This window comes from Physcomitrium patens, chromosome 1 (genome assembly GCF_059467195.1).
Source record: "Physcomitrium patens ecotype Gransden chromosome 1, ASM5946719v1, whole genome shotgun sequence".
NCBI classification, from domain to species: domain Eukaryota; kingdom Viridiplantae; phylum Streptophyta; class Bryopsida; order Funariales; family Funariaceae; genus Physcomitrium; species Physcomitrium patens.
Genome location: NC_143410.1, coordinates 16,882,070 through 17,007,902, shown reverse-complemented (window position 1 = coordinate 17,007,902; position 125,833 = coordinate 16,882,070). Strand labels below are relative to the sequence as shown.

Genomic DNA, 125,833 nt, shown 5'->3' with positions numbered 1-125,833 from the left:
TTTTATATTGATAATAGTTTTATATATTTAGAACCATCTTTATTAGATATTTTTTAGTCTTAAAATCTTATTTTGTTTCTTTTATTTGGTGTTTAGGGCATATATTATGTAAATCTTATAAGAAAAAATGTTGGAGAGGGATTTTGGTAGCAAAAAGAGTAGTTAGGGCATCCATATGGATGAATGGAAATAGATGATGATAATCTCTATTCTTATTGGCCAAAAATCATGCCCAATGGGCTTCAAGGAGGCTACCCGAGACCTAATTAGGAATTAGGATTACTCTTTTGAGACCATTTGAACTTTTGAGGCTAAGATCAACAAATTTAGGTTATTGGCTATGATTTTGGTACAAATTTTGTATGATTTGGAGTTTATATGAAAGAAATATAGGTGCTTAAAGTTAAGGTGTCAATTTTGTATCTATGGTCACTCTTCTAGATATAATGCACATGTACAGAAAGCCATAAAGGATCAGTGACTAGAATTAGAGAGAACACCTTTTCACCTATATTTTTTGCATATTGTACAATGAATTCTAAGTTGGGATGAAGGAGATATTGGAAGTTGAAGTCAGCACTTGCAATCTAAGGATAGTAAATAATCTGATTTATTAGTGGTTGTGTTTTGAGCTATATCTTGAGCAATTTGACAAGATTTTAGCTAAACATTTTTAAAAATGTGTATAATCATGTTAGTAAAATTTACGCACAAATTTTATAGGATTTGAATTTTGGATTTTTGAGATATGAAGATAATAATGCTCAAGTGCTTGTAAGTTTGGATTTAGAGGACTTACTAGGATTTCTAAGATGCCAAAATATTGGTAGCAAATTTATGGTGTATTTTTTTTGTAGTAAAACTTAATTCCAACTTTTTTTCTCCTTTGTACCAACATAGAATTTATATAAAAATTTGAGACAAACTAAAGAATTAGATCAAGTGATATAAGATTTTAAAGTTTGGAGAAAAAAAATCCTTTGTGAGAAAATATATATATATATATATATATATATATATATATTGAAAATATTTTATTATATTTTGAGCTTTTATGCAAAATAAAGAGGTTTTGGGAGCCAAGACTTTGTATATAAGTTAAAGGTGGAATAAAACACTTATTGGAGCTTAACCAATAAGTTAAAACTAAACTCTCTACTATTAAATACCCCGTGTATTCCCAAATTGCAAATCATGACATATGACAATGTCTCCTTTCAAATGCCATCACACAATTTAGTCATATCAATCTATTGTGTTTTACTTTCTTTTCCATCTCTAATATTGGTGAAACTTTCAAAAGCTATTGATTTGCTCTTATCCTACCATGTTAATATTGTTTTCACTAGCATTTTTTTATTATTAAATAATATGTTATGTTAAAATTAGTATAAAAATAAGTCCATTAATATTTTCTATATATATATATATATTCATGTAAAGAGAAAGAGAAGTTGGAATTAATATTGATATTATAGAAAATAAAATAGAATAAAATAACTTAAGTGCTATTATACCAAAAAACAGTAAAAAGTTTCAAAATGCAATCTTTTAACAAATATAACAAGGTATCACTTTCACTTATTTATAAACAAATAAATAAATAAATAAATAAAAATAATTTTTGTGTATCAATTTTATTATTATTACATAATATAGTTGCTTTATAACTTATTTGTTTATTTATTTATTTATTTATTTTATTTCATCTTTCACTCATGTGCATTAATATCAAACATAGCCATGGCAAACAAAATATCTCTCTATGTGCAAATTTCACAATTCCAAAAACTCATTTATTTTAATTCAAGAAAGTTTATTTCTTTAAAGTATTTTTAAATACACGTAATTTTTATTGTGGTATTCAACAGTTCTATATAAGAAAATGTTAAAACATTTATATATATATATATATATATATGAAATACAAAAACGCACAAGAAACCATAACAAATTCAACTGAACAAACAGCACTAGATGTATACAAAATCACTCTTGTCTGGAGTAATTTGTTCTTCAATGTCTGCATTGAGATTGTGGTACAATGTCTTGACAGGAACATGTGACGAGGATTCCACAATGTCTTGACAGGAACATGTGCACCGCTTTCCACAGTGACCGTTGCTGCCAAGACATTACCAACCAGAACAATGTGTCACGTCTCGCGAACGTGCATAAATCGTAACATCAAAGACGTAGACGATTTAGCGAGGAAACTGAACTTTGAGCAGAGAATAACTTACCTGCAAGTCGCCTCAGCACCCGTCACAGTGACCTTGCACCACTTGTGACATCTCCCACAGTGGTTGATATCCTTCGTTGTATCGATCTCGCAGCCATTCTGCATGGTCTGGTCGCAATTCGCCCTCCCTACCTTACACGCGTACTGGCACACCCCAGACGCGCATTGAGGGTTTCTTGTAGACTGTGGCATCGACTTCGAGCACTTCTTGCCGCAGGCGCCGCAGTTACTTGGATCTGCGGTCACGGGGCGCTCGCACCCATTCTTCCAGTTGTTGTCACAGTTCGCCCACCCAGGATGGCAAGTGTACTCACACTTGCCTCTGTTGCACTTGCTGTTCGCATTCGGGAGCTCCAACAGACACGGGTTGTCGCAGGCACCGCAGAAGCGCAAGTCGTCATTGTAGGGCAATCTGGATTCACAGCCATCGTTCAGCCAGTTGTTGCAGTCCGACAAGCCGGCCTTGCAGGTGTAGGTGCACTTGCCCTTGATGCACTGGGTGATAACAGTCGCTTCATGGTAAGGAATGCACTGCGTCCCGCACAGCCCACAATTGTAAACATCACTGCCGATATTCTTCTCGCATCCATTGCTCCAGTCGCCGTCGCAATTACTCCATCCCTGCTTACAGCTATATTCGCACACTCCCTTCGCATTGCACTTCTCGACAGCGTTAGCCCTAGCCTTGCACTGGCTAGCGGAGTTTCACGTCGTGGCATTGGCAGAACCTGAACGAAAAAAGAAAGTTGCGTCATTACACGAAACAAGTGATATACTTACAAGTGAAACTAGAGATCAGAGAGAAGTGAGTCACCTATAAAGATCATCACCACCATAGCATCAGTGATCACTAGGAAGCTCCCCCGTCGCCAATAAACAGCAGGATTCGCCATCACTGTTCACCCGCAACCTTCCTCACACAGGACTACTGGCACAAAGACAATCCTGCAAATACCAGAAAGGTCAGACGAGAGATCAATCAAATTGTGATGAAACGAAATGTGTAGGAACTGTCTTTATGAACTGCACTTCCACGTTACACAGTACAGCTATCTCTACAGGGCACGTTGACATTTCCCCTCATACCTGATTCCCAGCTCCATTCACCACGGCAGTTTTATCCAGGATATATATTTCATGAGAAAAGATACCCTGCACAACTAGTAAACAAGGTATTCCATGTTGTATGCAAGGGGCGAAAGCATTGCAGTGCCGCAGGGTTAAAGCTCAGGATGCAAAGTGGGTAATGGGAAAGCATTGTCAACGGGTAAGTTAGCACCGACGATATGAGTAAATCCAAGCCAAAAAAACGTACTTGTAGCGTACTTTGACAGTGTGATCTAGTCAGCGCAGAGCAATGAGAGAGAACTGCGAAAATAGAAGCCGAGACACCACATTTGTCAACGGGACTGTCTCCACCATGAAATGCTGCGGCAATTTGCGATGTTGTCAAACTTAAATGATCTGGAAATGGGTACTCTCGGCGATCCACGATCATCTTCCCGAGACACTGAGACATGGCAATCTATGTCGGTGTTTACTGTTCTTTTAAGGGTAAAATGGGAAGGCAAACGGAAGGATTGCCAGGCGTTTGTGCTGTTTTTCTCCAGTTTAGAATTGCTACATTTTCAGAAGTGATTCTAAAACACTTGACAGCTAATTTCGAAAACAAGTCCTATAGCTGTAAATCTCATACTTTATTGAGCAGATGCAAATGCGCTTGCGCCAATCAGGACCCAGACTGGGTTCCCACATTCATTCTACATCCAAATGTTCGTTGTTCTGAAACTGAAAATTCATAACATAAATGGAACTAATTTCTGGACCCGGTAAGGCGGGACATGCACCGACATGGCACCCCAGTTCATTTATAGCACATGCTTACGATCAATCCGGTGGAAGTTCATCCCCGGGAACAAATTAACCCTAAACCCTAAACCTTGAAGTTCATCCAAGGGCACAAACTAGGACATTAATCAGGCTTTAAAATATATTTTCAATGAAATTTTGCAAAAAACGATATGACCTAATTTTTCTGGTTTTTTTTAAAAAAATTTACGACTCTTTAATATCTATTTGATAATCCTTGTAACATTGTAATCAATCTAATTATTTAGTAAATTTATTATTAATCTATTTACTAGCAACATTTGTTTTATATGAAAAAAAAAATGAAAAATTGGAAGTTCTTAAAAAAAATAGATGCATTTTGATTTATTTTTTTTTACTTTGATCTTATATACCAAATATATTCAATATTTATCACTAGAGAAATAATAATTAAAAGAATGTAAAACATGCTTTGGTTTAAAACATTATCTTGTATATTTTTAAATTTAATTATTTTTTTAAAATTTAAAAGACATCAAATCATAACTAACCAAATATATCTAAATATTAAAACATTATACAATGAACATCTAAAGCAACAAAACAAGTTTTTATATTACAAAAACGTAGAATTTAAGTTGTACAGATTATGATAAAAAATGAAAAATAAAAAAATAAAAAAATAAAAAACTTTACATATTATATATTATTTAGTATGTAGATATTTAATTTAGAAATAAATAATAAAAAAAAACATTATATGATATTAAAAAAATGTATAATAAATTGGAGAGATAATATCTTAGTTAGTCCTATCAATTCTTAAATAGATTTATAGAACATTTTATAACTAATTTATTTAAAATTTATTTATATAAATTTTTTGTTATAGACACTTATACTACTTAAGTGAATATATATATATATATATATATATATGTACAAGCAAGTTGAAGTTGGTAGAAATAGGTTTGGTAGATAACATCTTTAAGAAATTTTAATAAAGTTTTTTTAAATTTAGATTAGATCCATATTTTTTAATAGGCATGCCACATGTTTTTTTTTAAAAAAAAATTGTACGTTTCTAACCTTTAAGGAGCTACTGGAAAAAAAACTTATATATATATGCTCAAATAAATAAATCAAATCTTTATCAATCAATTTCAATTTATATTCATTCAGTCACATAAACTTGGTGCAACTAATAAATCTAATGTCGTTGGTATTCTTAGATTATCTTAAACAATCATAGTTAAATCAATAAAGATTTTTAAAATTTAAATACCTTTTTCTTACATAAATTTATTTTAGACAAATAAATTTACAGAAAATATTATATAGTTTATTTTGTAAAAACAAATCAAACGAAACTAATAAAATCATAATATATATATATATATATAAGATCCAAATTGTACAAGTAAATAACAAGAAGAGATTTAACATTCACAATCACAAATGTCTTCAAATTTGGTGTACCTTTCTAATGTAAAATATTACATTAGTTTTATGAACTGTATGTATTAAAATTATATATTAATTAAATCTATAAAAATCTATAAAATTAAATATATTATAAAAGTAGTAACAATAATGATTATTATTTTAATAATTCTGAATTCCTAAATTAATTCATATATTTGATGTATTTTTTGTTGGTTTAATGATTTTTTAAAATATAAATAGTGAAAACCTGACGTATTTGATTAATATTAGTTATTCTATATGGGAATATTTCAGAAGAAGAGATGCCATTCAAATAAGGTCATGTAAGTTATTTTTATTATCATCTATTAAGAAAGTGTATGTTTCATATCTAATAATTTCAAGAGTATCCTTTAGTTTTTTTTAATGATTTGAAAAAGAAGAAAAGTTGACAATTTGTATTAAATAAATCTTTGCTCTAGTTTTTTTACCAATTCAATTTTTAAAAAATATAATATAATATAATAAATTAATTATGCTAATTTCCACTGGAAATTAAATACATTACATTGCCAACTTTTAATAAATTTTAAAATTTGATTTTTAAGATTAGAAGTGAACCTTGAATTATTGTAGTTAGTTTTTCTTTTTATGGATTTTTTTTGTGGAAATTATTTATTTTTTATATTTTTAACAGAAAATTTTATTTCAAAAATAAATTAAAGAAAAGTGTTCATTTTTTTTTAAAAAAGAAACACATAGTTTTACATAAGTAATATTAGAAAGAAAATATGTTATTTCAAAATAAAGGAACTAGTTATTTGTCCCTTTGTTCAAATGGTTTTGAAATAATTGTTTAAAATCACTCTTAAAGCAAAGATGCTCTATTATACTAAAAAAATCAATTAAAAAATCGATTGTATTGTTTTTATTCTTTGTGTATATATACAGAGAGCGAAAGAGAGATTATTATAAAAAACAAATTATATGTATATAAAGATAGAAACAAGTTTAGCATCTCAATTCTACTCTTTTATAAATGTATAAATAATCTTGAATATTTTGAAGACAAGCCACGCCTTCCATCTTTATATGAAAGGAAGAAAATATAATAAAATAATAATAAAAAAAAAAAACTATCACAAGGATAAAAAAAATTCTTTTGTATTATGAAAATAGTAATATCAAGAACATAAAATTTAAAAATAATACATTTAATAATAAATTAATATGTAGTAATTTCATTAATGTAAAAATTTATTCATTAATTTTCTTTTATATTTCTTTTTTCTTTTTTCTTTTTCTTAAGGTACATCAAACGATTGGTTTCATCATAAAAATTTAACTTAAAACAAAGTGCCTATTTTATATATTTTTCTACCATTAAAAATATGCTTAATTTAGTTACTATATATTCTTTGCAAAATATAGTGGCAATAATAGGTTTCATGTCCTACTAGGGCTGTCATAAAATATTATATACAACCTAGGTATTTGAATATTGTGTGAAGAGGCTTAGTTATGATACTTTTGCTAGTTTTTTAAAATAAATTATTTTTCTATGTAATTATTGATTCACATCATACAAAAATTACATGTTGTAATGACAAATGAATGTAATAAGATACGTTTGAGGCATGAATCTAGACAATTTTGCAAAATAATAATAACATAGTTTTCATGTTAGGTAGAAAGTAGATAAATATATTAGTTTTTACATTAAATCACAAGTTATACAATAATAATAATAATAATTAATTAATCAAAGGTGTAAAAATACTATATATATATATATATATATATATATACATTGATTTTGCAGATGTGATCTTGGATTAAGATTTTTCTTTGCAAATTGTTTGATTTGCGAGATTGAAGGGGACTAAAATTTTGATTTATAAGATATAAGAAGATTATTGATATTATATATATATATATATATATATAAACAAAAATTGATGTAAAATAGTTTTTCTTCTTGATTTGGTAGTAATGTAATTGTGATGGAACTAAAAAGTTTATTAGACCTAAAATAAATAGCATAGCAATACTTCCATTGAAAAGAATAATAAATAATATTTAGAATCAAATGGCATATTAATATATATTTCCTTATATTATAGAGATTATACTTATGGCACTTATATGTGACATTGTGATCTTAAAATGACCTAAATATTTGCTTAACCTCCATCTTTTTATTCTTATTTTGATTTGTAATTACTATTGAAAAATCCAACTAATAATTAAAATCTATGTTATAAGAAAAATAATGTAAATTAGCAAATTGATATTAAAAATAATGAATATTTTTATTATTTAAAAGACATACCAATTAACACTCTTATATAGCTTAGAATGAGAAAACATAAATTTTATTAGAAATAATGTTAGTTTTAATCATCTATATTAACATTAAAATATATCAAACTACAATATATAAGACATTGATGTGCTAATGTTTAAATGACATTTACAATCTGCTTTAAGTGATTATTAAATTTTTGTTGTTTTCTATATTGTTTTCAGCCAAGTCTACTCTCATAGGTATTTCTATATTCTAATTACTATAATAATTAGCTGTATTGAATCTAATATGAGGTGTTAGTATTTAAGAGAAAATTATGTTTTTTTGTAAGAGACTTACCAACACTTACTTAAATACTACCATGGTTTAATTTTAATGTGTATACAAAAATATTGCCTTGTGCACAATCTATTTTTTGTAAGTTTTAGATTACACAATTTCCAAATTGCAATTCAAAATAATCATTTTACTATCACACAAATCCATTCTTGAATATTTTTTTTTCTAATAATTTTAACATTACTTTTCAATAACCAATGCATTTTTTATTTTATTTTAATTTTTTTTTCAGCTCTCCATACTTGATTACACCTGTTACAATCACATTTTGTCATACAGATCATATGTAATTCTTTAACTCTGAACTTAGTAAATTTACAGAGAAAGCACAAGACAACAATGAAGAATAGCCATACACATCAATGTAAACAACACAGAGAGCTGAGTGGATGTTTCCAGGGACAAGAATTATTTTGATTAGAAACGAAGAAACTAAAAATCATAGTGTCAGAATTCGGAGGTGCCAAACCCATACGAGAAACAGAACTCTCACTAAGCCCTAAAACTTGGTCTTTTGCACGATGTTACAATTATTTTTTTAGTGTTTCGCGTGTGTTAATCACGGTCTGGCGCAGCGAAGCGGCATTACACAATTCCCAGTTAGGGTTTTCACAGTTGCGCTGCGCCACGGAAACATCCGTCGAACATCGACGAGTCTACTGCTGAAATTGATTCTACACGCAGAGGGGACAAATTGTGGGTAGCGAGTTTTTCTACCCAAATTGCATCCAATCGCACCAAGGATCGGAAAGATGTTGAGATTGTCGCCGAATCAGAGCGATCTCGAAGGCGCTTCATGGATTGCAGGTCATAAGCTACCTCGAGGAGTGTGAGATTGGGCGAATTCTAATAGAATTGTTGTGAGATTTGGTGCTCATCTGTTTTCGTGTGATGGGGTCCAATTCGATAGCGAGGGGGTATGAGTCAGTGCATTGATTGGCAATGGCGGCGGTGGAGCACCGCCTGGGGGTGTGATCGGAGGAGATGGTATCATGGTGATTCCGGGCACCTCCTGCCGGATTTCTTCGTTTCTTCTGTGCGTGCTCGGACTGCTTCGCCACCTCATTGATCCGGCCCTGCTACCTGCTTCCGTTCTCGCCTTGATGCGATTCAGATCCTTCAGCACTGCGTTGATGTAGGGCCGCTCTTCTGGGTTGTCGCGTGTGCACATGAGCGCCACGCCTACTACCATCGATATCTTCTGGTCCTTCTCCTCATATTGTTCCTTGAGGATCTTATCGAGGACGTTCGGGAGCGTTTTGGAATCCGTCAGTGTTTCTCGTATCCATCGTGGCAAGGTTTGCCCATTTGCAAGAGATTGAGGACTCCGGCCAGAGATCATTTCCAGTAGGACGATGCCGAAGCTGTAGACGTCGCCCTTGATCGTGGGTCCTTCAGTTGAAACTTCTGCAGTTATAGAAATTTTCCGTAGTTAGTGAGATTTCTCTCCAAGTATGAATTGTTGTACATTTCGACTGTGGTATGAGTTTAAAGTTTGGGATTCTGTACCTGGAGCCACATAGCCACTGGCATAAGCTACCCGTCCAGCACCAACTCCTTGATCGCGCAATATCTTCGCGACACCAAAATCGCTAACCCTTGCTTCCATGAAGATGTTGAACAGAATGTTGCTCGGTTTCAAATCACCATGGACAGTAGGAGTAGGACACTCGTGGTGAAGGTAGTTCAGTCCTTCGGCTATAGTGATGGCTGCGTTTAAACGGAGATGCCAGTTGAACACTCTCCCGAATTGGTCATCACTCGTTGGGTACAACATATTGTTGAGCGTGCCATTTGGCATGTACTCCATTACGATTGCATTGATGTCAGGACTGCAGCAATAATTCAGCAGCTTGACGAGCGACCAGTGCCGCAGATGGCCGAGGCTTTCAAAGCCATTAGCTATTGCTTGTTCTACTTTCGTATTGATTTCGCTATTCTGGATGGCCAGGCTCTTCACCGCCACCACACTCTCGTCGGGGAGGATTGCTCTGTATACGGTGCCCAGGCTTCCAGCACCGAGCTTGTTCTGCTCGTTGAAATTTATAGTGAGGCGCATGATATCCTCTGGGGTGACCTGCGCTCCTAGCTCCACAGAAACATTTGGTGTGTCTTTTGCGATCGTTTTATTTTGTCGTAGCGATTTGTTGCAGCAATATACTGCAGTCCCAAACGCCACCACAAACGCTACTGCTGCTCCCACCAATATTGCAACCATGTTGTTCTTTCTGGAATTGGAGCGGTCCTCCTCTGATCGATTTCTACAAACTTTTATTAACACAAAGTTTCGCCCGCACACCTGGTTGTGGATGAAGCTGCTCGTATTCACACCGTCGTGCTCTTGAAAGAATGGAACATCTCCTCGCAAGTTGTTATGCGAAACGTTGAGATACAAAAGCGAGGGATAATCAACGAAATCGTCAGGAACTGGACCCGAGAGATTGTTGTAAGATGCGTCGAACACTCTGAGGGTGTTTTTAAGTCTAGCAAGATGGGGGAGCCTCCCACCCAATGCATTGCGCGAGACGTTCAGAACGACTAAAGAAGTAAGCACACCAGTACTTAGCGAATCCGGTAGCGGACCAATCAATTGGTTGGAGGATGCATCAAGTTCACGAAGTGCAGAGAGTGAGCCCACAGTCTCGGGTAAGATTCCGGTGAACAGATTTGTCGAAAGATTGATTCGTTGTAGGACCGCCAGCCCGCCGATTTCGATTGGGATCATTCCAGAAAGTTGGTTGTACGCCAGGGAGAGCTGGTTCGTCAGAGGGAGGGTTGAAATATTGGCCGGTATGCTTCCGGTCAGCCTGTTAAACGATAAATCCAGGTCTTGCAGTTTCGGAAACGTTGCCAACTTCGTGACAAAATCCCCTGTTAGATCGTTCTCTCGCAAATTGAGCAACGTCAAATTCCCTAAGCTCTGGAAAGGTACAGGCCCTTGAAGCCCGTTCCTGCTTAAGTCTACCAGCGTGAGCCTCGCGCACAGATTCAAAACTGCAGGGATTGGCCCCGTGAGGTTATTCGTCGACATGTTGAGCCTTTGCAAGACTGACATATTGCCGATCGACGTCGGGATAGATCCTACTAGCAGGTTGTTTGCTACATTTATTGAAGTGAGGTTCCTCATGTTCCCCAAGAAAGTTGGCAATTCCCCGTCGAGACGATTGTTGCCAAGATTTAAGGTTTCTAAATTGGTTGCTTGCGCAAGCTCTACCGGAATCGCCCCAGTAAGTAGATTGTTAGACAAGTCGAGCTGTTTCAATGAGGAGAGAGCGCCAAGGTAGGGGCTCAATGTACCCTTCAAGCTCATGTTGGCAAGGTTTATGGACGTCACTCTTTTGTCAGTGCAATCGATCCCAGGCCAATACTGCTTCGTATAGTTCTTCATTCTGCAAGGATTTAGCGTTTGCTTGGCCCCTGTGCGCTTCCACCAATATGTGGCATTTGTAGGATCGTCGGTGATCGCGGCCTTAATTTGAAGCAAAGCCTCACCATCTTCTAATACACTTCGTGTCGAATTCACGGCCTGCGATGTAAGAACAGCTTTTTAATCTCTGGGTCACAAACACTGATACATCATGAATAATTTTTGCAAAGACAGTCTTATCGATACAAAAAAATTAGCATGTGCCGAAACTGGGAAGGCTAGACGTACCAGCACTCGTCTTCCAGTGCTCGGTTTCAATCCTACTTCACCTACAGAAATAGCCGCACCAATGTGGACGGATAACAATCCAATTGTTAGCACGAAATAGGTCGCAAGTGTGAAGAACTGCCGGACGCAGGAAGCAGCCAAATCCTTGCGTATTTTCGATTCAGACGAAGCCATGCCGGTGTCACGACTTTATATTTCCCAGATTCAATCGACTGAAAATTGTTCACTATTCACTTAGTCATATGTTGCATCTGTCCGGGAAATGAGTACCAACTCTCATCTCGCTTGATCTTTTCGGCTTATTTTCACCTCGTTCTCTAGATTCACAGCCGCAGCAAAACGCCGCGCTCAAACCTCTTACTTCACCCGACCTGTATTATCACTCAAAAAAAAAAAACAAAACAAAACAAAACAAAAGTCTCTTCTTCGCTCCTTGCGGTCTGACACCACTCTGACGAACTCTAGCCGAACCCCTTCGACTGGTTGATAGCCTTGTTGTCGTGAGACTCCGTCAAGGTGCCGCCTTCAAACCAGCTAAATCGAAGAATGGAAGCCCTTCAGAAGACAACATGGATCTGTAAACGTTTACGCAAGATATAACCCTCCGGTGCATTAGAAGAAACTGAATCAGATAGTTTATCAAACTACAACCACCCTTACAGAATCAGCTTTGCATCTCCAGAAGAGAACGCAAGAAGCCTGAAACTTCCGACCTCAGCATCGAGAGACTGTCTCCAGTTCTGCACTGAACCCTTGTGAAGTTCAGAAACCATCACAAGTCGGCGCCTGGAAACTTAAGTAGAAGCTACATGAGACTCGTGGAACCAGACGGATTGTAGATGGAAGCACCTTGCGTTCAGCTCCGCAAAATGATGCAGGCAGCTCAGTCCTCAGTGACTTCTACAAACCACGGTGGAATCTAGACCTGCGTTTCTACCCTCGCATCAAGTGCATCAGATTTGCATCACCACAGATGCTGATCACAGCAAACTTCGTAATGTTGAGTCGGCCAGGCCAAGTAAACTCAAGATGGGCAACCAATTATTAGAATTCTCACCGAATACCTGTGAGGATTCCTTTGCCCACCACTGAAGGATACCTGGGCATTGAATTTTTCTTAATTGCTTTTCAAACACTTGAACCGCCGCCAGAGTCAACAGGTTTCAGTGAGGTTTACGCTACCCTCCAGTAATTCCAGCCAGGAGGCTTTTGAAGGGAAAGTATCACCTCGTCTCCACCGCAAACGACATTTAAATAACAATAACACGAAAAAGAAAAGCAAATTAACGTATACAACACTCCGAAAATCTTACACACAGCCTTCGGTTTTTCTTAACACACTGTTTGACGTGACCAGCCAACGATTCAAACCGTCTCATGAGGCTAGCGGCTCGGATGCCGCTTCTAAAGAACGAACAAAGCCTATTGTTACATCTTTCATCGAGCCCATGCGACAGATCCAGCACATCGCTACCGACAAAGCCACCACATGACTACCGCGTGGGATGTATAACACGCGACATGCACGACTTCGAGATCATTGACCTCAAACTCCGTAAACTCGGGTAACCCACTTCCTGGAATCCATCCACAGGACCAGAAACCCACATGGCGAAGGGACCCGGGTGGGCACATCGGCGGCGACATCTTCGATTCACTTTCGATTCAGCGCCGCACCGAGTAGATGATTCCTCACTGTGTATCAACGTCCTCCAGGTTGATCTTCGAACAGTGAGCGCGGTGTCTTTGTGATGCAGGTCCTCGCCTTCTCCTCCGCTAGAGTTGAGATCCTGCACATCGATGTGGCTCAAGTCAACCAGGCTGCTTGTAACTCCATCAGCCATTCGCCGCTGCATGGCCACAAGTCACCGAACTGGGCCAAGTCCAAGTCAAAAGGTTCAACGCCTTTGTTGACCTCGAAGTTTTATAAACAAAATTATAAATTATAATGAACAAAGGTCAATGGTCTGCGGATCCCACCAATCCTTCCAACCCTGCATTATTATCTATCCCCTACAGTGCCTCCGTGAACTGCTCAAAACCGGTTGTTTTTTTTTAGGCAATTTAGGGTTTGCTTTTGTGCACCGCCGTGGCTTGACTTTTTGAAGCAGGTTGTGGATAATGGATTGTGATGGGTGGTGCGTGAGTTGGAAATGTGTTGGGTTTTCTATGTTTTTGAGTATTTGAAGTTATGTAGTGACGAGTGAGCTGGTTTGAGTTGCAAGTGATCTGTGTTTTTTTCTTTGTTGAGATTGAACTAGACGGTTTTTTTGTTTGTGGGTTGAGAATTCTCAGCAGTTGAGAATTCTCAGCAGTTATGTGGATTTGGATGTTTGTTGATGTCGATCCATACAGCTGTTCATTGGAGTGTGTAATTGTTTGATGTTTTGAACCGGTTGGCAAATTCTAGCGGTGGATGTTGTCGATGCTCCATTGATTTGGTGTTTTGAATCATTTATTAGATTCTAGTGGTGGAATGTTGTCTTTTTCTTCAAGTTGACTGAGAAAGGATACTTCTTCCGGAAAAGAAAAGGAAAAAATTAAACAAAAATACTGAAAACAAAACAAATCGAACATCACAAAGCGTTGAGTATTCTAAGTTCCTTTCTCTTCTGTTCAGTGTTGTTTTTCTGTGAAACAAACAAACAAACAGTTAAATATTAGAAGAAGATTGATTCAGCAAGTTGATTTAAACTTTATTTTTTCTCCGTTTAAAATGCGTAAGATTATCCGATTCAAATAAAGAGCTTTTATTTATCTACACAATTTGAATAAAACTGTGCATAAGAAAAGTCAAGCCTTTTGGTAGAAAGTAAAACATACCTTGGAGGGAGGTCTTGACTCGAACATTTCTAAGGTTCTATGATTGATCACCACATTTGGAAAGTATTAAAATAATTACTTGAAACCCATGCTTCGTTTTCATTAGATTAAACTGTTTGCACTATTCAATAAAAAGGTGAGAAGCGCTTTCATAATCGTTTGAAATAGTATTTAGATGAAACTTCATACAAAACGTAGAATGCAGTCCTAAAATCTTTTTTAGATCTTTGAAATTCTAAAAAAGATAGTCTTAAAAGGTTGAAAATGTGTTTCCTTCTACATGATAAAGTTCAAACAATGACAGACATTAGAGTTGTTGATTGATTCCCATTTTTTGTTTCAAAAATTACATGTATATATATATATATATATATATGAAAGCATAGTAAGATCCATGCAAAGTTATTGATTCCAGAATAAAAAACCTTTTTTGTTTTATGTCTAACACTTCGAAATAATTAATTTGTGTATTGGTGTGTCCTATTTACTAAAAAACTTAAACATAATACAAATTCTACAATGTACTGCATAAATTATAGTTAATACTATGTACTTATATCCATATTTTTTAAACATGGTTTCATCAAGTTAAAGGAAAATGAAGAAATTGTATTTTGTAATTTGTATAAAGAACTAAACTCATTTTATTTGATTTTTAAAATTGAGTCAATAAAACACAACAATTTTTTTCAATCTACTGGAAGGTCATTTATATGATACATTATATAGTTTTAAAATTTTATGATTGAAAGATTTTATTTTTATAAACTTGCAAAATATAATCACAATATTTCTACATGCAAATATAGTAAAAGCAATATTTTTCATAAACTAGAATCACAATTAAGATTTAGGTTTATTCAAAAATATAAATTGTGGTAGTAAGAAAATATACTTGGAGAAGAGAAAAAAAACACAAAAAAAAAAAAAAAAAAAAAAAAAAAAAAAACAATAGAAAAGAAAGAAAGTTTAGAACATATGGCTTTAAAATAAGTTCTTTTGATTTATTCTATTTCACTTTAATATATTTTAAAGTTATTGTAAATTTAAGAAATCTTATTCTCAAAATAGTCATAATGCAATATGATCCATTGTTTTGTAAATAATTGTCAAATTTTTCATTCATTGTCTAAAACTATTCTTGCATAATCCTAAAAAATCCAAAGTTTGTATTTATTCCTTGAAAATCATGTATTTATTTATTAAATTGATATAAAAGTATAAGAATAAATTTATGAAATCTAAAAGTGACGCTATAAAGTTTTGTATGGTATCATTATCAATTTTTGACGGTTCAGCAGCAGTAATTCAAATGAATTGCAAAAGAGCATTATTTAAAATAAAATTACGTGCATATAATGTAAAAGTTAAATAAATAAAGAACACTAATTCAACTTTCATAAAATTTTAATTAAAAAAAATATAAATCAAAAAACCATGTATAAATCATATTTTTATCAACTATAAATTAAATAGTAATTAAGAATACATTATTTATAAACATGTTATGAAATTTTATATAAATATAAATATATTTATATATCTATAATATAATAATAAAGATAGTTTTTTTCACTCCTAGTATTCAAAAAAAATTCTAAATATGAAAAATAATTCAATATATCCAATAATATATTTAATCTAATATTTTTACTAATATTTATTGTGACTCACAAAACGGAATACAAAGCTTGCATCATTAAATTCAAGTCACAAAGCTTAAAAATCATGAAATAAGAATTAAAAATTGAAGTATAGAAATAATATTAAATATAGTTATAAACATTCTTGCAAAATATTAAAGAAAAATTACTAATACAAGAAAATATTTAGATACAAATACAAAACTAATTTTAAATTTTAAATTTGTACATACAAAGCATTTTGAGTTGAAAATTTGATCTAATATTCTTTAGTTTAAAAAAAATTGCAATATATTTGGAAATGATTTCATAAACATTTGTAATTGTAAAAAATACCTTAATCTCTTACTTCTATAATTGTAATATTTCTATTAGAGCTCTATGAAAATTATTTAAATAATATTTTAGAAGCATCTATAAGTATTTAATTATATTTAGATTTAGTTATTACATTTATTACTTAAGAACTTAAAAAGATTGAATTTGATCCATTCTTATATACATTTGATTGAATGACTCAAAACATTGTCTTATTTAAAAATTCAAATTATAAAGATCTAAATAATATCCTATGCATGTCACAAATATAAATATTTATTCTAATAATTATCTATATGATTAAGTAGAAGTAGATAAAAATAGATTTATTTCATAATATCTTCTAAAGAAGCTTCCTAAACTCTTCATAGATGTTGCTTTGACTTTACACATGTTTATAATTAATTTATAGATTAGAAACTCGATCAACAAATTAATCGCATATTATATATATATTGGTAGCTTATGGAACAAGCTAACTATGTGGTAGACAAATAGAAAACTTGCATTACAAATTAAGACATATCTTTAGTAAAGTCAATATGTGTGAAAGGTCCTATAGAACATCGTTACATAACTCTAAGTTAGATAGTATATATAGAGGCAAGAGTGAAGCCTTCTTCACTCTTGTCAATGTTTTTTTAGTCCTTAATCTTATTTCAAGACTTTCTAGTTTTCTTATCTTTGACAATAGTCGTTCTGGTTCAATATATTACCATCTTTGAATGAATTCTTAATCTTTTTGAGTGACACAAGAGTGTATTGATTTTTTAGTTCTTTGAGGTTCATATCCTTGACATTGAATAGTATCATATATATATATATATATATATATTTACTCTAATAATTACTTATAGAATTAAATAGAAGTAAGTAAAAGTGGATTTATTTCATAATATTTTTTATGAAGACTTTTTATAAGCTTCATGGACACAACTTTTATTTTATACGTATTTATAGTTGATTGGTAGGTTAGAAAGTTGGTCAATAAGTTAGTTATGTATCACACATATTGGTAGCTTATGGAACAAGTTAACTATGTGGTGCACATATAAAAAACTTGCCTTGTAAGTTAAAACATGTGGATTGCAAAGTCAACATGTATTAGAGGTCTTATAGAACATTGCTACATAACTCTCAATTAGATAGTATATATGGTGGCAAGAGTGAAGCCTTCTTCACTCTTGTCAACACCTTTCTAGTATTTAGTCTTATTTCAAGACTTTTTAGACTTCTTGAATTTAGCTATAGCCATTCTAATTTATTATATTATCATCTTTGAGTGACTTTCTAATCTTTTTGAGTGACACAAGAGTGTATTGAGTTTTCTTTCTTTGAAATTCATGTCCTTGACATATAATACATTATAAATATAAATATAATAATATGAGTCTATATTTTTTTATTTTGTAAATACAATTTTAAATCATGATTAAATTACTATTATATTTTATTATCTAATAAACTTGGTATAGTGATGTATCAACTTATCTATTAATTAATCCAATATAAAGACCTTTTAATAGAATAAAATTAATTTATCTTTGTATTATCACTAAAAATTACATGGATTCCAATCATCACAAGTCTAATATTAATATTTTTTTAGCAAATATGAATTTTATGTGCACATTTTTCTTCAAAGAAAATTCATTTGATTTATTGAGCTTATTTTCACAAATCAACATCTTATACATACATGCTTCAAGGTTTAATCAAATTATTTTTTATTAGTCTCTTTTCAAATCTTTTTTGATATTTCTACAATATTGTGGCATCTATCAATAGCAAATACAATTATACAATATTGTTGCTATTCTATTGTAAGGCCTTATGGTAATCTTCTTTTTAATTTCACCAACTCTCCATCAATTTTATATCTTATTTGTTTAACAAATGAATAAAAAAAACTTAAAACAATCTTATAACTATATATATAGAAGCACCAATTTTCAATTACACATGATTTTGCTTTATTACTATGATAAAAAAATAGGACGACTTGTTTTTGATAACAACCTACATTACCAAATTCAAAAAATATAAGTTATAATAGGCATTCTTTTTTCATTTCTTTTTTGGATTGTATAAGCCTATAAAATTTTTTAAATTTATTAAATAATGAAGAAAAAATTATAGCAAAAAATTAAAAAAATATAAGAATGAAAGACATTTCTTTCTTCTTAATTTTCTATTTTTATCATAAATTTTTAATTTTTGAAAAAATACTTCATACATCATTATTTTTATATTTGAATTAGAAATTTTTAAATTTGCATTTGCTAGTGTTTTCTACTAAAGTTCACAAACCACCACTAGTACTTAGTTTTGACAGTTGAATGGTGATCTTCATGACTTTACATGCATAATCAATTATCTACAACAATTCAAGTTAAAAAATCGAAACATAAAAAATAAAATTTAATTTAATTTATTTTTTTTCACACCAATATGATCACCATGGGAAAAAAATTGATGACATTATCATGACCAAAATCTAAAATAAAACGTGCATGACTCCATTTTTCACGAAATCAATCGAGTGAAGCAGAAAAGAAAAAGAAAGCAAGATAAAAGAAACGCAAGGGTCCGCAAAAGAAAAAGCCCCAAATAACGTAAAAGGAAAAGGAAAAAAATGATAAAGTAGAAAGTAACAAGGAGAAGGCTTCTGTCCGCCGCTTGCTTGCTTTGCTTGCAGGTGGGGTGCGGTGTCGGCGCTGCCTGTGGGGGCCAGGAGGAGTGAAGCGAAGGAGGATTAGTGCGAAGAAGTGGGCTCTTCTTCTTCTCAGTTCCTCACACATTCTCTCTCTCTCTCTCTCTCACACTCACTCACTCATTCATTCATTAGCCTCCCCTCATTGCTCATTTGCAATTCTGTGCTTCTCTTTGACCTCTCTTTGTTTCATGCTGTAGAAACAGAGAGAGTGGTGTTCTCGTTCTCACCGATGCCCTAACTCTGTTATCACAATCCTCTCTCTGCCTGCCTGCCTGAGAGGCCTGTTTATTCTATTCTCTATTTCGTTTAGTTTGGGCGGTTTCTTCTCCGCCCTTCTTCATCAATGGTATGACTTTTTTTTTTTCCTGCCTCTTCTCTCTTTTAGGGTTTTTGGGGTTGTTGGTTGCTCAGAGGAGACTAGACTTTTAGTGGTAGTGTTCTTTTCTGTTGTGAGGAGGGGAGAGGGAGAGAGCAGTGAGGGTTATTTATTCATTTCTTTATTTATTTTGCTTTTGGTTGTTGTATGTTTTGGTGGAAAAGTTGGTTCTGTGGTGTAGGGTTTAGGGTTTAAGGCTCCTCGTTTGTATGCGGGTGTTGTTTGCGTGGAGAGGGGTTGCATTTTTTAAAATTTATTTGCGTGAAGTAGTTTAGATGTCTGCGGTAGGGTTTAGGGTTTATGAATAGGCACTATTTGGGTGGTGGATATGGTGGTTCGTGAGTGGGCTTTTATTCATTTATTTATTTATTCTTACTGCCGGGGTTTTGAAATGATTGAGCGGAATAAGGAGTGATTTAAATGTCTCCATTGCAGGAGTTGGCGATGAAATCTAGTGGCGAGAAAAAGAAGAAATCGAGGAAGCGACCGAAGGATGTAGAAGACATCGACAATGGGGTGACCAATGGAGTTGGGGTTACAAATGAAAACGATTCCGGGAATGGAGAAGTCGAAGCCGAGAAAAAGAAGAAAAAGAAGAAGTTGAGCGATCCGAAAGTTGTGGACTTGGAGGCCGGGACAGCGGAGCAGCAGGAGGAGATGGATGGAGTAAGTGAGGATGCAGAGCAAGTAGATAAAACAGAGTCTGACAGACCGGATCTTAAGGATGTAATCAAAGGGAAGAAGTCAAAGAAGACGAATTTTACTATCGAGAATTTAGGTGGAACTGAACAGGTTGAAGGCATTATGAGTACCACCTCATTTGAGTCATTGCCAGTTTCGGAGCCCACTAAGAATGCTCTAAAAGACACCGGATTTTCTCATATGACTGAGGTACGCTTATCACGGAGTGCTCACAATGACTTTTGGGGAATTGGGCAGTAGAATTCGCATATTAGTAGTCCATAACCCGTGAATGTGCTAGTATTCTGTTAGGAACAGAATGTGGGATTGTGGGTTTTTCAACGATTGTGACTCTTCGCCAAGGGTAATGTCCTTTTTTATCTTCAGTAGTACTTACTCAATCTAACTTTGAATCTATTATGCAGATTCAAGCTAGGTCAATCCCTCAGCTTCTGACTGGTCGTGATGTTCTGGGAGCTGCAAGAACTGGTTCTGGAAAAACCTTGTCATTTGTAGTTCCCGCCGTGGAGTTGCTATTCCATGCCCACTTTATGCCTCGGAATGGAGCCGGTGTGATCATTATATCTCCCACTAGGGAGCTTGCTATGCAGGTGAGATATCTCGTCATTGGTCCCGATAATGCCATGGATTCTCGATTGTGAGTGTAGCAGGTGTTCCATTTGTCAGTCGCCACTGCATTTCTGAGCTTTTCGAAGAGCTTATAGTTGGAGAGATTCCTCAACTTCTCCAGAAAACTAAAATTTTGTCTCCGTCAGTGCCGTACGGTTTTTCATGTCGCTTCACTCTGGCTGACGCTGAAACTCTAATATTTTTGCAGATTTATGGAGTCGCTCGAGATATCCTAAAATACCACAAGCAAACACATGGCATCGTTATGGGGGGAGCTAACAGAAGAACTGAGGCTGAAAAGTTGGCGAAAGGGGTGAATTTCTTGGTTGCCACTCCAGGTCGACTTCTGGATCACCTTCAGAACACCAAAGGTTTCATATTCAAGAACCTCAAGGTCAGTAGCTATTATTTGCAAAGGATTGTTGTACATGTATTACGTGCCGTTTAACTCAGTGGTTGAGTCATTTGTCCTGACGTATGTGAGTCTAATCGACGGGTACATGAAATGAATTGATCTGATTTCAAGTCTGATGGAAGGGAGTACAATACTTCGCTTGCACCTAACAGTACGTAGTAAGGAACTCACATATGCATCTGTTCGTGGTCTACGCAGTGCCTGGTGATCGATGAAGCTGATCGAATTCTAGAAATAGGGTTCGAGGAGGAGATGAAGCAAATTATCAAGTTGTTGCCAAAAGAGAGGCAAACAGTGCTATTCTCTGCTACTCAAACCACCAAGGTTTGATGATGATACTGCGAATTGCTCCTCAAAAATGTTTATCATTGCTGTCGGTTTTCTATTAAGAATTTTGGACTATTGGCTTCTGCTGATGGATTAGCTTCAAGCTGTCGCATGTCATCACTCTAGGCTATGGAGATCACTTTTATAATCATGCGTAATGATTTTTTATTTTGAACACGTGCAGGTGGAGGATTTAGCGAGGGTTTCATTCAAGAAGGCTCCACTGTATATTGGTGTAGATGATGGTCGGTCGAAAGCTACAGTTGAAGGATTGGAGCAAGGATATTGTGTGGTGTCCAGTGCGGAACGTTTCTTGCTACTATTCACCTTTTTGAAGAAGAATTTGAAAAAGAAGGTAAGAGACTGTTTTCAACCCGTCAAATGCGAGCTTTGCGTGTCGAACTGTCGTCTTCTCCCTTTCCCGAACTGGATGTCACTTCATACGTAGTGCACTATTCTTGGCAAGGGCTGCGAGGCAGCAGTGAAGTTCCTTCACCGAAGACGCACTTCGTGTAGGAAAATGTTGTCGCAACCAGACCTTAGTATCTGAATAGGACAGGTGCAATATGCGATATTCTTATGTGTCCCGTGAACGCAGATTATGGTTTTCTTTTCGTCGTGCAACTCTGTGAAGTTTCACAGTGAGCTTTTAAACTACATCGACATTCCGTGCCTAGACATTCATGGCAAACAGAAGCAGCAGAAGAGAACGTCAACTTACTTCGAGTTCTGTAATGCGGAGAAGGGCATCTTACTTTGCACGGATGTTGCTGCTCGTGGGCTGGACATCCCAGCAGTGGTAAGTATTGAATCCAGCTCTTCGATGATTAGATTGTTTTCAGTGGTGGCGGTTGTTGTGATGCGTCTACATATGTGCGTCTGTACTGACGTTACTAAGTTCCGATTTGTGGGTGTGTTGGCTGTAGGACTGGATTATTCAGTACGATCCTCCAGATGACCCAAGGGTGAGATGCTCTACAACCTTAAGACCCTGATGAATGCTGTCTCCTTCATTTCTTTTTGTTGAGTGTGACTTTGATTGATGTTGTAGTGCTTAAACTGGATGTCTGGTTTTACAGGAATACATTCATCGAGTGGGTCGAACTGCTAGAGGAGAAGGATCTCAGGGGCGAGCGTTGTTGTTTTTGATTCCGGAAGAACTGGGCTTCCTCAAGTATCTGAAGGTTGTGACGGTTTCTTTATTCTATTTATTTAGAATTGTTTAGAATGGAACACATTGGTGTGACTGGGTTTTATGTGTATTCATCGTAGTTGTTATTTGTAACAGTTCACAGATGTTTTCCTGAGTGACTTCTAGCCATTCGATTTTGGAGTTGTCATCGACTGTCATTTTGTTGAGTGATAGCATTCAAAAGCTGAGAAACTGAACGTGGATGCACGGTTTTTTTTCGCAGGGTGCGAAAGTTCCTCTTAACGAATACGAGTTTCCTTCGAATAAGATTGCAAACGTGCAATCACAGCTGGTGCGAATTTTACATTTTTGATCCGCAATGACTTTTAAAGAGAGTTCATCTGTGCTAGGTTAATGAATGTTGTTGATTGGTGAAGGAGAATGAATCAAATTCGAAGACTTGAAATATTGTTAGTCATTGTTCAGGGGAGTGATGCACATACTACTCTGGCATACAGGAATATTATTTCATTTCGAGAGGTTGGTGGATACACGCGAGAATTTTGTTTTGACATCCGAATCGTTGCATGCCGGTGACTGTAGGAAAAGCTTGTTGAGAAGAACTACTATCTGCATCAGTCGGCTCGTGACGCATACCGGTCTTACTTATTGGCTTACAACTCTCATGCTATGAAGGACATCTTCAATGTGCATCGGTTGGATCTACAGGTGAGATTATTAGAGATGTGGATCATTCTTACTTTCCAAGTAACAAGTGTTTGTGCAGAAAGTTTTGGATTGGAATTCGAGCTCTATCGTAGTTGTTGCAAGTTCAGGATTTCCAGTACGTTAAGTTTGAACAACTGTTGTATATAGAAGATGGGCAGAATGTTATCGTGGCTTGTTCATTCCTTGCAGTAGAATTTGGATCTCATGATAAGTTACGGGTGGATGTGTTTTGTAGGCTGTCGCATCATCATTCGGATTTAGCTGTCCTCCGAAAGTGAGCCTCAATTTAGATAGCAGTGCTGCGAAATTCAGGAAAAAGGGTCCAAAAGTGGAGGGTCGGAGTAGTGGCAAGCACGGGTTCAATGCAAGTAATCCTTATGGCAAGAAAGCAGGTGGAGATAAGACGAAGTTCACCCGGTACTAGATGTGTTGCGCAGAGTGGATGAATCAGCCAACTCAGTTTTGAAAGTTGATTTTTATACAAATGTTTGACAATTAATTAGGTGTGAAACTTATCTATGCCGTTGGTTTAAGTTTCATACATAGAGTTAGTCGTAGCAGCGCAAGCTTTCAGGCATTTGTTAATGGGCTGTAAATATAATGAGTAACATTTAGGGTGAAGATATTGGATCTTCTATATCGGTCGCCGCGACATGCTATATTATTATTTTGCTGTTAGCATTTTAGCTATGAACGTTTCAAGTTTTCGCAGAAGAGTTATAATTAGGAAAGCAGAAGCGAATGGCTTCCTGTAATGAAACGATGCTTTCATGTTGCACTATCTTTGGCAGTTTCACTGCGAGCAAGAAGGGTTTCAGCGTGATTCAACCGATGTACAATCACATCGAGATTGAGTTAGCGAAAATTGCTTCGAGTGTCTTCTCCGTATTTACTAGATTATCGAATATCTTCGTATTAATCAGTAGGCACTGCGTTAGCCACAATGAGATGGAAGTAGTGTGTATTCAACGATTGTTCTCAGTGCAACTGCGCTTCTTGTTGAATTTCAAATTCTTCTGTATTTTGAGACGAATACAATTTGAACTGGTTTGTATGTCTGGAGCGGCAACCGAAAACTTTCACCTTTGTTGTCAACCTTGAGCACCCGTTGTTTCTTTAGCTTTTCTCACGACTGTACGATGTCTCCGTCGAGTCCATAAAGCTAGATGGATACTTCAAAATTTAGACATGGAAATAACAACCAAGCACGAAATACTATACTCCGGAAAACTAACGCAACGTCGAAATAGGATTTGTGAGCTCACTAAAGGTTTGATTCGAAGGAAAGAATACAGCATGGATGAAGAGCTGATCGAAATTTTGTGGAGAGAGCCGCATCAAACAACTTCAACAATAATAGCATGCATGAGCCAGCAACCCGAAACCGATCTGCGACTGGAAACTTTTCTTACACCCCCAAAAAGTTTGGCGGACAACTACACCAGTCTTGTGTCGCAGCATAGAGTGCTGTTGGACACCCAACACCATGGCCACCACCATGAATGCAAGTATCGTTCCAGAACCAGTTCTTGCAGCTCTCCAAATACCATGACCATTCAGAAGCTGAGGCTCCGACATAGGAAATAACTCGATTGATGTGGAACTCATAACCCTCTCAACACGTGTAGTCCCACATGAATTCGTAACATTAAAACTGGCATTGTTTTTCATCTCGCTCCTTATATCCTGCTCATCAGCCCCGCTCTTAGAATCCATTTAGTCTGCCCCCAATCGCAACGCATCGTCTCCATCCATTTCCTTCGCCTTCTCAACGCCCCCGCCTGTACAATCTTCGCTCTCTTTACCTTCTCTACCATTGCTCTTGTTGGAGCCATGGATTCAGCTGAAATAAACTAGACCGTGGTACACTAATACTACGCATGACGATTTCTGGGGGTACTCAACGGACAACGTACACTCCAATCCCTGGCAATTGGGCAGGGCACTCCTTATAAACCCTGAACCCTAATTCTCTGGACCTTAAATCCTAAATTATTTCTGAGTCTCATTAGTAGCAGGAGAACAATATTATGGGAGCCGTGGATACATCGTGTTTCGGAGCGAGGTTTGCGTAGCGGGACTTATCGAGAGCAGTTTAGCGATGGCTGGCGCCTTATTCTGGCCTGCCAGCAGGCTAGCCCCTGGAACCTTGACGAAGGGAATGTTCCTGGACGAGGTGTCTCGCTGCATTCATAGGTCGCAGCGGAGGCTTTTCGCTGCGAAAACGGGTAAAGTGACAGTTGTGGCAGGGCCAAGGAAGAAAGTCGCGAAGGTACGGAAACCGGTGGAAGAGATTGCTGTGAAAGAAAGCGAGATATGGACGTCTCGTGCGGGATGGGCTTGTGTGAAGAACTGTGGAGCTTGCTGCGTGTTGGATAAAGGACCAGATTATCCACCCATTGAAGAGGTTCTCAGTGACCCCGCAGAAGCTGCTTTGTACCGTAGTATGGTCGGTCCGGATGGGTGGTGCATAAATTACGATAAGCTCTCTCGGTCCTGCACAATTCATGCAGACCGACCTCGATTTTGTCGCGTTGAGCCTGAAACCTTCAAGGTCTTGTATGGCATTGAGGAAAAGGATATGGACAAAGAGGCCTGTGGGTTTTGCAAGGACCAGATAAGGAGTGTCTATGGTGGCCGGTCGAAGGAGCTCAAGACGTTCCAGCGAGTCGTCAGGAATTTGAACAAAAGGACGTGAGAATTGGGTCATCGTTACAGAATTGAAGTAAGTTTGCTGTCCTCAGGCCTTGTTGCTGCGTCTAGGTCAGAACAATTTTTAGTGCGAGTTAAGAGAGAAGACGACACGTCTTTCGCTCTAATCCTGAGTGGTATTTGGGTGATTTTCATCTCTGAAATCCACCAAGGATTGCAATTCAGCTTGTATCATATTATCATTGGAACTCAATTGGAACTGAACTTGGAATCCTCCATCTTTACATGCTCACTCTTGCCTGCATTGCGTAGCAGGTTCAGTTCTTCTGGATTGTTTTGTTCGTGTTAGGGCTGTGCGTTTCTGAGGCGCAATCCTCACGGTTTGCTACTTATTTCAAGTGGTTTCAGAAACACACACAGCTTCTGTGATGTGATGCAATGGCTAGTGGCAGCGAGTATCAAGGATGTTTGTAGTCACTCCAATTTGCGGTCAAACTGCTCAAGATGCTAACATTTCTCACAAACTCGTCTTAATGCGTGAGCCCTCGGAGTCCCTCCCTGACTCGAAACCCTAAATCTAAAACAAATGAGTTCAACCCACAAAGCGTTGAATGTTTCATGCCTATCCCAGTTTCTTCCCAACAGCCTCTCAGTTGAATTGCGGTGAATTTTCTTATAATCCAATTGTTTTGATATTGTAGGGACGACCTGGGCGATGAAAACCCACTTAAGAAGTTATGAACCTGCACTGCTGAATCCAAATCCAATACTCTAAAGTTGCTTGAAGTTTAGGATGTGTTACGGTCAAAATAACTCGGGATGAAACTTACATGTTGAATTATATTGCTTGATTGAGTATGTTTATACGCATGTATATATGTATGTATGTATGTATGTATGTATGTGTGTGTGTATTTACAAACTAATTTGGAGAAGCCTTTCTTTGCTTTGGAAGTAGCATAATACAAGAAGTCATTAAGGTGAAGCTTTAAAATATTATTTAAAATTAAACTCAACATATTATTTGAATGCATTGTAACAAAACATTTGAACCAAGGTTAATCCAAAAACAAAGTTTAAATTTTGTGTGATTCTTACTAATCTTCTTTCATAAAGATACCCAGCCACAGACACCTTGTTCTTTTCTTTATTATCACATATTAGATATCCAGAATCTAATGCAAAGATTACAATTTATTATTTCTCAAAGAGGTTTTACACTTAAGTTGGCATTTTAGCATACCATGCTTTATCTATAACTTCAAGAAAAATATGAATTTAATACAATCTTATTGCAAGTGCTAAGTATGGCTAACCCTTTATGAGACAAGTGTAAAGACATAACAATGGTAACTATCATAGCATTAGAGTGCATGTGTATTTCAAAATGCATATGAGGGAGTGTAAATGGATGGGTGATAAAATCAAATTCTTCCATGTTCAAGATTCACAAGGGTTTAAGATCCCTACCATAGAATGAGCTTATAATTCCAATGGGGCATCATAACAATTATTGAATTATTGTTGAATTGTTACTGAACTACCTTAACCTCTCATTTTATGATATATATATATATATATATATATACATTGTTTTTGTTTTGGTGACATGTAATTGTCTAATGAATATAAAACAATTCTTAGTTTGATTTTTTTAAAAAAAAACACACACACACACACACACACAAATACATGTATATATATATATATATATATATATATGTAGGTTATCTAAACAAATTAATTTGATTCTTTAATTCTAAGCATTGAAAAAAAATATATAATTTAAAATTTGATTCTATTATTGATAGAAACTAAACATACACTCCTTATTAATCTACATACAAATAGATTTTCAACAAAAAAAAAAAAAAAAAAAAAAAAAATGTCATCACAATCTTTTAAATATTTTTTTAGGAGATTGTTAAATTGACATAGGCATTTACTAAATCTATCCACCCATCACCATTGGTTGATGATTTAACCATTTTTTCATTGATTTTTGACAAATCTGGACCCAACATTGACAATTTTTTTGATAATGGTTCGGGTAAATGCTTGGGCCAATTTAACAATTCCCTTTTTTATTTTAAAGGTGATGTTTATCATTCATCTTTTACCCTAACAACGAATAATTTTTTTCCGTTCGTTAGTAGCAAGGTAGACAGTCGTTCGCAACGATGGATGGATGTGTGGATGAATGTTGTGATCGGGTGATGCTGGGCAGGAAATTGTTAGAAAGCAAGCTTCCGAAATAAGAAAGAGAAAATGTTGCTATTAAGACCAGCACCATCGCGTGTTTTCTCGGTCACGGGAAGTGTTGATGCCGCAGCATCTTTGCCTCGTCTCACACTCCACCACCATTCGAGGATTGTTAATCTCTGTGGCATCATCTCATCAAGGCCCTGCTGCTTCAGTTTCAGCAGTTTTGGAATTGTCAGAATTGCGGTGGAGGTGAGGTGGAGTGGAAGTGCTTTATATCTTCCTTGTCGAGACCACTTCTCGGTGGACTTGTGGGTTGTTTTCCTACTTTTGTGGAATTGGGCGGGTAGGGAGAAGCCACCGCTGCCTGAAGGTCTTGGTTGGTGTGTGTGTGTTTGATTAGCTGGTCCTGATGGGTGTGAGTATTTCGTTCAGGATTTGAGGAGGTGCATTACAACTTTAGGGGAATTTGTGTTTATTGTGATGTATTCATAATTTTTTGCCTGCGGATATCTTTTCTATTTTGCATGGCTTGGATACGCGCAGCTGCTTTAGATGTTCCGATGAGCTGATCGTGTGTCTGATGGTATGCAGGGTATGAGGGCACTTTTGAAAGGGACTGCAGCGATGCCATCCATAATGCTGGTTGCTCTGGTTGCTTGGAGCATGATTTGCGGTTTAGCCGTGCAGGCCCAAGACGACTTCGATTTCTTCTACTTTGTGCAACAGGTGGGTTCGTCTTATCCCTCTTCGTTACGATCTTTTCGCATTCATGCGTGAACTGCGCAAACCCTTTAACCTGGAGAAGTCACAAGTTTTTGTAGCCAGAGGCTGATTAAAGAACAGAGCGACACCATTGGTATTAGCAGTTTTTGCCCTAAGCAGGGTGTGCTCTTACCGCGAAGCTGACAAAGTGATTGGTCGATGAGAGCAGTGGCCAGGTTCATATTGTGATACAAGAAGGGGTTGTTGCTTTCCTCTCAGTAGTAACCCTAAGGCGGTGTTCGGAATCCATGGTCTCTGGCCCAACTACGATGACGGATCGTGGCCTGATTTCTGCACTAAGGAGCCATTTAACCCCAAGGAGGTATGTCTTCGCTCTTTAGCTCTTCCTGTTCATTTTGCTTGGTAAACTTTCTTGAAATACGTTTCGAGCATACTGATACTTCTCCTTCTCAGCATCCGCCATTTTATCATCAGTTTCTCGCGTACAACCTTGTTTTCTTAACGGAAGATCTGAATGAGAATTCTCATAATTTCATATACTCTAACCGCTCAAGAAATCTTACTTCGTAGATCTGGTAAAGTCACAAAACTGTAGGGTGCTGTTTTGCATTCCGAGCGGAATGCCTGTAGGACTAAGATCTCATCTTTGAATTCAGTCGTGGCTCAAAACTGTGTTTTTAATTCATTGGGGGGACAAAGCCTGGTATAGTTTTAGAGGGTCTACATCTAATTTGATTTATGCAACCGCAGCTGGCGGACGTAGTAGATCAGATGGACGACGACTGGGGTTCACTGGCCTGCCCCGCCAGTGACAGCCATAGCTTCTGGACTCATGAATGGACTAAGCATGGCACTTGTTCTGGATTGGGTCAACACGGATATTTTCAGTCTGCCATCGACTTGTACGGGAAACATGATATTACGGGCGCCCTTGCAAAAGCAGGTAAGTTTTCCTCGCTGCCCTTTTGTTTTTTTTGTTTTTTGTTTTTTGTTTTTTTTTTTTTTTGGAACGAATAGAGAGAACTCTATTGCAGAGGGTTAAGTTACAAGTGCTCCAGCCAGGTTCGGACAGAGCGAAATGAATCGCTTCTCTCTTGTAAAGATTTCCTCAAGGACGATGTTGACATGATCAATCCCTGCAACCACCACACGAGCGGAGCATTAGTTTCCGATTCAAACTCATTAGGATCTCCTAACACAAACTCCATATGTTCACAGGAATACTGCCAGACGGTAAACACTATCAAGTTGATGCGATTCGCCACGCAATTAGCACTGTACTCGATGGCCATCTACCAGGAATTGACTGCAATAAGGACGGTCATGGTAACAGACAACTGTACCAAGTTTACATTTGTGTTGGCAAGGATGGAAAGACTTTGATTGAATGCCCCATCTTTCCCCGCAATGAATGCAAGGGCTCTGTGGAGTTTCCAGTCTTTGATCCTCACCATCACCGACTTAACTCAGGCGGTGCGAACGACACTGGAATGAGGAGTGACCACTGAACTTTTCTTCCAGTGATCTTAGGCAGGTAAATGTACGTTTTCTCTTTTAGTAGCGGTCATTTGGTGCTGAGCTTCATAGCATTGATCAGTATTAGAGAGATCGGTATGGAGAGGCACATCTGTGAATGCACACTCAGGCGATCAGTCTTGGATAGAATTTGTTCCTTGACAAGAATTGTTAGATTTTGCCTCAGCTGGTCACACTTGGCAAATGACTATATGGCTTAATACGTTACGATATATGTCATCTAATAGTTATATTGACTTTTGACCAATTTGTGTAAACAAGGGGCTTTGTGCTTTACCAGAATGTGGCAATAAGCATGCACAATGATTTTGCAAAAACATTTAAAAAAAAATAATTATGTCTTATTGGAGTAATAACATTTGATTATGCAAATTAACAAGAGTTTAGAATTTTGTCTTTTGTTTTATTTGAAAATTTGTTTTAAAAAGTGTTTTGCATGAATACCATTAACTATTGATCTCTATGATTACATAATGTACAAATTTTAGTATTACATCTAAAATTACATATATCTAAAATAGAATGTAATTATGTTTCTATAAATGAAAAAATACAAATTTAATGCAATATGCAACCAACATATTAATTAAATCTCTAACTTATACACATGAATACATGACAATAATAAAACAAATCTAATTTTTTACATAATTATGTCAAAACATAGGGAATGTACACATCTACAAGAAATTGTTGGATGATGGAATATTTTGAGTTCTAACTCTATTTTTTTATAACAAATGTTGGTTTAAATTTTTAAAATTTTTTTCACTGTTTTTTTCTAGTTATAATGTTAATGGTGAAGAATTTGTTGACAATGTTATGAATATTTATAAACTTTTCAAATAAACAAAAAATATTTAAATATGAATAAAAATGAAGAAAGAAGTCAAAGAAGTTTATTTACAAGATAGGAAAAAATTTAAATGGTTATTGTGGAGACTTCAACCAAGATTAAAGCAAAACAATATATGGCTTAGGCTAAATACATGTGTGTAGATATATATACACCTATAACAATAAGATTGAGGATAGCTAACAAAAATACCATGCAGAAGCTTGCTACAAATAATAAGGCATGTGATTTAAGTGGATCAAGTGTCAATTTATATAATGCCTCCGTAGTAACTTCATAAATATTTAAAATTTATAGGAGAAATTTTTATAGCCACATGGCACACCATAAGACACATATAAATCTTCTTTGTGTTTAGTGTATATGTATATATATATATATATATATATATATTTCAATTTGTTTAAAGAAAGTTATTTAAACTTATTTTTATTTACTTAAATATCACATGTATTTGTAGCAATTACAACCAATTATTTGATTAGTTTGAATATATTTTTATCAATGTTAATTACAATCTTCTGTACTTCTAGAAAGAATATTAAACATGATGATGTAATACATACATACATATATATATATATATATATATATGTGTGTGTGTGTGTGTGTGTGTGTGTTTTTGCAAATTTAAGTTTAATAATTATCATGAGAAGATGTAAGAAATGAGTTTTTACTTTGAGGAGAAAACAGTCATTGAATTTAATAAATAAATAAATCAATCAATCAAAACGATATATTTGAGTTGGAATTTGATTAAACAGCTGCATACAGCCGTGTGATGATTTGAACCCAAGAGCTTGCAATGACATGAAACAAAAATTTGTGCAAAATATTTTTAAAAAATATTTTTAAATTTCATAAAATAACCATGCATGTTTTTAATGTGACTTAATCTCATATTCTCTTATCGATAACTTAAAATTTTACGATTTTTAGTATTTGCAACTGTGTACAGCAACCTTGGTCAAATTGAATCATCAACCCAATAGACATGAAGCAACGTAATTGATTTAATCATGCGAACTGAGGTGTGACCATATTTAAGCACTTTAGAGCAATGCAATAAGAAAATTGAGAAGGATAAGAAGTTGCAAGTGATAAAGTTACCTCAATGAAAATGGTAACTTTGTCACAATGGCACAGTTTTTCTCTTGTAAAATGTATTGTCTAACATTAGATCGTTCACAACATATTCAACTGCAAGAGTGAGGTGGGAAGAACGGTGGCAGAATATAGACAAGTCCCAAATCATGTAAGAAAACATTTGTCCCAAGTGGCAGTAGGGGTGCTTTTTTAAGTCCTTTCGGTTCGACAAATGGGATTGCATATATTGCCGTCTCCAGGGTTGGGAAGTCTAACTTTGATTCCAGCTCTAGGGGCCACCCATGATACACTTGCTCGGAGATGCTCTCGAATTCAAGTTTTCTCATTTCCAAAAAACACTCCTTTGATGACTAGTTCACGATGTGCCTTGTTGCATTTCCTAGTCACGTTGGAAGTAAGTCATGTATTCAATACAGGAAATTCGAGCCAGGACTTGTGACGCCTCTCAGTACTCATGCATGAACACAAAAATCGAACAGAAATGCAGAACCATGTGAATTGATACGACTCGCTTATTACCAAAGATACAGCGATAACCGATTCTTCACAACTTATTACATTCTACAAGTAACAGACCAACTTCGTACCCATTCAAATTTAAGGACTGCTAGGCGTGCTCCTGAGATAGTACTGAAATGCAGAGACAAATTTACAAATGTATGGTCCCAACACTCCAGTGACTCAAACATGTCTCCTTTAACCCTTCTCTGCGTCGAAAAAAAAACGAAGTGAAATTCTATTCTTTGTCATCCTTCTCCTTCTTGGAAGAAGATCCGCCAGTCATGTACCAATATCCAATGGCAACCGCTCCAACGATTCCACCAATGACAGCATAGTTTGTGGTTTTATCAGTTGAGACGGTCGATGATGATGTCTCGTTAGCTATTTTCACAGCCTCGGGATGAGCATCAGGATGACCACTAACGGCTTTCTGGGCTTCCTCCTTGGAAAATCCCTTCGCAAACGTTTCGCAAAACAAGCACATAGGGCGAGATTCAGACTCGAGAGGCATTCATGCAGAAAAAAGAAAAATGAACCTAGAAGGTACTCCTCTAGCATGACTCAAAAAACCGACCAGCAATTAAAGACAAAGAACAGTACCTTTCGGGCAAGCTTCTCCAACTTCTCTTGTTCCATTTTCTGTCAACAAGAAATGGAAACAATTAATACGATACATCAATCGACTCATTCAAACTAGGTCAAAACAAGGGCTGGATCTCAAAAACTTCACAGACGTGTAACGCACATAGTATCATCGGCGCACGCGCCCACCCAGATCATTCTGCCAGAGCAGGCTCTGCCCTGGCGCGCACTTCAAACTACATTACATAAATTCTAAATACTAGTCACGAAGCTAGACGTTATCATTCCAGCGGGGACGATCAGCGTTCTCACCCTTCAACGTACTCACATTAAACACGGCTCAACCGAAGAAAAAGACGCAACACCACGCTTCAACTCACACCCCGAAACCAGCATGCAAGATGGCTAAATCCAACTAGACAAGAAGCGACACAAATGCAAGTACACCGTCAAAATCAAAACAGAAAAATCTCGACCAACCTTGATATAGATAGTTTCAGCAGCTCTTTCCTCCTCCTGGAACATCTTTCCGGTACTGCTCATCTCCCGCCGCACCACAGATCGTGCAAGAAGAGCCTCCCCGTTAGGGTTTAGCAGTCTGCGAGCCACCATCCTCATCGCCATGTTGTCTAACCAAAAATCCTCGTCTCTGAACGCTGAAAACTAGTGGAAAAATACCGAAACGCAAACGCGAAGATCAATCGACAGTCTCGTAAAGCAATGCAAGGAAACTAATGCCGAGAACCGATCGCCGCACGGTAATCAAGCCTCCAAGCTCTAAAATGCGAATGAATGGATACGTTGCTGACTGTGCTCCAGAGAAGCGTTGGCCCCAACAGGCCACGTGCTGCTACCGGCTCGATGGGTGAGAGATACCGCCTTATCCGGTAATCCTGTCAAGCTTTGTGGGTCTGTTTATCCCTTCGACAGTCTCGGGTGCTCTGTTGTGAACTTTGGCCCTTTTCACCCAATTCCATATTTGTGGTTATATATATATATATATATATATATATTCATATATTTACATATTTGTGGTTTTATTTTTGTATTTATATATATATATTTTTTTATTGCAGTTTTGAAACATCGTTCAAATTTGAAACCGTAAATACTTATTTCGGCTATTTCAGTGCTTCATATTCTGATCCTAGTCCTTGCTTTGAGTTCATTCTGTGAAAAATCCGATTTCTTCATGATATTCTGCTGGATACTTTAAGCCACGTTGGGTTGCCACTTGTCAATAACCCTAATAATAGTTTGTTACAAGTGGCTGGAAGCTTCTATGTGCTTGGGTTGTTCTAAGGAATTAAAAATAAATAATAAATAAAAATACAAAATTTCTTCAACGTACCTTGAAAATATAAAATTTAATACTGTTGCGATTAAAAAATTAATACAAAAAATCCACAGAAGAAGGGGAAAAAAAATCACAGGCACACACAGACACACGCACACACTGTCAAGTTCTATTTATGTGGGACATGCGGTTATAATATCATGTACAAAAGTTATTCCAGTTATCCTCGCTATTGAATAGTTTTCAATTTTTGAAGAACTCGCAAACTAATTAAAATGAAGTAACAGTTCCAACGCAGTGGGGTTAACAATGAATCGTTCCCAAAGCGGCGACTCATCCAACACACCCATCCATCCACATAACCTTCATCCAATCATGGATGGATGGAACCAGTTTATGAATGCCAACGTGATCTTCGGTTTCTGTTTGCTCGCTCGCTCGCTCGCTCCTTTGTGAAGTCTTCGTCAGCGTCGTGACCTTCGGCGACACGGCGATGGTGGGGGGTCTTCGTCGTTTGAGTCCAAGGAGCAGGAATTATTGCGTGCGGAGGAGGAGCAGTTAACGCTTGCTCTGCGACACCGATTGTGTTTTTCTAAAGGATATTGAACAAGACGCATGAGTTTTTGGGAGGGGGTTTCAACGTCTGAGGGGGATTGCTTCTAGGGTTTGGAAGTCGTAGCAGGGGACAATGTATCATCCTTCACGAGGCGGTGTTCGTGGTGGGAGAGACCGTGAGTGTGCTTTTTCTTCCTTATTTATTTATTTATTTATTTATTTATTTTTCCTTTTTCCTTGTGCGGGTTTATGATGCAGTTTCTTCTGAAATTGTTTTAGCACATGTGATGGTGAACGATGTTGAAGTCGAACAGTTGTGTGAGGTGAATGCATCGGTAGAATTGGAACTATTGAGATCTCAGATATTTTTGGACACGGCTGTCAAGGACACTTTCATTGGTTGTAATCCAGTTCTGCATTTTGTGCAATTTTTTCGTGTCTATCCTCCTTTTTAATTTTTGTTTTTGGTTTTATTATGAATGAATTTTCAATTTTCAATGGGATGCAATTATGGGACATTCAAGGTCCTCTGGACGTAAATGATATGAGGCGACTGTGTTGACATTTTTTAAACTGGGATTGGCTGCAGAGTTTAATTGGGATGATGTCAAGGCCGACAAGCACCGCGAGAATTACCTTGGTCACAGCCTCAAGGCTCCTGTTGGGCGATGGCAGAAGGGTAAGAACTGGAATAAGCTCAGTGAGACATTGCTTTTTGATCGGCTGAAAGTGAACGTTGTTATTATTCGCAGTCTCACTCTTCTTTTGTCACACGAGAACAGGTAAAGATCTTATGTGGTATGCACGGGACGGAAAGCAAACCGCTGATGAGGCAGCTGCATCAGCGCGAGAGGAAATTGAACGAATCAAGCAAGAAGAAGAAGAAGCGATGCGGGTAACGTATCAAAAAACATCCATTTCTTCAATCATACTGATTATAGTACATTGGTATTTTCTAGTGTGATCGCCCGTAGATAGCAGGCACTAACAAGCTTCTATATATTTTTTAGACCACACTGCAATCTCAATAATTGAGTGATTCGTTGTTGTTCAAAGATTACCTTGAATTCCTTGGCATCTTCGACTATTCTCGCACATCCTGTAATATTCTCTTCTCCAGGTAGCGTTAGGTTTGGCCCCTAGACGGGATAACAAGCCTAGAGGAAATAGACTCGATAAGCGGGAACAAGAGGAGCTGTTGAAAAGGAGTAAAGCCGGTGAAGAGGTTGAAAAGCCCTACGCTCAAGGCGAAAGAGTTCAAGGCCTTGGATTTGCACCGTATGCATATTAATTGAACCTCAGTTTCTCAATATCATCTATTGCTGCTGTTGTTCCTTCAACGTCTGTTAATAGTGATTCTAGTTACAACAAGCACTGGGTATCGAATATTTTTCTCGCTGTTGGTTGTTGTTGGAGTACTTGTTCTTTTGAACCGATTACGTTTTGTACATGAACTTATGAACAATTAACTTTCTCAGAGTTACTAAGGCGGAAGCGCCTGATCCGAAGCTTCTTCTTCAACGGCAGATAGTCCCAGAAGAAGAGGGTCCTTCGGCTCCGGCAGTTTCTTATCCTCACAGGCAGGAGGAGGATAAAGTGGAACAGGAGCCTCTATCTAATGCTGTGAAGGAAGATTCGCAACAATTGTCAGATGAAATTAAAATGAAACGAAGGAGGAAGGAAGAAAAGAGAGCTGCCAAGGAGCAGCGACGAGAAGAGAAAAGAGCTGCGAAGAAGGTAGATAGTTCCTCAGAATGCCCTTGTCTGGTTTCAAGCTAATCTAAATGCACTTTTGGTGTCTTACTTTGGATTCGGAGGCCACTCACGTTTCCTCGACCATGTCACTAGTGGATAGAATGTCTATGAATATAAGAACTGTGGAAAATCCTAATTATGATCTAATAGTGTATCCTAGGAACGCAGCATATAAACACGACTCTAGAGTTGGTGACTTGTAGTCCAAATTGCTGATGCAGTGTGTTGCCCCTAAAAGGTTTCGGCTATTGAAAATTTCGATAATGACTTACTTTTATGCTCCCGCAGATGCGACGTGAGAAAAGGAGACGACATGCTTCAACCAGCAGCGACGAAAAGGTGATAGATGTAGAGGGTTCACGAACCAAGTCCAAACGTCATGTGAGTGATAGTAGTGATGAAGAGCACACTTTAAGCAGGAAAGACGCAAGAGTGGAAGGTCGAGAAAATCAAAGAAATAGGAGAGGACCTACGAGAGTCAGCGGTGATGATGCAAGTCCACGGGGCGTTAAAAGGACCCATGACGGTCTAAGAAGTGACGAGAGTGATGAAGGTGTACAAGAGAGGCCCTCAGGAACTAAGGACATACCTGGACGGAAGGGTGAAAATAGCAGGGTAAGTTTAGTTAGGGATACTAGGGATGTCTACGATGGTTACAAGGCCGAGAAAGGACGAAGACCTTCGGTAGCAATCGACCGTGGTGTGGAAGAGAATATTAGGAGTAAAAGAGAGAATGAAGGTACTAGGGATGGTGAGTACGTTAAAGGTTGGATGTCCACCTCTTATCATTCTGAGCGAGATCGTAAATATGGTAGGGGTTATAATAATAGCCCAAGACAACGTTACAATTATGATGATAGGGAGGAAAGGGGAGAAAGTCCAAAAATTGATAAGTATAGTGAGGCTCACACTAGAGCGCCGGGCAGCCCAAGACTGGGACGTAATCCACATAGTGATGATGACACTAAGAGGAGGCAGGCAGGAGGTAATGAAACCAGGAGACACCAGCCACGGGATGAGACGAGTAGAAGAGGAGATGGGCACTACAGTAGGGGCAATGGGAGGTACCGCAGGCGATCTCCATCTTAAGTTTGTAGAGAATCATGATACGACTCCGATTTATAAAGACCAGATACCAGAGAATGTATTTAAAAACTGATTCATCTCGCCAGTCATGGTTGTTCGGTAAATCTGGCCTGGCAATTAGATAACATATGAAAGGTACACTCAATGTCACATCTATGAATGGTTAAGTGGGTGAACTGGAGTTGGATGTTTCTTACACTGCTAAAAGTATCTTGATCTGTATGTTGACTCTGTTCAATAGCATTCACTTCAGAATTTTTTACCTTAAAAGAATATCTTCACATTTTTCATAAAAAAACTTTGTTGCTCGTGTTTGCTTTGGAACTGACAGAGAAAAGCTCGTGTTTGAGCAAATGTAATATTGTTAATTTGGAGGAAGAAATCCTACGAGGTTCTATGCCTCTAACTTTTGGAAAACTGCGTGTAAGCACTAGTGTGGCAAGATTGATTATTCATCTGAAGTTCATGATCCCTCATCCATATGTTTTCAAAGTGGCTAATCGGGTATCCTACGAACTAAAAAATGATTGTAACAGTCAACATTATTCCTCTTGATGCCAAAAGCTAATTATCAAAATCAAAATGCTAACTTCAAAAAAAAAAAAAAAAATTGCCATGTCAATGCGTAAATCTTTTTCCTCTGGACATGAATTATATTGTATTCTCCTTACAATCGATTTCACAGTTCATCACCCGCTAGATTTACTGAAGTAGGTCAGATGTTTTTTTTGCTCGGATTTCTGATCTATTTTAGTCATTGTCTGTCTGCACTGGTGCGAAGACACTTGTGTATACGTCGCGCTCCCCTGGAACATACAAGTATGCAAGTAGCCTCGATAAGGCTACTAATCTGACTCGGCAGGGGAATTTGAACTTGATAGGGCCGTGTGTGGATTTTATTTTGCTCAGCTGACTATGATAATAACCACAGGAATCGAGGACGCAAGTGACGGAATGACAGATGTGACCACAGAGAAAAGATTGAGGGTTATTGCGCTCTAGGCAGACGCTGCAGGGGCTGGTCCGAAGGGGAGTATGTTTTCTCTGGTGTCAGGACAGCATTGATGCCAACGTAGATTGTGATTTGGCATTATTTCACAGCATCCTAATCTACCCAAAGCACACGTCTTATGCATGGGCTCTGCAATAGTGCTACGATTCCCACCACTGGGCACGCAATTGGCGCCTGAAGAAGGGGCCTCATCCGGCATCCTTCACGATCCAAAACCTCTATCCACGTAAAACCGTAATGTCGAAGGCATGACGTCACACATATATATGGGAATACCCAGAGAACTATTCCTTAATCGTGCAACACTGATACCCAATTATGTGTGTCATCATGGTGCAACTAATAAGTTATATATTGTTGCCCTGTACCGACTTCGTGCATTGAGAACTGCTTCAGTTTGAAGGATGCTCCAAAACAGCCGCCGGAAGTGCTTGATCTCGGCACGTTGGATACTTGCCAGTAATGTTCGAGCATAAAATACGACAGTAAATGACCAGGATCTCCTGTTTTCGCAGTACAGTGGAGGTTTACTATTCAGATTTGTACATAGATTGTTGGTTTTACATTATATACATATGACAGTTTTAAAATCTGACTTCGATTAAAGCTATAAAATTTAGAATCTTAGGGCTTCAAATTGCAATATGTCATTCAGGCCGCTTGAGTAGTGTGTCGTAGAACATAGGTTCTTCCTGTACATTGCTGAGCAGCTCCTAAATTTTTTAGCTCGCAGCTGAGGCTTTGGATCTAAATGTAACAGTTCTAGAGCTCTGATAGGTGTGCCCAAAGCTGCATCTTCGAGTTTCAATGGCTGAATAACATGACACTGCCTTCGTATTGATACTCAACGAGAGAGGTGACGCATATGTAAGGGATATAGAATAAATGAGATGAATCCAAATGATTAGTTTGAGCATCTAATCTAGAACTGAGAATTTATATCAAAGTTCAGTGCTCTGCCACAGTAATGGCAAGGCATAAATTACAGAGTAATAAGCGATGATCGGCATGTAACGCACTAATAGATACCACACAGCTCACAGAGGAGTGGTTTCATTCTAGAGCGGGTAATGAAACTAATACTTCGGCAAGGAAGGTCTGGCACAAGGAAAAGAAAGGTCTCTAGGATCTGCTAAGCTACGCCAGGAAAGCGATTGATCGAAGTAGCCGATGTTGAGTGGAGGTATGCTAGTGCTCTCGATCAATGTTGGTCTCCCAGATAAAAACCACCCTAGGATCATGCATGCCGCTCAAAATGGGGAAGAACCGACAGAGGAATGGAGCGATGCACTGGCACAAGGAGGGAGGGTTGGACAAGCCCAACACGACTCCTTGTACTGCTCTCTTTACCCACACAACAGAGCCATGGCTTTTGCTCAGCAGATTACTGGCGCCGATCGCAACAGCTCTCAAAGGAGAAGTACCACAAGAATCCACTAGGACATCATGTCACCCACATTCCCAGGGTTGAAGGCTATCGCTTCCATCATGATAAGCTCCTTGATGTGCTCCTCTGTGAACGATGGCTGCTCAAAATCGAACTCGAAAGGACTATGGCAGATCGGTTCATCGTTTATATCGTGCAGCGTCGCGAGGTATGGGTGCGCCAAAGCCTCCTCCACTGTGAAGGTAACAACAAGAGCAGAAGTGGCGACATTAGCGGCATGGCTGAGGGTTGATCGCAGACAAAAAAAGGTAAGGAATGAGCAACTAAGTGGATGGAACAGGACGAATGCGCGAGGGTAGACCATGAAAACCAACCTGTGATACGACGCGCAGGGTCGAACCGTAGCATGTGCTCCACTAGATCAATCGCAGCAGGCCCCATATTGGGAAACTTCCTATCTAAGGGCTGTCTGGCGAATCGAGGCAACTGTCTTATGTAACGTCTCGCGTTATCGCTCCTCAAGAACCCCAGGTCGTGGTCCTCAGGGGACCCAATTAGCTGCAGACAAAGAAAACGAGGTTCAGAAACATAATCTCGAAGACCATGTTTAATTCTACACAATCAAGAAGGGACCAAGAGAATGGACTAATTTAACAACCAAAGGAATTGTTACTACCTCTGTGATGAGGCGCAACTGTTGGACGTAATCCCTCCCCGGGAATAAGGGCTCTCTGTTCAAAAGTTCCATGAATATGCAGCCTACCGACCACACGTCAATGGCTGCGGTGTACTCGGAGCAGTTTAGTAAAAGCTCTGGGGCCCTGTACCAGCGAGTCACAACGTACTCCGTCATGAAATCAGTCTCTGAGGTTGTTCGAGCTAAACCGAAGTCACAAATTTTGAGGTCACAATTTGCATTCAGAAGCAAATTGCTCGGCTTTAAATCACGGTGAAGAACTTTCGCCGAGTGAATGTACTTGAGCCCACGAAGTAGCTGGTACAAAAAGTACTGCACAAAGTAACACAGTATCTCAAACTCCACTGCCACACATCAACAAGAAAAACAACAGTAGTGAAGAAAATCGACGAAGAAACGGTAGCAAAAAAAAAAAAAAAAAAAAAAAAAAATCAATCAGTCACACCTGGCAGTGGTCCTCTGTCAGCGGCTGATTGCTACGAATGATCTGGTGAAGATCCGTGTCCATCAGCTCATATACAATGTACACGTCGTTGAAGTTTTCCCGGGTGGGAGGTCTAATGATGTCGCGAATCGCCACAATGTTCTCGTGATCCATGTGCCGCAGTAGCTTAATTTCTCGCAGAGTGCGCTTTGCATCAATCCTGTTGTCGAACGCGTTACCGATCTTCTTGATGGCCACCTCCTCTCCCGTTTCAGAATTCACAGCGGAACTAGCCAAGAATCATCAGCAAATCAGAAATCAGTAACTGATTTCAGGAGTTCCAGCCTCACGACTGTGACAAAGTTGAGAAGACGGGTAAAGGGGCAAATTTAGTCCCTTCGGTTCCCAGTAGAAGTGTGCCCAACAGAACCTCGAGCTAGCTCGGGAAGAAGCAGTTGCATACAATTTCACCTATTTTACAAATGCTTTTCTAAGCTCAATATGCTGGCAGAAATTAAAAGCTGCTTCCAAACCAATCTAAAACAGCACCAGTGAGTGATCCCCTCACACCCAGTCTAGGACAATGAGCCCAGACTATTCCTTAGGTTAAAAGTACGTCTGAAGACTTGTGTCCAAATTCAATCGAAGCACACATCAGACACGATTGACAAAGCCTAAACCTCACTTGGTGCCGACCGGACCAACCGGAAATAAAATGATCCAAATCTATCAGATCAAGTGGGATAAAAAAACCTGTGTGATGGACACAGACTACAGCGTACAACCCCAAATGTCACAAGTCATAACTTCAGACAAATAATCACCTTTGTCAACTTGCTGTTTGAGAATTCCACCAGCTTCTTCCTCGATGTGCCTACACGCATACCTATGAAGTAATCCTCTTTCTACACGTTTATAGTTTATACTGGAAGCCTCGGCGACTAGACAGACTCGTGAAATCTCACCACCTCACGCCAATCCCACACGCTTTTAGGTTTCGGTCCGGATCACGCCACTCAGTTAATCTCGGGATTGGCTTCACTAGCGAGAGTGCCGGCACAGCTAACAACTACTACACACACTTAAACCCCTCTCCGCGAGACGAGATAGGCACGGCTTCACTCTCTGTTAGAATGGCAAGAAATCACATTCACCATAGCACCAAGGCAAAAAGCGCGTTTTGCTACAGTTTCTGAGCCCAGAAACAAGCTCCGGCAGCGGAGCATCGATGAGCGATCCTACCCGGCTTTCACCACCACCACCACCTCTGATCCGCAGCGATTAACAAGCGCCTCCCACAGTGAAGAGCGCTACACCCGCGAGCTCATGGACCCAAGGTCAGACACTCACCACACAATGCCGTAGGCGCCTCGGCCGATGGGGCGAATGGGCGGCACATACTTCCTAGACACCTCAAACAAGTTGCCGAAGATGTTGTACTGCGTGTACTCGCCGTTGTGCGTGGGCACTCCTTGTATGTTCCCGTCCGCGGCCCCTCCCCCACCTGCGCCTGCAACGTCCATAACTCCGGCACCGCGCCCTCTCTCTCTGTCTCTCTACCTCGCCGACTCACAAACCCTTTTCTCCCCTTCCACCCGTCGCTGCAAATCTCCGTCACCAAGCTCCGTCGCGACACGTCAAACACCCTCACTCTTTTCCCTCTACATAACACGAGAATCCCTGCCCAGCCCCCGACTCTCGCTCAACACCCCAACACAGCTTCCCGAGCGTCAGATGAATCCAGATATGTTCACCACCACCACGCTAGCTTGAACGCGCCCACATCTCCTCCCACCCACCTGACCCAGAAAAGGTCGAAAAAAACGCTTGTTTCAAGCAAGCAAAGCGAGACGGTGGGATCCTGAAAACGCAGGCCCTGTAACCGAGACGCTAGTTCGAGAACGGCGAGGAGCAGGATCAGAAGAAAGCGAAAGCGAGATGCTGGTGGTGGTGATGGTGTAGCAAGAGCTAGAGCAGGAGCAGGGGCGATCCATGCCGACGGGCCGTCGTCCATGACGACGTCGACGAAGACGACGAAGACGACGAAGCGCTACTGGGATGACCACTGTTACCATTCTCGCCCAGAATGGGCAGGTATACCCGGGTCGGGTATGGAAGGATCAGTCCGGGCTTGTGTCAGACCCGACGGAGATGGGTTCCGTCGTCGGTCAGTCGTTCAGTTTTCGTCGCCCTCCGTCGGAGACCTCGCCGGGGATTTATGGATTTGTCCAGATATGCTCAGTTGCTATGCAACTCTCATGTTCAGTTCCTTTTTTTTATATTTGTTTATTTGTTTTGCATGTTTATTTTTCAAAAATACACATTTTTAGACCTTTATTTGGGTTGATAATCTTTCCTTTCTTAAATAATGAAAATAATTGAAGTCAAAGTTTTGCCGTTTCCATTATAAGCAATTTATATCATAACATGGAAGAGTAAGTGAAAACCCAAAAATTTGTTTTTCAATTCTGTTTAGCAGCCAAGAGTGGAAAACTGCCAAGAGTTTTTTTTTTTTTTTTTTTTTTTTTTTCCTTCTCTCTTTGATGATTTCAATGCGGAATATACACTAGAGACAAACCCATTATTGGATAGCATTTTTTTCCTGTGGTGTTGACTTTTTGAAATTGTACTTTAAAATTGGTCTTTCCCTTTACTAAATAAATAAATGAATGCTCAACAGTTTAAAATGAGAAAATTGTATTTGGAACCGCAAAGTCAAGAGGGATTTGCTAGGAAGCTGCTTCTGGAATGAAGTTGAAAAATGTGTTGCACTCTTCAACTTCTATCAATCCTTGATGCCAAAAGAAATTTTGTCATGGCCGAAATATTTCTCTATATTAAATAAACTAAAATAAAATAAAAAGAATAGGGGGTTGGTGATGTCATTATGATGCATTTAGTACAATGTTCCTTTACCATGTGGCATGTGGAATGAGGTTGTACTCAATGCACATGGTATAAAGTTTTTTTTAGCTTTTGAGAGCCTTTAATGGCAATCAATAATAAAAGGGGGTTTTTATGAAGAATGCTTGACATCATTCATATCCTTTGCATCACATTGGAAGGATTCAAAATGTAGAATTTTAAAATATGTAAGAACTCAACCTAATCAACTACACACATATCATATACTTTTTTGAAGTTATGATGTTCTAATGATGAGAGTATAGTTATTTTTGGAATTTGGGTGGGGGTAAAATGAAAGGTGTCAAAAAAATAAATTATATTTTATGTGTTCAATAGTGAATATATATATATATATATATATATAAGGTGTTGCTAATGTACAATTTACCATTCACCAAATGCTACTATCACCACAATTTATTCTTATTAATTTCATATCGTTTTTTTAATAAAAAATTTAAAATTTAAAAGAAAATATGTATTAAAAATATTAACTTGATTTTTTTTTGGAATAAAAATAAAAATACAACCAAAGAAATATATTGAATGGGTGACAAAATGAGGTGAGAGCACAAAAAATTGCCATGGCCTTATCAACACCATGTATGTATATGTATACATATCTAATAAATATAGGTAACTATTTTGTTGTAGTTGCTTGAAACTTACATCGTCAATCTCACATCATTAATCTGTAACAATATGCTACACTTGCACATGCATCATAAAATGATATCAAGAGGCAAGCTTAGGCATAGACACATTCCAAATTGTATCACTTTCATGATATAATTAAAAGGGTTTCAAATAATCTAAGCATATGATTGATATTTGGCATCCTCCTACTGATGTTCAAAACTTAGTTTATTTCTGTTGGGTTTTTTTCTATTGTTTTTGTTTTTGTTTTTGTTTTCTTATTCTTTTTCAAGGTTTTCTAATCTACTCTTCATAATCCTTGAATTCTACTTTTTGACCTGAATGAAGTTTGTTACACACACATGCATAATTTCTCTACATAATAAGTAAAGAAACTATTTTTTTTTTTTTTTGGATACACAATAGCAAAATGATATTTACCATATACATTTATAAATATCCATTACAGTACACAAGTGGATTTATTTTTTCCAAACTCAGTGCACAAAAGATTTTAATTAAATGACATAATTATAAAATGAAGTATAGAAATGTTCACACACAAACATATTACTATTCATATGTGATTTATTTTGCATCACTAGAGTAATTTGCGTTATTAGAATTTAGCCTCAGAAAATTAAATTCTCCATAAATTTTTCTGAAGATTAATATCATGAAAGGATTTAAATGTAACTAAGATTAATTAATCAATCAGTTCTTTTTATTGTAATATAGTTACAGAAAGTCATTGGCATAAATGTTGCCATTTTATTTATTGCTCTGACATTTACTTATATAATCGAGAATACTAAAATTTGTATCATTATCTTGATTTCTAAACCATCTATTTAACTATTTAAAGTTTCCACTCCACAAATCATAGTAGAATGAACAATTTACTCTAGCAGTGCTGGGTTTCGATCCTTGGACCTGTGGATTATAGTTATTATTTTTTTATTTTATTTTTTACATGAGTTTATTGAACATTAAGAAATAGTAGGTAGGTAAAATGTTGTGCACACCATTGATGCCTTTTATTTTATTTATTCTTTTCATGTAACTTTTCATACCTTTATGTAAGGAGATTTAAGATTTCATGTAGTTTTTAAGGTTATTTGTCAAACTTTCGTTGATGTAACCTTTGGAGTATATACGTTCCATATTCGTCTTCTTATAATTATACCAGAGAAAGTTCCTGATTTTTTAAAAAATTTATTTCTTAATATTTTCACAAAAGATACTTTTTGAAAATATCAGTGGTAATATTTAAATAAAATTATGTATAACCATGATCAAATGTTAATGGAATTCTGGTGTATCCTTAATGATTATTATACAAAAATTATTATAGTGAAATAAGTATGTCGTTTGTATGATTAAATTTTCAAATAAAAAATTAACGTATTTTTGGTTCATCACAATTTCACACTCTGTTTGAATGTTACATTGGATTGTACACTTGGCTTGATACTATTTTAATGGGGTTAAGCTGGTAATGTTTGATAGATTGTAATTTACCTTCAATAAGTATTAATATAAATAATGAATATTGTATATTATATGTATGGTACACCAAAAGAAGACATTGACAGTTTTTTGGTGTTTATATTGATAGTTTCATCTACTCCAAAATCATTGAGCTCATTCCACCAGTGCAACAAATGAAAGTCACAAAAATTTAAGATCTTTTGTGGGTGTATGTGTTTGAAATAGATCCCACAATTAACAATGAAGTATGTCAGATGTGGAAGATGCCTTCCAGGATTAAATAGTTAAAAACTCAAATTTGTATCATTTCGAATAATGTAAAACACTATTAATGACTAAGCTGTTCAATAAATATTATTAATTTATGTTAAGGACAACATAAAAAGTATTATATATATATATATATATATATATATGTATAATTTTAATTCAATGATATCTTAATTCTTTTGACTTTTTATGATGAAAATAATTTCTTCCTAATTGCAAAACCTGTTGCTCAAGGAGTTGGTAAAATTGATAAGAAATTTATGTAAATATAAATAAATAAATATTGGTATTTTCATTTTTGATCTTGATATGAATTGTAATTGTTTAAAAAAATTATCTCTAAATTTCGTTTTAATAATAATTTTTTTTTTTTTTTTATCCTTTGAAATTTTCATAATTTAATTTTGATTGATTTTAGAATATGAAACATTTTCTAGTAGTAGCTGAAATTAGTGGAAAAAAAAGTTGGACCATTGTTCATTTGATAACCATTTGGTTTTGATTGTTTAAAAGAAAAATAAAACAGGAAGAATTAGTTTGTTTGTTGTTTGTTATGGTATTGATTTTTTTTTTAATCTCTTTTTGTATAAAATGTTGTGCTTTTGGCAAAGTAACTGATCCCAAAAAAAAAAAAAAAAAAAAAAAAAAAGGAAAAAAAAAGAAAAGAAAAGAGTAATATATATTTTAAAATTAAACACAAGGGCTACAAAAAATGTTAGCATACCAAAATCACATAAAATAATGATAATTGAACAAATAATATTAAAACAACTATGGTTTGATGACAGTAAATACTTTCAAAATATTTTGTCTAGATTAGACTTCAAACCACAACATTCAAAACATTACCATTCAGTCCGTGGTGTCTCTCACAAACCCACTAAACCTTAAGCTGTACAAAAGCTTGTGATTAGTAGGACGAAATTGGGAACGAGTTAATAATTCCTGTAAAATTCATTACACATGTTTGAAATATTAAGTTTGTTAGCAGTTTTTTTAATGAAAGCCCCAGGATGGAGTTATCATCTTGGAGGTGTTCCACAACATCGGAGAATCACACAAAAATGCAAATATCTGAGTTTAATGTGATGGAAGGTGACCACCCACCCACACTCACCAAATCCTTTGCACACGTTTCTACAGAGGTATCTAAAAAATCATAGCAAAAAAAAAAAAAAAAAAAAAAAAGCAACACATGACAAGTGCACATATCCTTGCTACTCTTATAACAACAGTCTCTGTTTGTCACTGCTGCAAAATACATACATACTCGGATATATCTATATATATATATATATATACATACTCGGATGCTAATTACTCTACTGAGGATTGGGAGGCCGGCTATTCGCAGCGGCCACGCGCGAACCCCACTCTAGAAGCTCTTTGCTGGTATCATCCCTGTGCACCATGATCTCGATGAAACACAGGTGGTCTTTCTTCTCTCCTTGTGCGGTAGCAATCGCATCGATGAGATCATCCTCAGTTCGCACCTGCATTGCAAGTTCACAGCTTAGAACCATTATCAGTGAGGGACGTTGAACAGATGCTAGCAGAACAGTTCCGTGTTGAACAGATGCTACCAGGAGCTACTGAAGCCACTTAAACTAGATTTTGTGGAACAAGAGCTCTTGAATTCAGACAAAAATTGTACCTTGCAGGTCCAAAGTTTGCCTTCGCCGTTGTGGAAGGCTTCCACCACTCCAGTGTAGTTCCAGTTCTTGATGATGTTGTATGGTCCATCATGGATCTCGACCTCAATGGTGTAACCACCATTGTTGATCAGGAAGATGATGCTTCTCTGCCCACATCGTATCATCGTCGACACATCTTGCGCCGTTACTTGAAAGCTCCCGTCACCAATACATGCGATCACTCGCTTGTTCGGCGCTCCTTGTGCGTAACCCAAAGTGGCGCCCACAGACCACCCTATGGACCCGTATTGCATCTGAAACTCGTAGCCGCAGCCATCGGGTAGCTTCAGTTTCTGGCAGTTGAACCACGAGTCGCCTGTTTCGGCTATGACTGCAGTGTGACGTGATAGCATCCCCTGATGTCAACAAGCTTATGTGAGTTTTCACTGGGAAAGTTCTGAAGACATGAAATGCGTGTAAAGTAACACTAGGTCAAGTGATTCTGGGACTGTGAGCTTGAAAATTTGAGAAGTGAAATGTACCTGAATGTGCTTGTAAAGGTTGACAGTCTTGAGAGACTCATTAGGCTTCTGCTTCAATGGCACGCCAGGAGGGACATACATGCGCAAGTAGTTGTCGAATGAAGTCGTGTTTCGCTTCACTTTCTTTGCTAGTGCCAGTAGGAAGTCCTTCATCAGCACACACCCGAACGACGACCCGTTTCCAATAGTGACTCTCTCAGGTTGCACGATGATCATCTTCTCTTTTTTACACAAAAGCGAGTACCCTACGGAACTGCATGAATTAAACCAACACTTGATTCAATTTCCCGACTAGGTCAAAGCAGAGTTTCGGGCAAAATAAGAAATAGCACGAAGAATAAATTGTTGCGCAGCCCCATAGATGAGCCAAAGGATTGATAGGCGAGACAAACCCACCTGTAGTCGTTGAAGATTGGCCCAACAAAGACGTAGATGTCGGCAGATTCCACAATCTCCGACACATATGAAGTGCTGACCGCACCCCAGTAGGTGCCTACGAAATGCGGATGTGTCTCTCGGAAGTGGCCCTTCCCTGATGGCATGACGGCCACAGCATACCCACTTGCAGTCGCCAATGCTTCAAAAGCGTCAATGGCTTTTGCAATTCGAAGATTTGGGCCGGCAATGAGGACAGGCTTGACCGCTGTATTTAAGATCTCAGCAACCGTATCCAAAGCACTTTCGAGGCACAGTGAGTTGGTCTTCAGCATTCCGATTCCGTATAAGCTACAGAGACATTGACATCAGTCAACCAGCTTAATATCAGGCATGTCCTCTGAGAGAATCTGCATGACGATTACGAAGCTACGCAACAGTTGCAACGGCTAAGAGGCAGCACAATGCGCCAACCAATGCTAAAGACATGAGCGAGGATACTGACGGTTTTGGACAAGAAATTCATAGGAACAAAATTCAGCACGTACCGGCTTGTGACCTCGGTACCCTGAGTGATTGAGTAAGGGATGGGCGAAATCTTAAAAGACGGGTGTGGAAGCGAGGGCAGATTGCAGCTGACGCTCACATAGACGGGCTTGCTCTTATTCAAGGCTGTGGATATGGCTCTGTCCAGAAGCTCGTGTGCATCGTCCAAATTCTGTATTACAATCTGGACATAGATTGTGCATTCGTCAGACGGAACTAGCCTCCGCAAACCACCGAGCCTGCGACTTTTGTTCATAAACAAGCAAGCTTAACCTGTCAACAAGCATGATGGAAGTGTCTTAATCTCAAACCTGTGCGCATGTGATTTGCTGAAAGCATCGATGCTCTTGACCAAAGTCCGGCTCTCCGATCGTGTGGTGGATTATTCGGTTCGTCCCGAAGTCATTTGAGTTTGGCCCACCGACAATGCAGATGATGGGTAAATTCTCGCTGTAAGCACCGGCTATGGCGTTGATGACGCTTAATCCTCCCACAGTAAATGTTACCACGCATGCACCGACCCCATGAGCTCGCGCGTACCCATCAGCAGCGTATCCCGCGTTTAATTCATTGCAACATCCCACGAGCCTCAGTTTGGGTTCAGCGATTAAGTGGTCAAGTAGAACCAAGTTGAAGTCGCCGGGCACGGTAAACACGTCACGGACGCCGATCTCAACGAGTCGGCGAGCGATGTAGTACCCTAATGTCCCTTCCGTCTCCGACACAACGTCTTCAATTACCTTCATTTCCCCTTTCTTCCCATTCTCCCCAGCCATTTCGACTCGGCAGAAAACTCACACCTCACAAGCCTTGCTTGATAGATGAGAATTTAGATCCCTCGATTCAATCTGATAGAACAGTCAAGGAATTCAGCTTCATCACGTGCAGAACACTTGGCCAGAATTAACGATCTCTTCAGTGAAGCATTGCAATCCCAGTACTTTACCCATAAACTGTGCATTGATTAAGAGGATCGGAATCGACTAAATCTTAATTAGAAATTCCGCCGTATTATCCCACCAAACGAACCCTCCCAACTGCATGGATACGATCTAGACGTCCATAACTGCGAGGCAGAGGTGAGAAAAGCGGACATTGTTCGTTCTCGAGGGGTTAACAAGCAATGGCCTAAATTTTGATCGTGCACAAAAGTTTCAGTAGTTTAAAAACATGTTGGAATAGGTGCAAACGCGGGACCTCAACTCCGCTACGAAAGCACAAGCACTCCTGAGTGAGCATTAACAACGAGAGTGCACATGTGCTAACTCTGATTTTCATTGCCAAGTTTATCACTCCAGCATCGCATCTCGCCACTTAAGAACGAAAGAATATCAAAGACAATACGCACATGCTGATCTCGTAATTAAGTAATCACTTTCGCCTGCCTCAGGTGTTAAACGCGCGATCTCTCCTTCTCTCTCCTTCTTACAGGACCACTTTAAATAGTAAGCTGCAGGTTGCGACATCTGTTACTCGCGCGACCCCTAGTCCAAAAGAGAACAAACAGAGGTACAAAAAAAAAAAAAAAAAAAAAAAAAAACCAAGAAAAACCAAGAAAAAGAAAGCCTGCAAACAAACACACAGGCTGGCTCTACATTCACCCATATTCTCTTCGACAGCACAAACTCCCCAGATCACCAAATTTACCTCAAAGCAGAAGCAGGAGTAGCAGTAGCATCAGCAGCAGCATCGGCAGTAAACTACAGACAGGCAGAGGCATGTGGGGCTGTCTTGTCACCTTTTCTTCCGAAAGGGAAGATATAAACAACGAACGGCTCATGCAGATATTCTGGATTGCTCCATTGTAGCTGACAGAGCAGGACACCAGACTGCTGCCACACGGCGAGCCACAAAATAGCCCCCTTTAACAAGGCGAATTTGATTGCGGAGTCATCAAGAATAGAAACACAGGCCCATGGTACGTAGTGCCATCAGGGCTGGCGAGTGCAGTGCAGTGCAGTGAGCTACTACTGCATGACTCAGGTAGCCAGAAAGCTCCAAATCTCGTAGTTGTTAGGAAACAGCGATGGCGAGTGTGGAAACTGCGTCCCATCACCGTCTCCATCCCTTGACCCCCCTGCTCATCCTTCTCACCACGCTGCCTTCTTCTACTGCTTCGTCTGTAACGGCATTCTGCCATCACACCCCCACACCAACCAGCCCACATCAGTAGTAGCTACTTCTAATTCTTCTTCCTTTTCAATTTCTTCTTCCTTCTCTTCTGCTTTCTGGAACACATGTTGTGTTGCGATCTTGTGATCTTGCATTGCATTGTCTTGCAGCGCATGCCATGCACGTGGAGCCGCAACCTGATTCTGGGTCCAGGACATGAACCTAAGTAGTGTTGCCTTGTCTCGTCACCTTTGCTTTGGATTGCGTTCTGGTTCTGTGTTTTTTTCATGGAGGAGTTGAGTGGTGTGTTGTTGATAGTGGTATACCTTGCCACATTTAAGAGGATGGGTATTGTTGCGAACACGGATTAGTAAATAAATAATGTTGTGGCGAAGATAGTTGAGTGGGAGAATGTCACATGGAAAGGTCTAGTTGCAAAATGAACGTGGCAAGAGAAAAGGCAATGTTGAAGTTGTAATTTGTGTGTGTTTTTGTAAATTTAAATGATCAGGTGGTGTGCGATTTTAGTTTCACTCAGCCTTAAATAGATTAATCTAATTGACTTGTTTGATTTCAATCAAATTTAACTTCTCTTAACTTAATATAGTTTTTTTTTTTAAAAAAATTAAAAGTCATTTTTATAAAAATGTTTTCTGTTTCGATACCAAATTTTGCAAATGTGTTGTGGAACTAGTATTAAGTATTATGTGTTTTTGAACAATTCTTAGAGTATGTTAGTCTTAGTAGCCAAAAATAGTATGCAACATTAAAATTTTACAACCACCCATAGATATGGCCTATGTTGGAATATACCTAAGTACATCCAAACATTACATGAGTGTTGCTTATGAATAAGTATATTAAAAATATATATATATATATATATATATATACACACACATTAAAATATTAGTAGAAGATAATTTTGTTGCAGAATCATTTGATGTTAGATAATTACCTCAAATTTTATTATGTTTCTTTTTGAACTCATAATCTTAGGAAATTATACTGATTCATGTGATACTTTGAAAAAAAAAAAAAAAAAAAGTTAAAGCAAAAAAATTCCAAAAAATTGGCTTTTGTTTTTATGTTGTGAAATACTTATAATATATATATATATTTTTAAATAAATGATATTAAGGAAATTGTGTCTAATTTCCTATAGGCTTAATTTTCATCTATTGCCTAATCAAGTTTATTTTAAAATAATATCTATATAAAGATAAGAAATTAATTATTTAAATATTTTTTTATATAAAGATAAAATTATTTATAAATTTTTGTATACGTATTGTGTATATATTTTGTATAAATATCCTCAAACTCAAAAAATAAGTGACATCAAATCAAATATTTTAATTTAAAAAATTATTTATATATAAATAAAGAAATAAATATAGACTCCGCAAAGATTAGCTTCACAGATTTTTTGTTTACTTATTTAATTAATTGAAAAGCCCAAATATTATGATAGTTAGTAGAAATTCTTAATCATTATTTACTTAATAAAACGTAAAAAAACACATTTATTAAACTGATTTTACACGAAGTTGTAAATGAGTTCAAATAATGGTTTCACATTCTTTTGACAATGAGAAAAACTATTTAACTTAAAGGTCAGTAATGCTCAACTTATTAAATGATATAGTATTTTATAAAGTAAAACACAATTTTCTTAATTTCAATTAATATAAATTTTGATAGTTTTTAATCAATCTAACTAAATTATAAGAGATGCAATTTGATGAATCAATAAAAACCAAAACATTTGTACAAAAAATTAACAGGAAGCAACCATATATATATATATATATATATATATACACACACACACACATATAACCAAAAAAAATAGAAAAGAAAGTCAAATCATAATAAAATAGCAAGATGTTTTTATGAATTGTATAAAGGTTGGAAAATAAAAAATTAAACTAGACTTAAGAAAATAAAATGATAATAATATATTTATAGATTTCTATGTGATTGTATAATTTAACAAAACATGTGATAAAGGTCATGTAAATCTTTCTACCTTCTTTCTTTCTTTCTTTCACAAAAATTGATCAAATTTTAAAAATCTTATTGCACAACTCTTTATAAATTAGAATACTTCTTTAGGTGTATGTGTGTGTATATATATATATATATATATATATAAACATATGTAGGTATTGCTAATGCCACCCCAAGTTTTGGTACTACCACCTCCACTCATTTGCCATACTTATTTAGTTTTTTTTAATTACAATACTAAAAAAAATCATTTCAATAAATTGATCAATAAATCAATAAGAATAAGAAGTTTTTTACAAAACATTATTGTAAAAAAACTTATACTTGTTTTTTAAAAAGCTCCAAAAATTCAAAAAAAATTGTACTTTCTTATTTAATATTAACTAAGGATGTGAGTGGCATGTGGTGGATGGAGATTGTAATGGTTGTAGGAATAACTATGGAGACATTAACAATAGCCTATATAAATATAAATCAATAATATCTTCTTGAAATAATACTAATTATACTATTTATTAAAAGCTATCATTTTGTGCCTTTTCAACCACTTTGCTTGATATTAAAATAAAAAATATAATGTTTTTAAAGATGCATTGTTAATATAAACTTAACATATGAAATTGCTCAAGTTAATTTTTTGTTTTATTTTTAAATAGTAGAAATATTAAAAAAATATTTAAAAAAAAAAAAATTCTTGTACAATTATTATTTAATATATTTTAATAAATAAAAAATCCTTTTCTATAAGCTTATATCTAAAAAGAAAATAAATCTAACAAACAAATTCTTATGCACTTTACAGTATTTTATATAATAAATTATAAATTATTTCACTACATAAGTTGTAACTAATTGATTAATATTGATTAACTAATTGATTAGATATTATTTATGTGTTACATTAAAATGTAAATATAAATATTTTATTTCTAAACTAATTATTTTTCAACATAATAGTTTTACAATGTATTTTACAAGTTTTGTTCTTGTTTTTAATTTTAATTAGCAAAGTTGACAATTAAAATAGAGAATTGCTAAAACCACTAAAGATTTTGTTGTTGCCACCACAATCCACCATCCACTCCACACATCTCTTTAATTTTTTTTATTCTAATAAAAATTTATAAAAAATTGAATTTAATTTTAACATAAATATTAAAATGTTAATAATAATAAATTTTGGTGACAGTGGCAAAAAAACTGTGGTGGATGGCAGATAGTGGTGGTAGTACAATGAAAAATGCTTCATTCTAACCCTCAAGTGACATACTTGCTCATCTGTAAACACTTCGGTTAACAAAAACTCACAAGCTGGTCCAAATAATGAATCCTCTTGATGTGAAATCCACTTTATGTCTGAAGATCTTCAATTTCTCAAAAATTCCCAGTGTTTTAAGTTAAACACTAACAGTCACCAGAATGTAGGGCGTTCCACACTGGGAAAATTGCCCTAAGCAGCCACAATATCCTCTGACACCTTTATTTGATGAGAGCTATGTTTTAAACATCAGCCCTCAAGGATGGAAAGAAATGCAAGCCTGGTGCAAGCCACATTTCATCAAATACACATTCAGCATAGTAAATTATGACACAGTTTTAAAGGCTTACTTTATATTAGAGAATCATGCTTATAATGTTTTGGGATTGGTGACTTTCAGCATTCAACAATTGGATAAGGATAAATGTGTACGGTATTACAAAGATGAGGACCAAATTTCAGTTGGAAGACAACATTGCAACTCCAGACAGTCCGTATTACACCTAATTACAACTGTCGCATGCGTTACAATATGATGATACTGTTATTGAAATTCGAAAGTACTTGAAGTATGATGAGAAATGACTGAAGATACATCACTAGCTACTTGTATGAAGATTGCATGTTGAAAGTTCTCCTGTTGATTAAGCAGAGAGTCTTCAACACCTTCTCTGTGAAATGAGTTAACTCTGCAATCTGGATGGCTTGGGTAGTGAAGAACAGAAAATGGATCCAAACCGATCCTTATCTCGGGGTCATGCAGGTGCTAAGTATGACGGCAAAAAAGACATGGTTCTTGGAACTGTGACAATTAAGATAAATAGAATAGATAGATAACCTCAATTCAATTTACATAATACAATACACGCTACAGCTCTCTCTTAGTGCTGGCAAGATCTAAACACCGCATCGAAAAAGGCTACTCTAGCAATCCCTGTTGAGAACTTTTGACCCGAGGACCTTCTCTACAGGGAAGAGCATGTGCTACAACTACTGCAAGAAATACCCAGACAGGAAGAGAGCAAAGAATGCCAAGAGGGAACCGTAGATTAAGAGACTCTTCTGTCCCGAAGTCAAAGTGTTTCCACCGAGACCGAATTGTTGGTTCTGGGCAAAACCGGCCACCTCTACACTCTTCGGTTGGTAGTATGACTTGGCAGCACCGCATGTGGGGCACAGCCAATCCTCCGGAAGATCACGGAAATAGGTGCCTGCTGCCACGGGGTAAGATGCGTCTCCCTTTGCTTCCTCGTAGACATGTCCACACGACCGGCACTCGTATGCACCGGTATTGAGCACGGCGAATTTCTCCTCCAAACCTGTCAAACCCACCACTCTTCGATGAGATTGAAACAATTCCACATCCATACAGGTCTCTGAGGAATACGCTGTCACATTTTCAAAGAATATCTAATAATCATTCAAACCTGAAGCATACAGTAGACATGATACTAATTTGATAAGTTACATTCAGAATTTTGAATGTAGCCATTTTACGAGGGCAATTAGGTCAGACCAATTACGGCTCATCTCATGTGACGTTAGACCCACATTCAGGCTAGACATCCACAACACCCACCTTCACGAGAGCTCAGAATACTTTTAGATTTAGCCTCCTTCAAGGTTTCAAGATTCGACATGGTTTCCTGCAGGGCTTCCTGCATTACTCCCTGCTCTTTCTGCTCGGTCTGCTGCTGCTCAACATTGTCCTGCTCGCTGTCAAACACAAACTCAGCTCTAATTACTGTAAACATAATTACTAAACCACTAAGACATCAAAAGTGCGCGACAACAAAAGAATTCATCTAACAGGTTCACAGAAAACGAAGACAAGCAACGCTGGAATCATACAGCTACTGGGTACACTCTCGACAGGCTCGATCTGTAGAATAGACAAAATCGCCTCTAATTTACTCTATGACACGAAACAAGCCGAGGGGTTCCACATCCTCACACACAACAACAAAAACCTTATCGAGACTGACCAAGATCACTGAAATTCGACAACAACCCCAGGCACATTCCCATACCCAACATCATATTCAACCCCTAACACCTCCAAAACGTGCAGGAAAATACCGAAACTCATCACATTCCATTCCATCTCAGGTCAAACGAAGCGAAAGTCAACTCACCGCAGCAACAACAACACGTTTCCGTTGAGGCGAGACAATCGTCACGGGGCCCAATCCGGGCAGCAAGACGCGCCCATGGGTAGCGCGGATGCTGGCCCTGGCGCTGCGGTTCTGGAGCAGCAGAGCAGAAGGCGACGCAGCGAGGGCAGCAGCAGCGGCAGCAGCAGCGGACGCCATTGAGGGAGCAGAGATGGAACCCGAAGAGCAGGACCAAGTAATTCAATTGATCGATCGATTCGTGGTGCAGCGTTGTGCTGGTGGCGATGGCGACGGCACTTACACGACGCCGGCTCTGGTGCTCGCGGGCGCCACGCTCATCCCTTTCCACCGGATAGAATAGAGCGCGACGCGCACGGTGATAGGGCCCGCCAAGCTTTCTACCGTCTATATGTTATCCACAGGGCTGGCTGACCCCACCACCGCCTCCCATGGCCCCACTCCGCACCTCCCTTAGTGAATATGCCCCCCCACTCCCTCTCCCTTTCGTGTCTTTGCTTTCTTCTTTAAAGTTACTTTTCTGATGTATAAACAAATCGTGTTAAAATGAAAATTCTCATGGGAGTTTAATTGCTGTGAAAGATATCTTTTTTCAGTTTTAAATGATAAAATGAGGGAATCTATTGAATGGGTTCTTAATGAATATAAGGTTTGTTTAGTGTGTTGATTTATGCTTGTGGAATGACCCCTTTGGAAAAAGATGAAAGTGCTGAAATGCTTGCAAAATTTATTTCCAGCTTTTATGCTAAAAACAATCACATTCATGTTGAACACCCTCTCGGTGACATACAAATGGGATCAAAACTCTAGTAAAAGATATAAAATTTGGTGATTAACAAACTGAAATTTGTATTCATTAATTACTTGAATTTTTCAATCTATTAAAAAAAAATGATTTTGAATTATTGCATCAAAGAATGCTAAGCGCTGTCATGATGTAATACGACTATATAGTGAAATTATAATCAAAATTGAATTTCTAATTAATATCTAATTATCTTAGTTTAATTATAATTTGAAGTAACTAAACATGGCTTTTATAAAAGCCTCTTAGGTTATTTTCTTATCTTAATAATTAGTAGGTTGAAGGTTAGTTAGTAATTTTACCTTCTAGGTTGTAGAGACTCTTTTACTATCTTAGAAAGACCATAAATTGATGAAATCAGGTTAGAAGAGGTAAATAATTAGTATAGTTGGTACTAGGGTTAAGTTGAGAATAGGGTTGGGCTAAAAAATTCTTAGGATATGATAGATTGATACCTAGGGATTGACCGTTTGAGAGATAGGGTCGAAATCAGACCTCTGGCCACTAAAACGACGGCCTAGGGCAAAATAGGGATTCATTCGAAGATCGAAGGTTAGGGTTTGAGAGCTAGCTTGAAGCTCTTTCTAAAGAAGCAAGAATCTTTGTGAGAGGGTTTTGGAGGATTTAGCAATTGTTGTTCAAAGTCAGGGTTTGTATGAGTGATTTGGATTTTATATAATATAATTAGGATTAGTAATTTTGGCTAATTTATGCAATTGGCATGACATCTATAGTTGAAAACTTGATATTATTTGGATTATTAGGTTTGATAAGTGTATACAAAATTTTGTAATAATCTAACAGCGTGGTTTAGAGATATCTAGTTTTTAGCACAAGAGGGTTTCAAAAGGTGGCAATTTGAGGTTGGGTAGGATTTCTATGATATCTAAAGATCTATCAGTCGAATTAAGGTGAAAATTGGCATGGTGTTGGAGGACTTAAATATCAAGCTACACACCAATTTTGAGATAAAGTTAACAGTTAAAGAAGGAGAAATCATTGCTGGGATTTCTACTTTACTTTTCAAGTTGGTGGCCGGGTGACATTGGTGCAATTTTTGGAGGTTCTCTCACAATTTGTAAGGTGGATTGGGCTAAAAATTCTTTAGCATTTAGAAGACTTGCATTGACAATTGTATGCAAAATTCGACATCAAGTGCATGGTCGGATTGGATGTTACAGCTTGTTAAAAATCACTCATTAGGATTGGGATTTATAAGAAAAAATCTAAATTGCTTAAATATGAAAGTAACAAAGTAATTGGGATTTATGTATGGTTAAGACTACTAAGAAGAGTGTTTTAAGTACTTTTGAATTGAAATTCAGATTATATTCTTCTCACATGGGTAAAACCTATTAGGATTTCTTGGCTACTTGTGAAACATAATCTCACCTTCCATAGCTAAGTGCCCGGTGCATTCTTGAGCAAAACAACACGTAATACGACAGCGCCAGCCAAAACAAAGACCAAACATTGATTCTTGTTATCTATAGTTAGACAAGGTCTTGAATTGGATATTATATAACTATCAACTACAAAATAATATATCAAATCTATAAGTATTTACAATAAAATTAATGGATTGACTAATTTAGGGTTAGAAAAGGCATGACTATAAATGTGATTATAATTACATTATACTCCATATTAAGCCACAAAACTATTACAAATCCAAAGATTATATTGTTAGATATAAATATAAATAAGAAATTGGACAATACTAGAAATAACTTGAGTATGGTAATAGAAATGACCAGTGTTTCAAAGACCCATATAATAGCAATAGAGATGATGTTACAGCTATACATATTCATATTATTAAAAAAGAATTAAGTAAAAATAAATAAAAATAGATAAAATTGATATTATCTTGTAGATAAATTTTTTAGACATAGATTTATCTTTACAAGTATTTTAGGTGATTGTTAAGTTGAAAAATTGGCTAATAAGTTGGCCACTTGTTGCACATACTGACCACTTGTTTTTATAAGTTGGCTACATATTACACAAGTTGGCCACTTGTTGCACATATTGACCACTTGTTTTTATAAGTTGGCTATATGTTACAAAAGTTGGCCATGTAGTGTACATATTAAAACTTGCCTTATAAATTAGACAAGTCTTGTATTATTCATAGAATGTCACTACATAGCTCCTTAATTAAAGAGTATATATAGAAGTGTCAAGAATATAAATTACAATCAATCAAAGAGTCACTATATTCTTATATTATTAGAAAATAATAGATAATCATTCAAAGATGGTATAATATTAAGACTCAAATAGTTATTGCCAAAGACATGAAGACTAAAGACTCTTGAAACAAGACCAAGAATAATAAAAATATTGATAAGAGTGAGAAAGGCCTCACTCTTGCCTCCATATATACTATTTAATTAAGAGCTATATAGCTACATCCTATAGGACATCTAACATTCTATAAGATCTCTACTTATAAGATATTTATCTAATTTGTAAGATAAGTTTCCTACATATATACTACATGGCCAACTTGTACTACAAATTACCAACATGTGTGATATGTGGCTAACTTGTTGGTCTAGTTTTCAACCTACCAATCACTTACAATTAAGAATAAAATTTAAATTTACATCTTTAAAGTTCTTAAGAAGATTTTTTATAAAATATTATTTAATTTATTTATTTCTATTTATTTCTATTTAATTTCTTTAATCTAAATAGATATACATTTCTATGGTAGGAGAGAAGAGATTTTATACTTTCTTTAGCTCCTTTTTCATTTTTAGTCTAGTTTCAAGAATTTCAAACTTTGTTAGCTTTGATAATAGCTATTCCTATTTATTCTTAAATATACATATTTTTTAATTTATTTTATATCATCTTTCTTTGATACACATCTCATATGTTTAATTAATTTCTTTAATTACTTATCATTTAAAAATAATTAATTTAAATTATAATTTTATGTCTTCATCTAAAGACAAAAAAGATCTCATACAAAGATTAAAGAAAAATATTAAGATCTTTAGCTTGCAAATTTTTTTGGCATCATAAGACAAGAATAACTGAATATTCTTTTAATGTGACAATACATACTTCAAAGAATAGTCTTTGGTATTGAATAAAAATTACATGTAAGATTTTATTCATTTTCTTATAAAAGTGGATATTTATTACTCAATTAGATAAGTTTAGAATATGTTATCTTCTATTTTATTTATTTATTTTTGATATATACCAAGTTATATGCTCCTTGTAGATTGATTTTTATATAAATCTTAAGTTGATTCAATTGATCAAAAAGTTATGATATCAAAGGTAGAAGATACTTATTCTTGATGGTAATCTTATTGAACTTTTAATAATCTATACACATCTACAATAAGCCATCTTTTTTCTTCACAAATAAGATAGAAACTTATATTGGAAAGTTTGAATGGCATATGAAATTCTTAGCATAGTTCTCATCAATTTACTTCTTAAATTCAACCAATTCATTTTGTGATATATTATAAATTGGTCCAAATTGTAGTTGAACTCTCTCTTCAAGGTCAATTGAGCATTCAAAAAGGCAATGATTTGAAATATTATTTATATATATTTTTTTCAAAAATCTCTTAAAATCTTAATGTTGACTTGAAATACCATTTGAAGTATTTCTACTATTACAAATGGATGTGGCATAAATAACAAAAGGGGATTCTTATTTTGCAACATGTATGAAAGTTCTTGTATCTATAAATAATGGTTTGATTGTACTAAACTTATGACTTTTTACATAATTAACAAAAATCTTAATTATATTTAAAAAAAATTAAGACTATAAGAAACCTAATCTATCTATGGATTATACATTTTTAGCTACAAAAAACCTAAAATAAATAAATTGGAAAGAGATTTAATTATATGAAATATCACAAAATTATTATGATTATTTTTTTTTTACTTCTATGTGAAGGATTTAAAGGTAATATCTCATAAAAATAATAAATAATAATTTATAATTTATAAATATTTAAACTTTACTTACAAAAAAATTCTATGTCTTTTAATAAATCCTTTATCTAAATAAATAGATAATGCTTTTAAATCTGGTATTGTAGCCGTTTTTAAATTTTTAGGTCCTAAAAAAATATCTATTGTAAAACAAGGAAGAGATTTTGAGAAGAGTATATAACCTTTACTAGGTATTATACAAGATTCTAGCTACATGGTTTCCATTATAGGTATAGAAACTTATTTTTCAACATATTGTCTTTTTTGATATCCATACTTCTCATTTTATAACTGTATTTCTTTTTAAAAAAATATTAAATAATATATTTAGATTCTCAATAATATATTTACAATCTATCTTGATTATGAAAATTCTTTTCTTGCTCACTAAGATATTTAAAACATATCATGTTAATTTATATGTCTTCTACTTTTAAATGTATGTATTGAAAAGATAGTAGTGTTGCCACTATATTATAAAAACGTTAAGGCACACTTACACAACTATGAGATTAAAATTTAAAAAGCTAATTGTCAAACTTTATTACAAAGTCACATACCTTATTTAATCTCTGAGGATCAGGTAAGTTTATCATCAATTTTTTTATTTCATATTATAATTAGTAGAAAAATTAGCTAATGAATTTACTATCATTTCACTTGATATTAGTTAAAATATTTTGAAATTGTAAAGCTTATAATATTATTAATCAATTATCTTATGACAAAATATAAATCTTATTGATTATAATATAAATTGCTTCATATTTTCCATACATAAATCAAAATTTTGCCAAAAAACCCTCTAAATTATCTAATATTAAATCATGTTGTTTAAAAAAAATCTACAATAAAATAAAAATTAAAAATGGAATTTTAATAAATTTGACTTATGATCTTAAAGTTGAATAGTTTTGAATTTGATGTTCAACTACTATCTGTATTTAATTGATGAATCTTCAAAAATTTAATCTTATACCATTAAACTTCTCAAAAATATAATTCTTAATTCTCTAACACTATTATATATATGAAGTTTTCTTGAGAATATATTAAACACCTTATTGTAGAAGAAAAAAATAGAACTTGTAATAAGATGATCCTAACAACTCTAATAGAATTCTAAACAAACTTTAATTAAATTATAAAAATTCTAATCAATCTTTAATTAAATCCAAAAGAAGTCTCAAGGATTTACAAAAGAAACATAAAAAAATCATAAATTAATCTTAATAAAATATATGTAATAAAAAATATCTTAAAAAAATATCGAAAATAGAAATTCTAATTAAATTCTAATCAAATATTAATAAAATCCTAATCAAATCTTAAATAAATTGTAGTCAAATTCTAGACAAATCCTAATAAAATCCTAAAAAAATCCTATATAATTTTTAATCACTTAATATAGCTATTTGAAACCTCAATAAATATTAATTAAACCATAGATCTAAACTAAAATTTCATCTAAACTTCAAAAAATTAGAAATTAACAAGCATATAAAAATTTTTAAAAATTAAATTTACCAATTGCAAAAAAAGCTTCCAAAACTTCTATCATTGGTTACTTTTTATTTTTTTAACTTGAATGTTGATCTTTCAACACCTATTTTTCTTTGCTGAATTGTTTGATTGTTCTAAAAATTGGATTGTATATAAATATTCAAGTCTCAATTGCTCTCATCAAATTTTTCTTTAATCCAATTTGCAATTATTTTTATATCTTAGAATCACTCACTGATTCTAAATCTCAAATTTTTGAGACCATAATCTTGATGCCGCTCTTATTACTAATATTCCTTAATATTTTATAAGACCTCCAATACATGTCCAACTTATAGAACACATAACTAATTTGCAAGACAATTTTTTTATATATGCATTATATGTCCAACTTGCATCACAAGTAGCCAATATGTACAATATGTGACCAACTTGTTGGCAATGTTTTTAACCTATCAATCATCTATAGACATATTTAAAACCAAAGTTGCATCTATATAGCTTTAAAAAGCTTTTGTAGAAGAAATTATCAAATCTATCTACTTTTACCTATATCTACTTATTCATATTATCCATATAACTATTAGAATAAATATATATGTCTATAACATCACATACTTTTTAATTAAATAATATATTTAGGAATAAAAGTAAAACTTTCTTCACTCATATCAACTTCTTTCTTATAACCTCATTTTAAAGTAGTAATCTAATTTCATTCTACAATCAATTAAAATCCACTAATATATCTCTTATCATGTTATTCAGTAAATTATATATCAAACATGTAAATGTAATATTTTTACATGGTAGTCGAACCACAACATGATAATGCAAACTTTCATTTATTTCCTTCTTTAATGCATATGATATTATATGCCTCTAGTAAATCTATTTTTATAAAGATCTTAAGTTAATTCAATTAATCAAGAAATCTAGATATCAAAGGTAGTGGATACTTGTTCTTCATGGTGATCTTATTTAGGCCTTGATAATCGATACACATCCATGATGATCTATTTTTTTTCTTTATAAATAAAATTAGAGCTCCTGCTAGAGATTTAGAATGGAATATGAAGTTCTTGGCTAGATTTTCTTTAATATGTTTTTTGAATTCAACCAACTCATTTTGTGATAAAATATAGATTGGTCCAAATGGCAATTGAATCCCTTCTTGAAGATCAATTAAGCATTTATAGGGACAATATTTTATAAGAATATTTATATTCTTCTTATCAAATATATCTTTAAAATCTTAATATTGGCTAAGAATATCATTTAAAATCTTTTCACCATTAGAAACAATTGTGGCATAAATGAAACAACGTGATCATTTTTTTGCAACATATAGGAAAGCTCTTATATCTACAAATACAAGTTTGGTTGTATTAGACTTATAAATTTCTATTTGATTAATTACACTCTTAATTATACTTTCAAAAAAGTCAAGACTATAAGAAATATAATCTATTTAAGGATTTTACTTTTTCAACTACATTAAATTTAAAATAACTAGATTAGAAAGAAATCTAATGATATTGAATACTTTAAAATTAATATGAATATTAATTATTATTTTTAGAAAAAATATTTTATGAAGAATATCTCCAAAAGATAACAAACGGCCATCTATTACTTCTATATGAAGAAGAAAAAATTCTTTACTAAAGATATGATATGTCTTTTAATAAATTTTTCATATTAAAAAGAAGATGAGGCTCCTAAATCTAGAAAGACAAAGAATTTGATTTATTTAGATCAAAAATTAACATCTATTATAAAATAATGAGAAGATTTTAATGAAAGAATATAAATTTCGTTAGATATTGTACAAGGTTCGAGCAGCATGGTCCCTATTGTAGCTGGATAAATTCATTTTTTGATATATTATCTTCTTTGATAGTTATACTTCTCATTTTATGATTGCATCACTTCTTTGAACAGTGTTGAGCAATGTGCTTTGATTCTCCATAATATAAATATAATTCTTTTTGACAATGACAAGTCTTTTCTTATTTAGTAAGAGATTTAAAACAAATTATACCAATTTTCATATCCTCTACTTCTAAAGAAATGTATTGAAAAGACGTTGATGTTATCATTGAATTGGAATAATGTTGAGATCTACTTATGCAATTCTTGGACTAAAATTTAAAAAATTGATTATTATACTTATAGAAAAATAAATTATTTTACTCAATATTTGAAGATTAAATAAATTGAATATCAATTTCTTTATTTCATATTTTAATCTATGAAGAAATTGGCTAGTGAATGTGATATTATTCTACTTGATATCAATTTCAAATCATCAAAATTGTGAAGCATAGAATATTATAGATTGATTTTTCTTATCGTAAAATATAGATCTTATTTGTTGCAACACAAATCGTATTATATTTTCCATACATAGATCAAAATTTTTTCAAAAAATCTTATCCAATATTGAATCACATTGTTCAAAAAAAGATAAAAACAATGATAATACAAAATCAAAAAGTGGTATTTTAATAAATCGATCTTAAGATCTTAGGATTAAAGTTCAATTGTCAATTGTACTTGATTGATGAATCCTTGAAACTTTGATCTTGTACCATCAAACTTTTGAAATAAGACAAATTTTAATTCTTTAGTACTTGAATGATGTTCTATTACAGAAAAATAGATATGATTTGGTATAGATATTAAAGCACTTCTAATCGTCTCTATATTTCTATTTTTTTTCATTTTTATTCTTTTTTGTGGTAGTAAGTTGAGTTGATGTTTGGTAAGTATTAATTTCTTCAATTTTTCTTGCATTTGTGCCATTACATTCTTCATTTTGACAAGCTCTGCCAAAATAATTTTTAGAAGAAAAGAGATGGCTAATATTTCTTAAGATAAAAAAATAAAAAAATAAAAAAATAAAAAATAAAAAATGAAACTTGAGAACAAAGGAAATACTAAAAAAAATATTATTTTAGAAGAGAACAATCTGCAACTTCTGATATGCTTATGTCTTATCAAGAGAAAAGAGTGATCTTCTCTTAATCAAGAAAAGACAAAGCTCTGATATTGTAAGTATACTCTTCTCAATCTATCAATGATAAGAACTCGATGAAAGCAAATAAATAAGTGAGACTTTTTCAAAGAAATATAAAAAACTAGAAATAAAGAAGTATGTATATTAAAAAGAAATTAAAATGTCTATTGCCAAAAGATAAGAAAACTATAGATTCTTGAAACTAGACTAGAAGCAAGAAATGAATTAACAAGAGTAAAGAAGTCTTCATTCTTCTATCTATGTATATTTTTTATTTAAGAGCTATATAGTGTTATTCTATAGGACCTCTAAAACGTGTTAACTTTGCACAACATGTATCTTAACTTGCAAGGCAAGTTTTCCATATAGGCACCACCTAATTAGCTTATTATACAAGCTATCAACATGAGTGGTACATGGTTAACTTGTTGACCAAGTTTCTAATCAACCAATCAATTACAAATACATGTAAAGTCAAAATAGTGTGTAAAAAGCTTCTTTAAAAGATATTATAAAATTAATCTATTTTTATCTACTTTTATCTATTTATATTACCTAAATAATAATTATGATAAATACATATTGTGACACCTTTTAATTCACACAACATGGATTTTGAGCCATTAAATAATAATTTATCTTTAGACAATTCAAAAATCCTCACTTCATTGCTTTTATGGATTAAAAAAGTTAATAAGAATGGAACTTTATCTCAAGAAAGACAAAATTAAAAATCTCCGAAAGAAAAATCATTTATTATTAAAATATATTTAAGCCTTTTATTTTTAAAATTTTATAAAATAAAAAGATTTTATCTTATAATATGAGATATTTAAACAACTTTCTAAAAATATTAAAATTTTGTAGTTTTATCTGGAATATTTCTTTCAAATATTATATTTTTCTTTTTTAAAAGTGCAACTTATATAAATCAACGACCTAAGAAGGATATAATGTTTTGTAGCCAAATGCAAGATTTTATATTTTAAAAGCAATCTCAAGCTACATAAGCAATCTTGATGGTACATGAGCTAGGAGTGTTTACATACTAATCTCTATAAAAATTAAACACTTAATTAATGATATAGATTTTTTCATGCACAATAAAGTATTTTGGATTATATTTGTTGTATTTCTAGAATATCTATTAGAGTTATAAACATCTATGCATTAAACAAAGGATATTTATTTATAAATTTAAAAAATAAATATTATTTTTTGTAGAAAAAGATTACTTATTCAAGGTGAATATTAGTATTTCTTAATCAATTTGAATATTGGAAATAAAAAAAATCAAAATGTACTTAGAATAATCAGAAAAAAATATAAAAATATTATATATATATATATATATATATAATTAAAAATTATCATATTAAAATTATTATCAAAAAATTCAAAAATTTGTAAAGTAAGCTATAAAGTGATTTGTCTACAAAGACTAATATTTACTTTTCATATATAATATAATGTTATCAAAAGACATGTTATTCTTTTGTCTAAAGACAAAGGCTATTTATCTTAACTAAATTAAATTTCTTCTTTTAAGATTTATCTTAAATAATGTGTTAATTACACAAGATACCATAAATTGGACCAAAACTTTATAATAATTCTTTTTTTGTTCTAGAAATCATTTTTTCTTGAGTTATTGGCAAAGCTTCTTGAAACTTTATATTTAAATCTTAAAAAAACTTGGTTTTGATAGTCGCTTCTATTATATGATTAAGATTAGTGTCTTAGATACAAGTACAATAATTATTATTAATAGAGCTTTTATAAAATATTGTTCTGTAGAAAGAAGAATGATACAAGATTTTTCTTTGATACACTATTTCTTCATCTTGGTAAGGAGTTTTCTTAAATTTTTTATTTAGCATACAATCTATCATTACCGTCTACAAGCTATTTGTGTTTTTTAGAGACCTAGTCAATAAGTTATTAGCTAATATGCTAATGATTCTACAATTTATGTCTAAAGTACCAAAGAAAATATTTTTTTATAGTAAATATCATTAAGTCATTTAATTTAGCTATATATTTCAAAAATTATAGGTTCATTACAGTTTTTTATTAGAAATTTTTAAAAAATCTCACAAACCAGCATAGATAAATCAGTATGGATGGACATGGGCATTTAATTAATTTATTTGTAAATTCCATAGAATTTCTTTTAATATTTCTTTCAATATGTAAGATGTAAATTAAATCTTGATCAATAAAATGACAAAAAAATTAGACTACTTATTTCTATCAAAATCAATGTGGCAAGTCAAGCTATCATTGTAAATAAAATTTTATTTTTCTTATTCAATTTTTATATTAGCCATTTGGATTACTTTTGTAAGGGTTATTCAAAAAATTGAATCTATGATTAAAAAAGATGTGAAAAAATAATATTTTCTTAACTTGGTCCAATGTGATATGGTTTGTTTGTTATGAAGCTCATGAAGAAGAAAGACTTGGCATCATTGATTTAAAAAAAGCTGCTAAAGCTTTTTTTTTGAATGATTGTTAGTAGCATTTCAATCAAGTTAAGCAAATATTTAATAGAATAATGTATTCAATAGATTGATGAATGCAAAATTTATTGCTTGTAGAACCTAGGTAGTAAACTTGGTTTGATTACTTATTCTAAATCATAGAGAGAATATTTAGTTTAAAAAATAAAACAAAATTAAAAAAACATAGATAAATATATGTAAATTCTTTTAGTTCAATCCTCTTATTTTCTTTCATAATAAGTAGAATTTTTTTTATGATGAAATCTTTAATATTTTCAATTAATAATTGCCTACAATCCCATCAAATTGCAATTTTTTCTTAGACAATCTTCATGATGTCAAAAATCTACATAAAGGCCCAATAACTCCTTTCACTTTAAAAGAAGCAATATCCACACACCACAATCTACTATTTTATAGCTCTATTTGGAATTACTTCCATATTTATTTTCAAATTCTTTTAAAAAAAATACTTTATTATGATAATATTCTTCTAAAATCTAATAATTAGATTAATTTATATAAAGTAGTAGTTCAATTGACTTCAAAATATGTTGGTATAAAATAAAAATAAAAGATTTGACTTACCTCTTTTTACAAAAAATAAAAAATAAAAAATAAAAAAAAATCAACTAGACATTCAATCTAAAACATTCCACTTTGATGAATAATTTTTGCTTAAACAAAACTTAAAAGACAATATGAATCAAATTGAAGGTTTTTTGAATATTGTTAGAGTTATTTCAATTACAAAACCAAAAAATAAAAATAAAAATAAAAAAATGGCATTGATTTCTTTTATGGTCTAATTTGTAAATTGAACTTTGATCTTCTATCATATTTTTGAATTTTTAAAAAAGAATTCATGATGTATTTTGCCAAACTTAGCAAATATTTACTTCAAAGCAATAGCTCAATTAGTAATTTAGTAGCATGCAAATAAAATATTCTCTTTAGTCAAAAAAAAATTAAAATTAAAATTAAAAAGAAATTTTATCCAATCACTATTCTTGTGAAGGGTTTTATTCATTTGGCTTATATAGCACAAAAGATTGGTGGTTAACACAAAGAGAAGAAAAATTAGTATTGATATTAATATTCACTAGGATATGTGGCAACTCCAAACACTTGAATCTATTCTCTATTGGTTTTGGAATCATCATCAAATCCATCACATTAAGAATTGAGTCACTTCTCTTTTATATAAATTAGCATTCAATACTTGGATTTAGAATTGTTGAAAATCATTTACTTTGTAAAAAACTCTTCCTTTTATATTCAAATATTTTTAGATCTAATTCTTATCAAGAAAACTTTGTTTATAGACTATTAAAATTTGAGAAAACAAGTTTGTCTTTGAAATTGAAGTATAGAATATATTCTATATTAGAAGCATATTTTTTAAGGATTTTATCAAATATAGAAAATTTATTGATGATTTGCCAAAAACTATTACTAAAAAACCTACAACACAAATCTTTTCTATTCAAGAGATAGAACATCTCTCAAATGGCCAAACACATATTTGATTAGGAAATGACAAAGAACTGTTATCATACACCTTACTATAGTGTTATCATACACAAAAAGGTGTAAATGAGCTTGCTTTAATAATTGCTCCATAGTTTAAGTACATAGTTTAAATGCATATCTTTGTTCATTTCAAAAATCCAAGTATAATGGTTTTGCTTATATTGGAGGTACAATAAATCCATACATATATAAATATATATTTGAATTTGCATACTTTTTCATTGCAAAAAACATATGAGTTTTGGCCGTTCATGAATTCACCATTCTACCACTAAATGCCTCCTCAATCACTACCATTCAAAACCCTACGTGATCAAACACGTGATAGCTATCCCACATACAAAATTACACACTCAAAATATAGTCATAGCTTGTTCAAAGAACGACCAAAGCCAAGAGCAGCTTTTTTATAACTGAGTACAACCCCAAATCAGGAAACTTTACTCCAAAGCACTTCCTCAGCCATGCTTGCACAAAAAAGCGCATTATGCATGAAGCACGACAGGTAACAAGTCTCTGCAGTGTTTTTGAATAAAACTGAATGGAATGGAAGCCCCGGCACACGAGCCTGGTTGCATATGTCTAACTGTTTCTATATTTCCTAGTTTTTCTAGACCTAGACTTCACCACCTGGAGCATCAACAGGAAGAAGAACCCAACAGATCTGTAAAACAAAAAACTTAAGTAGAGAGTACCCAAGTGGCGCTGTACAAAAAAATACCTTGTGACGATTATAGACAATGCTGAATTGTGTGACCTACTCTTATCGAGGAAGCTATGGAAAAACCCTCTTGCACCAGTGTGACGCAAATTGCTCTATAGCTCACCTCTGCTCAAGAAGTATGACTACCTTCACTTCCTGAATGTGCTGCTTCTTATGTCTCTATTAAGATTCTAAAACCCAGTGGATCTACTTCGAAGAGACTACTAAAAGAGTGTGTGGGTTTGTATTTCACTGATGTCCTGCATGACCGACGCCGTTAAGCTTTGCAATAAAGATTTGTCACCTACAAGCGGAAACGAGAAGAAGAAGCAGTTGCTGATTTACACTCCTGAATGCCGCCGAGGTCTAGATGGCCTTGATCCAGAATCGCTGCTGTAGTTGGATGCGGAGTCGTAATCTCTCTTGTGGTGATGCTTGCGGTGGCTTTTGTGGTGCGGCTTGAAGTAGCTGTGGTGGCTGGGGTGATGATCCGAGCCGGTTTTGTGGTTGCTGACATTGCTTACTCGAGGGGGATCCTTACTGTGATGGTGGTGGTCTTTCCGGAGGTGATGATCGGGGCTGTGGTGGGTTCGGCGATGGCGGTTGTCTGGGCTGCGTTCTCGGTGGTGACTGCTCGTGTGGTGCTCCGCGGATCCGTCCCTGTGCCGGTTGTGCGATTTGTGGCGCCCGCGACCGTGAGGACTGCCTCGATGGTTGCGGTCTTCGGAGAGACGATGGCCCGAGCTTGTGTCTCTGTGTCGATGGCGTGGACTGCTCTGAAAGCTGGAATAACTGGTATCAGTAGAAACAGAGAGAGTGTCGGAATCTCTGCGATGGAGGCGGCCGTGATAGGCGTCGGGTGGTGGGGATGAAGCGCGGTGTTGGCTACGAGACTGGCGTCCTGGTGTCTTCGGGTTCTTGTTGGGATGCGTGGTGCTATCTCTCGAAGCCTCTGCTGTTTCTCTCACTGTGCTCGTCTCTGTTTTAGTTGAAGACACACTCTGCTTCGGTGGCTGCACTTCTTTCGCAACCTGATCTACGGTTCCATTAGCCTTGGAAGACGGCGCCTCAGTGGTGGTAGTGATGGTAGTAGCAGTATTAGTACTTTGAGACTGGGCCGGAACAGTCTCCACCTTCGGAGACTCGCCCTTGGGCATGACAATAACCTTGACCGGCGTCTCCAACTTGGCCTCTGGAATCTTGGAAGCCGAAGTCATCGACTTCGCCCTCGGAGCTTCAATTGGAGCCATGGGTACGGCTGATGGCACTAAGGCCTTGGGTGCGGCTGCTTGCACTGGCGTCTTGGGGGTTTGAGTGGGTTGAATAGGTTGAATAGGTTGAAGACGCTGGACATCTGTAGGATGCAGGATATTCATTTGCTGATATAAGGGAATAGTATCTGCTGCAGCCTTCAAGTGCTTCTCTGAGGATAAGCTGTGGTGGAAGTTCTTCAGCGGATCAGACTGATCCTTTCCCTGGAACGGCTTCGCCATTTTCTTCCATCCGGAGGTCCAGCCACTTTTGTGCTTGGTAGCTTTCATTAACTCCTCCACCTGCGCATACAATCACATGATTTTCAATCAGATTGCGAAAATACCAATCTCATTCATCCAAAACAGGAGAGAGTTGAAATCCGAAAACAACATACAGAGCAGATGGAGTGTGTGTTACCTGATGCGTCATTCCTGAGTAATCTTGAGCAAAATCCATAAACTTCCTGTTGATACTTTCTATGTCCTGCTGGAGGACGTTCATGTAGCTGAGATGAGCCTTCACCATTTCAATTTCTTGCACCGCCGCCCGCAGCATCTCAATCTCAGAGAGAGCACCCCGAACCGTGTCTTTAACAGTCAAACCACCTGGCAGGACCGAGCTCACAGCACTCGGCGCAGCACTTGGAGCGGCGCTAGGGGCCGCGCTGAGAGGCTCGCTGCGAATGGAAAGACTGTATGCGCTGCTACGTGAGCCACCTGTAGTTGAAAGACTTGTGGTGGATGTGTCCGTGGACGTGTTTGTGGAAGCACTGGATTTCGAGAGCGGGTCTGAACTGGTTCCCGAGTAAGAAGTGGAGGAGGAGAAGATAGCGGGAATGCTATCCACGCCCTTGTCGTTAACAACAGCCGTGCCTGTAATGGCATTTCGCAGCTTGACTTGCTCCGCGAAGAGTACCGAAACGACTACTCGCACAGGAAGACGGTCATTTGAAGCGGCGTGCATGCAAGCGTTCAGGGACAAGGCTTGAATGTCCATCACTTTGCACAGGTCACGGCGCTCAAGGTCATTCAAGCTTGGGTGAGACTGCATACACCATCACGAGCATGTCAGACCGAAATCTCATCAAACTCAATACCGTAGCTTGTGGACACAAAATCTATTGTCGATGCCAGGTGTTCAATTATAACAGAAGTAGCGTGAAAAGAAATAAGTACCCGCAGGAAGGTGTCGATTGCTATGTATACACAATCATCTGATTCTCGAGGAAACTCGATAAATAGGTCAGCCAGCGCCACGAACTTTCCGAGTGGAATGCTCGAGTCCTTAGCAACCTCTTCCAAGTAAGTCTCCAAGATCTCTGCAACTCTAAGATTTGATGAAGTGGGAGGAAGCTGTGATCTCCTCGTTGGACCCTCCGTTGCAAAGAACTTAGACTTCTCAAACTTGTTATCAATCTTCATCCTCGACTCCTCGCTGCTGCTAGTTGTCCCGGTGGTGGTGCTTGTGTCGCTTCCAGACGAATCACTCATGCTTGATGTGGTACGGGAAATCGAAGTGCCGCTCCCTGAGACGCTCGTTCCTGACATGCTAGTCCCCGTGACACTTGACCCCGATATGCTCGAAACGCTTGTGCGTGAGGTGCTTGAGCCAGAAATGCTCGAAATGCTTGTACGCGTCGAGCTTGTTCCTGAAACGCTTGTACCTGAGACGCTGCTTCGCCCGGTAACGCTGCTGGTGTCCGTGTCACTGGAAGATGTGGTTATGCTAGAAATGTTCGTGGTGATTGAACTTGTGACACTCGTCTTGTCGGAGCTGCTCGTGGGGCTCGCTGGGAGACTCCTTGAACTTTGCTCCTCAAGGTAAGACTCTACGATTTGGTGCACCACGTCAATATCATACATGGAATCATTGGTGGCGCTGTACGCAGGTATGAGAAGCTCATCAACGGAGACCTTGTCCAGATGAGTGCCAATTCTTCTCGCCAAATCCGTCTTGCACATGGAGCCAGCGTTTGCTGCGCAAGCAGCTCGCAGGAGCTTCAGAAGGAATTTGTAGGAGATGGAGTTTGATTGCGAAGGGAGCAAGCTTACAATGCCTTGGACGATGGCGCGATTCTTGATCTGTGCTTTGCTCGAAAAGTCTCGACTAAACCCCTTAAATGCAACTACGTCGCCGTTAGATTTGGGAGAATCGCCTTGCGTTGGCTTCGTGGTGGGCGACTGCGTCAGCCCCAACCATTTCTCAGCATACTGCACCACCACCGCGGCCACTATCGTGTAGTCCATGCCCTTAGAAGCGACGGCATTGATAACTTTGATGAACGTGTCAATGTAAAGGCTACAAGCATCGTCGAACCACCATCCGCGAGGGGCATCCCTGCCACCTGTGCCTTTAGAATAAGACCAGCGGAGGCCGTGAGGATCAGTGCTCGCCTTCCACGCAACGGATTCACTGCACCTGCGTACGATTTCGAGATCCTCCGCCCAGGGTTTAAGATCCGAGCACGCACGCAGAACGGTAATTGAGTCTTTCCATGACCCTACCACCACAAGGTTCAAGTAGTGCTCAGTTTTCGCAACCAAGCTTCCCTCCCCTAAGCTTTCGTTCATTTCCAAGAACTCTGCAGCGCAACGAAGCGCACCCACATTAGCAGCGGTGATCGGGACGCTCTTCCCATAAAGAAATCGAACAGCGTCTTCAAATGCGCTCGCCCCCCCTGGTATGTCATGGAGCGCTATGCGGTCCTTGTTGGGGTCGCGCAGCTCGAACACCAGGCGGTTCAGTTTGCCGCTCTTCGAAATGAGTGGAAACTTGTGTAATTGAAAGCTTCGATCGCCAACCTCAATATGCAGATTACTCTGCAACTCGTTGGCTTCAGCCCTACACAGCACGAAAAAAGAAAATCCGTTAGATGGTGTAGAATACTCTTCTGTCACACATTTCCGCGGTCCGTTCCTTAACACAATCCAAGATCCTCACTAAACAACTTCGACAACAGGCAATCTAAACATGACGCTGAGTCAAAGCCCAATTCCAAGTTGCCTTTTGGGCAACGTCACACCAACAACAGAATGATAGCGTAGTAAAGAACGCTGCATTTGCTACTGCACCGAACTTCTGTCGTCCCACTGCAGCATCGCTGTACCTGTTAGACGCAAGGGCTATGAGATCTTCTATGAACTAGAGCTATCTATTCCAAATTTCACACGCCCAAGGAGGAATTTATGCGCTTACCAAGCATTTCCCTTCCCTGATTCCTTCGCTTTTGGTCGGTGAGAAGACAAAGATCGTCTGGTGTCACGCCCTGTATCGAACTTGCTGGGCACTATATCTAGACTAATATCCAAGTCAATGAAACTACCCATGGAAGCATTGCGTTGATCCGGCCAGCTTCGCTCGGGCTCCTCCATGGCGTTCTTTGCATTCGACAGCATTATGGTCAGACGTCTCAACCTCACTCAAGCTCTGCCAGCATTCTTTTGCCGACGGCTCTCCACTCCGCTGACCTAAACCGCCACACTCATCCCCACAACTGATCACCCAAAAACCGTGAAAAAACCCAAAACCTCGACTTGACTAGCCCCTTCCCTCCCAGTCAATGCAGCCCCCGAGAACAACCTAGACACGAATTCTTCCGAATTTCTAAATCTATCTAATACCAGCGAGCTCCTATTATTTCCTTCCACTATCAGTGCGGTGAAGAAATTCATATGGCTATTGTTTTGCTCTCCAAGCCTCGGTCGTCGACCCAGAAGCAAACACAAGTAGAAAAATAAATACAAAAACCACCTGTGCGACCCCAAAAGCTGTTTCTTTCTTCAGCACCGCCAGTGCAACTAGAAAGTGCAAGTGGCGATGGGTCGTCAGCATCATGACATAGGTCTATCGGCAAGCCAGGCACAGACACTCAACGTATGCCTCCCCTGCACACATCACTCACGTTCTCCTGGCTAACCGGCCGCCTGCATTAACCCCCAACTGGAGAGGTTGTTGCTGCCGCTCTTCTCGGCCGAGGAGCCATTTACGCATCCCTCTAAAAATACTCCGACTCTCGACATCGTCACAAGGTACAAATAGCATCTGCGCTCTTATGGTTCCCACGGCCTACTGCGTAGCCGCAGAGGTCTAAAAATACCATGACGTAAGCTCTCCATGGAGGCTGCTGCAGCCTGATCCCTTCTCCCTGTGCACGCACCCAATTTTCATCCCCTTAAGCAATAAACAAAACAACCAGCTCCAGCATAGTCTTCCCGTCGCAACCGCCGCAAGCATCTCACTACGCTTCGAACCCCATCGCAAACCTGCAACCCGTGCACACTTTGTTTATCAGTTCTATAATCCTGGGGAAGAATTCCGTGCAATCTAATCTCGGCGTGGGCTGAAGCCATCCGTCGGGGGAGAACGTTCGACTCGGGAATCGATCCCAGCTCTAGGTTCATCCCAAGATTCACAAGTCGGTGCCGATTTCATGCACCCTGAGCCAAAAAATTCCTCGCTCACTCCCCCAGCGACGCTGCATACTCTGATATCAGTGTATGTAGACATTTAGCATTTAATGTTGTGATGGATCATAAAATACCAATCGGCGATTGTGCGGTGGATCGAAAATCTTTCGTTATCTGATCGAAAATCTAAACGCATTGTCTTCACAAAGTTACAATTATGGAAATAATAATAATAATAACTATGTGAGTTAGTGTAAGTGTTAGCTTTTAATTGGATTTTGGTTACAGAATTAATTGTATTTTAACTGCGTACTTTCTTTCTTTTCTAAGTATGGTTTATATTTTTTCATTTTTGTGTTTCACTAATTTCCAAATATTTTCAAATCACTGGATAATCTTCAAATAATCTCATCACTCAGTTACAGAGGACAAATTGTAAAAAGGAATGACAGAATGTTATGCTTGCGTAAAACAAATTGTAGCTTTATATTTATGATAAAAACTTGAAAAATCAACCTTTGAATCAGGTAAATAATATTCCAAGTTAAATTGTTGTAAGTCTCAGAAAAAGCTACTTGGCCTTATCAATCTAAACAATGAAATACTAATATTCAGTGTTGTATATGGTGTTATTAGAATGTATTAAATATTTTATAAATACAATCAATACATAATTAATACAAATATTTGTAATTTTAAACATGGAGTGATGTAGATTGGGCAGGGAATGGACAATATCAAGGATATTCAGCAAATGGGCAAGTTTAGTACCCAAGTAATGCATTTATCTGAATGTGAGCTTAACACCAAAGGATCAAAGAAAATGACAAGTGAAAGCCCAACATTAACATACATTACAGAATCTTTTACAACTGCAATCATAAAGTAATGCCCCTCTTTCGCAAGTCATTTGAAAAAAAGCTTTTTAAGTGTATCAATCCTCACCACTTCAAAAATGATAATATTAACAAGATAACAACAATAAAGCTCACATACACTTTCAATCTTATTTTGGTTCCTACCAACTAACAAGAGTATAAGAAATGTTCACAATCAAATAGTGGCCATACACTAATTTTTTAGTCAGAACATAAGTACCCAATTCCAAAATTCAATAAACAAGTATAGGTATATTTATTACACAAAACGTTCATTGGTCCCATTCATCCAACAATCCAAAATCATCCACTTGCACATGGAGATGCACAAAATGCTGCAGTGCTGGGCATCCAAAACATGTAGACTCTGATCCATCCCCCCCTCAAGCACTGGGAGTGATCCAATACAACAATATCAGCAATATAATCAATACATGAAAAATTAAAATGAATTACACATAAAAATTAAAAAGTGAAAAAGTGAATGAAAAAGGGGAAAGGAAAGGAAAAGGTAGCCTGGTCATGAGGGAGAATGGTTGAGAGAGTGGGTGTGTTGGGAGGGGTGCCCATGTGGGTTCCACATGCCAACTCCTGCCCCCACCCATGTGCCCACCATCCACTCCACTTGCCTCCCAACTAACTATTACTAAGATGATTTAACTAATTCCCCTAAACCCAACCAAACACTATCTCTATCTTGATCCCCTCATGGGGTGTATTTAATTCCCAGCCTTTTCGTCCATGTGGCACAGTGTTCCCATACCAGGGAAGGAATGAGCATGAAGCAGATTTAGGGTTTGGGAGCAGAGGGGGTTTTGAATGGGAGGGTGCAGCAGCATCCACTGAATCCCTCCACCTGGGAACAGGTTCAATGGATTCCTCCTCCACCACCCATCACACTACGTTACCCGCAAAACGATCACCTCCCAGTTGCATCTCATTTGGGAACACAACCATTTGTGGGTTTCAACCCCCCCCCCCCCCCCCCTCCCAGCGGGTGAAGCTTTATGGCAGTAATGTTATTCCTTGTTTGCGTTTTTGATCTGGACGGTTGAGTGATGGAATGGACAATAGCAAAATGGCAAAAGAGAGATGTGTTGAAGTATGTTGATAGAAAAAAGGCTTATCTTGTGGGCCTTTTATGGTTGAGCGAAAAAAGTGGTGACTAGGTGTTCCAAATTCTCCCTTTGGTGGGGTGCTTTTGGCTGCATTGGGGGTCGCGGTGGCTTTTAGGGTTTTGCAAAGACTAGGATCTTTGGACATATGATATGGAAGGTGATGATGTTGATAAATAAAATGAAGAACAGAGGCACAACATAAAAATGCCATGGAAATCATTGGCCTTGGATTTGAATATAGGCATTTGTGAAATAGAAACTGTGGCATTGGCCCATTGCTTCACAACAGTGTGCCACTTTTTGTTGGCTCGTTGAACCTCGTGCAATTCCTCCACTGAGACTTGCTGGGTAGCAAAATGAAACCCATTGAACTTAAAAACAGGAATAAGAATGAATCAATGCACAAAGACATTCTTATATATATATATATATATATTCAGTATTGAAAAATGTAACAAGTGTATTCCTATAAAGTAAATGAAAATAAACAATTCTGAATATGTATTGTAACTAAGCTCCTATAGGATAAAACAAAAAAACAAAAAATAATAACAAAATACCAATGAATAAAGCTAAGGAGAAGTGGCAGTACTTTGTAACATACATAACAATCTCAAAACAGACACATTTTCTTTTTAGAATGCCAAAGTTCCATGATATAGTAAATCTTTTCAAAAGTTACCAACAATCTTGTACAAATTGTTTGCTTGTTTTTGTTTTTGTTACTTTTGATTGTTTATTCAATATATTTTTTTTTCTATTTTTTCCGCCACAATATGCTGTTGTTTCTTCATTCCAGTATCCAGTTCTTCTTCTGTTACTTACAATATAAAACTAAGGCTACTCAATGGTACCTCCAAACAAAACATGTTGTTCCAATCAGTGACATATCTTTTAAAAATAAGTGTTCATTCTTAATAATGAATGTAAAATATTAATAATAATACATACAGTCTATTGAAGGAGAGATAGTGTGTGTGCTTATATATATAGTATTGTATAGTATTTGAGGTAATTTTAGTGTGTAGTGCCTAACTTAATGGTTGTTCTGACAACTACCTTTGTAATGTTGTGTCTAAATACAAGATATAATTACTCTTTTTCAAGTGAATCATTCTTATTATTATTTACTTTTTATAAAATAGAGACCATTGCTTAACCTTTGAAATTGATTTTTTAACAATCATGTATCTATTAGAATCCGCAATTAACAAAGTTTGAATTTGAACTTAAAATTTGTGGGTGTTTTGCATTTAAAAATTTATCCATTGGATTCACACAGCTGTAAAGTGAACAGAGACTATGCTTTTTTTACAAAAACACTTAATCATAGATCTCTGTACAAAGATATTATTTTTTATTTTTATCGATGATAATATATTTTTAAATCTATATATAATAAAAAAATAGATAAATTTTTGTCTATAAAATTGAAGAGCAATCAACAGAGACAACGTAGTTTGAATTATTGTTTTAAATTGATAAACTCCCACCTTCGGTTTTGATTTGTTATCATGATTTTTCGAGGTTTCTAATGCAACACTTGCCAATATATATTAGTTTAAAAATATACATTTACATTATTTATTTTCATTTTACAACGTGTTTTGTGTCAATTTGAACAGATTCATCAGTTGATTTCTTTATTAGGAAGTTAAACTTGGAAACTGATTGTGTTTTTTGGAGAATTGTAAAAGCTAAATTAGATATGTGAAATTCTGCAACGTGCCTGTGCTTTTCTAATTTCTTTCTTTCTTAGAAATAAATTTCAAGTTTTGAAGTTCATTGAATTTAAGTTTTGAAAGTTTCACCCTAAAATTAAATTCCTTTGTGCTAATATGTTGCAAGAAGAATAACATTGATTATATATTTTTTTAATGAACATAATTGCAATTTATTTTCACCTTCAATTTCTATCTTGAAAATTATCACTATAACAACAAGTCCTGAAGTCATCATTTTTTTCACTTTTTCTGTCCAAATAAAGATTTGTTTTTGTTTTATTGGTTTTTTTTTGTGTAGTTGTACGTATGAATAGAAATATATCCTCCAGCTTTTTCTGTTTCTTTTTCTTTCTTTGGCAGCAACCATTAACAGTATTTTCCTACAGTTAAAGCAAGAACCCATACTAAAAATGATACCGAAAAGGCAATAATTGTTTCACAATTTCAGCAGCAAGGAAGGTTCACAATTTCATTTCCATTTTATGTACACACACGCAAACAGATAAAGGGATTGAAATTATTCACAAGGATATTCACACCACCAATCAAAACTCTCCAAACCCCAAAACATTTGCTCAATTTGCAAAATTTGCTCCATTTTTCTGCATCAAATAACATCAACCTCAAGAACATGAGGCGACTCAAATGCCATTAATATAACAACTAAGTATATACACATTGTTGCTTCAAGTCAGCTCTGTATTATGGAACCCAGTTGTGGCCTACAAACGCTACTGCGTCGGAATATAAGCAGCCGCCGTGAGAGTGTGCGGCGCACGCTGCGCAGCGGAACTCAAAGAACATTAGCGCATCTCCCACCCACATGCATCATGATGCAATCATGCATCGATGGCCGCGTCGGTCCAAACTACTAACGATATCCGGGGGCTGTGGATGTGCAGTTTTTAGCTTCTGCGCTTGTGTGCCGTGGTCGGTTAAATTCCGAGGCAGTATCCAACTAAGACACGCCTTATATTGGTCTTCTGCGGATGACATGTGTCATCACTGGCACTGGGTGTAACGGAGACCTAGAGATTTCTAATTATCTCCCCCGTTTTTTCTTTATATGAAACCTGTGTTTTCGCCGTCAGTGCGCTGTTGCATGCTTTCGAGTCTAAAACGGCGTGGCTGGAATTGTCGAAGTTCGAAGTGGGTAAAGCAGGGACCTGCTAATGGAGACCCACTGTAGCGCCACGCTAGCGCAGGACGAAACCGAGGCGTGCGATATTTCCCATCTTGGACGCTATCACGGTAAGGCTGTCCCTGGAATGGCCACAAAGCGTCAGATGAGTTCGTCTCAGCCTGGGGTGATTGACAGGTGCAGTGCATTTCAAGTGAGCGTTTCTGATAATGCGGTGATGTCTGCATTGTATAGCGTGAGGACGATGATGATGATGGTGATGATCAGAAGGGCAAATGTGTGCATGAGCAAATGTGGGTGATACTAGCATCCTACGAAGCAGGCAAGAAGACCCAAATTTGTCGAATAGCTATTGAGTGGAAAGCTCACATGTGATTGGTGTCAGCAGATCAGAATCTATTTGAACTAAAACCTCAACAAAGACGTTGGTGAAGCTAGGCTGTGCATATATGGTGAAGTTTATTGGGGACAATGAAGCGGTAACAAGTTCGTAGCAGGCGTAACAAAATCTCGAGATGATGAGATGAATGAACGCTACCAATTTTATTGTACAATTCGAGAACGCAATTTCAAGAATTGCCGTAAAAGCCAACCGACTTAGGCTTTTCTCTAACACTACAGAACTACAAAGGGTTTGCACCAACTCTACAGAAAATGTTGTACATGTTACAATGGCGAGAACTTGTTGACTGGTTGAGTCTATGAAATTGATGACTTTCCATGGACTCAAACAATTACCAAGTGGTCGCATGCCGAAGATCGAAATCATGTTCATGTTAATCAATCTACATCGAACTGGAAACCACATGTTACACGAAGAGGTAAATTTTAACAACTTCCTGTGACGAATCTATGGTGGAGCGAAATGAAAAAGATTACGATCACTGCGAAGTTATCGACTCCTGAATCGTCACACAGCTGGGCAAAGATGTCTAGGCCATGGCTTTGCTTAATGTCTGATCGAGGCCGATTGTGTTGAAAACACAGTTAACAAAAACATAGAACTGGAGAAGGACTGTTGAATGTTGACGAGGTAGCGAAGATTAAGGCGCAGGCCCAACTTCAATGGCATGCGCGAACTCTTGTGACCCCATGCTGATGTCAACGTCGGATAGATCTTCGGAAAGGGAGTCGCTGTGCACTCGCGGGCTACGACGATGCCGCGATCTACTTACAACGGTGTCAGTTGCAGCTCCCGAAGAATACTTTAAGAAAACTCGGTCTGCCTGCTGGATTTCTTGAACCATCGGATTTGCTACGAGCTGTGTTTCTTGCCTCCTCCTTTCCAGTGAATTCTGCCGTGCCCATTCTTGTAGATCCTCTCCGGGCCAGTAGTCTGTAGTGTTCATCACCGGCTTGGCAGACTTGGTCACTCCACTTAGAACTGATGGTCTCGAACCCTGCGTGACGATTCCATTATCGGGTCTTGGAGAAGACACTGGACTGGTGTAAAACTGACCAAATGACGAACTCGGCCTTGAATCAACGTCGAGAGTCCTTGGGGCGGGAGTTGGCTTCGGAGGTGCCGGGGTCGTGTGCGCACTTTCCGTGTTCACTTGCGGCCATAGACGCCTTGGAAGCAAAGGCAGCATGAGGCCAGCAGCAAAAGCTTGGAGGCCTTGCTTCGGCGATATTTCTTCACTGTTGGAAAGAGCAAGGAGTTGACGGATAAGGGCAAACCACTCGTTCGCGATTTGTACCACGAAGCTCAGCACGAACAGCACAAGCATGAAAATTCCGATACCGTAATGAGGATCGTATGGTCGATTGAGTCCTAAGATTACCATGGCCGCAACGAAGATGCCGATCTCGCACATGAGGGACACGGTCTCAACAAACTGTACAAATCGCCGCTGGAAGGGCTTCGTGATTACGAGATACAAGAACTGCACCGTGGTAATTGCGAGTACCAATGATACCTGCGTCCAGGACTCGTCTGATATTCGAAATGCACCGAAGAACACTCCTAGGAGAATGCGCCTCAACATATCCACCAAAACGTACGCGGTTTGAAAACCCCCTAACAATGTGTACGAGCGTGACACAACCCGTTCATCATGCTCATCATCGGAATTCATTGTCGCGGAGCGTCGGAACCCGCTACGACCTGTCTCGTTGCGCTGATTTGGGTCTTCAATCATCGAGACAAGCCTTGGCGGACCCTTACGATCCTCAAACAAGATGCCGAACCGTGGAATGAAAGCAGGACTCGTATTTTCCTTTCTCGCCCACTTGCCTGGATAACCTGACCCCGTCACAAACGACAACGGTTTCCCAGTCGGTGGGGGAGGAAGCTTTCCGTCTTGTTGCAAATGTGGTCTCAGCTCCTTATACTGGACTTTTTTACCCAAAAATATGCCGACGATAAGAAGCACAGTGGTCATAATAAGAATTAGTGCGGGAATGATCAAAAGTATTACCCCCACGGCGATGCCTGCTTTTGTGCCCCCTGTACACCCACATGCAAATCTGTCACTGCATCCTAACATCGCCGAAGATAAATAACTTCTTGTGAGTTCTCTCAGCAAGTGTCGATAAATTTCTACACCCAGAAGCGACCTCAGGAAAATTCACTGTACTTTTATCTTCTCGAAATAAAAGACATTGGTAAGGCAAGGATTTGATTGACACTGTTGATATGCACATGTGATCACCAGTCCGCGCAAACATAAGCTCAAACGGGGTTTACATGCTGTGTGTAATGAAGTGTCTGTCGGGGCAAAGGTCACATTAGCATACGTACCACTTATGATGAAGGCACAAGCTTGTGCGATCGCCGGCAATGCCAAAACGAGAAGAAAAAGCTCGAAGCGAGGGAAGCTTAGGGCTCCATGAAGAGGAGTCTTTGTTCTCCAGCGCAGGAACAACAGTAAAAGAATATGCAGAAGAATCAAACTGCCGCATATAACTGCTAGCCAGAAAATGTTACGAAGAAAATCGTCCCACCCAGTATATTCCGATGTAAGCAAGTCGGCCCTTAAACTACTTAAAGTAGAAGTCTGATCCTGCGATGCGAACAGGGTATTAGTCACGTTTGCATTTGGTGAAAACAACCTAGTAACTCAACTATAATTGCATGAAATTTAACGAAAACAGCAGTTATTCAGATCAAAACACTTGTCCGCATGCTGTTAAGGATTGCAAGTTCAAAGTGCATGAAGCGCTTACGAGAAAGTATGAGTTGTATTCTTCTGCAGTCATAGCTGGTCCAAATTCTGTTCCATTCGCACCCAAACGCCTTCTGTCGTGAAAGTGAGATGTATGAAATTCTTGTTTGTGGGGAAGAGTTTCTTCCAAGTAATCGTCAGACCAGTGTGTTGTTGCCAGACGATCACTGTAGAGAGAGCAGTTCAGATTACCCTGCGTTCCAAATGTTAGAACAATTTCGTAAATACACAGTCTTGCTTACTAATGCTTAGTCAATTCGTGCTTGTTTACAGGGGGGGATAACCATGAAGAAGTCAAATGAAGGACTTATAAAAGAAACGTACATATTGAGTGGGCCATTGTTGCATCATCATGCACGCCGAATGAAGAGCTTGTAGCTGGAATTCGCCTACGTCTGGGGGTACGTGAGACACCGAAAGCAAGCTTCGACGAATGGTAAGTGAGAGATTCGTATGCACATTAGACGCAAAGCCTGCTGTGAAGTTGTCATCCTTTTGCCAGGGAGTTTTCACGTGTGGAATTATCCACTGCAAGCCGTTAGCAGTCTCGGCATACTCAATTGGCAAGCTCACTGCAAGGAAACTCGAAAGAGCGAGGACTTGCACGTGACCTGCCATTCCCTACATCACAAAAGATAATGCAGAAGGAGGTGATTAGCCGTGTGTTCAAAGAATGCATTCCTAAAGTAGGGCATTCAAGAAGGCGATCAAGGAAGCCGTTCATGGTGTCGGATGCCTCACCAAAAGATTTCGGGATGCGTCTGCGCCCACACAACTAACTGGTCGACCGAAAGTTGCGCCTGCAGCAGCCAGATTAGCGGAAGAGATGGCAAGGGCACCAGAGAAAAACGCAGTGCCTAATAAACCTGCTGTGATGAATGAGTACAAGGCAATCGAGACGGCCGGCGTCGAATAATCTGACAAATTAAGAGGTATGAGAGTCAGGCTTAAATTTCAAAAAATATGGGAATTCTTCTTTCAAACAGAACGCTATGCATCTAAGCACATGTCCATAGCAGTTTAAAGTAATTACCCAAAAACCCACTAAAGGAAGAGTTTACTCACAGTGCATGATTTGCAGCGTTGAAGAAGCAACATTAGGATTTCCAGCTATGTCTACGGTTCGATTTTCAGCCACGGATATTTTACTGGTGGCACCCTCCGACGCGTAGACCACAAGAGCGTAAGTAGTCTTAGTAACCTCTCTGAAACTGCAACCACAACTTTCTGTCACGCACTAGGATTGCAATGTCGTGATCAACGTCATGCACGCACAGACAACATTAAATTATCGGGAAAGGAGGAAATGGATGACTAGGGCAAAAATAAATCAAGAAGAAGATAAAGAAAGAAAGAAAAACTTAAGGAAATTGACTTCACCTTCGCAATATTCCGCCAGCAATGGTAACACCGGAGCTATTAAATGTAAACACAGGGTTCGTGAACTGTATAACAACGGGCACAAGACGATCGTGTGTATGTGCACGCGCAGTTGTGCTCAGCTGAACTTGAGGCCTCTCAGTGTCTACGAGAGCCGATGAGAAAACTCAACGTCAGTGCTTGTGGTCATCACTGCTAAATGGGTCACAGCACATAATGAAAGCAAAGCACTAGGAGACATTGAGGTTAGTTCAACATACCAAGTAGAAAGTATACCCTTGCTGTTTCTTGCACTGGATTGCCATATCTACTCTCTGTTGTGTTTCCTGGTAGTGTTACTGTCACAGCGGCCGTCCGGGTGTTATTGAATGATAGCTGCGATAGAGCAAGAAGCTTGTGTTAGGATTTACACACAGGCTTTCATAGCTATGAAGCTCTCAAGCAGGAAAGACCACAAGGAACTGAGTATAAAAATAAATGAAAAATCGATCATAACCGCGTAAATCTAAGATTCCTGATGAAAGAAAGGCACTACCGTGAACGCGAACCGACGATTGCCTCGACTTCTTCTGCTAGCAGGAAGAAGAACACCATAGCTGTATGTGAGCTGTTTCTGGAGTTCAGCGCTGGAGCCTTGAATCGGCTCACTAAAGTCTAGATAAATCGGTAGATCACTGGTGGAGTTTGTCGACTGAACCGTTCGCAATTGATCACCAATCGCAACTTGGAAATTCGTTAAGGGAGTCCAGAGATTAACAGTGGGGTTTATACGACCTGATATTACCCACCAGAATAAACATATAATCAGCACATGTTTTCACCACTTTATCTCAACTATACTCACCAGGGAAACGAAGACTTAGTTTGAAATCAAGGATTCGCTTGAAAATGAGATTATGATCCTACCGTAAGAATGCTAAAATAAAAAGAACTAGGAATGACACCTACTGGATTCTATAAGACATGTAGTGTACATACTGAAACGGACGACAATGGTGGAGTTCGCGCTTCGTTGATAGGGGTTGCCTGCTCCGTCAGTGCATATCTGTCTGCTTGTGGTAAGAGATACCCTCCCAGAGGGAACTAAAGTAGACAGTCCAACTTGCAACGAATAAGCCAGCCCTGGTGTCACGACTCTGAGCGTCGATGGCAAAACGGCCCCGGATCCGCGTACTACCAGCTGAACCATTCACATTGCAATTCAATCTCCAAGGGACAGCGGGCTATCATCAACCTGTAAAGTTATTTTTGCAATGCTGTACAACAATACTGATTCACAGACAATTCACGTTTGAGGCCTGCTATAGTACAATGCAAAAGAATGAAGAACTGGGTGTTGGTAGCAACTAACATCACAAGTGTCAACACTTGAACATTGGAAGGTGCGTCCTCCGCTGCAAACCTCGGTGAAAGTGACATTGACAGTGATGTTGACCGCATTTGTGTACAACGCATCCGAGACAACCGAAGCTGTGGGTGGCACGGTATCTGAGTCGCACAAAATCCACCCAAAAACTTTCTCAGATGGGCGGTGAGGTTAAATGCCAGGGCGTCGCCACAAGCGGGAACGATGCTACGACTCGCGTCGAAGCAAAATTTTCAAGCGCAAGCACTGATCAACAGATTCAATTACCTATATTCCATGAATACATGCTCTGTGGCAATGGCGTTCCAGTAGATGTGTTTGCCGCGACGGTGAACATGTGAGAGCCATCTGTGAGGTTGAAAGAGGAATACGTTCCCCCTGAGCAATCTTGGAATACACTTTGGTCCAGCTGCCAGAAATGTCATTCATGTCACACAAGTTTGTCCATCAGCTCCTGGAATATGCGAGATTTGACTAGACATGAACTAACCACATTCATTGCGAATTCTGAACGCTGGTGCTAATCAAGTGTACCTAGAGCCCGACTTAACTCTCACTTAGCGCTGAAAGTCGGCTTGTTCGTACTTCGCTACGTGCTACGACTGCCCCGCATTAGTGACCTCTAAGCAGATTTCTCTTTTACTCGACACCTAAAGCCGGCGCTGTAAAGATCGCCGAATCAGGGCATTGAAATTCCACCTTGATAGCTCGGTTTCCCCTAAAGGTACATCTCGGTACGATCACCCTCATCAACTCGTCCAACTTCGGACTAGCTATGTACTCTTAGGTCATGGAAGCTCTACATGCTCGTCTACCAAGACTACTCGAGTTTCACTGCTGGTTCCCTGGAACAGTGTGAGCATCCACAGCATGGAATCCTCTGCATCGAGAGGGTAATATTTACTTTTCTCACTATCCGCATCGTATTAGTGCTCCTACCTATTCTGAAGCTTTACGAGACCTGCAAAGTTGATTAGTTTTAAAAACAGTTACGAACCCTGGCTGTAAACCTCTGAATGTCACCTCGGATCAGCTGAACATTACACGGCGCTTTCCATCATGCGGAATTTACTGATGTTAGCGACAGGGTTCACAGAACAGAGGGAGGCTAACAAACTCCCTTGTGACGCAGCACCGAATTAAGGCAAAGCTTGAAAGCTCATTCTCCGATTGCACACATGTTTCCTCACCGCAGTTTCCAAGTTCCCTTCTATCTGCGAAAGCAAACCTAATTGGGCATCCTCATAGACCTTCACGACGTTGAGCTTTTCGTGATGCATTACAGTCACAAGTTGAGAAATGTGAATTGCAAGAACAGTGCAAAACTTGCGCTGGAGTTGCAGTGAACTAATGATTCAACGCTCCAGTTCCTCCGAAGAGGTATGTGGGGAAATTGAAAGAGAACGGCTTCTTACCTTGCATTGAAAGGAGCACTGATTCCCATTCGTGCCGCATGGGTTGACCCCATTGGTTCCCGCCGCAACGATGAACCCGAACGTCGGGTTAATATTCGAAGAATAGGCGTCGGGCTTCACAGTGAATTCAATATTTTGACCCTCTACGTGGACCGCAACTGCAACAGTGAAGACAATCCAAAAAACTAGTATCTTCTGCAAGTCGTGGAAAACTACTGTGCCGCTGCGCAGTCTACGGGCTGCATTCACGCGTCCTTTTGCTGCAAGCCCGCCGAGCGCCAAATTGGCGATTGTCATGCCTCTTTCCAGACTCATTCTCTACAATGCCTGGATTGTAGCGACGAATTCCTGACTACCAAAACAACTCCTGTCCAGGTGAATGCCTGGAGGGAGGTCCATCAGAACTGAAACCCACACCTACTCCTGCTCCGTCGCAATTCAGTACCGGAACCTATGCGGCATCCGCAGCCCTTCGCATCGGACTCTTCTATCCTGTCAGGTCTAGGCTGCAAATTCCTGCTGATTAACTTCTCCCTCCATTTACACCGCAACGATCGCAACTTGTACAAGCACAAGAGCCGTGCCTGTTCGCATGTCGGCGAGAATCTCATCACCCCCAACCTCATGCACCAGAGACAACCCAGTAGCAAACCTGTTAAAATTCCGCCGGATTTCCCGGCTCTCATCCACCGACTCCTCCACTTCGCTCCCACAACAATCCATCAACTATCGTCACATCCACCCTAACCAACCGAGCTAACAAGTCATGGCCACTGCGCACAACTACCACCTGGGCTTCAAAACCTGCCGCGTCACTAGAATCCACTACTAGCGCAGCCAACACCTCGTCCTCGAACACACCAACGACTTTTCTAGATAAAATCCTCGACAGCCCTTGCAGGCTAGTTTACGCTAAAATCCCATCCTGCGGCGGCGCCTCGGCCAACATACACAAGCAGCGATTCAGGTTAAAAAGGCTCTCCACCATGACGCCCCCACCTATACTTAACCGGGGGCTCACTTGAAGACGCACTCGCACATTCCAGAGGTTGACATTCTGCCCTCACGTCCAGAAACCATGAAAGGCTTCAGTTCGCTCGAGCTCGCGATCATTGTGTGTCATCAGTGGGAGTCATTGATACCCATGCGTGCGTAAAATGGCAGCGCAACCGCAACTGGCAGACACGCGAGCAGCCAAAAAGGGTAACCTATCAAACATCCAGCCTTCCAGGTGCTCAAAGCTTTCGGAAAGGCCCTTCCCACTGCCAGCTCGTTAAATCTTTCTTTTTCCTAGCTCCTGTCCCAGAATAGGTTCGTCAGAGCCCACCATGCAACCTTGAAACCACCGAGAGCTGTTCACGGGCTTGCATTTCTGGCTTATTTACTGAAAACAATGCCAAAATGCTGCGAAAATTATGCAATAATAATTCCCACAATTTGGCGGAAAATCATTCATCTCCCCCTGTTGAAATATTCTCAGATGATCCTTGGAGTTGTGAGAAGTAGCTGCGACCTTTTGACGATTAATGAGACGGTTCCCGAGGGTCTTGGATTTGTAATCAACCTGAATTTTCAGAACTTAAGATGGAGCGACTCAGTCGGTCTTTTCCTGGGGCTTATTTTCTCCACATATATTGTGAAATCCTGGCCAGATTCGGTGACTATCACAGCTTCCGGGGGAGCTTGAACTCATTAAATTATTGGGGGTTTAGCCCACGTGGAGAAATTCTAAGATATTTGAAAATGAGGGTACGCCACAGCTTTTGCTGGCTCTTTTTTGAGGTGGTAACGCAGAAAAGGACGCATGGATTTGCCGCTCTGCAAACATTGGCGTTGTGGGAAAGACCGAGCGATATGCGGCGCTTTCTGCAGCAGTTAAAACCCCCATTACGTATTTGCGGATTCGTGATGCAAGCGTGTTATCAATGGCCTCCACGTTGCCACCTCCCGCAGTAATCTCCTTGGTGACCGGCACAGCTTGCAGCTCGGAGCTGCAGTCCAGGATGACCGTTAAAAGCGCACATGCCATGGAAGGTGTTCAGATCAACTCAAACTCCAGTTTGTTCAAACTCGTCATCGCTGTCGTATGTCATAACTCTAGCATGCAAACGTCACACGCATCACATCGCTTAAAACAACAACACCAGTCTAGCAGTACATCGACCCTGGTAGTAAACATCTTATCCGCGATATTTCAATGACATGGACTGAGGTGGAAGATGTCTGAAATTCAAGACATGGGTAAACTTTTCTTTAGAATTAAATTTTCAATAACTGGCGTATGACGTGCCCACCCTCTGATTAGTTACGTCTTGTGGCCACAGGTCCACCAAGTGTCGGTTCATTTTTCCCCTGCGTTATCACAAAATTCAACCGTCCTTGATGACACGTCTTTGTGTCGCAGCGAAGACTCACTCTCCCGTCGCCTTGCAGATCGCACCCCAATAAGCCACTAAAGTCATTCTCATTCAATGAGTTGTATCACCACCTCGTCTATTTTCTACCCTTCCAGGCCATTACAAGCCCTGGAAGTATCTCCTCCCACCCTAAAATCCACCTACTCCACCCCGAAGTGAATCGCAGAGGTCAGCCTCAGCAAATACATCTGGACCGTCAGAAACATGAGACATTGGAGCAATTCGCACTAAACTGAGGCACAAAGGTGCTAATTATACCTCTCCCTCCTTTTTTGTAAGACCACGGCCATGAGGCCCAACAGACGGGAAACACCTCCGTTCGCGCACAACAACAGGCGCGGTTTCGTAGATGCTCAACGACCGGTCGCAGGGTCCGTTCAACACAATTTCACCGTTGGCAGGTCCCTAAAACCCACGTCGTCGTCATTCACCCCACCTCGGTGACCCAAAAAAACGGGGAGCGAATGCGAGTTCCCCCGCAACTGGTCACGCGCAAAAACAACGACCCCGTTCGAAAACTCACAACTTGGGTTCCCTCAGACCCTAAACTTGGTTTAAGCCTCTTATGTGAGGCAATCTGTTAGTACCACCGCTCGTGAGCTCGAGGCGGTGCAGGCAAGCGTCGGTGCAAGCAGAAGCAAGCTCACCGGATTAGGGTTTGGGGGAACCCAGTAACGCTGCAGCTATTTTGTGCCCTTCTGTTGATTGTTTTTTTGTGTGTGCATGTTTGTTTTTCTGTGGGGATTCTGGGTCACCACATTTGACCATGCTGCCCTCGCTGTGGCCTTTCCAGGTGTCCTTTCAATCATGGACCCCCGTCCTGGCCTCGGTCTGCCCGCCCAGATGGAATCATATCTGGTTTCAAGTCTGGTTCTGCAGGTAATTTTCTATGGTTGTTGCATTGTCGTTGTTGATTGTTGTGTGTATTTTTACTTCTTCTTTTTTTTCTTTTTTTTCCTATCAATTGTATGGACTTGGAATGAGAGAGAGACCCTTCAAAGTCCAAGAGTGGGAGTATGGGCAAGTCTTCAAGTTGAAAGGTTGTTGTTTATGGGGGGTCAGACAAGGGGTTTTATGAGGGGGTCTAGGTCCTTGAGAACGTGGCCACCTTTGGATTGTATGTTGTGCAGAAATAAGGTTTTTCTTGTTTGTTGTTACTAATTTTTTTAAAAACACTTGGTGGTTGTCCCTGCTCTCATGTTGGTCATCAATTTTTGTGTAGTTATTGTTGCCATTACTTTACCTTTAAAATGATTATATATATATATATATATATATATATATATATATATATATATATATATATATATATTGTGTGATTACCACCAAGGCCACTCCAGATATTTCTTAAAAACGTGTGTCCATGCACACATTTACACACACACACACACACACACACATATATATATATATATATATGGACATTATATATTTATCAATTGATTCATGGAACCAAAAAACCAGGCTTCATTACAAGTTGCACCACCTTTCTCAAAAATGATTTTCGAGGAAGAAATAAAATTACACTTACAGAGAACCCAAAAAAAATCTTTTCATATTTTTCTTTCAACAGCAAATGAGAACTATTTCATCCTTCAACTTGACCAAATGTGGAGGTTTATTTGTTGTTTTGCAAAAATAAGATATCTCTGCACTTTAACAAGCTTCACGCTTTATCTGAGCCTGAACTTGGGTGAGTGAATGAATGAATCTTTCCATAATATTAAACAACTGCACCCAAAATCTGAACAGCTTTGTTTTAGTTTCTATATATAAATATATATATATACACACACACACACACACAAAGTAACTTTGTTATTCTTTTTGTATGTCTGTCTGTATGTGTGTTTTTTTTATTTCTTTTATACTTTAGATGATAAAAAACCTTCACTTGACACAAACTACTGTCCCTCACCAAAAAGTGAACAAAGAAATTTTGCAGTAAACCTGTGAGAAGCAGGAATGGGCCCATGAGCTGCATTGAACACCTCACCATTGGAGCCCCCAACCACACATTAAAATTAGGGCACAATAATGCACTTTGTGATGCTACAATGTCTCCAACAGCTACATCTTTACAGACCCACACCCTCAATTATCAAGCGGAACCCAGACATAGATTAGTGTGATATCATGGATCATAAGCTCAAATCGTCCATTCCCTACTTGGACCCAGTTGCCAATTCAAGCCCCATGGCTGAGTTGTTTCCCAATGTGAGTAATAATAGTGCAACTTCAAAGCCTCTCTGGGAAGTAATGTAACCTTTGATCCATGTCTGGGTTCTACCTTTTCAGAAGCCAACAAATGATGATTTAGCTGTTTAATCTAAATTTAGGGTATAGATACTTTTAAAAGGTCTTTATGTCCTTTAAATAACTCTGGGGTCCTTTCTCTTGAATGATATTTTGCTACTCAATTATTAGGTTTTGTCTGAATTGTTTTTGGTAAAGAACAGAATCAAATTTTGAAACACATTTTTTGAAATGGCATTTGATGTGAGAACATCTAAATTATTGCTTTTAATGGATGGATTAATGCCTGATGCATGGGTGAGTCCCATTTCAAGTTCCCCCACCACAATCTTCCATCAAAGTGGGTTGCATTTTATTGATGGACTTAAGACCAATTGTATGATAGGCCAACATTGAAGTGGTGTTTCAGGAACATGGTTAGAATGAGTTCACATTCAATGAGTAATTTTAAATGGGTGACAACATGAATGGATGTTTTTTTAAAAAAAATCCTCAAAATCATGCTATTCAATGATTAAACACTGTTAATGTAGACACACAGAGATATATACTTATATATATATATATATATATATGGCAGATAAAGACACAAATTTGCAACATGTATATTCTATATTTATAATTAAAAATGTCAACAAGAAAATTTGATATGTTTTTAACATGTTTGAGTAATTTTATTTAACATAGTTAATGAGGCTGTGGTTTTATTATTATTGTTACTAGTATTGTTTATTATTTTTTTGTTTGCCATTATATTCCCAAGTTGCTGGTATTATGCTTTAAAATATTTTTTTAATACTTTTTTATTGTTGGTGTGCTCAAGGACCCTCAAAAAGATATTTAGCCTTACCATTTAAAGTTTTCATACAGACCAAATTGGTAGGAAATCAGGCAAAAGGAATATTCAACTTCAAAAAAATGAATTAAAAACTTAAGACTCTGATCTTTGGTACCCACCATCCATGAAAATAAATTATTGTCTTTGGTTCTTACTGTACACTTTTAGAACTGCAAATTTTATGTTTTTAATATTTCATAATTCAAGTTATTGCAACTTATGTATTAGCATAATCCTAGATTCTTTAAAAATTTGCTTCCAGCATATCTCAAATCTTCTTCTAGTGCATATGTAGATATATATATATATATATATATATACACATACATAGACAGATAATGACCACAACTTTGATTGTTTTTTATACCACAAACAGCTCAGATTTAACTTCTAATCTGTTTGCGTATTTGATCAAGATGCTAACATCTTTGAAAGGTGACTCAACACTAACTTGAATTGTGGAGGTTAGAAACTATAAAGTTGGTCCAGTCAACCACACAATGCACAGATTCTAAAGTTAGATTCCCCTTTCCTTGCATCAAATGCCAGCTTTTTTTGCATGTCTTACTGTTTCACATCAATATTTGTGTTTGTGTTTCAGCAAAGTGGTAGTCCACAAATAAACACAACACAAGTGGAAAAATTTCCAATCCATAACTAGTTTTATGTGTATATATATACACACACACACACATACAATGTGTTGATTTCCAATACTAAATGTGAATGGAGGTGTTGTTTACAAACTTATTGAGGATATAGAAGAAACATACTAATAACAAGAATAATTACATCAACAAAATTATCATCATGTGGATTATTTTTCACAAATAAATTATCTTAATATGATTAAAAAAAGAAAAAAGAAAACAAAAAATCCCATAAAATTTGCAATTATCCATATTATCAATGTTCATTAATCTATTTATTTATCTTCCTCTCTTTCTTTCCAAGCATCATGTTTAATATACTTTTACAACCCTACATTTTTTTGAACAAGATTGACCAATTCGTTTCACATGGAACCATGAAAGTAAAGGTTTATTTTGAAAAAAAGAAAAGGATTCTGTTAATGTCCAAGAAATTATTCTACTTCAATTCAAATTTGCTATTCTTTGATATTCTTGCAAAATCTTGTGACTCTTTCAGCCACTCTTATCGTTAAACTTAGAATAGTATAATAATAAAAGAGGCAATAATTCTTTATATGAAACATTTAGATTATATTGGCATGTGTATAACCCCACAAGAGCCCAAACATTCTGCCAACTTTCTAGGTTGGGAAAGTCTAAGCAAATGGTACCTTGGAATAGACTCTATAACCTAAGATTATCTATTGACTCACTCTTCGTGATATATAGAAATTACAAAAGGAAACCGTCTCAATAATACTATTTGGCATGTATTATATTTAGTTAGTTAACAGAATGTGAAGATTCTCTGTTTTCGTATACAACCCATTTGTGCTGCAACACAAGGATTTTGTCTTCTTTTAGAAGAGCATGCAACTTATTACATTACGTAAATTATACTACCTTCGAGTTTATATTAAGAGTTTTGATGTGTAAAGAAATGTCTTTCTCAAAAATAGATAAGTGGGTTAAGAGTTGCGTCGTTTTAAACAAGACGTAAGATCAGGTCTAGAAAATTGTATTTACATTTGAAGTTTATCCAATAGATTTTTCAAGTCTTAATAAACCTGCAAAGTATGTTGAAATACAGGAGTTGCATAAATGTTGACCACTGTTTCTTTGCAAAGGGTTTATATGGTAGAGACAAAGTACCAGTTTAAAAGTTTGACAAACATTAGAAAATTATTCAAAATTCATCAGAAAGTTGTTACTTTGAGGATAAAGGGATTTCAATGATGGAATAATCCACGGACCAATGCTACCATTGAAAATTTAAAAACATTTTACAAAGTGCCTCAAACAGAATGTTTTTAATCAACTTACAGAACAAGAACAAAAACAAAAACATACTGAGTCTTTTTTTAAAAGAAGGATTTTGTTGCATATCTGAATAGGAGAATACCATCAGAAATTGAGAACCTGAACGAAAATACATTAAAATTGCTTATTGTGTTGAATTAATAGAATGCTATACTCTCTTTTACAAATCAAAAGCAAATCTTTGAGTTGGGCTTACAAATACAAATACCAAGTAAATTCATTAATATTCAGTATTTTGTAAAGAAATAACCATACATGTAAAAACAAATGTGATGATAATGGTGTTACTGCATGTAAGAATCTAGTAGTATGAAAAATCAAACTTTACTTGATTGAAGCAAACAATACCAACTTGACATTTCATACCACAGTCTTTGAAAAATAAGATTAGTCATGTTAAAAGTAAGTTGCAATTTTTTTTAAATGTATGAAAATGGAAAAAAGAGAAAAATGTAAAAATAAATCATACATGATCCATTGAAATTGTCTCGTGTGAAATCCATATTACCTATAGGCAGATTTTCAAACTCTATAGATTCAAAGTCCTATGCATTTTTTTTAATGTAGAATCTGCTTATAGGTAATATGCATCCAAAGAAATGTCTCAACTTTTAAAGGAGAGTTATAGAGCAACATCAAATAAGACAAATCATATAGTTCAACTTTCAAAACTATAGAAACTGATATTTTTCTAAAAAATGGAACAAGCCTTTGATGGACAAAGCAATTCTAGGTCAATGGGTAAGAATGAAAGTAGCAAGGTACTTTTTAGTGGACTCATCTTCCACAAGAATGTTGAGAATCATGTAAGGTAGGATTTTGTTACATTACAACATATGTAGGACTCCCAAGCTTGCCGCAAAAAGGTATTTAGACTTACAATTTTTTTTTTTTTTTTTTTTTTTTTTTTGTGTGTGTGTGTGTGTGTATATATATATATATATATATATATATTTATTATGTGGGGAGGGGGGTTAGAAAGAAAGGTATTAAATAGGATGGAGACAGTCTGAATTCTATATGTTTTTGTGAAATTTGCTTTAAAATCATCATATTAGTGGAGCAAATCTTACAATTCTTTTATAGTATTTTTGTAAATGTGTAAAATCTCTCAAAAATATTTCTATGGCCACATCATACAAAATTAAAATTTCAAAAAGGTTTAGAGAAAACTGACTTGAAGAAAACAAAAAAATAATGTACAAAAAAGACATTTCTATTTGTTTATATTTATTCAGTTAATATAGGTAATTTATAATAATTCAAAGAAAAATTAAAGTTAATTTATTAGATGATTGAAAATTTATTTTTATTAATAAAAATGGGCAAAATATAATTTTAAAATAATAAAAAATATTTTTGTGATTTTTTTATTTAATTTAACTGTCTTAAATTTTATTCAGTTTTCTTAGTTGAATACCTTTACTATGTTCAAGAACATCAAATCCTAATTAACATTATTGGAAAGTTATGGTACATAACTACTTTTTTGTAGAAAATTCATTTTTAAGGTGCTTTTCACTTTTGAGAAACTCAACCACACCTTTGATAATCATAAATAAATAAAAATATTACGGTTTTTTTATTTTAAATTTGTACTTTTTTTCAGAACAACATTTTTTTGGTATAATACTTGTTATATATTACACTCATTTGGGTGTAGAAATTCCAAGCAGATATTTTATCCCTTTCAAAAGAAGGAGCAACATTTTAGTATTATGACTAATCATCGTAGTATTTTGATGCAAACATAATGCACAAAATTTCTTTGAAGTGGTCAGAGTCAAGTGTACTTTCATATTTGATTGTTTGAAATACCTCTTCTTTGCCAACCTACCTTTTAAAACAACATGATCCTTAAATTTTTCACCTCAAATGAACTCTATATCTCCTTTGACAAACTTTTTTTGAAGTTAGAAAGGTTATTCATTTTAAATAAAAAAAAGTTCTGTAATTTTTTCTAATTTCTTTTAAACCGTGGAAGCATTTTACATATTCTTTCAACAGGAAAAATAAGGCAATCTATACACACACATATAATCCAAATTTTACTTAATAAATAGTTGTCCCAAACTCACTTCTTCTTCTTTTTTAAGAAATTTGACTTCAATGATTATTATTTAAATCAGTCATTTTTAGGCAAAGATATTTTTTGAAATTAATCATCACTCAAATCTTTTGGATTTTAAAAACACCTGGTGCTAGAATATAATTCATTTACCATTAATTTACCTCATTTTAGATAAACCATTACTTCAAGAACTATGAGCAGTTTGTTCAACAAGGAACATAAAATGAGACAATCTCCACTTTCTCCACCAAGACAATCAAAAGAAACAAATAGCAGTTGCCAAGATTGTACAGGTCTCATTGAAATGAAACCAAATTTTTTAAGTTTTGCAAAGTTCTACTCGCAAACAAACCCATACAATTTTGTTTTACGTTCTTTATTCTGCTCTCATTTCAAAACTGCACTATCATGTCATGAAATTTGTTGCCTCATTTTTTTTCCCTCTGACTCATGCTAGTATTCATTTATTTGGCGGTTCTTTGTTGGTTTCATTAAATGACTAAACCCAGACTTCAATCAAACTGCAGATATTCAATAGGTGCCTATTCTCTCCAGGCAATTCTCCAAATAGTCAAGTCTTTCAGTCATCACCTAAATACAAATATATAGTATATGTTTGTGTAGTAATGTATATAAGTCTCAGTCTCTCTCTCTCTCTCTCTCTCTCTCTATATATATATATATATATATATAGACATATATACACACACACGCACACACACACACACACACACATATATATATATATATATATATATATATGTGTGTGTGCGTGTGTGTATATTTGAATATATGTTTGTGTGTGATGTTTTCAGTGTGCAGATAGCATTGTGGAGTGGTTTTCTTCTGCCACATGCAGGGTCTGTCTGAGCCTTGCTTCCTCTCTCTCTCCAAGCAGTGTAGAAGAACAACGCACACAATAGAATTGTAGTGGGCATGAACTGCAGGCCCCATAAATTGGAAACAGATCCAATGGCCCCACATGGATTTTATGAGCATTGCAGGAAGTGGACTATTCTGGCCTTCTTTTTCAAGGCTTGTGGTTATGGCTGCAACCAGGCTCATCACATGGGCATCAAACAATTTTTTGCAGATATTGTGCCCTGCATAGTGTCACTCCTCCTCAGAGCTTTGCTTTGTGGGTAACTAGGAACTGGAAATCACCATTTTGCCTTTGCCGCTGGTTTACTGACCTTTCCTTGCATCCAGAGTGCGCGACGAGAGTGCTGTCATTATATGGTATCTATTTGGTACAAAGGAACGTGCCCCGGAATCAACCATATGCGTCAGCGGGCTGCAGCATTTGCTTGAAAAAGATGGCGGTTTCTAGAAAGCTTGACTTTCCGTTTGTGCAGATGGACTTGTCCTAGTCGAGTATGAGTGATGTTTCTGTAGCTTGGCAGCTTTCTCGATATATTCCTCTCGAGGGATTCTTCCTTTGCTTCCGACTCAGGAGGTTTTAGATCGAAAGGTGAGTGAGTGAAGTGTTGGAGGCGATGGAGTCGAGTTTTGTTGATAATTGTCCAGTGGTTTTGACGTTCGACAAAAAGGATTTGGGAAATTCTGTCACAATATGAACCCTCGTAGAAGTGTACAGCTTAGTTGCATGGATTGCTTCTGAAAGCTGATTACTAAAGAAGTGTTTCACTGTACGTCTCAATGACCGGTGAAAGATGGCGTCTGTTCATACTTTTCTGATAGGATTATCCACATTGCTCCACCGTGAAATCGTTCATTTTTTTAATTTTTTTTAATTTTTAACTTCTTTGATAGAGTTATCCACTCTCACAAACCCCATGGCAAGCAATCTCTGCAAACAATTTCTCTATGAACGTTACACTCGACCTCCAGTTGGCCCTTTATGGAATCGCACCAACCTCAGAGAGAAAAACCAAAAAATAACACAAAAGAAGAAAAAGAAACAAAGAGGAAGAGGTTGCAATGATAATTGATTGTGAGCGAATTGACTTTCCAACAGATTGATGCACACATGCGACTTAGGAGTGACAAATAATGATGTCGAGCTCAATCCTCGACCAGGGGAATTTTGCCAGTTTTAGTTTCCTCTAGCCAAAAATTCCAAACAGCTTGACAGATCGCTTTTGCCTCCTGCCTTCCAGTCTCTATGCGCAAAACGCTTAAACCCTCAACGTCAGAATCTCCCTCACCTTCCTCCTCCTCCTCCTCCTTATTTGCTTCGCTGGCAGATTCATCGTTTTCCTCACCCTCACTCTCCTCGTCCGAACTTTGAAAATCATCTGCTTGTTGCCCTCCTAGATAATGCCTTTGCAATGTCGTTTGAACAACTTCCGCCACTTGCTCTCTGATCTTTACAACAGCTTCGTCACTGAGCCGAAGAGGAGTTAGGTCGATCACTACTGTATCTTCCCCTGTTTGTCCCTGTTTCCGAAAGTCCCCAGGTTGTAATCACAAAAGTGAGGAATTTACTGGGTGCTTTGGGTAGACTTGCGATACTTATTTTAGTAGCTGCTTGCATGAGGGTGACTGACATAGATTGTGAACCTGCCATGGTATCAGGGGTATTCACAGCCCTCAAGTAGAACCCCGGGAAGAGTATTTGGAATGGTTTTCCTGACCCTCCCCTAGAAATTGTATTTTTTTCTGATTTTATCAATAAAGTCGGGTGATGCCATCAAGTTTGAATGTACATTCGCACATATTTAAGTCAGATCTGCGATACTTCATTTGATTAATCAGATCTCAATCGAACAGCAAGGTAGTATTCGTGATAATCAGTCACAGATTCATACCTGCTCAATGAAGATGCATATCCGACAGGATGCATCACAAAAATTTCGGTACGTGTTCACCAATGGATATTTCCGGGAGATGGCACGCTGAACCAAATAGCCCTTCTTCTTAGCTAGGTCATATGCCTAAACATAACCACCGCAGAACCAGCCAACCAACCATCCAACCAACTAGTAAGCTTTTGATAAAAAAAATTGCAATTCTATAGAATGCTCACAACCTCAAAGTAAGCATCGAGTAAATAGCCGTGGTCCTGGCACCATGCACAAAGCTTGCCAGAAATAGGACTCCTTCGTCGAGTAACACGAGGAAAATGAAAATGTGACAAGCAAATGAGGACGACAATGAGAGTAGAGTTCCAACGTTTGTAACCAGAAGAGGGAAAGACCAGGTGAGTCCTCTTCTTCAATGATTATTTGTGCACGAATGCTGGAAGTTTTTCCAAAACCATATATCCATTTCTATTCTAACTTGATTCGAACACACAACATTGTCTAGCACGGATTCAGTAAAACAGGCATACCGTTCGCTCTCCAGCTTGAAGCCGATGTGGAACTTTTCGACTACCTGTCTTCGCCTTACTAGCCTTGCCCTTGGAGATCCTCTCGACATCATCCAGCGTCCACCTGCCTTCACGTAATAATGCCAAAAAGCCGAAAATGCTCAACATACGATTGCTCAAATGGCATACCCTAATCGAAATGAATACTCTAAACAAACTGTGTACTTCGTCCCTGACGACAGAGGAGAAAGCAATTGGTTACCTCTGCGAACTAGTTGCTCTCACCATCACAGGCCGCCACGCCATTCGAGACTCTGATCCAAAACCGCTTCTACATGAGGAGCTCAAAACCTCACATTCTGCAGCTTGCGTCAAGAATGAGCCCCTAAACGCGAGATCACGAAAAGCTTCGCGCTGCATACAACTGGAGAAGGGAAGGAGAGTTCGGCGGAGATGAGAGAGCTTGGCCACGGAAGCTGTGTGCAATGCCATGGGTGAAGAAATGGGGTACTCTCAAAACAAATGACCCAATTGCCACAACCAAGCAGACACTAAACAGCGAACAAACACCCTGCAACGAAATGTGTGTCCCGACACAACAGTATCCTTTTCGAACACGAACCCAGCTCAATATCTCTCTCAAATAGCTGCTTGAATCTACAATTGGGGGTTCTACTTCGTATTGCGCATTTCAATCCCGCCTATCTCCGCAAACCAATACTGCACTGTGACCACTGAGCTCTTAGAATTCCTCACTAGATGCGGAAAATCTAACACGGCACAATGAGGGTAGTACAGATACAGATACAAGGGACCCAAAGGAATCGGAAACCAGATAGGAAATGCCCGCCACATGGTTTCCTCCAATGGCGAAGAAGCTGCCTTCTCCCAAATCTGTCTTTATGGGCAGGATTGCCTCCAGCTCGACAAGCATTCGGTGACGTCGGAGGAACGACATGCGAGCTAGCGAGCGAGCGACAGTGTGTGTGAGTGCGTTTGTATGGATTTGGATTTCGTTTGCCGCTGCCCCGAGCTTCAGATTCCATTATGGTTCGATCATTCGCCGTCTGGCACCATCGCTACGACGGAGACAAAACCCAACAATCTCGTTGCAAAAAAAAAACTTCACTTCGGGAAGATCTCGTGGGCGACATCAACCCTAAAACAGGGAACTTTAAAATCTGAGGGGAGTTTTAATCTATCGATTCATTGAGATCCCATTTGCAATTCAATTATAGGTTGCGGTTTTTTTGGGGGTTTTGGATATTCCGACGTGGAGATTTTTTCTTTTCTTTTTCGTGACTCAAAATCTCGTGACGTGTTTCCGATTCTCAGATGCATTTGGTTTCTTTGTTTGTTTGTTTGTTGTATTTTATTTTATTTTATTTTTTCTTCTCGGACGATCAAATTTTTGTCCACGTTTATGTATGTATATGTGCAATCAATCTTGACTTTTACAAACAGTAAGTAATAGGTTTAAAATGGGTATAAATGTATGGTTTGTATGGATGTGTGTTTGAAAAGTTTTAAAATATGTTTTCTTTCTTTCTTGCTTTTCATGATTGAACGCATTTTATTCTTTAAGTAATGGAATGACTTTATATATACATATACATATACATTTAGATTTTCTTTTGTGTATATTTTAAAATGTATATTGTACACCTTCTTTTGGAAAATATGTGTACAATATTAAGTGTGTAAAGGTGACCTAAAAGTAATATCAAAGACTGATGTCATATTTAGTGACAAGATCCATGTAGGTGTAAAATTGGAGGTATTTAAAACACACCTGATATGTATACAAAGAATCACAAAACAATATCATAATTAAGACAAATCAACAAGTAAGGTTTTTTATTTTTTTTTCTTTGTTTTTTTCTCTTTTTGTGATACATATAGCACCATTTGTATCAATATTAATAATGTATAATGCATGTTCCCGTTGATTGCATTTAATATCACAGGCAGATAACGTAAAACTTGTTAAATAGTTATGTGAACCGTCTGATATTTTTCATATTAAAATAACTTTATTAAAATCCCAAACTGTTAGTTTTTTACCTTTTATGATTTATTCTTCTTTATTTAAACTTTTTACTTTTTAAAAAATAAGATAATATAATGTAAACATATTTATGTTAATTAATTCTTTTAACATCATCAAACAAACAAATTACCCTCTCTTCTAACAACCATTTATTAATTAAACGTCTTAATTATAAATAAATATAAATACTTAATAATTCACTGTAAAACAATAAAAGAATATAATGTATTTGACCAGAAATGAATTATATTTACACATATAGAATGTTTATTTTTACTAATATTTTCATCCTTGCAACCATATTTATAAAAATCAGACTTGTGTCAATAATTTCACTATTGTAAATTTAGATAATAAACTTATGTAAAGATGAAATGGCTCTAAATACATAGAAGAAAAACATATTCATAGCAATGACACACTCAAATACTTTTACATCAACAATTCAATTATATGTAACATAATCTTATATTTACTATAACATAATCTTATATATATATATATATATATATATATATATACAAACAAACATATTATTATTATTATTATTATTATTATTTTATTTTTGTGTTGGAATTATTTTTTATTTTACTTGTTCATCTTGTAAATTGTATATATATATATATATATATATATATATGTATATATATATGCCGTTGCCTACAACAATTATAATAAAATTTGTACTAAACTACATATAAAAGGTATGGGTAAGTGTATACATATGTTCTTTTTGTTTGTATTACATTTTTTTTGATAGAAAAGTGTTTTCTGGGATCTATTATTGATTACCCTCGGTTATTATGGCATAGATTTTCTTTAGAACATATTATGAAACCAAAGAAACAGGATAAACATTGAAGGGCAAATTTACAACTTTGAAATAATAGCACTACAAATTCTTTAAATTGAATAGAATCTATTATTTAAATTCAAAATTTAAACTTCCTCTTTATTAACAGTTTTAAACAAAAAACAGTGGATTAGCTGGAAAATAAATGTTAAAATAAAACTCTAGCATATAAATAAATAGAATATTTAAAAAAACTAACTTTAGTTTTTGATATATACATTTTAACAATGTAAAATTACTTAAGCAATGGTTATATGACTATACATGTGTGTACATATGCGTATATATGTCTATCAATTTATCTATATCTATATATATATATATATATATATATATATATGTATTTGTTTTAATATCTAATATAAATTTTTATCAAATAGCTATAAATAACCAAAAAACTCAAAAGATTCATAAAAATGTGTTAGATAATATTTATAACAATGAAATGTGTTTGGAAGAACAATATTATTTTTAAAAAATTTAAGAATTTATTAAATTTACAAAATTTCTTGAAGTAATATATATTATTTCTAAGCTTCATTGTAAATTAGCGTTCTATAAAAATGAGAATTCTATTAATATTAATGAAATATTTCGATTTATAAAAAATATAAAATTTAAAAATAAATTATTTACGTTTTTCTTGAATGTCTTTATGTTGTAATAGATATTTTCTCATAGAAACCATGGCTTACAAAATCTTTGTTATTAAAAATAATTTAAAAAAAAATCAAAACCAACGTTTTATTTATTATATTTTATTAAAATGAGTTGGTTGCCAGATCTTATTCAGAATCTTGCATTTTTATCTTGCCATTTGATCTAACAAGATCTTACAATATATTTTACTTAAAGATGTGTTCTAAACCCTAAATCCTAAACCTATACTTGGTGGTAGATGTTCTAGTATCTTTATACTTTTTAAATATACATCTTATTGGTTTTTTTTTATCCTTTCTTAGTTGTAAGTGAGTATATAGTCTATTTAACAGTTTGTGTATATCATGTTCTTAATTATTGGGCTGGAATAAGAATTGCAATATTGTAAATTAATATTTCTTAATGAAGATTAGACCAACTCTTTTACTTGAAAGAATCATGTAGTTTAGATGTTGCAAATCATTATTTTCAAATTTGATGTTGTTTTTATTTTGCTATCTTATTTTATTATTATATATATATATATATATATATATATGGAATTATCTGTTATGTTATTTATATATATTTTAAAATAATACTAAAGAACATCATAATACAAAAAATTACAAAAAAAAGTAATCTCTTTACTAATATACCATCTTAAACAGTCAATTTTATTTAAGATTATCACAAATTTACAATTTTATCTAAATGGACTGTTTTTTTAGAGAATTTTAATAGAAACATGTCTATTAATTGTAGAATTGTTAATAAAGTATAATTTTTTATTAAATATCAACCACAAAATCATCTAATTTTTTTTGAATATGAAGTTGATTTTTTTAACATCTTAAGTAGAGAAGATCAATTGGAAAACTAAAATTTTAGATATGTTTTTGAAAAAAATAAAAAATTTATAAAAAAATTATAATTATAAAAACAACATGATTTTCCAATATATATCAAGTTTTAATATATTATATCATTTTGTATCATGATGCGCATATATCAAATTTCAATCACTTTGAAATATAAAAAAAAATGTGATTTTTGCAATGTAGAAAAAATTATTAAACTCAAATCTTGTGACAAAGAAAATTATTACATATTTATATCTTTAGATGTGCTTTAAACTAATGATTGATGTGAATTAAGTTAATATTGTATTAATTAGTGATTTTTTTACAAATCACTTCAAGATGTTATTTATTTATTGAATTGTTCCGATCCTTGCCTATCAAACCAAAACATCAACATTGTTATCAAGTGCAACAATCAACTCTTTGGGTTTATATATAAAAAATTATACATTATACTTTAACAATTCTATGATTGTTTAAAAAATAATTATAACCTTTAAAAATATATACAATTAGAGGTAGAAGACATAAAAATTGATTATGTAAAATTCAACCTTTTTTGAGCTCGAGAAAAGATTCAACATTGACAATAGAGTTTGTGCTTGTATCATATAGAGCCATAGCATGTTATCAAATATTATCATAGGAAGTGGTGCAAGTACAATGCAATGTCAGGGATAAGAACTCGATGAAAGCTAAAGAGTAAGTGAGACTTTTCTCAAAAAGAAATAGGACAAAATAGAAATATGTATATTAAGAAAGAAACTGGAATGGCTATTGCCAAAATACAAGAAAACTAGAGACCCTTGAAACTAGACTAGAAGCAAGAAAGGAGTTGACAAGAGTGAAGAGGGCTTCACTCTTGCCTCTATATATACTATCTAACTAGAAGCCACGTGGCGATGTTCTATAAGACCTCCAATATATGTTGACTTTCTAGGCCACATGCCTTTGCTTGCAAGGCAAGTTTTCTATGGATGGACCACGTAGTTAGCTTGTTCTTTAAGCTTCCAACATGCGTGGCACATGGCTAACTTGTTGACCAAGTTTCTAACCTAAAAGTCAACTATAGACTCCTATAAAGTCAAAGCAACATCTATGAAGCTTCTAAGAAGCTTCTCTAGAAGATATTACACAATTAACCTACTTTTACATACTTTTATCTATTCATATAGGTAATTATATGTATGTCCGTGACATTACCCCCCCTTCTAGGGACGAGTTCCACGAGGAGCGGTGATTATATATTGAGAAAATCTAATATGCGGCGAATTATATTTGCTACATACTCTGATCTTTGTTCTCTTCGAAGATAGTTGATGGGTCCTCTTAGCCATCGATAGTGTCCCATTCCAGGGCGAGAAGACCACCCTGTTATTTGATCACTGTTGAGGCCTTCATAACTTCCTTCAAATAATACATTTGAAACACCATCAGGAGTCGTTCCTATCTCCAATAATATCACCAAACATCGAGAATCTCTTCCAAGGTCGTGATACCAAACGCGTTGTATCTCACCATCTATTCGAGGAAGAACATGTCGTTCTTGAGGGTCTTCATTTCGGTTGCGTCGTCTTGAAGGTTGTGACAATCGCAATGTCTCATCCGGTAAGTCAGCAAACGAAGGTTCTTGAGTTGAATCCGCTGGTTGTTGGCTCTCCATCTAATTAGCGTCACAAAATGCAAAGAAGTTACAAACAAGGATAAGAAATTGAATGTTATCTTGCCTCAATTTTGTCTCTTTTATAAGAGAGGTTTTCATCTTGGTTTTGATGGATGTCGTTGATGAAAAACTTTGACTTTAGCTGATGCATTTGCTAGATTCCTGGATGGCTCCCATGTGCGCTCACTAATATCATATCCGCACCAATGAACAAGATATTCCAGCTTATTTCGGCGCCGCCTTGAGTCTAATATCTCTTCCACTTCAAATTCTTCATTATTATCTACTTCTATAGGAGGCGGTGGCATTTGTCTTCTTCCTTGTATATCCACTGTCTTATATGGTTCAAGAAGAGACACGTGGAATACATGATGGATCTTCATTGACTTCGGTAGATGTAACCGATATGCAACTGGGTTGATCTGTTCAGAAACAGAAAAGGGGCCAAGCCTACGATAGTCCAATTTGTCACAAGGTCGAGTGGTCTTGATATTGCGACGAAGTAGCCATACCTTATCACCCACGTTGAGTTGTGGTTGCTCTTTACGATATACATCTGCATTTATCTTTTGTCGTTCTTGAGCTTTCTTCAACTGCGCCTTCATTATTGCATGTAACTCTGACAACCGATTTGCCATATCTTCTGCTGCAGGATTATCAACTTTTGAAAAATCAAAAGTATCAAGTCGTGGATGATAGCCATAATTGGCAAAGAAAGGTGTTTGTTGCGTGGAGGAATGTACCGTATTATTATAAGCAAACTCTGCCAATGGCAGAAGGTTTGTCCAATCATCTTGTTGGTAGTTGATGGTACACCTTAAATACTGTTCCAAGACTTGGTTTACGCGCTCTGTTTGTCCATCAGTTTGAGGATGGAAAGCTGAAGATAGCTTTATGTCTACTTTTAAAATCTTGAAAAGAATCCTCCAGAATCTTGACACAAATTGAGTTCCCCTATCCGATATGATATCTTTAGGTAATCCATGATAGCGATAGATATTATCAATGAAAAGCTTAGCTGTTTCTTCACCTGTGATAGATTTTGTACATGACATAAAATGTGCCATCTTGGTGAAACGATCTACTATCACAAATATAGAATCATAAGATCTTGAGTTTGGAAGATCTGTGATGAAATCCATAGAAACAGAAGACCATGGTTGTTCTGGTATAGGTAATGGCTGAAGAAGTCCGTAAGGTCGATGTCGAGGAATTTTTGATCTTGAACAAATATCACATGATTGTACAAAGTCTTTGACTGACTTCCACATTTGTGGCCACCAAAAATCTCTTGATATGAGTTCCAGAGTCTTATTATATCCAAAGTGCCCTGCTGCTGGAAAGTCATGACGTGCTTGAAGAACACGCAAACGTGCTTTTCCTTCTGGAACATATAGGCGTCCTTCAAAATATAATAGATTATTCTTGAACTCGAACTTAGAAGAATCATGAGACTTGGAAGAATTATTCTCGATATCATGAACAAGAGGGTCTGAGGACATACTGGACTGGATTTGCTTGAGAAAAGTTGAATCAACAGTCAATGTTGATTTCACTGCTCGGAGATGAAATTGCTCCGGTTTCAAGAGGACCGTTCTTTGTTGCTCAAAAGCTGCATCTCCTTCTTTTGGTGCAAAATAAGAACGTCTAGACAGGGCATCGGACAAACCTTGTTGTTTTCCTGGCCGATAAGTGATAATGAAGTCGAATCTTGACAAAGACATACTCCAACGAGCTTGACGACGATTCAACACGCGTGTTGACATGAAATACTCGAGGTTCTTGTGATCTATATACACAGTGACTGGACTAGAAGCACCTTCTAGATAATGACGCCATTCTTGAAAGGAATCCATGATTGCAAGAAGTTCTTTATCGTGGATCTCATAATTGATCTCGGCTGCTGAGAATTTTCTTGAATGAAAAGCTATCGGATGAAGTTTGTCATCTGTTCCCATTTGTGATAAAACTGCACCCAAGGCAAAATCCGATGCGTCTGTTTCCATAAAAAATGCCTTGGAAAAATCAACACGATATAAGACTGGTGCAGAGACAAACGATGTCTTCAAGGCTTCAAATGCTGCTTCCGCTTCTTGATTCCATTGGAATTTATCTTTACTAGTCAAGCATGTAAGTGGAGCTGCAACTCGTGAGAAGTCTTTGATGAAGATCCGATAGTAATTGGCAAATCCCAAGAAACATTGGACATCTCTCACAGTCTTTGGAATCTTCCAATCCATGATTGTTTGGACTTTCTTAGAATCCATCATAAGACCATCATTTGAAATGATGTATCCTAAAAAATCAACTTGAGTAGTGTGAAATACACACTTTTCCATCTTGGCGTACAATCCTGCATCTCTGAGTTTTTGTAATACTTGACGAACATGTATTTCATGTTCTTCAACATTCTTAGAATAAATCAGGATATCGTCTAGGTAGCAGACGACAAAATTGTCTAAGAATTCACGAAATACATCATTCATGAGATGTTGAAAAGCAGCTGGTGCATTCGTGAGTCCAAAAGGCATGACATTATATTCAAAATGCCCGTACCTGGTTCGAAACGCAGTCTTCCATTCATCTCCTTCTTTGATCCGTACTAGATTATATGCTCCTCTTAGATCTATTTTTGTATAGATCTTAGCTTGATTTAACTGGTCAAGGAGTCCTGATATCAAAGGTAATGGATACCTGTTCTTGATTGTGATCTTGTTGAGTCCTCGATAGTCAACACACATTCGTAAAGATCCATCTTTTTTCTTTACGAATAAAATTGGAGCTCCTGCTGGAGATTTTGAATGGCGTATGAAATTCTTCGCTAAATTCTCGTCAATATATGTCTTGAGTTCAGCCAACTCATCTTGCGATAAACTGTAAATTGGTCCAAATGGTGGCTGAGTTCCTTCCTTGAGATCGATTGAACAATCGTATGGGCGATGCTCAGGAAGAATATCTGCATTCTTTTTTTCAAAAACGTCTTGATAATCCTGATATTGACTTGGAATGCCACTTGAAGTCTTTACGCTTTCAGAAATAGGTGCAGCATAAATAGCAAAAGTTGATCCTTCTTTTGCTGCGTGTATAAATACTTTTGCACCTATAGGTGTGAGTTTTACTATACTAGACTCATGGTTTTTTACTTGGTTAATAGAACTGTTACTAATGCTCTGAGGAAAATCAAGTTTACGAGAAATCCAATCTATTCGAGGATTATACTTTTCTAACCATGATAAGCCTAAAATTACTGGATTAGAGGGAGATCTAATTATATTAAAAATTACGCAACTACTATGACCATTTATTACTATATCTACAGGAAGTGTTTCGTGAGTTACATCTCCAGAAGACAACGGACGACCATCTATGACTTCTACGTGTACAGGTTTAGTTTTTTGTATTAATGATATTCTATGACATCTAGCAAATTCTTCATCTAAAAAACAAGATGAGGCTCCTGAATCTACCAAGGCAGAGGCTTTGTAATTATTAGGTCCTAAACGCACATCTATTATAAAACAAGGAGATGGTTTTGAGGAGAGGATAGGACTTTTATTAGAAGTTGTACACGATTCCAGCCGCACGGTCCCTATTGTAGCTGGACGTACTCGTTTTCCGACATACTGTCTTCTTTGACAGCCGTACTCCTCATTTTGTAGTTACGTCGCTTCTTTGGACAATGTTGAGCAGTGTGCTTAGATTCTCCACAATATAAGCACAATCCTTCTTGTTGACGACGAGACTTTTCTTGCTCAGTAAGAGGTTTGAAACGTACCGCATCAATTTGCATATCCTCTACTTCCGAAGGTATGTGTTGAGGAGACGTCGGTGTTGCCATTGAATTGTAGTAACGTTGAGGCCCACTTGTGCGACTCTCGGATCGAAATTCAAAAAGTCGATTGTCGCACTTCACAGCAAAGTCAATTGCTTGACTCAATGTTTGAGGATCAGGTAGATTAAGCATCAATTTCTTTACCTCATATTGTAATCCGTAGAGAAATTGACTCACAAGTGCGACATCATCCCACTTGATATCAGTTGCAAGTTGTCGAAATTGTGAAGCATATAATGTTACTGATCGATTGCCTTGTCGCAAAATACGGATCTTGTTGGTTGCAACACGAATTGCATCATGTTCTCCAAACATGGATCGAAACTCCGCCAAAAAAGCCTCCAGATTATCCAATATTGGATCTCGTCGTTCAAGAAAAGATGAAAACCATGACAATGCTGAACCTGAAAGAAGTGTACCAATGAATCTTACTTGTGACCCTGGAGTTGGATAGCTCTGGGGTTGAAGTTCAATCACTAGTTGGACCTGATTGATGAATCCTCGAAACTTGGATCTGGTACCATCAAACTTCTCGGGCAAGGCAACTCTCGGTTCTCTAACACTCGAAGGGTGTTCCATTCTGGGAGAAGGGACATGGTTTGGTGCAGATGTTGAAGCAGCCCCAATCATCTCTATATCTTCACTTCCTACCATTCTTGTTGCTCCTTGTGGTGGTAAATTGAGTTGATGCATCGCAAGCATTAACTCCCTCAATTGTTCTTGCATCTGTGCCATTGCACTCTTCATTTCAACAAGCTCTGCCATAGTAGCACTTAGAAAAGAGAAGATGTCTAACAACGCTCAAAACAAATAGAAGAGAGGAATTGATAACAAAGAAAATACTAAGAACAATATCAATTTAAAAGAGGGTAATCCGCAACTTCTAATGCGCTTATGTCTTATCAAGAAAAAGGGGTAATCCACTCTTAATCAAGAAAAGACAAAGCTCTGATATTGTAAGTGTATTCTTGTCAATCTGTCAGGGACAAGAACTCGATGAAAGCTAAAGAGTAAGTGAGACTTTTCTCAAAAAGAAATAGGACAAAATAGAAATATGTATATTAAGAAAGAAACTGGAATGGCTATTGCCAAAATACAAGAAAACTAGAGGCCCTTGAAACTAGACTAGAAGCAAGAAAGGAGTTGACAAGAGTGAAGAGGGCTTCACTCTTGCCTCTATATATACTATCTAACTAGAAGCCACGTGGCGATGTTCTATAAGACCTCCAATATATGTTGACTTTCTAGGCCACATGCCTTTGCTTGCAAGGCAAGTTTTCTATGGATGGACCACGTAGTTAGCTTGTTCTTTAAGCTTCCAACATGCGTGGCACATGGCTAACTTGTTGACCAAGTTTCTAACCTAAAAGTCAACTATAGACTCCTATAAAGTCAAAGCAACGTCTATGAAGCTTCTAAGAAGCTTCTCTAGAAGATATTACACAATTAACCTACTTTTACATACTTTTATCTATTCATATAGGTAATTATATGTATGTCCGTGACATGCAATACTTGAAATTACATAAAAAAATAAAATTTGTTCAGCACCAATTGGAACTTTATAACCGAATTCTTATGCAACATTATTCTTTAAACATCTTCTATTGTTATTTAAAACTTTTTCTTGTTTTATAGTACATATTTCATTCAGACTTCAAAATTATATTGTTTTTACTTGTGCCTTATTAGACTTTTGAATTCCTATTTATTATCTTAATTGAAGATTAGTTAGTTGTTATGAATAACAAAGAAAAAAATAGAAAAAAAATATAATAAAAATATAAACAAAAAAAATACTAATAAGATAACAAAACATAGAATCAAAAGTTGGAACAAAGAACAAACAATTAATATATATTTTCAAAGATATTTTTATTTTTTATTTTTATATACATATAGTTTTGAATGTACTATTATATTTGAAAAAAAATTATGAAAAAAAATGACCACTATATACTTCAAGTAATTATTAAATAATAAGATGTAACTTATATTCACATAAAAAATAGATATAAATTATTGTCATTGATATATATCTACTATAATTGTTACCTAAGTGATATGAATAGGTAGAATTAAGTAAAAGTAGATTACTTTCATATTACCTTCTAAAAAAGCTTCTTTGAAGCTTTGTAGACGTTGTTTTGACTTTACATATGTTTGTAGTTGATTGGTAGGTTAAAAACTTTGTCAACAAGCTACACATGTGCCACATGTGTTGATAGCTTGCAGAACAAGCTAATTATGTGGCCTCCATATAGAATTAAAATGTTTAATTTTTTTAATGAGTTTTTAATTTTTTTCATATATATACATACATACATACATACATACATACATCAAATTATATTTATAATTTATATAGTTGATTTTAATGTTAAAAATATTTAAAGACAAAAGGGTTGAAGACTCACTAACATATCCATACAAAACTAAAATAAGATAAGAATTGTATTTACTTTAATATGGTAGAATAAAGCTAGAACAAGGCAATGGAGGCACCAAAGATTTAATACATTGTTCAATTTCTTGTATAAAGTTGGCAATTAATAAAGACTTGAATATTTCTTGACCTTTTGCAGATGGATATCCGTAGAAAGACATTTATGCACAAAAAAAAAAAACTTTTTAAATTGCTTGTTTATCATTCCTTATTCACAGCTTGAATGAATACAAAAGAAGAGTGAAAAACGATTAAAACTATACAAAACAAAATTTTATATCAAATTAACTTAATTTTATTTTAGTTGTTGACAAAAGTTGTCTCCTAATCTAGTAACAAAAACTATACAATTCTAACCAAGCATATTATTCCCATCAAATATAATTTAAGCTACAGAAACTCACCACCATAATACCAATATCGAAAAATGAATTAACTCTATTTTTGGGATATTCCATGGAGGGGCAACAAGAGCAAAGCTGTGGAGAATTAGGATTAGGGTCTTCTGTCTCCGTGGTTTACACAACCACCAGCGACTACAGAAATCTCGCTGCTCGCTGCGATGGACATGAATTGATTGCATCGCCGACCTCGTGGTGATGGTGGGTGGTGGTGGTGGATGGCGCTGCTCGGGAGCTACCGCCGACGGAATGCTTCAACCCAGTTAATTTGATCGTACATGATTGTCGAGTGATTTCCAGCGTTTATTGGACCATAATTTTTATGATGGCTAATGAATTCATTGACAACGCTGGCTCCCTGGAGAATGTACTCGCGCAATTCGACAAGCTGGATGCCACCAGTAACCTTGGAGAAAGAGAGGGAGGGAGGGAGAGATAGATTGCTTTGTTACTGCGTGGAGCTCTTGGATTACGTCTCAGATGATGAAGGCATTGCGAGAGTAGAGATCGATCGCATTGCACATGAGTTTTCCATTTCTTTGCGGAGTGAGCTTTTCAGTGGGGCCGACGTGACCCAATTTCGCATTCCAGCTCGTTCCTGAAATGGAGGCTTGTGGAGGCTTTTCTTAATATGTGTTATCAAAACTGGTTACCATAACCTCCGAAGCTTTTGTGTTGAGAGTTGTGCCGATTTAGAGCCTGCACTCACCTCGACCCAGATCCCACAACGGTTGCTCATGTAGTGCGCACCGCCATACCACTTCCACTGTTTCGACGTGTATTCAGAAACCCTAATTTCAGTCAGTTGCGTTTATTGTTCCCGTGCCGACAATGTCATATTCGTTTTCTTCTACTGTTCGTAATGCTAAAGACTTCTCCTAAAAGCTTTTTTTTTTTCCTGTCCTCCGAGCATCTCATCAGCTTTGTTGATTCCGTCCTTACATCTCCTTCGGATCTCCATTAAAATCACACCATACCTCCTTGCTTCACGTTAAGTTCACCTGTTTATGGAATCATACCATTTGTGGCTCGTTACGCCAACAAGTGATCCCCTCCACCTTCAGAGGCCAGTTCCAAGGAGCATCATCCTGAATCATGTGCACATGTCCACGACACACTGCAGCGAATCCTCGGTATCTTTAGCAGAACAAGACGTCTCGCCATTCCTGCGGGGGTGGGAGTCAACCGTGAACACACACAACTGTCTTGAGAGATGGCGTTAAAGAGTACCTGAGGTAATAAAGTGGAGGCAGAAGTGGAATGAGAAGAAGGGGAAGGGAAGGGATGGGGACTTGCACGCTCCTGTCAGCATACATATTGGGTCCAATAGAAAAGATTAGCAGACAATCGTGATCGTCGTAAGAACCATCTTTTAAGCGCCGTAGCGACCAGAGGTATTGGGGAGTTACTAGGCAGCGACTTGCTTTACCTATGTAGATCACGAGTTACCGGTAGTAAAGGGATTCTGCGGGTGGCAGAGGCCTGGTCTGGTGATGATGAGAGCCTCGTGCAGCACTGCTTGCAACCCAAGCACTCGTTGCTGCACGCAATCCTTGGCCGATTGCAATTCCTCATTATTGGGTTTTCTTTGAGGGACCGCGGGGAGTGTCGTAGCGGAAGATAGAGCGAGTAGTGTATACGTGCGGGGAGGAGAGATCACAGGAAAGTGGAGACGGATGTGGGTATGTTGTGTGCGGATTACTTTCTTGGTTGCCTTGGGAGGTTTGAACAGGTGGTTGTCGATTGGGGGTGTATATGTGCACAGAGGCGGAAGGAAGCTTGAGAGCATTTTGGCATGTCGTATGTGTATGTGTTGGTTTGGTGGGTACGTGGATCATCCTCTGGGTTTCATGGCTAATTGGTTACGTTACGACGGCTTTCTTGTGGGTGAGGATGTGAGAATGGGGTGGGTGGGCCTGAATCGTGCAGCGGTTCTGGAGATCGTTGATTAATTTTGTTTAATAGGAAATGTGGTAGAATGGATGCAGGCGAGGGGTGGCTCATACGTCTGTTTTTCCTGTTGATGTGAAGGGAAGGACTGGTTACATGTCTTTAGATGTTGCTTGCTGGGAGTTGGAAGCATTGGGGAGGATTAGGATGTCATTTTTTCGCTGTTTTTTTCCTTATAAAGCTTGCAGTCAAGGTCAAGGCAATTGTCGATTGGCGATGCTATAGTCTCAATTGTTCTCTTGCTTTACTTCTATGGGATTTCCATCGGAATCTTTTCCGAGGCAACCACAAGCATATTCTTACGGACAGCCTGAAATACCGAGGGCTTGACAAGTCGCGATGTCGCTTGTTGATCGTACAGATGATGCGTGTAATGTGGGGGTGTAAGTGACTGGAGGTGGAAGAGTCACAGATCTTAATTACAAGCTTGTCTTACTCTTTTTGGGAGCTCGCGTGGTGTTTGCGATTTGCACACAAGCAAGCATGTTTCGATATAGGGTTTCTGCGTTGAATTTTAGGTACACTATGTGCGCAGAGTGAAGATGTCTTCGCAATGAGAAGTGGGCGAGTTGTGTGGCTATTGTACAAGGGTCTACAAAAACATCGCGCGTTTGATCTCCACAGCTGCTACTATGTCATTTTTAGGGTTGAGCTGTATATTGAGGATTAATCAAAGAATACCTTTTGAGCGCCTCAAAAATTAGCAAAATATAGCTTCTATACTTAATATTTAGCAAATCATGACTTCTATATATTCATGTCCCTGTATACACACTTTTACTTTCTGGTTCCAATTTTGGACTGTCACTGCATGTGTACACAAGTGAAGCCTGATCAACATCAGCTTTCATTTCTCAGAACAGGCCCTGCGTGGTGAATTGAACTTCATGGCTCACGCAATGGTTATGAGACTCTTGTAACTCATTGTTAAGAAACTTCTTGATGAGGCGTTCCACAAGGAACATAAGCTTGAAGGAGCTGATGTCGTCCAGACAGAAGGGGATGAAAGTCCAGGTGAGACCATTGTGCCCTATTTTAGGTATATCGCGTGAAGTTATACTTCATAATATACGATGCCGTGCGAGGATACTTTTTTAATGAGAGGGCCGCAAACTATGTTTACTCCAATCCTTTAGAACATCAACTGCTTGGTTCATACCCCGAAGTTTGGTTCGGAGGCTACAAAAATGATTCTGCGCTTTTACTTCAGACTTTTCAAGAGGATGTTTGCAAAACCTAGCCTTCTCTTCTGTAGTTTGGAGGAGAGGTCTGCACTGAAAAAATAGGTGGATCTGAATTAACGTTCTAATTTGGCATACTTGTCGCTTAGGTCCTTAGCAGTTTTGAGGTCACGTTGTCAACGATGTAGTTAATCCCTCGCATTTTCTTTATTGAAGATGCTTACTGCCTAGGACTTTTCACTTATTGCAGCATGTGAGAGAAGAATTGTTCTGTCTAATTTGCATTCTTTATATTATACAGACACGGTCAGCCATGGCATCTGAGTTTGGTTCTAGAAGACGTAGAGGAGTAAAGCAGGACGAACCGCACCAGGGTCTTATACCTGCCCTTCCAGATGAGCTTGCACGTCTTTGCTTGGCACGAGTACCACGTGCTCAACATGCACTTCTTAGTGCAGTTTGTCGAAGTTGGCGACTTCTCTTGCAAAGTCGTGTTTTGTATGACATCCGACAAGAGCTTTCACTAGCTGAAGAATGGCTCTTTTTGTGGACTCAGGTACCTTTTCCTGCATAGCTTCTCTGTTGTTAGTACCTATGTCAATACTTTTAACCTAAACTTCCCGTCCTTCGCTCTTCCCTCAGTCATTGCTTTATTTCTTTTATCTCTTACTCGTCACCTGATTTGCTTGATTTTTTGCATGTGACAATATTTCTTTTATTTTATTGCAAAGGAAACGTGTACCAATTAAAACCAAGCATAAACTCGCGACTCCTATTAGTGTTTTGAATCGAATCAATTAAGAAGCTATCGCCTCATTTTATTATGGTTTTAGGAGTTAGCTAGATTAGAAATTTGATGATGCAACAAGCCTCAAAAGTAAAAGTCAATCTCCTCTTCTGGATTAACGTAGCTGGTATAGTTCCAGCTTTAGTTTTCTAATTGAAGAGTGGAGTATCTTAAAAGAATGAAATAATGGCCTCAACTCTACTTGCTCTCATGTCTTCATTAGGATATGTCAAGAGCCAACGTATGGCATGGCTATGATCCACAATCGAATCGATGGTTTGCTCTCCCGGCTATACCAAATGAACAGCGCACTGCTGGAAACTCTGCCTCTGCAGTAGTGGATGGTAAACTTTTTGTGGTAGGAGGACAACTGGACAATGGCAATGCATGCAGCCGTGTTTCATACTTTGATATGCAACTCTACTCCTGGAAATCTGCAGCTCCTCTGATTATTCCACGGGCCAAATGCATGGCAGGTCAACCTTTCTCAGGAATTTCAGTCTATTATTATGATCTAGTTGTATATATCTAATATGTAACTTAGATTTTCTTAAACCGATGATCCACAACAAAAGCTCTCGCGATGTCGTCGATGTCAATGTGTGCGGTGCGCCCCATTATGTTCTACACGATGTTGTGATCACATTTACAATCATCATTTGTCAGCAGGTGTTATCAACAACCAGCTGTATGTCGTCGGAGGATTTACAGAACGTGACCAAGATGCAGGACCAACTGCCGAGGTTTACAACCCGGCAAAAAACGAATGGCGCCGCATTTCGTCCATGAAGATCTCTATGGAGCTTTATGACTCTGCCGTTCTTGATAACAAGTTTTATGTGGTGAACTCTTCCAGCGAGAATCTGGTTGGGCTTGTTTACGACCCAAAGCAAGATGAATGGGTGTACATGGCCCATGGTCTCAATACAGGTGAGAGCACCATCGCGTGATCATTTTATCAAGACTTCTTCGGAATATACATCTTTTCAGTTATTAAGTTATGTGATATCTGAAGCCTACATTGGAGATCATAGAATATCGGACACCATTCTGCTCCATTTGCATTCCGCTCCTATAATTGACTAATTTCTTTGGATGGAGCAGGTTGGCAGTCTAAAACTGCTGCTATGAATGGTAAGCTGTATGCTGTTGGCGATTCACATTCACTTGAAGGAAAGAATGAAATCTCTGTGTACAATGGGAAGAAGGACTCCTGGGAAACAATCAAGGGAGTTCTGGAGGATTCTGCTCCTGTTTTGGCCTGGGGCCCAGAGCTTGCGAGTCTTGGTGGAAAGCTTTGTATTGTTGGTACAGGTTTGCAACCTCGGATAGGAGCAAACCGAGCAGCTGTTGCTTTTGTAGAGGTGAGCAATTCCAAGACAGAGCCTGCAAAATTGTCTGCCTCACTGAAGTTTTACGAAGATATAAGTGGCAAAATTCAGTTCGCTGATCCACTGCCGCGGGGCGCATGCCAAGTCTTGGCGCTGTGATGGTAGATCTTGTACAGTCGGAGTGGAACTTTCTACTACCGTCCAGTGGGAAATAGTTCGATCTCAGGTCCCATCTTACTCATGCCTTGAGTTATTTCGTGGACCTCCATTTCTTTCCCTGTTTCTGATAGGTTTCGGAAGCAACATTGTTTTGGAACTGTCAATATCTGGAGTAATTGCCAAGTTCTTGTAGATGTGTTCACTGAAGGCAACTTAATGCTTCCGATTCAGCTCTTGAACTTAGTTCAGAAACTTTTGTAATTTAAACATCTTTTCCCTCTGTTAGGGTTATGACCAATCTGATCGAACTATTTCAAAACATTTTTGTTCTCTCTGGCTGGGGTCTGTTACATAATTCAAGCAACAATCACATATTACACTCTTTCTCATTCAAAAAACTAGTCGGAAAATTTCATTTTTCAATTTTGGATGGACAACACATCCCTGAAAGGTTCTGCTGTTTTCTCCTAAATCTATGATAAGCACTCGAGCCGATAATTGTGCTCAAATTGAACTAGATGGACCCAGTCTTTTGTTTGCAACATAGGGATATATGAGCACACCATCAATTCCATCGTGCATACGCTGTCGCTTAAACTATTTAGAATCGGACTTGCCGACAATCATACAGGTCATTGAAAAGATTCCTTAGCGTTGTAAGTAGCTTTGCAGTCACACATTTAACCCAGTGGTCATAAACTAAACGTTTAGCATCAGCAAAAAAGAATACAGGAGTAGGCAGTTGGATTCACATTGGCTTGGGCATCAATGCCATAAGCTATACAAACCATACTGTTAATTAGTGACAACACCAAGAGAGTGAAGGGCATATTCCCCACGCTACTATCTGTTATCACTTGAGCCTAGTAGGGTGAGCATGCAGGGTGATGGTTGCATGCAAACATTTGTCTCTATTGCGCAGGATTATCTTTAGGAAAATGCTGGCTCTATGGTCGTGAAACCGCTGTTAATCAAGAGCCAACAAAGTACCACCGAGTTCATGAACGAGTTGGTTGTGGTGACAGCCATGTTGTACCTTAATCTGGTAAATCCTTAAGGCTGTTATGTTCGTGAAGATCAGAGGCTTCTAGTGTGCGAATACTTCGATGACAACAATCTGGCAAGCCATTTGTTTTGCCAAGGGAGTACTCATCAAATTCCTATCACTACAATACTTGATGAAATTCCTATGGACGACAATCTGAGGAAAAATCATTACCTTCACCATCAGATCTAATGGGAAAGACTTGACCCTTCGACTGGCCAGCACGGTATGATGTGTGCTTCGGCGTGGCCACGAACTTACACTGCCTGCACACTTCAGCTGATTCGAGGATCATTTACAGAGACATCAAAGCAGGCAACGCCTTGTTGGACAAAGACTTACTCTCAAAAACAACAGATTTTTGCTGGGCCGTATTACAAATTGATGTAATACGTCTATATAGTGAAACTATAATCAAAATTGATTTTCTAATTAATATCTAATTATCTTGATTTAATAATAATTCAAGGTATCTAAACATGGCTTTTATAAAAGCCTCTTAGATTATTTTCTTATCTTAATAATTAGTAGGTTGAAGATTGGTTAATACTTTTACCTTCTAGATTGTAGAGACTTTTTTTATTATCATAGAAAGACCATAAATTGATAAAATCAGATTAGAAGAGATAAATAATTAATATGGTTGATACTAAGGTTAAGTTGAGGATAGGGTTGGGCTAAAAATCCTTAGAATAGGTTAGATTGATACCCGGGGGTTGACCATTTGTGAGACAGGGTCAAAATCAGACCTCTAGCTACTAAAACAATCGCCTAGGATAAAACAAGTTTTCATTTGAAGATCAGAGATTAAGATTTGAAAGCTAAGTAAGAGCTTGTTTCAAAGACATAAGGTTGGTTTTCGTAGGAATTGTTGAAACTTGGTAATTGTTGTTGAAAGTCAAGATTTATATTGGCAACTTGGGATTTATGTAATGAAATTAGAACTAGCACTTTTGGCTAGTTCTTAAATTTGGTGTCACATCTATAGTTTAAATTTTGACAGTGCTTGGTTAATTAGGTGTTCTAAGTGTATGTAAAATTTTGTAATAATCCAATAGTGCAATTGAGAGATATTTGGATTTTGGTACAAGAACATATTAGAAATTGGCAGTTTGGGGTTGGATAGGGTTTCTATGTTATCTAAAGATCTATTAGTTAGATCAAGGTGAAATTTGGCATGATATTAGAAGACTTAAAGATCAAACTATATACCAATGTTGAATTGAAGTTAATAGTTGGAGAAAGAGAAATTAATACTAGAACTTATGCATCACCTTTCAAGTTGGCAACCAAGTAATATTAGTGCAATTTTTGCAGATTTTATCACAATTTGTATGTTGGATTGGCTTGAAATTTCTTGAGCATATAGAAGACTTACATTGATAATTACATGCAAAATTTCACATCAAGTAGACAATCAAATTAGAAGTTATAGCTTGTCAAAGCTTACTGATTTAGATGGAAGGTATTGGATTGTATTTGTGGTGATTTGGAATTGATGGCATAAGAAGGTAAGAAGGTTGAATTTGGTATCTTTGATGGAGCTTTAGATAGAGCTATAAGTGGAACTTCAAGTAGAGCTTCAAGTGAATTTTCTACTCATGAACAAGGTATGTACTTTGATCCAAATACTGCAAAAATATTTTAAGCATTTACATTATTTATGCAATAGTAATAGGGCAATGATTGCAAAGACGCTTTGGCAACCAAAGCATTGCAAGAGGTGGTTAACAAGATTGAACAATTTTATGGGAGGAATATTTCTAAATATTTAAGATGTCATATGCGGAAAATAAAATTGAATTGCGTTTTTGAGAAGGGGATGATTCAATTATTTGAGCTTGCTATGGTACCAGAGATAAGAAAGCATATGAGGTCTATTATGGGACAATTTGAAAATTCATGGGAGATATTTTTACATACATTGAAGGATGAGTATTTTTTGGAGGATATTGATCAAATTACTAAGAAATCATTCTTAGAATGGATTGAAAACCTTAACAAAAATTATGCAAGCTACAGAATTATTAAGAAAATTTGAAAGGTAATTTTTAAAATTTTTAAAATTGAAAAAATTAACATTGGAACCAATTAAGGTTGAATTCATTTTTCAAGCTATTGATGAAGAATTATAAGAAAAATTAGAGGTTCTTCTTAAAGACAAGGAAGGAGATGAAGGATTGACAACAAAGTAGAAGGCTGTTGAAGATGCTATTGGATTGCTTGCCAAAAAAGAAAGGAGAAAGGATAGCGTTGGTGCTTGAAGATTGTTACAAGTACCAAAGATTAAAATTCCTACTATATGATTGACTGTGCCTATTGTCCAACCTCCACTTGCTACACGAAAAAAAGAAGATGTGGAACTTGAGGAGATTGTACGTGGGATGCAAGATCTTCAAATCAAACTTGCAAGGCTTGAGGAAAAGACTTCTATAACAAGTTCAAAGGCTACTTATAAACAAGGATATGTGCAAAGATGTATTTGGTGTAATAATGATTCTTATTCTCAAAAAAATTGTGATGAATTCTATGAGATGGTACAACAAGACATTATTTATTGGAAAGATGGAAAATTTGCATTGAAGGATACTGGTGATCTTTTCCAAACCAAATTTGATAAAAGAGGTATGAAAGTATCAGTTAAAGATTATTTGGCAAAACGTGGGATTGCAACAATGGAAGCTACAAGTTATGGAACTAGGGTGGATAATAATAACAGATAGAATTTTGTTGGAACTGTTCAATCAAGTGGACTTTAGTCTTCTGCCATTTCTACAATGCAAAAAGAGAAGATGCCATAGGAAGCTTTGTTGAGAACTGTTGTAATAATTTGTGGTGCTACAGGTTGAAAGGATCCTATAGAAGCTTTGTCAATACATGCATATATTGCTAAAAGCCAACATGAAGCTTTAATAGAAAAAAAGAGGAGAAGAAATTTTGATGATACAAGAGAAAGAAATTCTTCTAAAAGGTAAACTTGAGGAGATAAGACTCATATAGCAGCTTCACAAGAATTTTCCACAAAAGATACTTCAACAATATTAAAAGAAAAAAAAAAAGAAAAGAAAAGAAGAAGATAAAAATAAAGGTGAATTGATAATTTACAAACTATTCTGTGATATTGAAGTGACAATAGATTTAAAGGAAGTGCTTGAGGATCGTGTGCTCAATGCAAAGGTTGAGTTTACATTGAAAGAGATTTTAGGAATTGCTAAGAAAGAATTCAATGATGTCATTGTTGATAGTATTAAATACAAGAGGCAATTAATTGAAGAAGCTGGATTAAATCATGCTATTGATGTACACATATATGAGGGTGAAGAAGATATATTTGATAATTGTTACAAAAAATTAACAAGTGAAGGAAGGAATCATAATCAAAGAGTATGTTTTGATGATAAAAATAATAAAAATAGAGAGGTTTCAAGTCATTATACTTGGAAGCATTGGACTAAAACAACTACAAAGATATTAGTGAAGATTGGAGATATGGATGAGCTAGTTGTTGCTTTAATTGACTACAATTCAAAAATAAATCTAATATCTAAGGATCTTTAGATGAAGCAAAGGTGGCCAATTGATATGAAGCATGGATGGACAATATATGCAACCAATAATATACGAGGTGAGTTATGTAGTGCTTGCCTAGATGTGAAAATTTGGATTGATAATGTTACAATGGAACAAAATTTCTTTGTTCAAGATACAACCCCTCATCATCTTATTTTAGGGCAATCATATATTATTGCAACTCAAATAGAAACAAAAGTATTTGATGATGGTTTAACTTATACACGAATTTGTAGTGAGGATGAGAGCAAGGCAATATAATTTTTGACTATGCCTCCAAATAATGAGCACAATCAAGACAAATTGAAAGAAAATCCATTACCAAAGGTTGTTGAAGAATTCAAGGATTTTTTGAGAGTAGTGCTATAAAGTAAGATTATAGAGGTATAGAAGGAGAAGTACTCTTGCAAGATATAGGTACCTTTGATAGAGGATTTATTGGTATTTTTGATAATAGAAGTATTATGTATAAGAAGAT

The 125,833-nt window shown here is 36.8% G+C and overlaps 14 protein-coding genes and 1 long non-coding RNA gene across 28 annotated transcripts; 5 read left to right on the top strand and 10 right to left on the bottom strand.

The window, feature by feature from the left end:
* Nucleotides 1-8,536: 8,536 nt before the first annotated feature.
* On the bottom strand, nucleotides 8,537-13,165 carry LOC112291859 (uncharacterized). The gene is made up of 3 exons (XM_024539782.3): nucleotides 11,800-13,165; nucleotides 9,654-11,670; nucleotides 8,537-9,551 (listed from the first exon to the last, which is right to left on the bottom strand). The coding sequence occupies exons 1-3, from the start codon at nucleotides 11,971-11,973 to the stop codon at nucleotides 9,019-9,021; spliced, it is 2,724 nt and encodes a 907-aa protein (XP_024395550.1). The 5' UTR covers nucleotides 11,974-13,165; the 3' UTR covers nucleotides 8,537-9,018.
* Nucleotides 13,166-19,257: 6,092 nt separating this feature from the next.
* Nucleotides 19,258-24,514, top strand: LOC112282893 (ATP-dependent RNA helicase HAS1). 2 transcript variants are annotated; one of them, XM_024521036.3, is made up of 12 exons: nucleotides 19,258-19,645; nucleotides 20,111-20,566; nucleotides 20,782-20,967; nucleotides 21,195-21,380; nucleotides 21,600-21,725; nucleotides 21,913-22,083; nucleotides 22,327-22,527; nucleotides 22,655-22,693; nucleotides 22,808-22,912; nucleotides 23,144-23,212; nucleotides 23,464-23,589; nucleotides 23,825-24,514. In XM_024521036.3, the coding sequence occupies exons 1-12, from the start codon at nucleotides 19,643-19,645 to the stop codon at nucleotides 24,011-24,013; spliced, it is 1,857 nt and encodes a 618-aa protein (XP_024376804.1). In that variant the 5' UTR covers nucleotides 19,258-19,642; the 3' UTR covers nucleotides 24,014-24,514. The 2 variants fall into 2 exon arrangements, with proteins under 2 accessions (XP_024376804.1, XP_090107713.1); XM_090251587.1 differs by having other exon boundaries at nucleotides 19,272-19,351.
* Nucleotides 24,515-25,416: 902 nt separating this feature from the next.
* Nucleotides 25,417-27,102, top strand: LOC112282911 (uncharacterized). Of its 2 annotated transcripts, none has more exons than XM_024521083.3 (2): nucleotides 25,417-26,314; nucleotides 26,943-27,102. In XM_024521083.3, exon 1 carries the CDS (start codon nucleotides 25,691-25,693, stop codon nucleotides 26,285-26,287), a length of 597 nt encoding a protein of 198 aa, XP_024376851.1. In that variant the 5' UTR covers nucleotides 25,417-25,690; the 3' UTR covers nucleotides 26,288-26,314; nucleotides 26,943-27,102. The 2 variants fall into 2 exon arrangements, with proteins under 2 accessions (XP_024376851.1, XP_024376861.1); XM_024521093.3 differs by lacking the exon at nucleotides 26,943-27,102 and adding an exon at nucleotides 26,557-26,689 and having other exon boundaries at nucleotides 25,547-26,314.
* Nucleotides 27,103-28,560: 1,458 nt separating this feature from the next.
* Nucleotides 28,561-30,952, top strand: LOC112282903 (ribonuclease 1). 5 transcript variants are annotated; one of them, XM_024521050.3, is made up of 5 exons: nucleotides 28,561-28,695; nucleotides 29,038-29,172; nucleotides 29,378-29,530; nucleotides 29,920-30,112; nucleotides 30,388-30,952. In XM_024521050.3, the coding sequence occupies exons 2-5, from the start codon at nucleotides 29,041-29,043 to the stop codon at nucleotides 30,675-30,677; spliced, it is 768 nt and encodes a 255-aa protein (XP_024376818.3). In that variant the 5' UTR covers nucleotides 28,561-28,695; nucleotides 29,038-29,040; the 3' UTR covers nucleotides 30,678-30,952. The 5 variants fall into 5 exon arrangements, with proteins under 5 accessions (XP_024376818.3, XP_024376839.1, XP_024376828.1 ...); XM_024521071.3 differs by having other exon boundaries at nucleotides 28,561-28,754; XM_024521060.3 differs by having other exon boundaries at nucleotides 28,561-28,789.
* A 2,189-nt stretch (nucleotides 30,953-33,141) lies between these two features.
* Nucleotides 33,142-34,475, bottom strand: LOC112285911 (uncharacterized protein At2g27730, mitochondrial). Its single transcript, XM_024527293.3, has 3 exons — nucleotides 34,232-34,475; nucleotides 33,770-33,808; nucleotides 33,142-33,623 (listed from the first exon to the last, which is right to left on the bottom strand). Exons 1-3 carry the CDS (start codon nucleotides 34,373-34,375, stop codon nucleotides 33,405-33,407), a joined length of 402 nt encoding a protein of 133 aa, XP_024383061.1. The 5' UTR covers nucleotides 34,376-34,475; the 3' UTR covers nucleotides 33,142-33,404.
* Nucleotides 34,476-35,486: 1,011 nt separating this feature from the next.
* LOC112285907 (uncharacterized) lies at nucleotides 35,487-38,582 on the top strand. The gene is made up of 6 exons (XM_024527285.3): nucleotides 35,487-35,779; nucleotides 36,193-36,282; nucleotides 36,386-36,498; nucleotides 36,724-36,881; nucleotides 37,082-37,340; nucleotides 37,647-38,582. Exons 1-6 carry the CDS (start codon nucleotides 35,737-35,739, stop codon nucleotides 38,445-38,447), a joined length of 1,464 nt encoding a protein of 487 aa, XP_024383053.1. The 5' UTR covers nucleotides 35,487-35,736; the 3' UTR covers nucleotides 38,448-38,582.
* Nucleotides 38,583-40,374: 1,792 nt separating this feature from the next.
* On the bottom strand, nucleotides 40,375-43,911 carry LOC112289634 (mitogen-activated protein kinase 4b). Its single transcript, XM_024535007.3, has 5 exons — nucleotides 43,315-43,911; nucleotides 41,986-42,253; nucleotides 41,520-41,852; nucleotides 41,218-41,401; nucleotides 40,375-41,077 (listed from the first exon to the last, which is right to left on the bottom strand). Exons 1-5 carry the CDS (start codon nucleotides 43,485-43,487, stop codon nucleotides 40,893-40,895), a joined length of 1,143 nt encoding a protein of 380 aa, XP_024390775.1. The 5' UTR covers nucleotides 43,488-43,911; the 3' UTR covers nucleotides 40,375-40,892.
* Nucleotides 43,912-48,482: 4,571 nt separating this feature from the next.
* Nucleotides 48,483-52,152, bottom strand: LOC112280457 (pyruvate decarboxylase 1). 2 transcript variants are annotated; one of them, XM_024515983.3, is made up of 7 exons: nucleotides 52,013-52,152; nucleotides 50,677-51,213; nucleotides 50,368-50,549; nucleotides 49,841-50,170; nucleotides 49,445-49,697; nucleotides 48,923-49,318; nucleotides 48,483-48,761 (listed from the first exon to the last, which is right to left on the bottom strand). In XM_024515983.3, the coding sequence occupies exons 2-7, from the start codon at nucleotides 51,139-51,141 to the stop codon at nucleotides 48,591-48,593; spliced, it is 1,797 nt and encodes a 598-aa protein (XP_024371751.1). In that variant the 5' UTR covers nucleotides 51,142-51,213; nucleotides 52,013-52,152; the 3' UTR covers nucleotides 48,483-48,590. The 2 variants fall into 2 exon arrangements, with proteins under 2 accessions (XP_024371751.1, XP_073391326.1); XM_073535225.2 differs by lacking the exon at nucleotides 52,013-52,152 and adding an exon at nucleotides 51,714-51,798.
* Nucleotides 52,153-56,559: 4,407 nt separating this feature from the next.
* On the bottom strand, nucleotides 56,560-58,122 carry LOC112272670 (uncharacterized). Its single transcript, XM_024500694.3, has 3 exons — nucleotides 57,884-58,122; nucleotides 57,328-57,457; nucleotides 56,560-57,067 (listed from the first exon to the last, which is right to left on the bottom strand). The coding sequence occupies exons 1-3, from the start codon at nucleotides 58,058-58,060 to the stop codon at nucleotides 56,739-56,741; spliced, it is 636 nt and encodes a 211-aa protein (XP_024356462.1). The 5' UTR covers nucleotides 58,061-58,122; the 3' UTR covers nucleotides 56,560-56,738.
* A 13,766-nt stretch (nucleotides 58,123-71,888) lies between these two features.
* On the bottom strand, nucleotides 71,889-77,451 carry LOC112290826 (uncharacterized). Its single transcript, XM_024537563.3, has 4 exons — nucleotides 76,378-77,451; nucleotides 74,358-76,023; nucleotides 73,600-74,226; nucleotides 71,889-73,481 (listed from the first exon to the last, which is right to left on the bottom strand). The coding sequence occupies exons 1-4, from the start codon at nucleotides 76,575-76,577 to the stop codon at nucleotides 72,270-72,272; spliced, it is 3,705 nt and encodes a 1,234-aa protein (XP_024393331.1). The 5' UTR covers nucleotides 76,578-77,451; the 3' UTR covers nucleotides 71,889-72,269.
* Nucleotides 77,452-82,973: 5,522 nt separating this feature from the next.
* On the bottom strand, nucleotides 82,974-90,872 carry LOC112287037 (uncharacterized). The gene is made up of 13 exons (XM_024529641.3): nucleotides 89,778-90,872; nucleotides 88,630-88,771; nucleotides 88,348-88,484; nucleotides 87,975-88,176; nucleotides 87,532-87,770; nucleotides 87,257-87,371; nucleotides 86,997-87,141; nucleotides 86,682-86,827; nucleotides 86,358-86,533; nucleotides 85,941-86,237; nucleotides 85,618-85,809; nucleotides 85,193-85,454; nucleotides 82,974-84,898 (listed from the first exon to the last, which is right to left on the bottom strand). The coding sequence occupies exons 1-13, from the start codon at nucleotides 90,090-90,092 to the stop codon at nucleotides 83,493-83,495; spliced, it is 3,774 nt and encodes a 1,257-aa protein (XP_024385409.1). The 5' UTR covers nucleotides 90,093-90,872; the 3' UTR covers nucleotides 82,974-83,492.
* Nucleotides 90,873-101,235: 10,363 nt separating this feature from the next.
* Nucleotides 101,236-103,343, bottom strand: LOC112290819 (uncharacterized). Its single transcript, XM_024537549.3, has 4 exons — nucleotides 102,848-103,343; nucleotides 102,607-102,709; nucleotides 102,083-102,208; nucleotides 101,236-101,711 (listed from the first exon to the last, which is right to left on the bottom strand). The coding sequence occupies exons 1-4, from the start codon at nucleotides 103,075-103,077 to the stop codon at nucleotides 101,337-101,339; spliced, it is 834 nt and encodes a 277-aa protein (XP_024393317.1). The 5' UTR covers nucleotides 103,078-103,343; the 3' UTR covers nucleotides 101,236-101,336.
* A 4,325-nt stretch (nucleotides 103,344-107,668) lies between these two features.
* Nucleotides 107,669-111,454, bottom strand: LOC149989905 (uncharacterized). Its single transcript, XR_016503606.1, has 2 exons — nucleotides 109,397-111,454; nucleotides 107,669-109,296 (listed from the first exon to the last, which is right to left on the bottom strand). It is a non-coding gene; the product is annotated as an uncharacterized LOC149989905 (long non-coding RNA).
* Nucleotides 111,455-116,016: 4,562 nt separating this feature from the next.
* On the top strand, nucleotides 116,017-121,061 carry LOC112287617 (F-box/kelch-repeat protein At1g55270). 6 transcript variants are annotated; one of them, XM_024530817.3, is made up of 7 exons: nucleotides 116,017-116,567; nucleotides 117,644-117,800; nucleotides 118,141-118,296; nucleotides 118,765-119,019; nucleotides 119,474-119,726; nucleotides 119,920-120,180; nucleotides 120,355-121,061. In XM_024530817.3, the coding sequence occupies exons 3-7, from the start codon at nucleotides 118,225-118,227 to the stop codon at nucleotides 120,738-120,740; spliced, it is 1,227 nt and encodes a 408-aa protein (XP_024386585.1). In that variant the 5' UTR covers nucleotides 116,017-116,567; nucleotides 117,644-117,800; nucleotides 118,141-118,224; the 3' UTR covers nucleotides 120,741-121,061. The 6 variants fall into 6 exon arrangements, with proteins under 6 accessions (XP_024386585.1, XP_024386594.1, XP_024386630.1 ...); XM_024530826.3 differs by having other exon boundaries at nucleotides 116,081-116,567; nucleotides 118,146-118,296; XM_024530862.3 differs by lacking the exon at nucleotides 117,644-117,800 and having other exon boundaries at nucleotides 116,427-116,567; nucleotides 118,146-118,296.
* Nucleotides 116,359-117,121, bottom strand: LOC112287648 (uncharacterized). 2 transcript variants are annotated; one of them, XR_002971369.3, is made up of 2 exons: nucleotides 116,762-116,903; nucleotides 116,359-116,498 (listed from the first exon to the last, which is right to left on the bottom strand). XR_002971369.3 is itself a non-coding variant. In XM_090251583.1 (2 exons), exons 1-2 carry the CDS (start codon nucleotides 117,119-117,121, stop codon nucleotides 116,416-116,418), a joined length of 423 nt encoding a protein of 140 aa, XP_090107709.1. In that variant the 3' UTR covers nucleotides 116,360-116,415. The 2 variants fall into 2 exon arrangements, 1 of the variants encoding a protein (XP_090107709.1); XM_090251583.1 differs by having other exon boundaries at nucleotides 116,360-116,498; nucleotides 116,782-117,121.
* Nucleotides 121,062-125,833: the final 4,772 nt, after the last annotated feature.

What these genes read in the sequence shown, in the direction of transcription:
- LOC112282903 (XM_024521050.3), top strand. Translation starts at nt 29,041, where the DNA reads ATGAGGGCACTTTTGAAAGGGACTGCAGCGATGCCATCCATAATGCTG. An exon ending in TCTTCTACTTTGTGCAACAG is followed by an intron (nt 29,173 to 29,377) that starts GTGGGTTCGTCT and finishes CGATGAGAGCAG; the next exon opens with TGGCCAGGTTCATATTGTGA. An exon ending in AGCCATTTAACCCCAAGGAG is followed by an intron (nt 29,531 to 29,919) that starts GTATGTCTTCGC and finishes ATGCAACCGCAG; the next exon opens with CTGGCGGACGTAGTAGATCA.
- LOC112287037 (XM_024529641.3), bottom strand. Translation starts at nt 90,092, where the DNA reads ATGAGTCTGGAAAGAGGCATGACAATCGCCAATTTGGCGCTCGGCGGG. An exon ending in AAGGGTATACTTTCTACTTG is followed by an intron (nt 87,142 to 87,256) that starts GTATGTTGAACT and finishes CGGCTCTCGTAG; the next exon opens with ACACTGAGAGGCCTCAAGTT. An exon ending in AATACAACTCATACTTTCTC is followed by an intron (nt 85,455 to 85,617) that starts GTAAGCGCTTCA and finishes TTCGCATCGCAG; the next exon opens with GATCAGACTTCTACTTTAAG.
- LOC112290826 (XM_024537563.3), bottom strand. Translation starts at nt 76,577, where the DNA reads ATGCTGTCGAATGCAAAGAACGCCATGGAGGAGCCCGAGCGAAGCTGG. An exon ending in TCAGGGAAGGGAAATGCTTG is followed by an intron (nt 76,024 to 76,377) that starts GTAAGCGCATAA and finishes CGTGCTGTGTAG; the next exon opens with GGCTGAAGCCAACGAGTTGC. An exon ending in ACTCAGGAATGACGCATCAG is followed by an intron (nt 73,482 to 73,599) that starts GTAACACACACT and finishes TTGTATGCGCAG; the next exon opens with GTGGAGGAGTTAATGAAAGC.
- LOC112285911 (XM_024527293.3), bottom strand. Translation starts at nt 34,375, where the DNA reads ATGGCGATGAGGATGGTGGCTCGCAGACTGCTAAACCCTAACGGGGAG. An exon ending in CTGAAACTATCTATATCAAG is followed by an intron (nt 33,809 to 34,231) that starts GTTGGTCGAGAT and finishes TCTTGTTGACAG; the next exon opens with AAAATGGAACAAGAGAAGTT. An exon ending in TGGAGAAGCTTGCCCGAAAG is followed by an intron (nt 33,624 to 33,769) that starts GTACTGTTCTTT and finishes ACGTTTGCGAAG; the next exon opens with GGATTTTCCAAGGAGGAAGC.
- LOC112290819 (XM_024537549.3), bottom strand. Translation starts at nt 103,077, where the DNA reads ATGGCATTGCACACAGCTTCCGTGGCCAAGCTCTCTCATCTCCGCCGA. An exon ending in AGAGCAACTAGTTCGCAGAG is followed by an intron (nt 102,710 to 102,847) that starts GTAACCAATTGC and finishes ACGTGAAGGCAG; the next exon opens with GTGGACGCTGGATGATGTCG. An exon ending in TATGCATCTTCATTGAGCAG is followed by an intron (nt 101,712 to 102,082) that starts GTATGAATCTGT and finishes TTTCGGAAACAG; the next exon opens with GGACAAACAGGGGAAGATAC.
- LOC112285907 (XM_024527285.3), top strand. Translation starts at nt 35,737, where the DNA reads ATGTATCATCCTTCACGAGGCGGTGTTCGTGGTGGGAGAGACC. An exon ending in TGTTCGTGGTGGGAGAGACC is followed by an intron (nt 35,780 to 36,192) that starts GTGAGTGTGCTT and finishes GATTGGCTGCAG; the next exon opens with AGTTTAATTGGGATGATGTC. An exon ending in AAGAAGAAGAAGCGATGCGG is followed by an intron (nt 36,499 to 36,723) that starts GTAACGTATCAA and finishes TCTCTTCTCCAG; the next exon opens with GTAGCGTTAGGTTTGGCCCC.
- LOC112272670 (XM_024500694.3), bottom strand. Translation starts at nt 58,060, where the DNA reads ATGGCGTCCGCTGCTGCTGCCGCTGCTGCTGCCCTCGCTGCGTCGCCT. An exon ending in AACGTGTTGTTGTTGCTGCG is followed by an intron (nt 57,458 to 57,883) that starts GTGAGTTGACTT and finishes GACAGCGAGCAG; the next exon opens with GACAATGTTGAGCAGCAGCA. An exon ending in TATTCTGAGCTCTCGTGAAG is followed by an intron (nt 57,068 to 57,327) that starts GTGGGTGTTGTG and finishes TGGGTTTGACAG; the next exon opens with GTTTGGAGGAGAAATTCGCC.
- LOC112287617 (XM_024530817.3), top strand. Translation starts at nt 118,225, where the DNA reads ATGAGGCGTTCCACAAGGAACATAAGCTTGAAGGAGCTGATGTCGTCC. An exon ending in AGAAGGGGATGAAAGTCCAG is followed by an intron (nt 118,297 to 118,764) that starts GTGAGACCATTG and finishes TATATTATACAG; the next exon opens with ACACGGTCAGCCATGGCATC. An exon ending in GGCTCTTTTTGTGGACTCAG is followed by an intron (nt 119,020 to 119,473) that starts GTACCTTTTCCT and finishes TGTCTTCATTAG; the next exon opens with GATATGTCAAGAGCCAACGT.
- LOC112287648 (XM_090251583.1), bottom strand. Translation starts at nt 117,121, where the DNA reads ATGCTCTCAAGCTTCCTTCCGCCTCTGTGCACATATACACCCCCAATC. An exon ending in GCAGAATCCCTTTACTACCG is followed by an intron (nt 116,499 to 116,781) that starts GTAACTCGTGAT and finishes CCACCCCCGCAG; the next exon opens with GAATGGCGAGACGTCTTGTT.
- LOC112289634 (XM_024535007.3), bottom strand. Translation starts at nt 43,487, where the DNA reads ATGGACGTTGCAGGCGCAGGTGGGGGAGGGGCCGCGGACGGGAACATA. An exon ending in GGCGCCTACGGCATTGTGTG is followed by an intron (nt 42,254 to 43,314) that starts GTGAGTGTCTGA and finishes ATTCTTGGCTAG; the next exon opens with TTCCGCTGTGAATTCTGAAA. An exon ending in AGTTGCGCCTCATCACAGAG is followed by an intron (nt 41,402 to 41,519) that starts GTAGTAACAATT and finishes CTTTGTCTGCAG; the next exon opens with CTAATTGGGTCCCCTGAGGA.
- LOC112291859 (XM_024539782.3), bottom strand. Translation starts at nt 11,973, where the DNA reads ATGGCTTCGTCTGAATCGAAAATACGCAAGGATTTGGCTGCTTCCTGC. An exon ending in GCACTGGAAGACGAGTGCTG is followed by an intron (nt 11,671 to 11,799) that starts GTACGTCTAGCC and finishes CTTACATCGCAG; the next exon opens with GCCGTGAATTCGACACGAAG. An exon ending in CAGTGGCTATGTGGCTCCAG is followed by an intron (nt 9,552 to 9,653) that starts GTACAGAATCCC and finishes CTATAACTGCAG; the next exon opens with AAGTTTCAACTGAAGGACCC.
- LOC112282893 (XM_024521036.3), top strand. An exon ending in GATTTTCTCATATGACTGAG is followed by an intron (nt 20,567 to 20,781) that starts GTACGCTTATCA and finishes TCTATTATGCAG; the next exon opens with ATTCAAGCTAGGTCAATCCC. An exon ending in CAAACGTGCAATCACAGCTG is followed by an intron (nt 23,213 to 23,463) that starts GTGCGAATTTTA and finishes CGGTGACTGTAG; the next exon opens with GAAAAGCTTGTTGAGAAGAA.
- LOC112282911 (XM_024521083.3), top strand. Translation starts at nt 25,691, where the DNA reads ATGGCTGGCGCCTTATTCTGGCCTGCCAGCAGGCTAGCCCCTGGAACC.
- LOC112280457 (XM_024515983.3), bottom strand. Translation starts at nt 51,141, where the DNA reads ATGGCTGGGGAGAATGGGAAGAAAGGGGAAATGAAGGTAATTGAAGAC. An exon ending in GGTACCGAGGTCACAAGCCG is followed by an intron (nt 50,171 to 50,367) that starts GTACGTGCTGAA and finishes ATGTCTCTGTAG; the next exon opens with CTTATACGGAATCGGAATGC. An exon ending in GCAAACTTTGGACCTGCAAG is followed by an intron (nt 48,762 to 48,922) that starts GTACAATTTTTG and finishes CTTGCAATGCAG; the next exon opens with GTGCGAACTGAGGATGATCT.